We start from the raw sequence: 144,179 nt of genomic DNA, 5'->3' as shown, positions 1-144,179 counted from the left end.
AATAAACGACTTATAGAACTATACTGAAGAATAAAGGGAACGCAAATATTAATTCAATTTTCTTCAATTTATTACGTTATTCAATTTGAGTCTCATTAATTTTACTGTCTGTTAAAATTATTTATGTCTTGTGAAACAATTTAGACCAATTTTGACCGTCTTGTTACCGAATTAATTGTATCATGAAAATATAGATATTAAAATAGGCGCATTTCTTTTGTTGTTCAGCATATATTATATTATTCAAATGATTCATTTCAAGTACATAATTATTAGTATTATAACATTCACATTTACCGTATCGTCAGTGGATGATGGAATTGATAAACAATACACAACGTATTTTCAGAAGCTATTTAGTTTATGCAAACTTCAAATATGTATTAAATATTATCAGTGTATGACGTGATACTGCCTAGTCATTGAACCATTTATAAACTAATCAGGTGTTACAATGTATGATGTTAATACAGACATAAATAATATAAACTGATGTATGCAATTCTTGGAACACTAGATGTTTGGACACTTTTTATTATCCATATGGGCAGAGGGAAGTGGGAAAAGAAAAGTGATCTTTTTCCCTAGGGAAAGAAAAAAAACACACCCTTTCTTCTCCTAGATAAGTTTTGACGTCATAAATAGTGCTGGGGCCTATTTCACTAAACATCGTAAGTTTACGTCTGCTACTAGGAGTTATACCGGTCGTGCGTTTACACGTGTTTGGCGTCTATTTCACGCAGAAAATGGCATCATTACGGAAAATGGAGCATTTTAAAGACAAAAGAAAATGAACTATGTGCATTTCTAACTATATTTGTTGTACTATAATAGTAATAAGAATTGTGATTTAGTCGTAGATTTACGTTTACGTGCAAAACTAGGCTTACGATGTGTTGTGAAATTGGGCCCTGCACTATAGGTCTCACTACACAGATGTCATCTGCCATTGAAACCCATATTAAACTGCCCAACTTCAAGCGAAGATTGCCCATAGAACGGGTTCTCGTTGGCACTAACAACATACACCATTGCGAACATACATTATATAAGCATTTATATTCACTCCAAAATTGTGAATATTCCCGTCTCAGTATTTTGCTATATGACCGCATCTGGCTGTAGTACCGGTCCGAACAGGTGGTTCATTAACCGATTCACTCCGGCTGTCACTTGCGCTATATATCCATGTCCCAAAAGGTCGATGCACAATATTACAAAATAACATGGGCAAAATACAGCCAGAAGGCTTACCATTAAACATACATATTGTTTTAATTCTTCACCATTTCCTAGAAGTGAATATGTGAACCACAACATGTGCCACAATTAGGAATTATAGTGGACCGTGATCAATGAACTCTCACCCGGAAGTGATCTGTGTAGTGAGACCATAGGTGATTAATTGTGTAGTTAATTGTGTAGTTTCCATGGTGGACGCCATGACAACAATTAACTTACGTCATCGGCGATACGTACGTTACGGCTACGACGCATCGCCGCCTCTTGTTCTCAACTTGCAGAGTTATTTTCAACAATGGTATCGTTCGAAAATTTTCCATAAAATGATAAATATTGATAATGGGTAATAAATAGTATACCCAACTCGTTACTCGGGAATACCGTTTATTTTGCACTCGTGAATTGATATTGTCCTTCGCGAGCCAAGGTTCGGGAAGGACAACATAAGTTCACTCATGCAAGATAAACGGTATTGCCGAGTAGCGAGTTGAGTATTCTCTAATTATATCTGAGTCGGTAGAGGGCTCACCTGAGTTATTTGAGTTTTAGGATCGAACCTTATTAGCTGATCAGTTGGGTTTTGACTCGTCCCATCCAGTGCTTCACGACTGGTGAATCAAAAGCCGCAGTAGGCCTATGTGCTATCTGTGGGATAAGTGCATATAAAAGATCCCTCGCTTTCAATGGAAAAAAATGTAGAAGGTTTCCTCCAAAGACTACATGCCATAATTATCAAATATCTGACACCTGGTTTCCCAGAGATCGAACCCTGGGGCGGGTATACTCGAAACCTTCGTGGTATATGAGCATGCTAAAGTATAACGCACGCACAATGGCGTGGTTGAAATAACAAACAAAACAAATAAAATATCCATTATTATATTTGGCATACCAGCGGTGGCCTTTGTAGTCTATGTAGACTTTCTTTCTTTTACTTATTTTCGTGCTTATATCCAATTAAGGTTCAAGCACGCTGTCCTGGACACATCTCAACTATCTGCGATGTTTATCCAGGACAGTGGGTTAGTTGTTACTTGGTCAGTGAGAGAGAAGAGGGTGTAGTGGTCTTACACCTTCCCAGTGAGTCGTTAAAACTCGCTCTATGTGGGAGCCGGTACCGGGCTGCGAACCCTGTACCTACCAGCCTTATGTCCGATGGCTTAACCACGACACCACCGAGGCCGGTTGTAGACTGTCAAAATAAACGTACGTTGACAGCAAATAGCTGTAACTTTTCTTTGTTTGTAAAACATGTAATTATTCTAACGACTACATTAACTTTTATTATCTTTGATTCCATTTTGATTCAAACACAGCACATGCTCCAAAATGTTGTTATTTTAAACATCTAGTGTTGTTTTGAATTGCATTGTGCATGCTGTAACAAACTATTAATTAGTGAACATAGTGTATATGCTGTCAGTCAGTTCTCTATTAGATCGTGTATGCACCTTTTCCTTTTAAATTTAGCGTAAATCTAATGTGGGAGAAAGGTTTAACCCAGAAATAGCATGCATATATTTATATAAATGGAAGTTCTGTTCGTGCTTAACTAAGATATCAATATCTTACGCTAATTATCTCATGAATTCATACAGAGTCTGATGTTATTTATTTATTTACTTATTTATATATTTCAACTTATTTTCGTGCTTATATCCAATTAAGGTTCAAGCACGCTGTCATGGGCACACACCTTAGCTATCTGGGCTGTCTGTCCATAACAGTGTCTGTCCAGGACAGTGGGTTAGTTGTTAGTTGTTAATTGTTAGTGGTTGGTGAGAAAAAAGAGGGTGTAGTGGTCTTACACCTACCCATTGAGTCATTAAAACTCGCTCTGGGTGGGAGCCGGTACCGGGCTGTGAACCCTGTACCTACCAGCCTTATGTCCGATGACTTAACCACGACACCACAGAGGCCGGTAGTCTGCTGTTAAGAAACACGAACTTAGACCATCATTTTCCTTGTTTTAAAAATATCAGTCTTGTGCAAGTAGTATTTAAACTCGAGACAAATCTGGAAGACCACTATATAACATTACATACTGGTAATATAACTTGTTTATAGAATAAATACAACATACTTTTGCAACGAAGAGCAACATGTTCGAGCAACCTTATGTATAATATAGAACACAGAGTAATCGTTTCGTGCATTCCTATATACAATTTAGAACTAAGTAGCATGTATTCGACTATCCTAATTTCTTTCCATAACTTATTAAAATCATTATTATTCATGTAGCATGTTGAATTTCTGTTGCACGTTCTACGTATACTGGTAATATGTTTGATATATGAGCGTTCAAATACTCTAGTGGCATGCATGCATACCACTATTACGACCAATCTGCGGCATGTAAGTCTATAAAACAAATTGTGCATCGCTTATTTTATTGAGTTTTATTTTATTTCGTTTGAACCAGAACTGTTATATCATGCACACTTAAAAAGGCGGTGTTATCTCATAATAATTGTTGATTTCTGCATCTAGAACTGAATATCTCAAGGAACTGAAAATAGGTGACAATTGTGAATATAGTTTCACGTTAACCACTTAAGGTACATCACTACTATTCCTGATATCGTTACTACTCAAACAGGTTAATATAATCCGCTTTAGGAAATAAATTTTGAAAATAAAGATAGGTATTTTCCGTTGTTGGTTGACCTTTGTAATATTTAACATACTCAGTCTTTTGAAGTTATTTGCTATAATAATAATAATAATAATAATGTTAATAATAATAATAATAATTCATAGTACGTGTTCCATGCTGTCACTTTAAAATGCGTATACTAAATATGAGACATTGTTTTATTAACTCAAAATTTTCTGGTCAGTTAATATTGAATTTTTTTTTGCATGTAAATTACTTAATAATTGCACTGTTAAAATATGGATGTGGCATTCTTCTCTATATGTGGCGATATTTTGAACAAAATGTATTCCAACATAGTAAATGCTTTGAAATATATGCAAAACTGAATAATTTTGTGTAGCATATACTTTCTAATGAATGCCACTGACAATCATTTTAATTGTCCCTTTTACTATAAACGTGTTAGTCTTTGCCTTTTAAAACATTTCTCTCTTTAAAAGTTATTCATAATGTATTTTAATACAGTCTCTCCATTAATAGTGACAAAGCTAGATGCACATGTATTTGAATATGTACATAAACGTCATTGTCTGTGTCTTTAAAAATATTTTATCTCTTTAAAAATTACTCATAATGTATTTTAAGAACAGTTTCTCTTTTGATAGTGACATAGCTAGATATACATACACTTGAATATGTAAAACATTGCTATTAATATATGTTAAAACGCAAAGCTATTTCTATATTTGTCTTATTAAATAAAGCTTAAATCGCTTTTGTTTTAACTACATAAAAAGTGCAATTTAACCAACCTTGTAATATAGCATTATTTTCTGAATTGGAATTACAAAAATGACAGTTTGTTAATTCAAATATGATGAATGACATTTGTTGTTTTCTGTTACAGGAGAGCTGCGCGTGAAGTGCACGGGACCTCATGGCCAATCAGTGCCCTGCACGCTGTATGACAATTATGATGGCACGCGCCGTCTTAAGATCAAACCAACCGAAATTGGACACCATGTTGTGGAAATTACATATTGTGGAGAACATATACACGGTATATTTACGCTTAACATAACAACACGTTTTAATTAAATTTCCTGTTTAGGCTACATACAAATAATTGGCGTATGTCTAAGAATAAGCCTCTCCAAAGATGTTTTTAAAATCATGTGTCTATATCTGTACTAACGTCACTCGTCACGAACTAAGTGTATTGTAGAAAAGTGTTGAACAATAGCATTTCTACACAAATTTAATACAATAAACCAATTGTTAATATATGGCGAAGTTCTTGCCTTGTAGAGTATCCTCCATTTTGTTTAAAAAAAAAAAAAAAAAAAAAAAATTAAAATCGGGCTGCCCGCCTACATTTTTTGTAAAGAACGGACACTCGCATCTAATTTTTAATGTCTCCTTATTAACAAAATGTTATTCGAAAGTATAATATTAAAAAGACTGCTATTTGGTGCCCTTGTATAATATTTCAGACTATAACATCTAAAATTAAACATTAAACATATTTTCTTGATCAGAATATCAATGTTTTCATAACTTGTCGCCTTAATTGATTTTATTTTTTTCGTACGATCCCGCCAAAACAAAAAAACCCACACAAAAACAACACCAAACAACAGCAAAATCCCTACCAAAAAGCCAAAGCAACAACACACACCACCACCAACAACAAACAAACAACAAAAGAGATGTATGCGTGAGGAAATAAATGAACATTGATCCATTACAAACATATTGGTTGAAAACATATTTTGTTGCATATAATATATATATATATATATATATATATATATATATATATATATATATATATATATATATATATATATATATATATATACACACACACACACACACACACACACGCACACACACGCATAAGGATTGGGCACAAGTTATCGAACTTACGAGGCCCTCTCCTAATAAAAAAAACATTAAATTTAATTGTACAACAATGGCGACTACAATTTCCAATAAATTAATCAATCAATCAATAAAAGTAAACGTGTGATGTGAACAACGATTGAATAAACTGAAATACCAGAAAGGTAAAAGTAGTACAGACATATGACAACCAAAAAGAAACATAATGCACACACAGATAGTGGTATTCTGAAGAAGAACAACAACAACACAATTTGAATTTCATGTGCAAGTTTAGTCATTAAAATGCTCTGTTAGTCTGAAACCTGTTACAAATGACAGCTGCTTATTTACATCGTTTTCCTATTAACTACAGGTAGCCCGTATGCTATTGACATCAAGGCGAGTCACGTGGTTGGAGACGTGAAGGTGTGGGGTCCTGGTATCGAGAATGGAATTATTCCTGGCTTCCAGTCTCACTTCTGGGTGGACGCTACAGGAGCGGGGGCAGGCGAACTTAGAGTTAGAATAATGGGTCCAAAAGGTTCGTATACATCAGCTAGGGCTGCTATTAATTGTCCTTATGGAAACGGTGTTACGAATTGTTTTGTATCCTCACCACCCTCACACTAAACTTACGTTTTGAGACAACTTTTATTTTATTTTAGCAGACCAAGCAGATATAAAAGTATAATTATGGTGCATTCTGAATCACCTATTTGATTAATTCTGGAACAACCGGTAGGGAATGATGTGTTCAAAAGTTTTGTTCTTTTGTTAGAGAATAATGGCTAAAAAGATTTACACTTTTAGAGAATAATGGATCCATTGTTTGTAAGTGAATAATGGTGTGTAATTTTGTTTCAGAAATCAGGTACCAGGAGTTTAAACTTTGAAAAGCGTTCATGATCTCAATGAATTACATGTATATGTAGTACATTTATTGCTAATATTAATCTTTCCATGTGTATCACTGCAGAGAGAGAGAGAGAGAGAGAGAGAGAGAGAGAGAGAGAGAGAGAGAGAGAGAGAGAGAGAGAGAGAGAGAGAGAGAGAGAGGGGGGGAGAGAGAGAGAGAGAGAGAGGGGGGGGGGGGTCGTTGTCCCAATAATAATAAATTTTCACAACACCCCAACACGAAAAATACATCGGGTATTGGGTTTCAAATAAGGCAAATGTATAAATTAATTCATAATCACCATCAGTATCAATTCTTTTTTTAATTCAACAATACTCACTTGAGTATGTCAGCTAAATATATTGTTTTTTCTTTCAGGTGCATTTAAAGTAAAGATGAGAAAGACGAGCCAAAAAGACAAAGTTTACCAATGTTTCTACGACCCGATCGAGAGCGGCATCTACACCATCTACGTGCAGTGGTCGGGCACCCACGTGGACGGCAGCCCCTACACCGTGCTGCTCGCCAACAGCTCGCGAGAGCTCGACATGATGAACGAAGACCACACCTCGAGTTTACACTCCAAACAACACTCACCGCGCGACTTTGCCCGCGGCCATACCAGTTCCACCTCTCCGCAGCACCACTCTAACAGTGAATTCCTCTACTAGTTTCCAAACAACTGCTGACAAATGTCCACTACATCAACTGATATTGCTTACAATATTATTGTATATGATTTTTAAAGGATTACAGTGGATTCATATGCTAGTTTCCAAAACAACATCAACTGATATTGCTTATAATATTGTTTTATATGATTTGTAAAGAATTACAGTGGATTTCGAGACTAGTTTCCAAAACAACTGCTGACAAATAATACCAGTCGAACAATGAATTCCTGTATTAGTATCCAAACAACTGCAGACAATTCACATCAAAATCCAGCAGTGAATTCATATACTAGTTTCCAAACAACTACTGACAGCTAACATCGTCAACTCAGCAGTGAATCTTTATTCGTCTTTTCAAACAAGTGCTGACGATTCCTGTACTAGTGTCCAAACGACTACCTAAAATCCACATCAAACTCAAGAGTAAATTCCTGTACTAGTTTCTAAACAATTGCTTATAACTTACGATATCAACGATATTGCTTATATATTTTATATCATTTTAAAGACTATAATTGTACAATAACTTTTATTTTAATACAATTATTCTAAAGCTTCATAGAATGACAATTTTTATTAAAGGCAGGATTGCACAGCCGTTGAACGATTATCTGGCTAAACAAAATATTCCTTGAAAATATGTACATTTAATTTATCCAGAAAAAAAGTACTTTATCCAACCTTCTACATAAGCGTCATATCCCATTTGTTGACCGATACGCTGGTATATAATTGAATTATGGCTACGTGGCTATAAATCAGAAAACATAGCTTACTAAGTGTTGATGTATAGTCTCTTTTATCAGTGTTATAGACAATATGATCATTAAAAATCATGAAAAAGGGAATGTATTCCGCGATTTATAATTTTATTCCTCCTTTTTTCTTTTCTTTTCTGCCGGCTTATATAAACGATATATGGTGCATATATTAAACGAGTAAATTAAAGGTAACGGCATGGCTGTTATTCGGATACATGGTACATATGTATATACATATCTATTATTCTCACAATGCATATACAGTTTGCAGGTGCTATGTTAACTTGGTCTTATGTTAACCTGTCTTATGAATATTCATGTATTAGTGCTGTAGCGTAACATGTGATATTTTTTTTATATACTATAATCATTATTATGAGTAATACGTAACACAGAAATGTGTGTGTGTGTGTGTCAACTATCTGGCGTGTAGAAACCCGTACAGTAGTCGCGGATAACAACAGACGAATAGGTTGAACGGATGACAATAGCCGAATGTGGGTAACACATCTTCATAACAGAAGTAGAATTGAAATACAGGAATGTCTGTTTAACGACAGGTCAGCACATACCACGACCTTCATATGTTTGGACATTGGTAAGAGTGATCTATCTTGAGACCCAGCATACCTCAGGCGGCAGGCGAGTGTTAAGGAAATTATGCACGGTGGGGCATATTTTAGCGAGAGATGTTTTTAGGGGGGTGAAAATATATTGGTTTTTGGTTTTGAAAATTTGCTTGAGTAAGGGTACGGTCGTACCCTCGCCCCCTCCCCCCTCCCCCCTTCCCCCTCCCCACACGCACCAGGGCTGGCACGACAACCACATGCACTGTAATGACACCACGTGCACTGAAATGACATCACGCGCACTGTCTAGCAACTGTCATTACGGCACACAATTATGTTATTTGTTTCTGTTAGAATACAATATCGAAGCCATCGATACCAGTTAAATCGTTGGTTTGTTTTCGTAATTATTACGTTTTGTTTGTAACTAACACATAATATATCACTGCTTCTCGTATGAATATAATATATAAATTATATTGTATATAAGTTGTTTGTAAAGAAATATTCTTTATCATTATCATATTACAAGCGACAGCGTAGTCAAATTATATTATTGTACATTATCATATTACAAGCGACAACGTAGTGAAATTATATATTACTGTAGAATGTAATGCATTTACGTTTGTAGACAATAAAAATTCATCCATTTATTTGTCATGGTTTCTGTTGGCACAAACATATAACCTTTTTATACTTGTACCTATTGATTTTGTGTTTCTGTGAGTATTGCTGATACAATAAGAATCTATATAGAGGCATGCTTTAGCAAGACATATTTCAGTTTTAAGAATTATTTTCATAGTCATATTTTTACAGTAATGTATTACGTAACACAATGGACATAAGACATATTAAAGGGACATTCCTGAGTTTGCTACAGTTTTAAAGATGCTATCGACTAACAAAGACTTTCTAACGATTGTAATTACATATAAAATATGTTTTTCAGCTTACATTATTAGTGGCTGTATACTAAACGTATTTCTGATCGTTCTAATATTTGTACTAGGTTAAATTTCATTGTATTTCCTAAAATATATGTTTTTTCGTACGTACGAAATTATTTGAAGACAAAATCCAGTTTAATCGGAGAAATATTTTATTAGTCGAAAACATCTTACAATGCAGCAAACTCAGGAATGTCCCTTTAAAATAAAAATGTTTGAAATTAGCCTCCAGTTTATTTCAATACGTCGTGGGTCTGAGTTATACCCTCCTCCTCAAAAATAAATATAAAAATAGCAAAATACGGCTCTTGCAACTTTAAAATCGCAGACCCTAGTTTCAACCCGCAAAAATGGACAATGAGTATAGTTAATCTACAAACCTGTAAGACATTTGGATAAGGTTACAACAAAGTGAGACAAGAGTGTGTGACGTTGAAACGGTGAAATACCTTTATATATAGACTAGAATTCAATTCCATAACCGTTACCTCTCAGGCGCACGTGCGTTTTTAAAAATATGAAATATGCACTTTTTACACCAAAACACCAGAATGACCAGAAACACTTCGGATGTACCAACATGGATCTAAACTCTAAATCAAAATCTAAACAATATAATGTAAAGTATAATTTCATGGCCCTAATGGTGAAAAATGTGCCTTAGTGTTTAGAAGCTAGGATCCGTCACTTTAAAGGTTAGCTGTACAATAAAACGATAAACAGCCGTGAGCTATACATGGACTGAAATATAGTTGCTTCAGTGGCGTCGTGGTTATGCCATCGGACATACTAGGTTCTGGGTTCGCAGCACGGGACCGGCTCCCACCCAGAGCGAGTTTTAACGACTCGGTGGGTATGTGTAAGATCACAACACCCTCCTCTCTCTCTCTCTCTCTCTCTCTCTCTCTCTCTCTCTCTCTCTCTCTCTCTCTCTCTCTCTCTCTCTCTCCCTCTCCCTCTCCCTCCCCCTCTCTCTCTCTCTCTCTCTCTCTCCCTCTCCCTCTCTCTCTCTCTCTCTCTCTCTCTCTCTCTCTCTCTCTCTCTCTCTCTCTCTCTCTCTCTCTCTCTCTCTCTCTCACTAACAAATAACAACTAACCCCCTTTCCTGAACAGAGACAACCCAGATATCTGAGGGGTGTCCCAGGACAGCGTGCTTGAACCTTAACTGGATATAAGCACGAAAATAAGTTGAAATGAAATTGTTGGCTTACTGAAAGAAATGGGAGGCAATCCAATATATAATTTTAAAACACGATAGTGGTTTGTGGAGTTGTCTACCTTTCAATCACGCACCGGAGGTGGAACCACGGTTAGTTAAAACCGGACTCCGTGGCGTCGTGGTTAAGCCGTCGAACATAAGGCTGGTACGTACTAGGTTCGCAGCCCTGTACCGGCTCTCACCCAGAACATGTTTTAACGACTCAGTGGATAGGTGTAAGGCCACTACATCCTCTTCTCTCTCACTAACCACTAAAAATTAACAACTAACCCACTGTCCTGGACAGACAGCCCAGGTAGCTGAGGTATGTGCCCAGGACAGCGTGCTTGAACCGTAACTGTATATAAGCACGAAAATAAGTTGAAATGAAATAAATGAAAGGATAGTTTAAGTCGAAAGTGTGGGTAGGTGGTTGCATAATAACAACACTAGAACAAAATATTAGAGGCAGGAATTTTATAGCGAGTGGGGGAGGAGGTGCAATGTCTAAAAGGGACAAAGTCTACTTCTAAGTGTACGAGACGGGGTTGGGGTGGAGGGGGTGGGGGGGTGGGGGGGGGGTCGAGGGTCAAGTGCCCTCAACACCCAGTGCTGGAGGAATACTTTGCATTCGGAAAAACAACGATGGAGAGACCTTCGTGTAAAATGAGCTGGCCTAAAAACATTTTACCAAATATATCCATAATTCTACTCACATTATTAGTTGTAATCAATGTAAAAATGCGTAGTTTGGTCCTAAAGCAAACATAAATAAATGGTTCTTTTTTTTTCTTTCTTTTTTTAAGGGATAGTAAACTCAAACATGAGCCTTATGCGTTGGAATGATGCATACCCGGAACACCAACACATACTGACACTTTAAGAAATGAAAAACGCGTAATGTTAGAGTTAATGAAAAACCGTGTGATTATTCCTGCTAACTGGGGCAGGCCATTTTCTTTAGCACTAAAAAGAAATAAATTGGGGGGTTGGGGTGGGGTGGGGTGGGGGGGGGGGGTGGGGGTGGAGGGTGGTGGTATTAGACTCGGTGCAATAATGCATAGCTTTTAGAAAGACTGTGGGTTCATTGCCTGTTTAACAACTACTTTCAACATTTGGCTATTTCTCGCTCCAGATTTGTGTGAAACCCCATTTTGTGGCCCCTGGATTGAATTAAAGGTACCACACGAGTACAGCCAGGTTGGATGAATGCATTGCATAATGAAATACATTGAAAATGTTAACATTATAAATAAGGAGAAATGTTTTGGTGTAAGAAAACCTAACAACGGGGAAGGCACCCGTTTCTAATATATTCTATATGGCTAGCATAGTAGCAGTTTATTTCACGCGACTTAGATTACAGATATCACCTACTCAATTCGATTTTAAAAAATGTTTTACATATTTTTCTTGAAAGGACTCAACCCATCAAACGTCCTTTGCCATTAGAGAATAGGTCCATCGATGGGATTTGATCCTAAGACCAAAGAACCTCAGAGGCGAGCGCTGTACCGATTGAGAAGTTTGTTTTGTTTAACGACACCACTGGAGCACATACTAGTGGATGTCAAAGATTTGGTAATTCTGACTCATAGTCATCAGAGGAAACCCGCTACATTTTTCCTAATGCAGCAAGGGATTTTTTATATGTACTTTCCCACAGACAGGAAAGCACATACGACGGCCTTTGACCAGTTGTGGTGCACTGGTTGTAACGAAAAAAAAAGACAATCAGCTGAATGGGTGCACCGAGGTGGTTTGATCCTGCGACGCAAGCACCTCAAGCGAGCACTCAACCGACCATCTTCATAAATCAAGGCTAATATTCGTTCCTCGTATTCAGCCTTGATACATGTAGTCAAGATTACTGATATCCACTACTAGCGCCCTCTATTGGAAGAAAATTTGTCACACGGATTATGTCCCTTACACGATGACATCGCTGACCAATCACAGCATCGGTAACATGTGACAATCTTGAAAGCAATATAAAAAATTAACCGCCGAAACCTTTTTTGTAACATATCGTGACAAACACGACACGTTTCCACGGACGCTGACGCTGCCATCTTTGTTTACAATAATAAGGAGCGTTGCGATTCGTTGCAATCAGATCTCATCGCATCCAATGAAATTTAAGCATTTTGTGGCACGATTTCTTGACGACATGTATCAAGGCTGAATACGAGGAACGAATATTAGCCTTGATTTATGAAGATGTCAACCGACTGAGTTAAATCCCACTCCGCACCGATTGAGATACATCCCGCCCCGTTTCTAAGTAGATGGCGTATGCTAAATTTGAGAATGGGGTGTAGTTCCGGGTAAAACGCTCGGCTAACTGCGGTGCTATGGGTCGCAAGATCGACCTTCTTCGTCCCAACGAGCGTCCAGTGGCTAGTACATAAAAAGCTGTGATAAATGTGGCATCTTGCAGACCTATGAAAAAGTGCTTATATAAAAGATATCCTACTGAGTAATTTTCAGTAACCTGTGGGGCTGCAGGTTCCCCTCTCGTTCACTCTCACTCGTTCTCTCTCTCTCTCTCTCTCTCTCTCTCTCTCTCTCTCTCTCTCTCTCTCTCTCTCTCTCTCTCTCTCTCTTCTCTTCTCTTTCTCCCTCCCCCCTCTCTCTCCCTCCCTCCTCTCTCCCCTTTCTGTCCCTCCCCTCGTATCTCTCTCTCCCCCCCCCATCTCTCTCTCTCTCTCTCTCTCTCTCTCTCTCTCTCTCTCTCTCTCTCTCTCTCTCTCTCTCTCTCTCTCTCTCTGTCTCCGATTCGCCCTGTTTCTTGCTATCTCGATCAAACGTCGAAATAAACATGTTCTACACCAAATCGTCATACTTTAACATGTGCTGAGATATCATTGAACAAATAGTCCGTTCTTTGTACTATAACACATACTAATCAAAACAATAAGGGAACATGTGATATCTAAAACCAAATTTTAATCACTGTTACAGTAATTGTGCTTATATAAAATACAGAGATGCAATATGGAACGGACTGCCAGTGCTATGTGAATGACTAGCTGTAACACCGTTTATAGTCCTTATACTGTGGATGATGGTTTTGGCCATTTGCGTATGGGCTCCCATTTTTGCCGGAATTAAACGAAAATACCCGAATCTGAATAACAACATTTATTCATATTAGCATTACTACCAAACAGCTATATTATAGGGTTGCAAACGAATCACTATGCATTTTGTACATGGATTACAAGTAATTTTGAGGGTAGAATAATGAAAATACATTGTACAAAAGTTTCAGATTAGCCCATTTTGCCCGAATATATGTATAATTTTTAAACGAAAGAGATCTTGCTCCAACACTGAGGGTGGGGGCGGTTGTAGTTATGGTAGTTATATCTGTATACAATACAGAGATGTAATGTGTGACTGAATGTCAGTAACACCGTTAACTTCATTATACTGTTGATGAAAAGTTTGTATTGTTTAACGACACCACTGGAGCACATTGATTTATTAATCATCAGCTACTGGATGCCAATCATTTTGTAATTTTCACATATAGTCTTAGAGTGGAAACCCGCTATATTTTTCCATTAGTAGCAAGGGATCTTTTACATGCACCATCCCACAGACAGGATAACACATACCACAGCCTTTGATATACCAGTCGTAGTGCCGTGGCTGAAACGAGAAATAGCCCAATGAGCCCACCGACGAGGATCGATCCTAGACCGACCGCGCATCAAGCGAACGCTTTACCACTGGGCTACGTCCAGCCCCTCTCTGTTGAGGATTTTGCTTGCAGACGATATTTGCTGTTACTATTTATGTATCCCTTATTTCTTTTCATCAGTATATTTAAAGGGACATTCAAGAGTTTGCTGCAATTTTCAAGGTGTTATCGACTAACAGAGACGTTTTAACGATTGTAATTACATATCAAAGATATATTTCTGCATAAAATATTAGTGGCTGTATATTAAACGTGTTTCTGATCATTCTAATATTTATAGTAGGTTAAATTTCATTTTATTTCTTAAAATATTTGTTTCGTACGTACCAAATTATTTGAAGATAAAATCCAGTTTGGGCTTCTTACAAATATTAAAACGACCAGAAACACATTAAATTATATAGATACTGAAATTCTAAACAAGAAAATATATTTAATATGTTAATTTAATCGTAGAAATATTTTATTAGTCGGAAACATCTTACAATGCAGCAAACTCAGGAATGTCCCTTTAAATTTCGCGACTGCACTTTTATTTCAGCTAGGGTATCTTCTTCACACAGAAGACAAAATCTGACCCATGGTGAGTCCCTGTGTCACGTTATGGATGTGGTTTCCTGTGTCAGAAATTTCACGTTAATAACGCACTATGTGGTCCATTGCAATAAACCGAAAACGCCCCAAATAAAATACATCAATTTCCCAGACTTGTCTTCACACACACACTGGGAACACCCGAGCAGTCTCGCAGAACATTAAAAAAGATAACGGCACTTCACACAATATATAATAACCAAGAGCAGTGACACTGCATCACTGTACACAATACACGAAACAGCATCCTCTTGTAGAAATAACGTTAACGGTAACAGGAGATGCCGCGTGGTAAAACGAGGCTGACAATAGGTCTCACAAAGGATTTAATTTTCCGTCTAACGGGAGTTGAATTTCTGTACGCTTCACAGACCATGAATTGTAATGTGATGTTCACAAGAAGTGTGTGAATCAGTGACTAAAACTATCTTTTACAAGCTATGGCCACATAAAAAAAAAAAAAAAAAAACCCAAACAAACAAACAAACAAACAAAAACCACCCACATAGCTGGTGAGTTTCAATAAGATATATACGCCCCAAATATTTATTTAACCATGTATTTTCAAGCTGAAAAAAAAATTGTTTAACGACACCACTGGAGCACATTGATTTATTAACCATCGGCTATTGGATGTCAAATCACAAAGTGTGCATAACCTATTTTCTACTGGTGTATTATTCCATCCTCCTATTTCAATCGAGAGATAATGATTTGATGTTCTGAATTTAAGAATAATGATCCATAGTTTTTCAGGCATTATGATAAGGTGTTTTATAAAAATTAGCCGATTAAAACATTTTTTATAATTTTTTCCTCTAGACGATGATGCAGTGTCATTGGTTCACGTTTGAAGGTACTGGTCATGCTGCCTCAATTTGATATATTCAAGAAGTTGTTTTTCTGTTGAAAATCTTTGAGACAGCCATATATCAATCATACCTAGGTTGTTAAAGACTTGTTTAATATGTTGAATCCAAGTGTAGTTGTGTCCATTTACATACGGCTCATGTAACACAAATGCATGCAATAAAAAAGATAGTTTTGTTTGTTTTCCTGATACAACTGTGGCCCAAAAATGTATCATTCTTTGTTGAATAATTAATTTAATCGGTCTACGTCCTAATTCTCCGTATAACATAAATATCGGTGTACCTTATTTAACAGGAAGCAGGCGTCTCAGGAAATTTAAGAGTATGTTTTCAATAATGTCAGTGTTTTATATAAACCCGATAATTCACATCCATACAGAAGAATAGGTAATATCATAGTGTCAAACAATTTTAACTTACATTCTGTTGATAGATTGTTATCTTTAGAATCAGATAAAACGAAATAAATTCTTTTATAGCTTGTTGGGATAAAACAATTCTTGTTGTGTTGAACCTGTTTTGCTTATTAAAAGTTAAAACTAAATATTTATATTCTTTAACGTTTTCGAGAGCCTTATTTCCGATGGTAAATGTTTTCTTGTAATCATTGGTTGTGCCATAAAAAAATAAATATTTTTGTCTTGTTGATATTGATTTTAATCTTCCATTTATTACAATAATTGTGAAATATGTTAAGGGTACATGTATGTTGTAAATCACGCAGGTTCGTTGCTAGGAGGGCTGTGTGGTCCGCATATAGCAGGCAAAGCAAGCAAATGCCAGCTTCAAGAAATATATCGAGATCATTGATAACAGGAGAGACTCCAATGCAGTTTTGGCTAAGAAGATACGTTTCCAGTTCATTTAAGTATAAAGAAAATAGGAAAGGTGACATATTTTCACCTTGTCGCACGCCGATGTTGCATGAGAATAGTTCCGAGTATATATTGTTAGTGTAAATGCAAGATTTAATACCTTGACATTATATATTTTCTTCGATCGTTGTTTACGCTGTAGAAGCCGAATGTCTTTTCCAAGCGTCAAACAATTGCGTGACGTCATTTGCCATTGTAACATAAGGCCGATATAGAGGTTAATAGATAAAACGCTAGACTGAAGCGCGGTGTGTTTTGGATATGAAGTCGAGGGTTTCTTTCCCGTCCTAACCATATTTCTTTTCTTTTATAGTTATTTAGATTGTGGAAAAAAAAGACACTGTACAATTATTTCATATTCAACCATTTACACTACAAATTTCAGTGTGCCTATCGACTAAGTCATAATGTTGTTTATCAACTAACTGAAATATATAATAAAATCTGTAAATCACAAGACAGTAAAGAATGTTTTTGTGAACTGTTTTGTGACATCTTCAAAGCTTTTGATAGGGCATGACACAGATGATTAATCTATAAACTTAAACAATATGGGATCAATGGTAGTCTTTTAAAAATGGAATAGCAATTACATTTCTGATAGAAACCAGAACTTGTATATCAATGAACGCTATCAAATTAAGGTATTCTGAAGGCTAGAGTGCCTCAAGGCTCCGTTCTAGGTCCGTTTCTGTTTTTAGTCTATATTAATGATACTGCATACGAACTAAACTGTGCAACGAGATTATTTGCGGACATTACAACTATTGGAACATCATCTAGAGACGTTTCAAACCTAGAACATAATCTGAATATTAATTTAGCCAAACTTTATGATTGGTTGCGAAAATGGTTAGTTACGTTTAATCCGAACAAGGCTGATGTATTGTTAATTTCTCAACGAAATATGCTCAATGAATCGCATCCTGTGTTTGGTAACACAATTTTAAAACTATCGAAAACAGAGAAACATTTAAGTTTAACCCTATCAGCTGATGCAAAATGGTCCAGTCATATTCAAACTGTGTGTAAATTAATGTCAGTAATGATTTCGGTATTAAGGAAATACAAACTGTTATTAAATCGTTATTAAACTCTTTATGAGTTCATGCGACCTAGTTTAGAATATGTTCCTGAGGTATGGGAAGGCTGTTCCGAATTAGATACAGATAAATTAAAAAACGTACAGTTAGAAGCAGCTAATATAATCACTGGCATGACCTTTGCCTAACGTAATTCGTTATATATGGAAACAGGTTTGACTACTCTAAGTGAAAGAAGAAAAGCAAAAATAGTATGCACTATGTTTAAAATAATGAAAAGAATGGCTCCCAATTTCTTAACTGTTTGTATTCCAGAAAGTGTAGAAAAAAAGAGTACCTTACATGTTAAGTAGTCGGGGAAAATATCAACATCGTTTTTGTTAGCACAACTGTATTAAAATCTTCATTTATTTATTCAAAAATTGATCTTTGGAATAATTTAAATCCAGTAATTAGAAACTCTGAAACTATATCATCGTCTATAAAAAGCAGCAACATTAACGGTAGATGTTGTTCAGTCATAACGAAGAGAAAACATATTACACACAAGATTGCGACATGGGTGTATTTACTTAAATATAGATCTTTAATGATGTGGGCTTACTACAGATTGGGGTAGGATTTAGCTCAGTCGGTTGAGTTGCAGGATCGAACCACTTCGGTGGATACATTAAACTGAATGGGGTTTTTTTCCCGTTCCAACCAGTGCACCACAATTGGTCAAAGGCCGTAGTATATGTTTTTCTGTCTGTGGGATGGTGCATATAAAATATCCCTTGCTGCTAATGAAAAAATGTAGCGGCTTTTCAGTGATCACTACGAGTCAGAAGTAAAAAATTTTTTACATCCAATATCCGATGATTAATTAATCAATGTGCTCCAGTGGTGTCGTTAAACAAAGCGTAACTGCAGTCGATTTATACAGACAACAGTAGACCTATTCACGGTTTCTTTGTAACTCTTCTCGTTCCAGCCAGTGCTCCAATAGCCGTGTATGTACTATCCTGTCTGTGGGTTGTTGCATATAAAAGATCCCTTGCTGCTGATCGAAAAGAATAGCCTATGAAGTGGCAACAGCGGATTTCCTCTCTCAGTATCTGTGCGATCCTTAACCATATGTCCGACGCCATATAACCGTAAATACAATGTGGTGAGTGCGTCGTTTCTTAGATATATTTTTACGCTGTATAAGCCAAACTTCCTTTCCAAGCATCGAACACGAAGTCATTATTTTAACATGTGACCGATATTTAGCTTAGTGGCTACCATCATACCTCAGGACATTTTTTTTTAAATCACATAACTACATTCCTCAGTTTTCATGGGTAGACTGACACAGGGACAACTCCGCCTAAGAAATAAATGAGTATGCAAAACAAAAATGACCCGACCACACTGATGAATAGCAACATTTTCGTCACATAGAAATGCTTTACAACTCGTACAATGGAAGATAATGAATACACATACAATTTAGTGCTGAGATTCGTAATATGAGGTATCACACTAGACATCTCGAGATATCAAATTACGGGACATATTTCACCGAAACCGTTATGGAAGCCTGGGTACGCGTATGAGATTGAAATAAGATCGTGCTTTCTAAAACGATTTTAATGATCACACACCGCAACCTAGAATATTATTTTCAACAGCTGAAAAGAACCATAAATAACAGTAACTTGGTTGTTTTGAAATATACACAAAGCAGGTGGAATCGCAGGCTTAAGTACCGTTACTTCATAAATAGACGTAATTTTACCTGGGCTATAAAATTACCGAAATATGACACCTGTCTACGCCTCGTGACCGAGTGGAAGATATTTAATGAATTTTAATGAGTTTGGCGCTGAGATCGGCGGTCAATGTCGTTATAATTCAGGTCACTGCGTATTATTCATGCTAGCTCGTGTGTTGCGGAGTCGAACACGTTTTCTGAAAACGCCGTCCTTTAAATTGTGAAAGTTTAAAACAAAGTAATGTCCTTACTTTTTATATAAATAAGAACAATGCTATTTGAATAACACGGTGGTAGATAGATTGCACTAACACGTGATATAACCTATATACTTAATATTAATAAGTAATTTTCGTGTACACGCACTCACACACATGAATCGAGTGAGAGAGAGAGAGAGAGAGAGAGAGAGAGAGAGAGAGAGAGAGAGAGAGAGAGAGAGAGAGAGAGAGAGAGAGAGAGAGAGAGAGAGAGAGAGAGAGAGAGAGAGAGAGAGAGAGAGAGAGAGAGAGAGAGAGAGAGAGAGAGAGAGAGAGAGAGAGAGAGAGAGAGAAAGACAGACAGACAGAGAGAGCCAGAGACACAGACAGACAGACACAGACAGAAAGACAGGCAGGCAGGCAGACAGACACTGAGTGAGAGAGAAAGAGAGACAGACAGACAGGCAGGCAGACAGACATTGAATGAGAGAGAAAGAGAGACGGGCAGACAGACATAGAGGAACAGGGAGACAGACACAGTCTGAGTATATAGTATATGTGTTTACATACATACGTGTGATACACACATAACATACATTCAAACATAAATAAACTTTAGCATTTGGGAGGCGGTACAACATCTTCAGAGTGTCCGCTACCCCGTCACCCCGCTTCTTTAGCCTGTATAAATAACAATTTATTAATAATTTTCAGGTACTAATGGTTTAACAATTACTTCCAAAAATACGTCCTACGTCTTACAAGAGGACAGCTACCAAAATAGCCTGTATGTAATAATGATTTCAGGGGCGGATCCAAAATTTTGTACAGGCAAGGGGGTAATACAATTCTGAAAAGGACAATTTAAATTTGTCGAAGGGAAATGAGCCGAGCTTCCAAAGAGAGTGAGATATGTAAGGTGATGGTGGGGGTGGCGTCGGCGGCGGTGGAGGTGGTGGTGGTGGTTGGGTTTGAGTGAATGCTCCCCGGAAAATGTTCAAAATAAACATAATCAGAGACGCATTTTTAGAGCAGTTTAGTGTTTGTATATTGTAGACGATGATTTAAAATAACGACAACAACAACCAATATGCCAGGACACTTCAGATAGGGTAGGGGATGTCAACCACCCCCACTACCCTCTGGATCCGCCACTGGGGTATTAATCGTCCTCTTGACCTCGCTGGTGCGAGTATACAGCTCTTAAAACTTCTGAATGACTACGGTGGTTGTTTGACTTGTGTAATCACAATACAGACGGTATGTCAACATTGTTAGTACGTGAACTGGGGGCCAGACCAAGTCGAGTTTCAACACGACAGTCGTTTAGTCATGAATGAACACTGTTGTTTCATTGACAACAAGCCGCTTAAAGATGTAAATTTATGTATGTCCTGTTTGAGAAAGTAGGTGTGTAGTAATTCGAGCATTCGTTTTTTCAGCATATTCATATCTATGCATGTATACTAGCGATAATAATTTGACAGTTTATGTTTATTTTTGGATTGGCACTTTACAGACTTATTATATTACAAATAATAAAGGTTAGATACTGTATAGCAATCGATCTATACATACTAGCGATAATATTAAATCCTCATCAAGATAACAGCTTCTAAAAATCCACCAACATGTGTGGTTCTCCCCCCCCCCCCCCCCCTCCTCTCTCTCTCTCTCTCTCTCTCTCTCTCTCTCTCTCTCTCTGTCTGTCTCCGTCTCTCCCTCTGTCTGACCGTCTGTCTGTCTCTCTCTCTCCCTCCCTCCCTCCCTCCCTCTCTCTCCCTCTCTCTCTCTCTCTCCTCTCTCTCTCTCTCTCTCTCTCTCTCTCTCTCTTTCTCTCTCTCTCTTCCTATGTGCCTCCCTGTCTGTCTCTATCTGTCTCTCCCCACCCCCTCTCTCTATTAGTTTCCCTCTCCCTCTCTCTCTTTCTCTCTCCATGACATTTTATCTCCCTCTCTCTCTATATATATATATTACCCACTTGCTCTCTCTCTCTATTATGTATAATAAACGATCACATGATGCTTTATCATTAGGATGTGACGCCAGTGGGCTCTCTCTCACCCTTCCCTTTCTGTCTTTGTCTCTTTCTTTTGACATTCAATAGCCGGTGGTGTCAGTACACAAAACAAACTGTCTCTTTGTCTCCCCTCTCTCTTTGTCTGTCTGTCGTTGTCCCTTCCTCATTCTCTATCTCTCTCTGCGTGTCTCTCTCTCTCTCTCTCTCTCTCTCTCTCTCTCTCTCTCTCTCTCTCTCTCTCTCTCTCTCTCTCTCTCTCTCTCTCTCTCTCTCTCTCTCTCTCTCTCTCTCTCTCTCTCTCACCCATGTACATTGCAATTGTATTGTTACATACATGTGTGCTGTTTGTTTTGTTGGCGACCTCGCTCTCTCCGCGACACGAAACCAATGGTACAGCGGGTCGAAACAAAATCACGTTTTGTTCAAGTGCCACCAGTCACCGCTGTCACCCACCCATAAATGACACGAATGGCAAAAAAAAAAAAAAAAAAAAAAAAAAAAAAAAATCCCCTGCAATGTCACACACACACACACAGTGACTCTTATTTATCAAACTTGCATAAATCCGATTTCCAACAGTAATCCAATTGTCTGGAGAAAAAATCCCGTAAGGCGAATAAAAGGCTGTACATGCTGGGGATATACCCTATGGTCTCCGGAGCCGGGGAGGTAGCAATAGGAACGAGAGGTCGCATACATGATTAGCCTAGCATGGGACCAGTTTTTTCTTGGCGCTGTTCGAGACCCGCACACGCTTATAGAACAACGGTCCTTTATTTGTTACACTGGCAGGTGGAATATATTATGTAATATTGCTAAAACGAAAACAAAAATGTCAGCTGAAAAAATATTTTTTAAAGTTTTTCATTGCAGGGGGTGCAACGGTAAGATATCAATGCAATTATGTGTTTTTACTTTTTCCTCTCTATATGTATCGTTCCAGCTAGTGCACCACGACTGGAATATCAAAGACCGTGGTATGTGCTGTCCTGTCTGTGGGATGGTGCATATAAACATATCCTTTGCTACTAATGTCAAAATGTAGCGGGTTTCTTCTCTAAGACTATATGTCAGAATTACCAAATGTTTGACATCCAATAGCCGATGATTAATAAGTCAATGTGCTCTTGTGGTGTCGTTAAACAGAACAAGCGTTAAAGTCGGTATAGTGACCTTACACATAATACGCTACCTATTGAGTCCTTAAAACTCGCTCTGGGTTGGAGCCGATACCGGGATGTGAACCCAGCACCTATCAGCCTTGAGTCCGATGGATTAACCACTACACCACCGAGGCCGGTTTAAACTCTATAGGCAATCAACCGGCCCAGGTGGTGTTGTGGTTAAACCGTCGGACGTAAGGCTGGTAGGCACTGGGTTCACATCCCAGGACCGGGTCCCACCACGAGCAAGTTTAACAACTCAACGACTAAACACTGCCCTGGACAGGTAATCCAGATAGTTGATGTGTGTGACAGGGACGGCGTGCTTGAACTATAATTGGATATCTGCATGGAAATAACTATAAATGAAATGAAAAGTTTGTATCGTTTAAAGACACCATTAGTTAAAGTTAAAGTATGACTTGTTTAACGACACGACTAGAGCACATTGATTTATTAATTATCGGCTATTGCATGTCAAACATTTGGTAATTTTTAATTATTGTCTTTGAGAAGAAACCCGCTAAAAAAAAAATTCCATTTGTAGCAAGGAATCTTTTGTAGACACTATCCAACAGACCGGCCTCGGTGGCGTCGTGGTTAGGCCATCGGTCTACAGGCTGGTAGGTACTGGGTTCGGATCCCAGTCGAGGCATGGGATTTTTAATCCAGATACCGACTCCAAACCCTGAGTGAGTGCTCCGCAAGGCTCAATGGGTAGGTGTAAACCACTTGCACCGACCAGTGATCCATAACTGGTTCAACAAAGGCCATGGTTTGTGCTATCCTGCCTGTGGGAAGCGCAAATAAAAGATCTCTTGCTGTTAATCGGAAAGAGTAGCCCATGTAGTGGCGACAGCGGGTTTCCTCTCAAAATCTGTGTGGTCCTTAACCATATGTCTGACGCCATATAACCGTAAATAAAATGTGTTGAGTGCGTCGTTAAATAAAACATTTCTTTCTTTCTTTCTATTCGACAGACAGGATAGCATATTATATATCACGGTCTTTGGTATACCAGCACTGGCGTAGCCATGATTTTATATGGGGGGGGGGGGGGGGGGGGGGGGGGGGGACCAACCCACACTATGTATGTATGATTTTAGAAAATTTAATACAGTAAAACAAAGAAAAAAGGTCTGATGGGGGGGGGTTGTCCCCGTGCCCCCCACCCCCCTCGCTACGCCACTGCATACCAGTCGTATTCTGCTGCGATCGACCCCGCGACCCATCGCACCTCACACGATCACTCTACCACTGATCTAAACCAGATCCTATATTGTGTATGAGAGAAAAAATCTCAAGTGGGTTTTTTTCTCCTTTTTTTTTCTCTTTTTTTTTTTTTTTTTTTTTTTTTTTTATAGAACAACGGTTCTTTATTTATGTTCAATATATTATGCAATAGTGCACAAATGTCAGGGGTAGCTGCCCGATGACTGGGTGTAAAGTTATATAAAAATGCGTTACATGGATAATAATCCTGTAAACCACATGAAACGAAAAATGAATGAAAGAAAGACATGTTTTATTTAACGACGCACTCAACACATTTTATTTACGGTTATATGGCGTCAGACATATGGTTAAGGACCACACAGATTTTGAGAGGACACCCGCTGTCGCCACTACATGGGCTACTCTTTCCGATTAGCAGCAAGGGATCTTTTATTTGCGCTTCCCACAGGCAGGATAGCACAAACCATGGCCTTTGTTGAACCAGTTATGGATCACTGGTCGGTGCAAGTGGTTTACATCTACCCATTGAGCCTTGCGGAGCACTCACTCAAGGTTTGGAGTCGGTATCTGGATTAAAAATCCCATGCCTCGACTGGGATCCGAACCCAGTACCTACCAGCCTGTAGACCGATGGCCTAACCACGACGCCACCGAGGCCGGTAAAAATGAATGAAGTCAACCGTTTTATTTTATTACTTTACCGTTTTCCAGAGTACTCTCTCGTTCCAGCCAGTGCACCACCACTGGTATATCAAAGGCTGTGGTATGTGCTATCCTGTCTGTGGGATGGTGCATATACAAGATCCCTTGCTACTAATGGAAAAATGTAGCGAGTTTTCTCTCTGTGACTGTGTCAAAATGACCATATGTTTGACATTCAATAGCCGATGATTAATAAATCAATGTGCTCTAGTAGCGTCGTTAAACAAATCAAACTTCTTTTTCCAGAGTAGTATGCCAGCACGTGTTGAATGCCTTGTCACCTATAATATCCGTACACCAAAACAAAATAGTTTTTAAATAACAACTTTTTTCTTCTTATTTTTAAATTAAAAATTGTTGCAAATTAAAATTAAAAATTAAATAAAAAATCACCATGAAGTAACCAATCACGTCTCAAACTATTATATAACAAATAGACCAACACACAAAGTTTGTTTTGTTTAACGACACCACTAGAGCACATTGATTTATTCATCAACGGCTATTGGATGTCAAAATTTTGGTTTGTTAGAGACGCAAATATTCTACAACAGATGATCTGTCACATGGGGTTTAAGAAAGTATAGGTCCTTGTTGGGTATGAGAAGGTAAAAAAGAAAGACTGAAAGACTGAAAGAAAGAAAGAAAGAAAGAAAAAGAAGAAAGAAAGAAAGAAAGAAAGAAAGAACAGAGAAATATAAAACTCGTTTTAATTATGGTTATATAGCGTCAGTTGAGTATAAAGTGTACGTCAGTTTCGTGCCTCGGCAGCGCAGTGGTTAAACCATCGGACTACAGGCTGGTAGGTACAGGGTTCGCAGTCCGGTACCGGCTCCAACCCAGAGTGAGTTCTTAAGGGCTCAATGGGTAGGTGTAAGGCCACTACACCCTCTTCTCTCTCACTTACCACTAACCAACTAACAACTAACCCACTGTCCTGGACAGACAGACCAGAGAGCTGAGGTGTGTGCCCAGGACAGCGTGCTTGAACCTTAATTGGATATAAGCACGAAAATAAGTTGAAATCAATCAGTTTCGTTAGTCTGTTTTACTGTTATAGTCTTACTTCCTAATTTTATTTCCTAAATTTAAATGAAAAATTTGATTTTTGGTGTGGTGGCGGTGGGTAGGTGTCCTTCCTCTAAAAAATAAATAATAAAATACATTTATAATCCCACAAAAATAATAATAGTAATAAATAATATAAATAAATAAATAAAAATAATAATAAAGTAATTTTTAAAAAATAAAATAAAGTGAAAAAACAATCATGTTTTTTTTGGTATGAGTTCAGAAGACTATTATATATATTATCGTGCCTAGGATATATATATATAAAAAAACCCATAAAAAAAAGCCTCCCCCCCCCCCCCACACACAAACCCCCCCCCCCCCCCCCCCCCCCCCCCACAAAAAAACAACAACAAACAAACAAACAAACAAAACCCACAAAGATTAAAATTAGATTTACTAACCCTGTAGTTATTTTTATAATACCTATTATTCAGTTATCACGGAGGTCGGATGTGTAATCAATTTACATTCTTCTAGCAACTTTTGTACCGGAAACAATGACGATATCCGGTAATGAATCTTGTCAAAACTATGTAGCTTAAAAAAAAGAAAAGAAAAAAAAGAGAGAGTAAAAAAAAAAGAGAATAATTAATATACCGTACGGATTCGTTAAAGGGATTGCCCTGAGTTATTCTGTGACTATAATAACATTTTAAAGATATTTTCAGGTTTAGAATATCAGTGTTTGTAGTAGCCTAAATCGGATTTTACCTCCAAACAATTTCGTACGTACGAAACAAGTGTATATTACGAATTCAAACTTACGAAGTAAAATAAAAACAGACGACACACGTCCGCAAACACAGTGGATATATATATATATATATATAATATAAAGGGTATATATATATATGGTATATATATATATAATATAATACTGGTGGTTTTATCGTTTAAAGCAAAGGTGCTCAATACTTTGAATTATATATTAGCATATAATATATATATATATATATATATATATATATTGCACTTTGGTCCTACGCTATTACTCAGAGTTTCACGCCCTTCGACGATCTTCAGATATATATAGACATGTATTCTGAACAAACAGAGGCCGGTGTCTTCTTAAGTAGCAAAAACGAATTGAGTTTATTTTTGCAAAGTACAAAGTCGGCCGAGATGGAGCCCTATTCCAAATTTCGATATATTTTGCATTTACAATGAATGAATGAATGAATGAATGAATGAATGAATGAATGAATGAATGAATGAATGAATTTTAACGACACCCCAGCACAACAATTCAAATAACTAGTATACTTTTTTACATTTTGCTACACATATATGCCAACCGATTGTTATATACATGTTTTACTTGTTCTTCCACTCCATTAGTACTAGTTCTAGTCTGCCATTTCCCCACTTATTTTGTGTTGTATTTTTATTGTTTCTTTTGTGTTTCGTTGTACTCTAGAATCTTGGAAACTAAAGGGTACATTTTGATAATTTCTTGAAAGAGTAGAGATTAGAGAATAGCGGTTTGAAACTTAAAGTACGTGAAATGGCGTGTCTAACTTTAAAATAGTTCAACCCGATAACCACCTAGTGTGGAGACTTATGATCTGTTTTGTTTTTATTACAAACTTAAAGTACGTGAAATGGCGTGTCCAAGTTTAAAATAGTTCAACCCGATAACCACCTAGTGTGGAGACTTATGATCTGTTTTGTTTTTATTACAAACTTAAAGTACGTGAAATGGCGTGTCCAAGTTTAAAATAGTTCAACCCGATAACCACCTAGTGTGGAGACTTATGATCTGTTTTGTTTTTATTACAAACTTAAAGTACGTGAAATGGCGTGTCCAAGTTTAAAATAGTTCAACCCGATAACCACCTAGTGTGGAGACTTATGATCTGTTTTGTTTTTATTACAAACTTAAAGTACGTGAAATGGCGTGTCCAAGTTTAAAATAGTTCAACCCGATAACCACCTAGTGTGGAGACTTATGATCTGTTTTGTTTTTATTACAAACTTAAAGTACGTGAAATGGCGTGTCCAAGTTTAAAATAGTTCAACCCGATAACCACCTAGTGTGGAGACTTATGATCTGTTTTGTTTTTATTTGTTTTTATTTGGACGTAGCCCAGTGGTAAAACACTCGCTCGGTCGGTTTAGGATCGATCGCCGTCGGTGGCCCCATTGGGCTGATTCTCGTTCCAGCCAGTGCTCCACAACTGGTGTAACAAAGGCCGTGGTATGTACTATCCTGTCTGTGGAATGGTGCATATAAAAGATCCATTTCTGCCAATCGAAAAGAGTAGCCCATGAAGTGGCGACAAAGGGTTTCCTCTCTATATATCTGTGTGGTCCTTAACAATATATCTGACGTCACATAACCGTAAATAAAATGTTAAATAAAATATTTCCTTCTGTATATTTCCTTAGTACAAACTTTTTTCTGCCAGATAACCTGCGCATTTTTCTTTCTCTCTGTCTCTTGGTCTCTCTGTCTCTGTCTGTCTGTCTGTCTGTCTGTCTGTCTGTCTCTCTCTCTCTCTCTCTCTCTCTCTCTCTCTCTCGCTCTCTCTCTCTGTGTGCGCGTGCGCGCGCGCGTGTTGTGTGTGTGTGTGTGTGTGTCAGAGAGAGAGCGAGAGAGAGAGAGAGAGAGAGAGAGAGAGAGAGAGAGAGAGAGAGAGAGAGAGAGAGATCACGCGAGCGTCGACACGTCTTAGTGCGTGCGCGTGCGCATATGTTTGTACATGTGTTGTTTAGTGCGTTTTAGTCTTATTACTGAAATGTTGTTTTATTATTTTATTAGTAAGATTTATGTATAAATTTTACATTTAAAACATTATGCATGTGATAGCAGGTGTCTTCTGTTGCTTGGGGTTGTATTTAAAACCTATACTAGACAGCGACACTGCACCTTTAACAGCGCTACGCGTAAATCTATTTTACATTCATATCACACTGTCGTCACGCTTGCGAACAGTTTATTTAAATAGCAGCTGCGTGTGAAACTTTGCCGTGTCGTCAGCCAGTGTTTTTATCTTCATATTTGCATACCGCGTAATATTTTACTCTTCTAAATACTGCCTGTTGATTTTATTATCTTTAAAATAAGACACAGATTTACTGCAATATTTTTATACAAAAACTTCAGAGGAATGTAAACCGCGGGCTTTAAATATAGTGACCCCATGTGGCTATGAATGGAGACACTGCCAACAGAGATTATCCAATGAAACATCGTGTGCTACATTAGGACTCAGCCAATGAAGGCCGGCGTAAAAGAAGACGAGAGAGAAAAAAAAGAAAAAGAAAAAACCTTAACCACAAACACCTGTGGGTTCTTTTGTGTGACATAAGTCCGTAGTATGTGCACGGCCGGAAAGGAGCGAAGATTGAGAGCCGGTTAAGTTTGTGTGATGATCGATCCCCAAACCGGCTATGAGGAGGGTGACAGTTTGGGGATCGCTGTGCCTGCTGTTTCTAATGTGGATGATTACTACCGGTGTGCAGGCCGACCCGCAACTCATGGGACAGTGCTATGCGTTCTGCGTGACCCGCTTCGTCGACCAACCGAAAACAAGGCAGTTGGATACACAGGTGAGATCGAAAACACAGACACAAACACGAATAACCGGCTTCGGTGGCGCAGTGGTTAAGCCATTGGACTACATGCTGGTAGGTACAGGGTTCGCAGTCCGGTACCGGCTCCAACCCAGATCGAGTCCTTAAGGGCTCAATGGGTAGGTGTAAGGCCACTACATCCTCTTCTCTCTCACTAACCACTGACCAACTAACAACTAACCAACTGTCCTGGACAGACAGCCCAGATAGCTAAGGTGTGTTCCCAGGAGAACGTGCTTGAACCTTAATTAGATATAAGCACGAAAATAAGTTGAAATGAAACAAGCACATATGTACAGTAGTCATAAGGTTTACCGTACGCTGTGTACTTCTGTTTTGCGGTACTTTCGTATAAATAGGTGAACCCGGTGTAGCCAACAGTAGTTTTGTGAAGTCGATAAATAGTTCGGTTTACAATTCAGTTCAGTTTATTGTACAAAAACAGCTTCACTGGTTAATAAGTAGAGCTGATTTCAATCAGATTGGGACTGCTCTCTTTATATACAAAGACAAAACTTAATTACTAGATCAAAAATAGCAGGACCGGGGTAATTTAGATCCCTGTCATCCTCTTTTGGTAGTCACTTATGGGACTAGCTCGAGTACTCTGACGGTAAGAGAGCCAGACAGACATTTGAGCGGCTCTCTTACCGTCCAGAGGCGGATAGGGGAGGGGGGGGGCTGTCCCCCCCCCTAAATTTTGCGATAGTTATAATTTTATTATATATTAATTTTCATTTTTTTACGACCCCCCTCCAAACCTCCCCCAAAGTTCCCTTGGCATTCCACCTCATATCACTGGGGTCCACCCTAAATAGATTTTCTGGATCCGTCACTGCCGTCAGAATACTCGGGCTATTAAAGGACCTTATGCCGTGGAATGTTTTTTTTGTGTTGTAGTACTTTTGTATTAATAGGTGGACCCGTAGCATTAATAACAGTTCCTTGGATTGCTCATTGTGTACAAAGGCAAAAATAGGAGGGCGCGGTCCCCTTGGATCATGTCAGGGCCGCACCCTGATCAAAATTCTAAGGGAAGTGGGGTGAGGGGCACTACTTTTTATAAGCAAATTAAATACTATACAAATTAAAAGGACATTCCCGAGTTTGCTGCATTTTTAAAGATGTTATCGACTAACAGAGGCTTTTTAACTATTGCAATTACATATTAAACACATTTTTCTGCATTAAATATTAGTGGATGTATATTAAACATGTTTCTGATCGTTCTAATATTTATACTAGATTAAATTTCATTTTATTTCCTAAAATATGTTTTTTCGAAATTATTGGAATACAAAATCCAGTTTGGGCTTCTTACAAATATTAAGACGACCAGAAACACATTGAATATACAGACACTGATATTCTAAACAAGAAAATATATTTAATCGCAGAAATATTTTATTATTGAAAACTATCTTACAATGCAGGAAACACGGGAATGTCCCTTTAAACCTTCAGATGTGTATGTTATTTTCTGGAGTAAAAAAAAAGGTGAGATTCTCATGGGGGAGGGGGCAATCAGCTCTCGTGCTTCCGCCCCCTCCCCCTCCCCTCCCGGAGGGTACGGCCTTGCCTATATTATCTTCGCATGGTTGTCACTTCTTGGGTTCACGCAGTCGACGTTTGTGCCGTGGTACTTTTGTATCAGTAGTGTGACCTTTGACATTAATGCAATGACACTGTGTAGTTCTTTAGAGTCAATAAACAAGACTGCTCGTTTTATACAAAGACAAAAATCAATTATAGGCCAAAAATAGGAGACCCTGTCCTCCTTGGATCCCTGTTATCCTCGCATGGTTGCCTCGGTGGTGTCGTGGTTAAGCCATCGGGCATAAGGCTGGTAGGTACTGGGTTCGCATCCCGGTGCCGGTTCTCACCCAGAGCGAGTTTTAACGACTCAGTGGGTAGTTGTAAGACTCTTCTTTCTCATTAACTACTAACAACTAGCCCGCTGTCCTGGACAGACAGCCAAGATAGCCGAGGTGTGTGCCCAGGACAGCACGAAAATAAGTTGAAATGATTGAATGTCATTTCTTGAGTTTTACGCTCTGGGTGTTGGTGTTGTGTTATTTTCGTATTAACAGAATAATCTGTAACTTTAATGTAGACCGCGCATGGTAGTGAAGTAATATTAGGTTCACGCTGCGGCTGTGGATTTGTGTGTTGTTGTACTTTCGTAATATTATTTCATTCCATACATCTAATAAAAATATGCCTTTACTAGCGCTATTTGATACTAGTATTATAATGAGACCCAATATATATGCTACAGGCGTTAATTAGTGGCTAGTATTATATATATGCTACAGGCGTTAATTATTATAGCCCGGGTACCCTGATGGTAAGACAGCTAGACGAACATTTGGACAGTTGTTAACACTACAGTTTTAACAAACTGTCCAAATGTCCGTCTAGCTCTCTTACCGTCAGAGTACTCGGGCTATAATTACTAGATCAAAAATAGGAGGACCTGGGTCTCTTTAGATCACTCTGTTCCCCGCGTAGTAATCACTTATAGAACTAACGCTGTGGATTTTTACTGAGGTATTTTCGTATTAAAAAGGAGAACAGTGGCATGCAGGTTCGTGCAGTCGATAAACAAGACTCATCTCTTTTTATACAAAGGCAAAAAATAATGACTAGAATAAAACTAGGAGGACTCGGACACTTTTTGTCCACTACATCTACTGACAACCGAGTTTCACATTCAGCTGACGGCAGATGTATCTGACGAGTCACTAGGGCAAATTGGATCCCTATTATTCACGACTGATGCTCATTTCAAATCTGGGTCTTGCACTGTGGATTTTCTGTGTGATGCAGTACTTTCGTATTAAGACGTTTTTCTGGCGCTGTACACCACGGATACCCAGCTGGTTGTGGTGCCTTTATTGCCCAAGACTCACCCGCTTTAAACAATAACTGCAGCCGTCTGTCTGAACAAACAGCGCGCGCTTTTTGCTATTTCGCCGTCTGCTCAGCTGGTTCTATCCTTTCGTGGTCCAGGATAACTGGAGGACTTTCTAAAGAGAGTGTTTCGAGTTTACTGCCATTGTAAGATGTTACATATAGTCTTTTTAACGACTACGATTATATATTTATTGTGTTTTCCGGTTTACTAAAAAAGAAAAGAAAGAAATGTTTTATTTAACGACGCTGTCAACACATGTTAACTATGGATATATGGCGTGGGACATATGGTTAAAGACCACAGAGATAATTGGAGAAAAAAGCCCGCTGATGCCACTGCATGGGCTACTCTTTCCAGTTAATTAGCAGCAAGGGATCTTTTAAACATTATCCCACAGACAAGATAATACTAGTAGGCCTACATACCACGACCTTGGGTTGTGTGGGGTTTTTTTTATTTTTTTTAATATTTTTTTTTATTATTATGTTTTTTTTTTATGTTTTTTTTTCACCAGCCGTCGGGCAGTGTCTGGAACGAAAAACCACACGATGGTCCCACCGACAGTGATAGAAGCTACACTGACCGCGCATCAGGCGAACACATTTCCAATGGGTTACGTCCCGCCCCTCTAGTTTACAATGTCAGTGTCAATATATTCACTGACAGGACTGACCGATGTGTCTGATGTTAAACCGGATTCAGTTTGAAGACAGAAGTATCGGGTTAAACGCCGTGTTTCTGATCGGTGTAGTGTTTGTAGTAGCTCAAACTTCATTTTGTCCTAATAAAAAGCAGGAACCTAAGTGGCCCATGCCTTCTGTTTGTGAATTAATCATTGATTTTACCTCTGTGTAAGGTTTGTATATTTTCTACGCCCGTAGTAATTTCAGCTACTACAAATATTACGATGATCCCAAGCACATTGACTATACAGGCGATGCTGTTATAAAGAATTAATGTAGTTAATATGTAATTTTACTCGTTAGAAAGGCTGTTAGGCGGAAACATCTTACAAAGGAAGCAAACAGTCCAGTCTGAAAGAAGGAATTGTTTTATATAAACGACGCACTCAACACATTTTATTTACGGTTATATGGCGTCGGACACATGGTTAAGGACCACACAGATAGTGAGAGAGGAAACCCGCTGTCGTCACTTCATGGGCTACTCTTTTTCGATTAGCAGCAAGGAATCTTTTATATGCACCATCCCAGACTTGATAACACATACCACGGCCTTTGAGATATCAGTCGTGGTGCACTATCTGGAGCGAGAAATAACCTTTCCACCTTTCGTATGTGCCTGCCTTCTACAGATCTGTGGTTTAGACACTACTGTTTCTCAATGAATCCTCTTTTCAATAATGAAACTAATTTTAGCCTATCGTGTTACGCTAAAGCCATGGTAAACGTAAATCCTAATTGTTTTCTTCTCCGCTGACCATGAAGATAAAGGCCTGCCACCATTTTTTAATGGGAAATAAAGAAAAAGGTTTTGACCTTTTGAAGTGGCGCGAACACGATGGCGTACCTGCACACCCCTCAATTCAATTTGAGGGACGTAAAACACCCCACCACCCCCTCGCTTGTTGAACCACACCTTCACTCGCGTCACCGATTAGATTAAAAAGTGCGATTTTCTGCAACTTGATATATTGAGAAATGCTATTTTCTCCAGTTTAACATATTGTACGATTTTCCCATAACTTGACATATTAAGAAGTGCTATTTTGTCCTACTTGATACTGTGTGAAGTTGGATTTTGTCCAACTTGACGTATTGAGAAGTGCGATTTTGTCCAACTTGACGTATTGAGAAGTGCGATTTCCCCCAAGTTGACACTTTTCAAAATTCGATTTTCCCCAATTTAACATTTTGAGGAGTACGATTTTTTCCACCTGTTTTTTTCTTTTCTTTTTTAACTTTTGAATTGTTATATCGATTTGGTCATCACGTCTTTCGTGTACTTATATTTGTTTATCCGATATACTCAGCTGGAAAAAAACGACAAGTCACTTGGGTGTGTCATATGAAACTGATCCACCAGAAGTGCTTCCTCATTTTTGTTTTGTTGCCAGTAGAAAGAAAACTGAAACCAAAGTTTGAAGTACACGTATTACGTGGACTGGACCTATCAGATGTGTACATGGTCCCTCCTGGTGTATCGCGTGTAAGTGTATCGAGTAATCGATATATTTAGGGATTAGAATAGAGACTATGAGATACCGATATAGGTCGTCACGCTTTGTCTGTAGATCAGATACAGACAGTCACCATTATAACTTGGACTGACTGCAGTGGGTTCATCGTCAGTAACATGTAATAGGATAAACTACAAGTGCGACCAAACCTAACATCATTAACATGTAGTCACCATCATAACTTGGACTGACTGAAGTGGGTTCAACATAATTAACATGTGATAGAATAAACTACAAGTGCGACCAAACCTAACTTCATTAACATGTAGTCACCATCATAACTTGGACTGACAGCAGTGGGTTCAACATCATTAACATGTGACAGGATAAACTACAAGTGCGACCAAACCTAACTTCATTAACATGTAGTCACCATCATAACTTGGACTGACTGCAGTGGGTTCATCATTATAGGATATTAAACGAGCTTTCATTTCGTAAGTGAAATTCCCTAAAGCTCATGACAATTGAAAATTATTTCACTCGGGACATAAACATGATACGAAATGGTAGCGAGTTTAATATCCTATTTATTACCCATAATCGATCTTAATTTATATCACTCATCTCGTTTCGTTGACGTTCCTGTAAGGTTGTAGTACGCCAATCGATGAAATCATCGTATCACTTTGATATCTACCAAGATATTTTAACTATACGACTTGGACTGACAGCAATGGGTTCATCATCATTAACATGTAGTGTATTATGTAGAATAAACTTGAATTCACAGCAATAGATTCGACCATCACGCCGATGATTAATAAATAAATGAATGTGATCTTGTGGTGTCGTTAAATAAAAGAAACTTTTAAACGTATCAGAATTACCAAATTTTATTTGATATCCAAAAGCAATTGATTAGCAGTAAATCAATGAGGTCTAGTGGTGGTGTTTAACGAAACAAACCTTTTAGTTACTTTCATATCAGAATTACCAAACTGTATGACATCCAACGCCAATGACAGGGTTCATACCCAGTCTGGAAATCCTTCAAAAGTATGAAATTTATATTTTTAATTTTTCAGGTCTTGAAAAAGTATGGAAAACAAAAACAGAACAATTTTGTGTGCAAATTTGAAAAAGTACGGAAAACGAGCAAATTTCAGTAACTTGCGTAACGTCGCCCGAACGAGATCTCCTTTCACACGCAATCATTAACATTCGGAAGCTAATCGGAAGTTTCCGATTTTATACACTTGCTGTGTAAGTAAGTCTGGAAAATGGTTTAATGCAGGGCTCGAAACGGCCTGTGGCGAGGTTGTCAAATACGACCAGTGTCCTGTTTGGGCGACTTAGTTATTAAAAATAATGGCGTTAGTCACCCAAATAATATTATCTTCTTTAGAGCTATAACATATTAGCCACTATTAATATTTGTATTCCACATTAAAATCTTGCTCATGGTTCACTTACCATAATTTGCCATCATGCATTATTATTTTTTGGGCCACCATATTTTTTGGCGAATTTCGAACCCTGTTTAATGTGTCTTGGAAAAGATATGGAAGGAGTATGGAAATTAGTTTTGAAAAAGGTATAAGCCCTGCAATGATTAGTAGTAAACCAACGATGGCTAGTGGTGGTGTTTAACGAAATACAACTTTAACTTTGCGGGTCAAACTGTATTTGTTTTCAACTAGTATTTTGTTGGGCCATTTGGTACGTCAACATATTTGCACCTTGCCTTTAAAACATGGATCGTTAATCCACCGAACAAACTGGTGTGTGACTCATTTTCCGTCCTACGGGGACATACATCAATGACTTGTTGTTTTGACACATTCATTCTGTTGCCTGTGCCTCCATACATAAACACTGTACAATGTGGGTGATAACCTGTTCCCGTATCAGATCATGTAACAACACCGCAGAAACAAAATCCTCCTAAAGTGTGATGGCTTATAAAGCATCAATCCTTTTTTTTCTCGTGAAATTGTCGAGTTTTTATGCCTTCTCAGCCAGAGCTCCACGACTGGTGTATATAACTGCTTTCGAATTTCGGTAGCAGTAGCGGACGCGTGTTTCCTTTCTAAATATCTAGATCATGTGACGCAATAGTAACTACAATGTTGTATATAAAACTACAAGTCATGGTTTAACATGTACTGAGGAGTCATTAAACAATCTTTCCTCTTTGTTGCAGCCATCTTGAATTTCCAGGAGTTACACTTAACATGCATCTGATGGATTATCTACACCAAATGTCAAAATAGTCATGCATATGTAACTTCATAGCCATAATTTAGTATGTGTTGATGTATCGTTAACCAACGTTTTATTTCCTCTGTGTGGCAGCCATCTTGAATTTCCAGGAAATATGTTAAGCTTTACAAGCGTCTAATAGGTTATATGCACCGAATATCGAAATAGTCATGAATAAGTAATTATATACAGTTCGGCATGTATTGAGGTGTCATTAAACACATATTTCTTTCGTTTACATGGCGGCCATCTTGAACGTCCAGGAGTTAAACTTACCATGCGTTTGACGGATTTGGATGTCACTGGAATGTTACTGTATGTTTTTTGGAGTCTGCGATCCCTATTATGAGGATGTTCAAATAAGTGTGTGTGTGTGTGTGTGTGTGTGTGTGTGTGTGTGTGTGTGTGTGTGTGTGTGTGTGTAAGGCCATTGCATCAAATACTCGCTCTAAAATCACTAATCATAATTGTCCATGACAGCGAGTGGTTAATGCCATTAACTACTCGCTGTCATTTCCAGACTGCCCAGATAGCAGAGGTATATTCCCCGAATTGCGTATTTGAATCTTATTTGGATATGTACTAACAGGGATATGTGTGGTCTAACCAGTGCCTCATGGCTGGTATAAAAAAGATATGTGGTATGTGCTGCCCTTGGTGTGGGAAACTCCATATAAAATGTAACTTGCTGCTAATGGAAAAATGCAGCGAGTTTCATCTGAAGACTACGTGTCAGTCATCAAATGTTGGACCTCCAATAGCTGATGATTAATAAATCAATGTGCACTAGTGGTGTCGTTAAACAAAACACATTTTAACTATAAATGCAGACTACGTGTCAGAGTTATCACATATTTGACATCAGTAGCCGATGATTAATTAATCATTGTGCTATAGTAATGTCGTTAAACGAAACAGAGGGGCGGAACGTAGCTTAGTGGTACAACGCTCGCTGATGCATAATCGATTTAGGATCAATTCCCGTCGGTGGGCCCATTGGGCTATTTCTCTTTCCAGCCAGTGCTCCACAACTGGTATAACAAAAGCCCTGGTATGTACTATCCTGTCTATGGGATTGTGCATACAAAAGATCCCTTGCTGCTAATCGAAAAAAGTAGCCTATGATGTGGCGACAGCGGGTTTCCTTTCTCAATACCTGTGTGGTCCTTAATCATATGTCCGAGGCCATATAACCGTAAATAAAATGTGTTGAGCGCGTCGTTAAATAAAACATTTTCTTCCTTCCTTTAAACGAAACAAACTTATTACTTTTAACTTTTTAACTAACACTTTAGAATAATTAAATTATTTAACATAGTGAACTGTAAATTTATATGTTGTTCAGTGTTTAAGATCCTTAAGGGACATTCCTGAGTTTGCTTCACTTTTTAAGATGTTATCGACTAAAAGAGACTTTTTAACGATTGTAATTACACATCAAGTATATTCTGACTACAATATTAGTGGCTTTATATACTCTTCAAAAAAAGAAACGCAAAAGGGTACAAATGGGTTATAATTCCGATTTTATGTTTCCTACCGGTTCATGCTTTGTGAATATAAGGTCATTGCATGTCCCAAACACATTCCATCGGTTACATTCGATAAAACGCAGCTACTGTACAATAAAGTTCCAAAATGTGAATATTCGCAAAAACGCAGCCACGTGCAAACCATGTCACCACTGCACGTGCGTTGTCTGCACGTGCAACATGAACACCGACAGTATAAAAGTGCAGGGTGTTCGCTTGCCTGGCCTCTGTATCTGGCCGACAGTTGACAATCCAGGACATGCCACGTCTCAGTGAACCGCAGAGAAACAATGCCATCGGCCGACTAGACGCAGGCGAATCCAGAACGGCCGTTGCCAGGGCATTCCATGTGTCCCCAAGCACCATCTCCAGACTGTGGGACCGTTACCAGCAACATGGATCAACACGTGACCTCCCTAGATCCGGTCGACAACGGGTCACTACCCCCCGGGCAGGACCGCTACATCCGGGTACGCCACCTTCGGGAACGATTGACTACTGCCACCTCCACAGCCGCAGCAATACCAGGTTTGCGCAGGATATCCGACCAGACCGTACGGAACCGCCTACGTGAGGTAGGAATTCGTGCCAGACGTCCAGTTCGAGGTGTCATCTTAACACCACAACACCGTCGACTCCGACTGCAGTGGTGCCAGATTCATCGACAATGGCCTCAACTGCGATGGAGACAGGTGTGGTTCAGTGACGAGTCCCGATTTCTGCTCCGACGTCATGATGGAAGATGTCGCGTGTATAGGCGTCGTGATGAACGTTATGCGGCAAACTGCGTGCAGGAAGTGGACAGATTCGGCGGGGGTAGTGTCATGGTGTGGGCAGCCATCTCACACACTGGCAGAACTGACCTGGTCCACGTGCAGGGCAACCTGAATGCACAGGGCTACATTGACCAGATCCTCCGGCCACACATCGTTCCAGTTATGGCCAACGCCAACGCAGTGTTCCAACATGACAACGCCAGGCCTCACACAGCACGTCTCACAACGGCTTTCCTACAGAACAACAACATTAATGTCCTTCCTTGGCCATCGATATCACCGGATTTGAACCCAATTGAGCATCTATGGGACGAGTTGGACCGACGCCTCCGACAGCGACAACCACAGCCCCAGACCCTGCCCGGGCTGGCAGCAGCCTTGCAGGCCGAGTGGGCCACCATCCCCCGGGACGTCATCCGTACTCTGGTTGCTTCAATGGGCAGGCGGTGCCAGGCAGTTGTCAACACACGCGGAGGCCACACCCGGTATTGACTCCAGATGACCTTGGTGGTGTGTCCTATCACTTACTCACAATGGACTAGAGTGAATTGTGAACAATCCTGCAACATTTGGTAATTATCGGACTCACCATTCAATAATTAAATCAATTCTCCAAATGTTACGACAATGTGGTTTTGCGTTTCTTCTTTTGAAGAGTATATTAAACGTGTTTCTGATCGTTCTAATATTTGTATTAGGTTAACTTTCATTTTAGTTCCTAAAATATATTTTTTCGAAATTATTTGAAGACAAAATCCAGTTGGGGCTTGTTACAAATATTAAGACGACCAGAAACACATTGAATATACTGACACTGATATTCTAAACAAGAAAATATATCTAATATGTAAGTTTAGTCGTAGAACTATTTTATTAGTCGGAAACATCTTACAGTGCAGCAAACTCGGGAATGCCCCTTTAAGACTCTTGTGGTTATCTCACTGAATATACATGCACGTACTCTTTACTTCAGCCTCAGTGTTTATTCAGTAAATGTGCGGCTGACCACGGGCAGGTAGCTGGATGTTGTAACAGTATCCGAGGATCCGCCCATACTTGGACACATCTGGGTGTTGTTGTGTTGTGTGTGTGTTTTTGTGTGTGATAAGATTATTCAGTATATTCATTGCTATTCGCTGGCTGATCCCTGACGACTACAGGCAGATACTCCATGATCCAGAAAGGCCACTTGAACATTGAAAACCGAGCAGTCGCACGTGGTTGGAATACTAAGCCGACCGGGGGCGCGCCTATACTCGACAGTCGTCTGTCGCATGACACTGCACAATTCTCGCCACAAAGGAACTGAAAATAACCAGTGTAGCCTATTCTGAGATTTGTCAATGCGTTTTTTGTAGTGCAGCGACCCGAACGCGACGAGGCTAGCACGCCATCTTGCTTTCGGCAATTTGCAACGGTCGATTTTTGACCTCGGCGTACCTGGAAGTTTTCAGATTGTCGGGATTCGCCGCTTGACGTGCGTGCAGTCGCTTTGCAGGCACGCGTGCGCGGGTGTGCATGACACAGGTGTTCCGGATGGCTTGGAACGGGTGCGTGTGCAGCAATGTTATTTGGTGGGAGGGGTCCAGACCGTGGTGTGTGACATGTTTAGGGACGGGTAGGGGATGTCCAGCAATTCTTCCCCAGAAAAATGTATATTAAAAAGAAGAAAATTCGCTTGACCAATGTGGGGGTGGGTGTGGGTTGGGAGAGTTCGACCCTGACCCCCTCCCTCCGTGTCCTTACGCTGTAATTGGTTTCAATGCGTGCATGTGGTGTGTGTGTGAGAGAGAGACAGAGAGAGAGAGAGACAGACAGACATACAGAGAGAGGGGGCAGAGAGAGAGAGAGAGAGAGAGAGAGAGAGAGAGAGAGAGAGAGAGAGAGAGAGAGAGAGAGAGAGAGAGAGAGAGAGAGAGAGAGAGAGAGAGAGAGAGAGAGAGAGAGAGAGACGTACGCACACACAGGCAGTCAAATAGACATGTATGTATACACATTGTATATGATTAATGTCAAGCATATGTAGTCAACTGTTAAAACAATGTCTTTGCTTTTGGCAATGGGCGTGTTCGTACGCGCGCGTGTTTAGTATATACCCGGTTTGTGTATATGTGTTAAAATGTTTAGTATATGTTAAAGCGTGTGTCGAATAGCCAGTAGGTGAATACCTTCGTGTGTGCGTGTGTGTGGCCTGTCTAAGCGTGTGCGTATCGTGTGTTGTAGATCGTGGTACCACAGGGCGTTAGCGTTGCTGGCGTTGTCTTTCGGTTCACGAGTCTTCTTTGAGTGTAGGTAGTTATCTTTGTACCACCAAACTCATGGGTGTGTTTCTAGGCGCCTATTGAACCGGATTCACTTCATTCATAACTCATACCTGCTTCAGGTAACTTAGACTTACCGCAGGTACGCCTGTGGATTGAATATCAGGGATATGACATACTAGATACACTGTGGATACAATATATATTGAAAATGATATATTTTTTTTTTGTTGTATAGATGCATCAACACGTTTAAAATACGGCTATTTGGTGTGTAACGTGGCTATTTTGATAGTTGATAGTAACACACACACACACACAGAGAGAGAGAGAGAGAGAGAGAGAGAGAGAGAGAGAGAGAGAGAGAGAGAGAGAGAGAGAGAGAGAAAGAAAGACAGAGAGAGAGAGAGCGAGAGAGAGAGAGAGTGAAGGAGAGGGGAGAGAGAGATAGTGAGTGAGGGAGAGAAGGATAGAGAGAGCAAATACACACACACACACACACACACACACACACACACACACACACACTCACACACACATATATATATATATATATATATATATTACTAGTGGTCGCTAGTGGTATTTTATTTAGCATAGTCCGACCTATATCCGAAACTATTTGACAGTGCCTAAGAATTAAAAGTGAGCGACATGAATAGCACGTGTACAGTCTAGGGAGCGTAACCTTCTATGGGTAAGGTGTGTCACGGGTGGAAACGTCACCTGAGGCTCCGTTTGACACCAGATGGTATTATTTTCTCGTTCAGCCCGTTATGAAATGCTCGTTAGGGCTGGGCGTGTTCCCGGCAGGCGCAGTCCCATTCAATGTCGTACCAGGCATACGCGTTCATGAAAGAATCTCCAACTCTTGTCTTGAATACAAATTATCTCATTTCTTAGCGGAGCTTTGTAACAGTTCCAATAGCTAGCAGGACTTACTTATGAAGAAGAAAAATTACAGTATATATTTAGCGTTACATTTTAAATAGAAGAAAACATAACATTTAGGTGCATAGCGACAAGGCGTGTGTGCACTCGGCGTTCAGACATTTAAATACACACGTGTGCATGTTAATTGCGAACAAACACAGAAATCGCTATGCATAATGTTATACTGTAAATGCTTAGAAATTGTCCAAGATTTGATACCGCTAACAAAAACTTTTTAATAGCTAAAATTACATATTGAATACAAACGTGTGCATATTAACAGTGAACAAACACAGAAATCGCTATACATAATGTCATACTGTAAAATTCTTAGAGATTGTCCAAGTGTTGATACTATTGCTAATATGTATTTCCACTAACAAAGACTTTTTAATAGCTAAAATTACATATTGAATACAAACGTGTGCATATTAACAGTGAACAAACACAGAAATCGCTATACATAATGTCATACTGTAAAATTCTTAGAGATTGTCCAAGTGTTGATACTATTGCTAATATGTATTTCCACTAACAAAGACTTTTTAATAGCTAAAATTACATATTGAATACACACATGTGCATATTAATAATGAACAGAGAAATCGCTACACATGATGTCATACTGTAAATGCTTAGAGACTGACAAAGGTTTGATACCATTGTTAATATGTATTTCGAGTAACAAAGTCTTTTTAATAGTTAAAATTCCATATTGAATACACACATGTGCATATTAATAGTGATCAAACAGAGAAATCGCTATATATAATGTCATACTATAAAAATAGAAGTTAATAGTTAATACTTAGAGATCGTCCAGGGTGTGATACTATTTCTGATATGTATTTCGATTAACAAAGTAAAGTCTGTTTTATTTAACGACGCCACTAGAGCACATTGATTTTCTAAACCTTGTCATCGACTATTGGACGTCAAACATATGGTCATTCTGACACTGTTTTTATCTTATCATCGGCTATTGGACGTCAAACATATGGTCATTCTGACACTGTTTTTATCTTGTCATCGACTATTGGACGTCAAACATATGGTCATTCTGACACTGTTTTTAAGAGGAAACCCGCTGTCGCCACATAGGCTACTCTTTTTACGACAGGCAGCAAGGAATCTTTTATTTGTGCTTCCCACAGGCAGGATAGCACACACCATGGCCTTTGTTGCACCAGTTATGGATCACTGGTCGGTGGAAGTGGTTTACACCTACCCATTGAGCCTTGCGGAGCACTCACTCAGGGTTTGGAGTCGGTATCTGGATTAAAAATCCCATGCTCGACTGGGATCCGAACCCAGTACCTACCAGCCTGTAGACCGATGGCCTAACCACGACGCCACCGAGGCCGGTCTTCGATTAACAAAGACTTTTTAATAGCTAAAATTACATATTGAATACAAACACGTGTGCATATTAATAGTGAACAGAGAAATCGCTATACATAATGTCATACTGACTGTAAATGCTTAGAGATTGTCCAGGGTTTGATACTATTGTCAGTATGTATTTCGATTAACAAAGACATTTTAATAGCTAAAATTACACAATGAATACATACGTGTACATATAATACTCTTCAAAAGAAGAAACGCAAAACCATATTGTCGTAACATTTGGAGAATTGATTTAATTATTGAATGGTGAGTCCGATAATTACCAAATGTTGCAGGATTGTTCACAATTCACTCTAGTCCATTGTGAGTAAGTGATAGGACACACCACCAAGGTCAAGGTCATCTGGAGTCAATACCGGGTGTGGCCTCCGCGTGTGTTGACAACTGCCTGGCACCGCCTGCCCATTGAAGCAACCAGAGTACGGATGACGTCCCGGGGGATGGTGGCCCACTCGGCCTGCAAGGCTGCTGCCAGCTCGGGCAGGGTCTGGGGCTGTGGTTGTCGCTGTCGGAGGCGTCGGTCCAACTCGTCCCATAGATGCTCAATTGAGTTCAAATCCGGTGATATCGATGGCCAAGGAAGGACATTAATGTTGTTGTTCTGTAGGAAAAGCCGTTGTGAGACGTGCTGTGTGAGGCCTGGCGTTGTCATGTTGGAACACTGCGTTGGCGTTGGCCATAACTGGAACGATGTGTGGCCGGAGGATCTGGTCAAAGTAGCCCTGTGCATCCAGGTTGCCCTGCACGTGGACCAGGTCAGTTCTGCCAGTGTGTGAGATGGCTGCCCACACCATGACACTACCCCCGCCGAATCTGTCCACTTCCTGCACGCAGTTGCCGCATAACGTTCACCACGACGCCTATACACGCGACATCTTCCATCCTGACGTCGGAGCAGAAATCGGGACTCGTCACTGAACCACACCTGTCTCCATCGCAGTTGAGGCCATTGTCGATGAATCTGGCACCACTGCAGTCGGAGTCGACGGTGTTGTGGTGTTAAGATGACACCTCGAACTGGACTCTGGCACGAATTCCTACCTCACGTAGGCGGTTCCGTACGGTCTGGTCGGATATCCTGCGCAAACCTGGTATTGCTGCGGCTGTGGAGGTGGCAGTAGTCAATCGTTCCCGAAGGTGGCGTACCCGGATGTAACGGTCCTGCCCGGGGGTAGTGACCCGTGGTCGACCGGATCTAGGGAGGTCACGTGTTTGATCCATGTTGCTGGTAATGGTCCCACAGTCTGGAGATGGTGCTTGGGGATACATGGAATGCCCTGGCAACGGCTGTTCTGGATTCGCCTGCGTCTAGTCGGCCGATGGCATTGTTTCTCTGCGGTTTCACTGAGATGTGGCATGTCCTGGATTGTCAACTGTCGGCCAGATACAGAGGCCAGGCAAGCGAACACCCTGCACTTTTATACTGTCGGTGTTCATGTTGCACGTGCAGACAACGCACGTGCAGTGGTGACATGGTTTGCACGTGGCTGCGTTTTTGCGAATATTCACATTTTGGAACTTTATTGTACAGTAGCTGCGTTTTATCGAATGTAACCGTGGGAATGTGTTTGGGACATGCAATGACCTTATATTCACAAAGCATGAACCGGTAGGAAACATAAAATCGGAGTTATAACCCATTTGTACCCTTTTGCGTTTCTTTTTTTGAAGAGTATATTAATAATGAACAAACAGAGAAATCGCTATGCATGATGTCATACTGCAAACAATAGAAGTCAACAGTAAATGCCTAGAGATTGTCCATGGATTGATCAGATATCATTGTTGATATGTATATTTCGACTAACAAAGACATTTGAATAGCTAAAATTACACAATGAATACATACGTGTACATATTAATAATGAACAAACAGAGAAATCGCTATGCATGATGTCATACTGTAAACAATAAAAGTCAACAGTAAATGCTTAGAGATTGTCCATGAATTGATCAGATATCATTGTTGATATGTATATTTCGACTAACAAAGACATTTTAATAGCTAAAATTACACAATGAATACATACGTGTACATATTAATAATGAACAAACAGAGAAATCGCTATGCATGATGTCATTCTGTAAACAATAAAAGTCAACAGTAAATGCCTAGAGATTGTCCATGCATTGATCAGATATCATTGTTGATATGTATATTTCAACTAACAAAGACATTTTAATAGCTAAAATTACACAATGAATACATACGTGTACATATTAATAATGAACAATCAGAGAAATCGCTATGCATGGTGTCATACTGTAAACAATAAAAATCAACAGTAAATGCCTAGAGATTGTCCATGGACTGATCAGATACCATTGTTGATATGTATATTTCGACTAACAAAGACATTTTAATAGCTAAAATTACACAATGAATACATACGTGTACATATTAATAATGAACAATCAGAGAAATCGCTATGCATGGTGTCATACTGTAAACAATAAAAGTCAACAGTAAAAGCCTAGAGATTGTCCATGGACTGATCAGATACCATTGTTGATATGTATATTTCGACTAACAAAGACATTTGAATAGCTAAAATTACACAATGAATACATACGTGTACATATTAATAATGAACAATCAGAGAAATCGCTATGCATGATGTCATTCTGTAAACAATAAAAGTCAACAGTAAATGCCTAGAGATTGTCCATGCATTGATGAGATATCATTGTTGATATGTATATTTCAACTAACAAAGACATTTTAATAGCTAAAATTACACAATGAATACATACGTGTACATATTAATAATGAACAAACAGAGAAATCGCTATGCATTATGTCATACTGTAAACAATAAAAGTCAACAGTAAATGCCTAGAGATTGTCCATGGACTGATCAGATACCATTGTTGATATGTATATTTCGACTAACAAAGCCTTCTCTTTGTGACAGACCGTGGTTTTTGTTAACACTACGACGTATTTTGTTCTCTACCGGCCTCGGTGGCGTCGTGGTTAGGTCATCGGTCTACAGGCTGGTAGGTACTGGGTTCGGATCCCAGTCGAGGCATGGGATTTTTAATCCAGATACCAACTCCAAACCCCGAGTGAGTGCTCCGCAAGGCTCAGTGGGTAGGTGTAAACCACTTGCACCGACCAGTGATCCATAATTGGTTCAACAAAGGCCATGTTTGTGCTATCCTGCCTGTGGGAAGCGCAAATGAAAGATCCCTTGCTGCCTGTCGTAAAAGAGTAGCCTATGTGGCGATAGCGGGTTTCTTCTAAATAAAAAACAGAAACCAGTGTCAGAATGACCATATGTTTGACGTCCAATAGCCGATGATACGATAAAAAATCATTGTGCTCTAGTTGACTTTTTTTAAAAAATTCTTTTAGAGCAGTTTTATTTTATTTTATTCTGTTAGAGCAGTTTTTTAAATTTTATTATTGATATTTAGATTGTATTATTTAGATTGTATTGTTTAGATTGTATTATTTAGATTGTATTATTTAGATTGTCCATTTCCGTACATTCGATGTGTTTCTGTTCATCCTAGTGTTTTCAATACCATTTCTCACAGTTTTAAATAAATTGTGCCAAGTACTAGTATCAAAAAGCGTTGAAAACACAAAGGCTAGTTAAATTATTTAGCTTGATGGGCTAGTAAAACACCCACGAAAACCCTGCCAGGCATATGATTGGTGTTGGGTTTTTTTCCAGAAATTGGTCAAAGTCTGCCTCATCTTTTGTTGCTTCTGGCAAAGGATGGTAAAAATAAAACAGGTAACTACAGTCCGTTCCATCCTTCTACAAGTGTTTATTTTGTGAATAATTTCTGTTTGGTTTGACATAAGAAGAAAAGTAAATAAAAAATAAAAAAACCCACCCAACAAAAAACCCCAACTATTTTTGTGTACACGTTACAAAACAATCGGCTCAGAAATAAATAACTTATAGAAAATTCCATAGTATTCAAAAAGGCGTTCCCCGTGGGACGGACTATAGATATGTTTTTTTATAGAGCTGCAACTATTCCAGACCTACATGCAGGTATGGCCTTGGATAATAACTTTATGAAACATTTCTGATTTTTAAAAATCTTTCAATCCGTCTATAAGAATTATAAAAGCACTAGACTAAGAATAACGAGGTTAGGTGATATACCGAAAACAGATGTGTTACTAACTGCAACAACTACTAGTATATTAAATATGCCCGACGAGTTTTGTTATAGTTGCACGTGACATCATATTATAGAACATTTTAGAAATGGATATTCTAAACAGTATAATGTAAGAAATGTCTGATTTACAGTATTAAAATCAGCTGTAATACTGAAACATATGCCGTAGTGTTTAAAAACTAGGGTCTGTCGCTTTAAAATATAGCTGCCATCTCCTAGGATTTATTTTCCGAGTTTCCATTAAGTCGAAATATTTGAAACCGGCCTTTTTGTGACAGTTAATAATTCGAATACTCCAGATATAGACGAATTTGCAAATGTTTAAATGTACACAAAAGCGTTATTTAGATGGATCGACGGACACGTTTCGTCAAAAAGTAACTTTTTTTCTTTCCTTGGTGATAGATTGTTAATGACCTACTAGTTTCGAGCCGCAGATGCGTATAAATCACCCATGCGTGAATTAGAATAGCTAGTCGTTTGACGTTAGCTGAAAGGAAAGGAATGTGAGTTTTTTTATTATTTAAAGCAGCGGTCTAGACGTCTACTCCAATATATTTTACTAACGTTAAAGTTTGTTTTGTTTAACAAAACCACTAGAGCTCATTGATTTATTAATCATCAGCTATTGGATGTCAAATATTTGATAATTTTTGACTCGTCTTATATGAAACTCAATACATATTTCCACTAGCAGCCAAGGATATTTTATATGCACTCCCCCACAGACAGGACAGCACATACCACGACTTTGATATTCCAGTCTTTGTGCATTTGTTGGGACGAAAAAACAAACCCAGTCCGAGATTGGTCCACTGATGTGGTTCGATCCTACGGCGCAAGCACTTCGGGCAACCGCTCTACCGATTGAGATAGATCATAGCCCCCAATACGTTTTACTACTGCGAAAGTGTTAATGCCATAGTGTAGTGAGTCGACATTTAATAGCTAAGAATATATACAGGGTATTTTATAGTCACACCTCCTCCACCCACCCAAATCGATATCTCATCGAGTAATGTTTACGGTTTCATATCTTACGAGTCGCGCATGTGCAACGAGTGTGATATAAAATTGCAAACTGCACCAAAAATTAAACGAAAAGTTGATGATCTACTGACATTGTCTACTTAAATATATGTATTTAAAACATACTCGAGCATGTAGATTTAACCATATTTCAGAACGAAGGTGGTATTTCATGAAAGAAAGGGAATGATATTCGTTTTAGATGTATCAGTTTATTTGTATTACATTTATGATAATAGCAAGTGTCACTGGATAAAGTCTACAAGATTCCGATTTTCAAATTAATGTGTGGATATCATAAGTGAGTGAAACATTAAAAAACTGAACAAGAAAATACAAAAACAATGTAACCCAGGACCTTTTAATTCATGATCAGGGGCAGTGAAAATAAAGTTTAAACGTTCATGCCCCCGATGATATTCAGAAGGCCAACAATTGAAAGCGCTTTTGTTACACCAAGTATATTTTGTTGTTTCTTTTAAAACATTTTATTCTTCACACACACACACACACACACACGCACACACACACACATACACACACACACACAGAGAGAGAGAGAGAGAGAGAGAGAGAGAGAGAGAGAGAGAGAGAGAGAGAGAGAGAGAGAGAGAGAGAGAGGCAGACACACGCACACAGACACCCACGCACAGACAAAAACACGCGCGCACACACACACACACACATACACACACACACACACGTCTATGAAAACATGAACCTAACATGTTTAATGCACCCATACCATCAACATCCATACCCTTTTTATGATGGTTGCTACACGTCGCTGGGATCAAAGTGCAAGCGATTCACTTTTAGGACAGTCTTCCGTCCCCACCCTTACCACCACCCCACACCAAACACAGACCGACAAAAAGTGGCCATCCCTTGACGCATAATTTCTTCCATAGGGCGTGGCCTCTGAACTCCCTCTCGGGGTGAGAGGTGTCACCGATCGCCTAACAGATGGTCTGGTTTCGTGAAAAAAATATACAATTCTCCGTAGCCGCCAGTCATGCTATGTAAGCTTGTAGCGAGATGACACAGCAGAAATATCCCGCTGATAAACACTGGTGTATCGAGTTGGTATATTGTGTTCGTCCACTGGCCTGTGACGTGGCATTCTACAACCAGCCGTATTAAACATTTGACATATTCAGTCCAAGGCAGATCTAGAAGGATGGGGGGTGGGTCACAGGGGTCTCGTATAAAACATGTGACATATTCAGTCAATGGCAGATCCAGATTGGGGGGTGGGTGGGGGGTCACAGGGGTCTCGTATTAAACATGTGACATATTCAGTCAATGGCAGATCCAGATTGGGGGAGGGGCGTTGTCACAGAGGTCTCGTATTAAACATGTGACATATTCAGTCAATGGCAGATCCAGATGTGTGTGTGTGTGTGTGTGTGTGTGTGTGTGTGTGTGTGTGTCACATGGGTCTCGTATTAAACATGTGACATATTCAGTCAATGGGGAGGGTCACAGGGGTCTTGGATCGGGGGGGGGGGGGGGGGCATGGGTCATGATACCTCCCCCGCCTCTTTGAAGTGCCATTTTTACAGATTTTGTTTTTAATTCATCATTTGTAATGTTATTAAAACACTAAACTGCCATGAAAACGCGTCCATGGGCATCTTTATTTTAACATTATCAGAGGTGCTGCATATCTCCCCCTCCCCGAACCTCCGCCGCTTTACAGATCTCGCTATCATTTTGAGATCGGCTTATTTTCCTTCGACAAACTGAGATTGCCCTTTTTAGAATTTTGTGATACCCCATTACAAAATCCTGGATTCGCCCTTTATTCCTCTTATTCTTTTCCCAAATACCTCCCAATAAATTACCGGCTTTATTGTAATTGCTCCGTCACGAAGACTAGTTTTTTTCTTCTTCTTTTCTTTTCATTTCGCAAGAGGGCACAGCAGCAATGCAGCTACCACATTTAAACCATCGACATCAATGTAACAATCAATGTTTCAAGCATTTTTATATATAAAAAGGTTTGTTTGTTAGGGCCGTACCCTGCTCCCTGAGAATCTCACTGGGTTTTTTTTTACTCCAAAAAAAATAAAATAGCATACACATCTCAGGGTTTAATTTGTATATTGTTTCATTTGTTTATAAAAAAAAGTAGTGCCCCCGGCCCCCCCCCCCCCCCCCCCCCACCACCACCAGGATTTCGATCAGGGTACGGCCCTGGTTGTTTAACAAATCTTTAAGTATTCATTCATCATCGACTATTGAATATCAAACATTTGGTAATTCTGGCATAAGGGAAGGGATATTTTATATGCACTTTCTCACAAGCAGGACAGCACATCCCACGACCTTTGATATACCACTTGTGAGGCACTGATTGCAATGGTAAAAACACTCATCAGCTATTGGATGTCACACATTTGGTAATTCTCATACGTAGTCTTCAACGGAAACCCTCTACAATGTTTTCATTAGCATCAAAGGATCTTTTATGCCCGTTCCCACAGACAGGACAGCATATACCACGGCCTTTAATATATCAGTCGTATAGCACAAGTTAGTGTGGGAAAAGGTACTTTTACAATGATAAGAAAATATAAGATAAAAGTTATTGCATGTAAACATGTTTCTAATACTGCTTATGTACGTTGTATACAGAATGCCAATCTGATTAAAATTAGCTCTACTGGTTTACCAGTATATGTTCCAGCATTGCGTGGACTCCCATGTGCAGGTGACATTTCATCTATAAATAACAATTTAAATATCGACCATTTAGACTTTTATAACGTTATTCGGGAGCATACCAATTCTAAAAATACTGGGCGAGACTATTAATGCAACAGGCGAACAGGGGAAAAAGTGCAGTAATAAACTCTGGATTGTATACTAGTATAAACAGTTTTTATGGCTATACCATCACGGTTGGGGTTTTTTCGTCTTGAAACGAATTTTATATCAAATTTTATATTGAAATTAGTTTCCGGCATACTTCGTAATTCACTCGAATAATTTCGTATACCCTCGGCATAATCCCGAATGTTTTCAAATTCTTTTCAAATCACTGGCATGCTTTTGCAAGTAAGGTTTTGATTGGTCGAATGAAAGGTCAACTGGACATGATCTCCAACGGGCTGCTGTTAGATCCACATGTAATAGTTGAGCTAATTTTAATTAGATTGACAGGTTCCTGTTTTGCATCCAGTTCTATATAGTGTATTATGCTATTACTTGGAATGCTTACATGCATCCTGTATACAACATACATAAGCAGTATTAGAAACAAGAAACACACATATTATGTACATGTCAGTATCATGTGTACTGTTTATATCTGTTGTTTCAGATAAGGGTTATTTATGCATACCTGTATATTTGTAGTAAACAGGGCTATTTATACATATTGTTTCAGATAAGGGTTATTTATGCATACCTGTATATTGTAGTAAACAGGCTATTTATACATATTGTTTCAGGTAATATATATTGTTATGTATACCATTATTTTATTTGACATAGCTGTCGACATTTTCTTATCTACCTGTCTGTCTCTGTCGGTCTGTCTGTCTGTCTGTCTATCTTATATATCTGTCTGTCTTTGTGTGTGTCGGTCTCTCAGTATATATATATATATATATATATATATATATATATATATATATATATATATATATATATATATATATATATATATGTATCTGTCTGTCTATCCATCTATACAGCCATCCATCCATCCATCCATATGTCTCTCTGTCTATCTGTCTTTTTATCTATCAAATTGTCTATCTTATCTCATCCATCCAACCATCCATCCATCCATCCATCCATCCAATCTAATATATCCATCCATCCTCCATCTATCCATCCATCTAATATATCTATCTGTCCGTCCATCCATCCATATCTGTCTGTGTCTGTCTATCTTTCTGTGTCCATTTATCCATCTATATTTTTCCATTCATATATATATATATATATATATATATATATATATATATATATATATATATATATATGTATGTGTATGTGTGTGTGTGTGTGTGTGTGTGTATATGTCCGTCCATCCACCACCCAATACCATCCATCCATCTTTCTGCCTGCCTGTCTGTATGTCTGCCTGTCTGTCTGCCTGTCTGCCTGTCTGTCTGCCTGTCTATCTGTATCTGCCACTGTCTTTGTCTGGCTGCCTCTATCATCAATCGATCCATCTATCTTTCTTTCTATCTATATATCTAGTATATTCATCATATGTTGCGTGATATCTGTTTTGCTACAATGAATTGTCACATCTGATTTATTTCTCCTTTTCTCATAAAACATACATTTACTCTATCATTATGCTCCTCTTATGACGTTGTGAAATAAGCCTGGGTGTAAAAAAAGGTTCTGTTCTGTCCTGTATTCTGGGGACCCGTGAGTTATTGCCAGTAGACTCAACCCTTGGTGTACGACTCGTCCATAACAAGAACGGGTAAACCCCAAGTGAACAGTGATAATGGCTTCCATCTCGCCATCCGGATTAACAGCATTGTAGACCGGAGACGAATGGCTAGGCCAGTTCTACACTACCCGACCATCCACACGGTCTTTCGGTAATACTAGCAACTCGTTCGGGTAATGTATTCCGTCACGACAAGGGACGATATGGCCGGAAACATCGGGTTAAATAGCTCCACTGGTTTGACTTTATCTCTGTGAAATTAATCAAGTGTCGCGGACAGAAAAAAAAAACCCCCGCGGTTCGCAGCAGGGGACCTGTTATCAGATGGTTTGTTTTTGTTTCGTAATTTTGAGCTCAACAGAAGTTAATGCCAGATTTTCGTTTCAACTGTTCCAAGTGTCAGTCAAGCTAATAATTTCCGCGTGAAGGGAAATGCGATCTGTGTTGTTTTGATAATAATATCATGGAGCTGGGGGAAACAAAAAACGACCGATGTGCACCACATGTTATCAGGAAAAGTACAAGGAATAGAATATTTGTTCATTGACACCTCAGCACATTTTTAAACTAAGGTTACTAGTATTTGGTGTTTAGCATTTTGAGAACGAGAAAGGGAGTGAGAGCTAGAGAGAGAATGAGATAGAGAGAGAGGGATGTAGAGAACGAGAGAGAGAGAGAGAGAGAGAGAGAGAGAGAGAGAGAGAGAGAGAGAGAGAGAGAGAGAGAGAGAGAGAGAGAGAGAGAGAGAGAGACAGACAGAGAGAGAGAGAGAGAGAGAGAGACAGAGAGAGAGAGAGAGAGAGAGAGAGAGAGAGAGAGAGAGAGAGAGAGAGAGAGAGAGAGACAGAGACAGAGACAGAGACAGAGACAGACAGACAGACTAAAAAAGATATCTTTATCATTTGCTGCTCACAATTTTGTATTACATACCAGAGTATCGACGATAACAAGTCATATTTTCAGGCAGTATATTTTATTGGACCATCTAGTGCGATCCTGTTTTTAGTTACCTACATATATAGTATTCTGGACGTTTTCTTTTGCAATGCCTCAATATATAGAGCTGAAATTATGTGTATAGCTTATTAGATGACTTTGATGACGATTTGCCCATTTATGGACAGTTATGGACCTTGAACTTAGAAGCTACGAAGATGTGGTTTCCGGACTTTCTTTCCCGGAATGCCTCGATATATTAAGCGTTATTATGTACTGTTACAGATCACGTTTGACTTACACGGCGATTTACCCATATTTGACAGTTATGGGCCTTGAACTTAGAAGCTACGAAGATGTGGTTTCCGGACTTTCTTTCCCGGAATGCCTCGATATATTAAGCGTTATTATGTACTGTTACAGATCACGTTTGACTTTCATGGCGATTTACCCATATTTGACAGAGTTATGGGCCTTGAACTTAGAAGCTACGAAGATGTGGTTTCCGGACTTTCTTTCCCGGAATGCCTCGATATATTAAGCGTTATTATGTACTGTTACAGATCACGTTTGACTTTCATGGCGATTTACCCATATTTGACAGAGTTATGGGCCTTGAACTTAGAAGCTACAAAGATGTGGTTTCCGGACTTTCTTTCCCGGAATGCCTCGATATATTAAGCGTTATTATGTACTGTTACAGATCACGTTGACTTTCATGGCGATTTACCCATATTTGACAGAGTTATGGCCCTTGAACTTAGGAGATACGGAAATGTGTTGATCCCGGATAATGAACATGTATTCCTTTAGAAGTACTGTCAGAATGCTTGTTAATCTGGCCACTGTTCACAGGGATGTCTTTAATAGGCGGTAGCGGGCGATTTTTCCACCACAAATTGCAAACGAGTCTCCCATGGGTTCTCTCCCCACGATCTGAACAGATCAGGGGCCTAATTCACAAAGGTCTCTTAGGCTATGCTAGAAAACAAAGCATCCTCTTTGCAAGTCCTTTTGCATTGCACTGTGATATCGCAAAGTTGCGAAAGTTTAGTCAATTACGTCCAAGGCCCTTCTAAGGCCCACTACTGGGACATATTTTATTTACGGTTTTATGGCGTCAGACATATAGTTAAGGACCACACAGATATTGAAGGAGGAAACCCGCTGTCGCCATTTCATGGGCTACTTTTTCGATTGGCAGCAAGGGATCTTTTATATGCACGATCCCATAGACAGGATAGCACATACCACGCCATTTGATGTACCAGTCGTGGTGCACTGGCTGGAGCGAGATATAGCCCAATGGGCCCACTGACGGGGATCCATCCCAAACCGACCGCGCATCAAGCGAGCACTTTACCACTGGGCTACGTCTCGCCTCGGGACAACCTAGGGAGACAACCAACATCAGCCACCAGTAGGCTAGGTTCCAGTAACGAGCTTCTCTCGATATATATACTAAATTCAAAAATTATAATGTAGCTCTCCTTTATTTTTTCGGCGGACCGTTCAAAAAAGCGCCAAAATACCTTCATTGAAACTGCACAATCTTTCTGTTTGGCTTAATCCTACGGGACTTTCACACTTCAATAGCACCAACACTAACCCCCGCCCGCTGCCGACCCTGGTCGGGCTGCTGGTGCTCTGTTCCACCTGCCAGTGCAAGCGGTCCCTTCTGTCACACACCCCAACTCCTTTCCTGTCCTGTGCAGAGGAGATGGCCAAGGCAGGCACCTGTGCCTATGACAGGTGTGCACTACAACAACTTGCTCTGAATGTGCACGAAAAACCCTATGACCTGATCGGACCTGATTTTTCACCTCCATTTTTAATAAATTGTCGTCAGGTATGAAATTAATGCTTCCTGACCCAATGTTGTTTATATCTGACAATCTAATTTGCGCGTGTTGACAACCCTGTTATTTATGTGTTTGAAAGCGTGTTCCTGCTTGATCAATGTATAATGTTAATATATAATATAAACCAATGAAATCGCGCCATTAATTTACTTCGGAATTAACCTGATTATGTCACATGACATGAAAACAACAGGCTATCATTTGATTTGCACCTGCTATTTCTTTAAGAGAGTTCATAAAGAGCGGGAAACGAAAGTGACATAATTAACAAAATTAACTGTTTTTAAAGTCTTTAATCAAGAAAGTATACATTAATAAACAGGCGCCAACGGTTTTACTTGATTTGAGAACTTTCTGAAAGCTGACCAAATATAGGCGCCACCATTTTACTTGATTTTAGAACTTTATAAAAGCAGAACAGCGCCACCATTTTACTTGATTTTTAGAACTTTCTGAAAACTGAATAGCGCCACCATTTTACTTGATTTTAGAACTTTCTGAAAGCTGAACAGCGCCACCATTTTACTTGATTTTTAGAACTTTCTGAAAGCTGACCAAATATAGACGCCACCATTTTACTTGATTTTAGAACTTTCTAAAAGCAGAACAGCGCCACCATTTTACTTGATTTTTAGAACTTTCTGAAAATTGACCAAATATAGGCGCCACCATTTTACTTGATTTTTAGAACTTTCTAAAAGCAGAACAGCGCCACCATTTTATTTGATTTTTAAAACTTTCTGAAAGCTGAACAGCGCCACCATTTTACTTGATTTTAGAACTTTCTGAAAGCTGAACAGCGCCACCATTTTACTTGATTTTAGAACTTTCTGAAAGCTGAACAGCGCCACCATTTTACTTGATTTTAGAACTTTCTGAAAGCTGAAGAGATATAGGCGCCACCATTTTACTTTATTTTAGAACTTTCTGAAAGCTGAACATTAACATTTCATTCTTCTAGAAAGGAAAAGGATCTGCTGTGACATCTTGGTTTGTTTTTAACATTCCTACATAGCAGTCGAGACTACCGCGATGAATTGAGGCGAAGTAGGCTTTGATCTCTCCACAGATATGACATGCATATTTTCACTCTTGACAAATGGCTCTGTAGCAGTTCTTTATTTCTATTCATGAATAATGTATGGCAATAAATAAAAGCAGAATTGCGAGCGGGAAGCTTCCCCGGTCGGCATTCCTTTCAAGTAGCAACGCGCAAGACACACAGACAGCGTCACAGCGACGTTGTCTGCAACAAAACTGTTAAAGAGATCCCCGAAAGAAGAGCTTTACAATGATTGACTAATGAAGACTTTATTAACAGGTGTAGGTAGCTAAGGCCGGAATTCAGCCCAGCGTCATAGCAAAACGTCGGTGACATGGTAGCAGTTGAACCCAGTGTCATTTGTATTATGTCGGCCTTAATAGATAAGTTAATCCCTCCAACGATGGGATTGGAACCCAGGATCCTCTGTGTGACAATCAGGAGCTCTGACAACTGGCGATGTCGGTGAAAAGTCGCAGTTGAACCCAGTGTCCTTTGTATTATGTCGGTCTTAACAGATAGGTTAATCCCTCCAGCGATGGGATTGGCACCCAGGACCCTATGTGTGAGAATCAGGAGCTCTGACAAGTGACGACTTCGGTGACAAGGTAGCAGTTAAACCCAGTTTCAGTGCATTATGTCGATCTTAAGAGATAGGTTAATCCCTCCAGCGATGGGATTGGAACTCCGGACCCTATGTGCGAGAATCAGGAGCTCTGACAATTTAGCTAATGGGAACATAGCTACAAAGTACTGCTAGTACGAGCACTTTATATTAAGAGGGACGGGCATAGCCCAGTGGTAAAGCGCTCGCTTGATGCGCGGTCGGTCAAGGATCGATCTCCGTCGGTTGGCCCATTGTGTTATTTCTCGTTCCATCGGTGCTCAATGACTAGTATATCAAAGGACGTGGTATGTGCTATCTTGTCTGAGAGATGGTGCATGTAAAAAGATCCCTTGCTACTAATGGAAAACAATTTAGCAGGTTTATTTTCTAAGACTATGTCAATAATTGCCTTAAACAAAACAAACAAACTGTTTTTATTAACCTGGTTAGCTAACGCAGGAATGCAACCCAGCGTCATAGCAAAACGTCGGCGACAAGGTTGCAGCTGAACCCAATTTTATGGTATTATATTGATCTTAAGACATAGGTTAATCCCTCCACCGAAGGGACTGGAACCCAGGACTCTCTGCGTGGGAATCAGTGACTCTAACAAACTAGGGAGATAGCCACTAAGTACTGCTAGTAAGAACACTTTATATTAACTCTACTAGATACCAAGAGGTTAAAGTTTATTTTGTTTAGCGACAACACTAGATCACATTGGTTAAACATAGGCTATATATTGTAATTCTGACATTAGTACCAAGCGATCTTTTATACGCACCATCCCACAGACAGGATAGCACATACCATGGCTTTTGATGTACCAGTCGTGGTGCACTGGCTGGAACGAGAAATTGTCCAATGGGCGCACCAACGGGGATCAATCCTAGACCGACTGCGCATCAATGATCAAGCGAGCGCTTTACCACTGGGTTAATCCCGCCCCTCCCCAATGCAGAGATTCACAGTTCACGAAGTTCAAGCACTTGGCCAACCAGTGCATCCACCAAACAAACATAACACGCAACTTTCCGTAGTTAAGATCAGTACTGACAAACCTCCGTTCGAAAGCAGTGTAATTGTTTAGTATTGAGCAATTAATAAATTGCAACTGCTGGTGTTGGGGTTGTTTACGTGCACGCTCCGCCTACGCATAGAATGTTTGTACCACAATACGGAGCTGATTATTACGGCTTTACACTCTTTACCCCAGTAACAGAATGTTAGGAGCGATCTGTTCCTACACGAATATCCATGTGCCTCGAATAAAAAAAAACTCCCCAAAAAATCACCACCAACAACAAGAAAACAACAGCACAAAAACACAATAACAACCACAAAAAAACACGAACGAACAAAAAAACGAACGCACGAATGAATGAATGAATGAATGAATGAATGTTTAACGACACCCCAGCACAAACAATACATCGGCTATTGGTATCCGATAGTGGTAAATATATAAATGCCTTGATTATGATCATCATCTGTATAGAAATTTAAAATCAAAACACAGAGTTGTGGAAGAATAAAAAACAAAGTGATGACAACAGCTGCAGATGTTAATAAAAACACTAAACGACCTAGTCTTGCCTTGAATTCCAATACTGGACCAACGTCTTGCAATAACAATGGGTTGGATTCATGTACTGGACCTACATTTAGCAATAACAATGGGTTGGATTCATGTACTGGACCTACATTTAGCAATAACAATGGGTTGGATTCATGTACTGGCCCAACGTCTTGCAATAACAATGGGTTGGATTCATGTACTGGACCAACGTCTTGCAATAACAATGGGTTGGATTCATGTACTGGCCCAACGTCTTGCAATAACAATGGGTTGGATTCATGTACTGGACCTACATCTAGCAATAACAATGGGATGGATTCATGTACTGGTCCAACGTCTTGCAATAACAATGGGATGGATTCATGTACTGGACTAACGTCTTGCAATAACAATGGGTTGGATTCATGCACTGGACCAATGTCTTGCAATAACAATGGGTTGGATTCATGTACTGGCCCAACGTCTTGCAATAACAATGGGTTGGATTCATGTACTGGACCTACATCTAGCAATAACAATGGGTTGGATTCATGTACTGGACCTACATCTAGCAATAACAATGGGTTGGATTCATGTACTGGACCAACGTCTTGCAATAACAATGGGATGGATTCATGTACTGGACTAACGTCTTGCAATAACAATGGGTTGCATTAATGTACTGGACTAACGTCTTGCAATAACAATGGGTTGGATTCATGTACTGGACTTACGTCTAGCAATAACAATGAGTTGGATACATGTACTGGACCAACGTCTTGCAATAACAATGGGTTGGATTCATGTACTGGACTAACGTCTTGCAATAACAATGAGTTGGATTAATGTACTGGACTAACGTCTTGCAATAACAATGGGTTGGATTCATGTACTGGCCCAACGTCTTGCAATAACAATGAGTTGGATTCATGTACTGGACCTACATCTAGCAATAACAATGGGTTGGATTCATGTACTGGACCAACGTCTTGCAATAACAATGGGCTGGATTCATGTACTGGACTAACGTCTTGCAATAACAATGAGTTGGATTAATGTACTGGACTAACGTCTTGCAATAACAATGGGTTGGATTCATGTACTGGCCCAACGTCTTGCAATAACAATGGGATGGATTCATGTACTGGACTAACGTCTTGCAATAACAATGGGATGGATTCATGTACTGGACTAACGTCTAGCAATAACATTGGGTTGGATTCATGTACTGGACTTACGTCTAGCAATAACAATGAGTTGGATTCATGTACTGGACCTACATCTAGCAATAACAATGGGTTGGATTCATGTACTGGACTAACGTCTTGCAATAACAATGGGTTGGATTCATGTACTGGACTAACGTCTTGCAATAACAATGAGTTGGATTAATGTACTGGACTAACGTCTTGCAATAACAATGGGTTGGATTCATGTACTGGACTTACGTCTAGCAATAACAATGAGTTGGATACATGTACTGGACCAACGTCTTGCAATAACAATGGGTTGGATTAATGTACTGGACTAACGTCTTGCAATAACAATGGGTTGGATTCATGTACTGGACTTACGTCTAGCAATAACAATGAGTTGGATACATGTACTGGACCAACGTCTTGCAATAACAATGGGTTGGATTCATGTACTGGACTAACGTCTTGCAATAACAATGAGTTGGATTAATGTACTGGACTAACGTCTTGCAATAACAATGGGTTGGATTCATGTACTGGACTTACGTCTAGCAATAACAATGAGTTGGATACATGTACTGGACTAACGTCTTGCAATAACAATGGGTTGGATTCATGTACTGGACCTACATCTAGCAATAACAATGGGATGGATTCATGTACTGGACTAACGTCTAGCAATAACAATGGGTTGGATTCATGCACTGGACCTACATCTAGCAATAACAATGGGTTGGATTCATGTACTGGACCAACGTCTTGCAATAACAATGAGTTGGATTCATGTACTGGACCTACATCTAGCAATAACAATGGGTTGGATTCATGTACTGGACCAACGTCTTGCAATAACAATGGGTTGGATTCATGTACTGGACTAACGTCTTGCAATAACAATGAGTTGGATTAATGTACTGGACTAACGTCTTGCAATAACAATGGGTTGGATTCATGTACTGGACTAACGTCTTGCAATAACAATGGGTTGGATTCATGTACTGGACTTACGTCTAGCAATAACAATGAGTTGGATACATGTACTGGACCAACGTCTTGCAATAACAATGGGTTGGATTCATGTACTGGACTAACGTCTTGCAATAACAATGAGTTGGATTAATGTACTGGACTAACGTCTTGCAATAACAATGGGTTGGATTCATGTACTGGACTTACGTCTAGCAATAACAATGAGTTGGATACATGTACTGGACCAACGTCTTGCAATAACAATGGGTTGGATTCATGTACTGGACCTAAGTGTTGCAATAACAATGGGTTGGATTCATGCACTGGACCTAAGTGTTGCAATAACAATGGGTTGGATTCATGTACTGGACCAACGTCTTGCAATAACAATGGGTTGGATTCATGTCCTGGACCAACGTCTTGCAATAACAATGGGTTGGATTCATGCACTGGACCAATGTCTTGCAATAACAATGGGTTGGATTCATGTACTGGACCAACGTCTTGCAATAACAATGGGTTGGATTCATGTACTGGACTAACGTCTTGCAATAATAATGGGTTGGATTCATGTACTGGACCAACGTCTTGCAATAACAATGGGTTGGATTCATGCACTGGACCAATGTCTTGCAATAACAATGGGTTGGATTCATGTACTGGACCAACGTCTTGCAATAACAATGGGTTGGATTCATGTACTGGACTAACGTCTTGCAATAATAATGGGTTGGATTCATGTACTGGACCAACGTCTTGCAATAACAATGGGTTGGATTCATGTACTGGACTAACGTCTTGCAATAACAATGGGTTGGATTCATGTACTGGACTTACGTCTTGCAATAACAATGGGCTGGATTCATGTACTGGACTAACGTCTTGCAATAACAATGGGTTGGATTCATGTACTGGACTTACGTCTAGCAATAACAATGGGTTGGATTCATGTACTGGACCTACATTTAGCAATAACAATGGGTTGGATTCATGTACTGGACTAACGTCTTGCAATAACAATGGGTTGGATTCATGTACTGGACTAACGTCTTGCAATAACATTGGGTTGGAGTCATGTACTGGACTTACGTCTAGCAATAACAATGAGTTGGATTCATGTATGAATCTCTTAATTTGCTATTTAATTTTAATTTTAATTTTTATATTATTATTATTATTTGAAATAATTTATTTATTTTAAATTGTCCTCAGAAAATAAGCGGGGAATAATACTTATAGTCCATCCATGAACATTTTTTTGTATATAAAAATTTTCAGTTTCATTTGACAGAAAAAGGAAAGCAGAAGTGTTTTGGAAATAATTAAAAACAAACCCCCCATAAACCCCCCCAACCCCCCCCCACAACAATACCCCCCCCCCAACAAATAACAAAAAACCCCAAAAAACAACAACAAAACTCCCAACACTATTTTTGTGTGAAATTTGAAAAACAATCTGTTCAGAAATGCATAGATTGTAATCATACCTAAACGACGTTCACTGCTGACAAGGACTAGAAATAATATTATTTCAACATTTGAACGTTTCTATAGAGGTGAAAGGGCTAAAGAGCCTTGAAAATGGCCGAACAATACGTAACTGAGCAAATTACACAGCTGACACATGTCAACACGCAGATTTGCACCATGTGACCGGTACTCGGCAGTGGGAAGGTTCCCTTTCACTAAATCGGTTCCCACTAGCGATGTAGCTAACGCTTTCTAATACAGTTGATATAAGCAGCGGATGAACTCACGGCATTGTTATAAACTCAGATGGTTGATTGTTAGCTTGATACTAAAAATCAGTGAAATAGTTACCTACCTTAGTGCCGTGTACAGTCATAATTAGTTTAACGTTGTGTATGTGTGTGTAGGTGAGTGTGTGTGTGTGTGTGGGGGGGGGGGGCATTGATTTTAATTATTTAATTAACGACACCTCAATTTTTTTTTTTTTTAAACTATGGCTGTTTGGTATCTAATGAAGTAAGGGGGTGGGGGGGGGGGGGGGGGGTGGCGTAGCCCAGTGGTAAAGCGGTCGTCTGATGCGCGATCGGTCTAGAATCGATCCCCGTCGGTGGAGCCATTGGGCTATTTCTCGTTCCAGCCAGTGCATTACGACATGTATATCAAAGGCCGTAGTATGTGCTATTCTGTCTGTGGCATGGTGCATATAAAAGATACCTTGCTACTAATGAAAACATGTTGCGGGTTTCCTCTTTAAGACTATATATCAAAATTACCAAATGTTTGACATGATGTAATAGCCGATAATTAATAAATCAATGTGCTCTAGTGGTGTCGTTAAAAGAAAACAAACTTTGATTTTAAATACGAGTAAATATAGGGTCTGTCACTTCCAAAAAAGAAAGTTTGTTTTGTTTAACGACACCACTAGAGCACATTGATTAATTAATCATCGGCTATTGGATGTCAACCATTTGGTTATTCGGACTCGTAGTCATCAGGGGAAACCCGCTACATTGTTCCTAATACAACAAGGGATCTTTTATATGCATTTTCCCACAGACAGGATAGCACATACCACGGCCTTTGTCCAGTTGTGGTGCACTGGTTAGAACGAGAAAAACCCCAATCAGTTGAATGGGTCCACCGAGGTGGTTCGATCCTGCGACGCAAGCACCTCAAATGAGCACTCAACCGACTGAGTTAAATCCCGCCCCCTGTCATTTTAAATATAAATGTTAACATAGGCAATCGTTCTACCACTGTGGTATATCCAACCCCTCAGTATGAAAAGGGAAATCACTGGTGTTGTGCGAGGCAACCGCTACATTGGCACCACGTGGGGGCAAGGGAAGTTAAATATTTTATTCCGAAACGACACGAACGAATTTGTTGTTATATCCATAATTGGTTTGTATTGCAGAACACAAGTAAATACGATTGTAACATCCACGTCCGACATTGATAAGTCTGATAAGGCACACTACGGCGAAACCCCATGGGGTCATTTTCACAACAATACAATCTGGGAATCCGACAAAATGTAAACATCTCTATCAGGAGTTGATCCCCCTTGAGCCATTCATAGGAGAACTAATCTATGTCAAGTTCCCGCGTGTGATGATCGAGGAGCCCCCCACCCTCGACCTGTTACCGCGAGAGGACAAAGTCCATTCGAGATAGAAGACGAAGACTGTAAACACAATCGGGACATGGAACATCGCATGACGCGTGGTTTCCGTAAACTATGTTATAGATCGCCGACTGATTCCAGGGCCCAGGGGCCCAATTCACTAAACTATCACAACTTTGCGATATCGCAGTGCAATGCTAAAAGACTTGCAAAGAGGATGCTTTGTTGCCAGCAGAGTCTAAGAGAGCTTTGTGAATTAGGCCCCACATTTTCAAAGGTATTTTAGCGCTACGATATCGTAAAACAATCGTAGGCTATAGAATACGCTGTAGTGACGTCATAGCTTACGACGGTTTTACGATATCGTAGTACTAAGATAGCTTCGAAAATCCGTAGCCTTGGGTACAGATTTTTGAAACTGTCTTAGCGCTTCGATATTAGAAAACAGTCGTAAGATATGACGTCAAAACGTCACTTGCTATACCATACGACGGGTTTGCGATATTCGATTTGAAAATCTGAGCCCATGCCCGTAGGAACGATATCAGGAGTGAGGAGTGGGGATAGGGTACAATATCTAGTGGAGGGGAAGGGGTTCACAAGATGCTTGTCTTCGTTATATGGAGTAGGACAAAAGAAAGAAAGAAAAAAAAGCAACAAAACAAAACAAAAAGAAACAAAAACACAACCCCCCCCAAAAAAAAAACCCACAAAAAAAAACACCCACACACACAACAAAACACCCCCCCCCCCCAAAAAAAAAAAAAAAAAAAAAAAAAACCAACCAAACACATCTGCATCAAATATTTTTATGGTAGCGTACGTGTTTGTGGAAGCTATATAAAACTGTCTTTATAATTCTTGCAGTGGTTATAATATTTTAATAAAAGTTTAATACAAAATATATTTACACCGTTATAAATAGATAATGCAGACAGTAGTGTTCAAAATGCATTAGAAACACAAAGAGTGGCACCTGTCGTCATAAAAATAGTGTTTAGCGAGACCTAGGAGAGGTGCCTGCCAATCCCATCCAATAATCACACTTTAACGCAGTCAGCATAGCTCTTGTTTCAAGGACAGAGCTAAAAAGCCAAACATAATGGTTAGAACATGGAAAAGGTCACACACCTGTACTCTTTGTGACAGATAATATATGGGGACATGCCAAAGGGGCCTTGTATGGGTTCCCCATGAAGCTATCTTCCAATGTACACCTGGCACGAAATTAAGTTTGAATAAAGTCTATTTGTAATCAAGAATATCCGCTCAGTATATAATACATCCTTACACGTGCTTTTGGAATAGAGAGAGGTGACTTATAGTGCCTAATGTGTGTGACGTATATCGACTTATTCTGGACAATACTGCATGGATTATAGTGTATACCCAGTGCGGAGTGATAGACACTAAGTGGGTCATAGTGACCTAATTATGTATGCAGCAGAGGCTGAGGATGTTCACCAGGGATCATTACACAACCTGTGACATTTGATTGGAGGAAAGAAAGAAAGAAATGTTTTATTTAACGACGCACTCAACACATTTTATTTACGGTGATATGGCGTCAGACATATGGTTAAGGACCACATAGATATTGAGAGAGGAAACCCGCTGTCGCCACTTCATTGGCTACTCTTTCCGATTAGCAGCAAGGGATCTTTATATGCACCATCCCACAGACAGGGTAGTACATACCACGGCCTTTGATATGCCAGTCGTTGATTGGAGGATCCCATTATATCTAAAACAATACATATGTATGTAAAGGTGCATTTAAAAACAAACAACAATAAACTAAAAATAATAAACAATAATTTAAAAAGATAACGAAAAAGACCACAGAAAACAACAACAGAATACATCAAAAACCAAAACAACAACAAACCTAAAGAAACTAACAAAAATACAACAACAACAAAAAACACCAACAACAAAAAACAAACAAAACAGAAAAAAACAAATCCCAACCCTACTACCAACAAGCATTACCACAAATGACAATTTTAAATTTCTTAGATAATTTCTTTAATACTATTTCTTATTTTTACATTTTAATCATCAAAAACAATATTTTTGAAGGTTACAATGTTATTACTGATCCCAGTATATTGATGAATTTTTTTTGTTTTTGTTTTTTGTTTTGTCAGGGAGACGTGTTCAGAAAACGAGGAAGGCACGAAGATAAACCTGGCCTCATACAGATTTGTCGAAGAAAGAAGCAATGCAAATTTGTAAGTGGATGAAGCATCTTTTAATATGAATACAATCAATTCTTTGCATCCTTGATAATATTAAATAATACACTAGAAACAAAACACATTTGCAAATTTGTGAGGGAAGCATCTCTTAATATGAAAATATTCAGTTATTTACTTGTTTGGTAATACACTGAAAACAAAACACATTTTGCAAATTTGTAAGTGAACGAAGCATATCTTATTTTGAAGACAATAATTTATTTGAATCCTTGGTAATATTACATAATATTTCAAGGAACAAAAACAAATTGTAATTGTAAACTGATGGCGAGTGTGTTCTGTATTGTGATTGGTTATTGTAAACTGATGGCGAGTGTGTTCTTGATGGCGAGTGTGTTCTGTATTGTGATTGGTTATTGTAAACTGATGGCGAGTGTGTTCTGTATTGTGATTGGTTAATAACATTATTTTTCCGGGATCAAATGAAAATAACACCCGGAAAGCTAATGACGTCATTAGAAAGTGACGTCATTAACAATTGGAACAGGCGAGGTTGACGATTCATAGGTCTACAGTTAGTGTGTAGCCAGGTATTTTTGTCAGAAAATACCAAATATACAGTTAGTTCCGTAGAAAAACGATTCAGTTTACAATGGACATAACCATATGGAGTTTTTAGAGTTGCGGGTGTTATTGTCTATTTGATGCCCGCAAATCTAAAAACTCCACATGGTTATCTCCTAAGTGAAGACGTATTTATTAATATGAATATAATCCGTTATTTAATTTCTTTGGTAATACTATACAACACAGTATCTTAATATGAAGGTATTCCATTACTTTATAAAACCCCTAAAAACAAAAACACATTTTTCAAATTTGTAAGGGAAGGAACCATCTCTTAATCGGAAGGAAATAATTACACAATTAAGCAAAAATACACCATGCAAATCGTAAGAGTACTGACACATCTCTTATTACACGCACGATAGACACTTTCTGGCAAATAGTATGTTTAATGTATTGATACTTTTAGTTAAATTGATACACAAAAAAACCCCACCAGACAACGAGAAGAGAAACTTCGTCGACTAAGAATTATATATATATTTTTTTTTTAAATAAAAAAATTTGATATTGTAGATAAACTTGAGTAAAAAATTATATACATACATACATACATACATACATACATACATACATACATACATACATACATACATACATACATACATACATATATATATATATATATATATATTAAATATATTTGATATTGTAGATAAACTTAAGTAATTCTCGATCAATGTTAGTTTAATTTTAGGCAACGTGCTTGTCGTTGATACTTATGCTTTATTGCATTTGAAGTCTTCCAAATTCGGATTTGATAAATTGCTTACTTTTACTAATATTGAAAAACTGGAACAATTTGATATGATGTTAACACTAGCTATGAATAAGTTAATTTTTTGACCCCCTGCCTCATATTTGCAGTGTTTGTTTGCTTGTGACCGCCCGTCTGTCAACTACACCTCTCTACAACTGTGTATCCAGGACTGCAAGGTATGTAGAATCATGTATACTGCAGGACCGTATCCTGATCAAAATCCTGGAGGGGGGGGGGGGGGCACTACTTTTTATTAACAAATGAAACACTATACAAATTAAACCCTGACACGTGTATGCTATTTTCCGGAGTGAAAAAAGAAGAAAAGTGAGATTCTAAGGGGGGGGGGGGGGGGTAACTGCCCGCCCCCCAGAGGGTACGGCTCTATACTGAACAAGAACATAACAGCGAATATATTAATACATATGTGTTTTTGCATTATGAAATTATTTCGGTGAATAGTCTGTCAAAATGGACCTAAACATGTTCACAAGATAATGTAGTAGACACAAAAGCTAATACGATTCAATTGGAATATTGTAAAAGTTAAAGTTTGTTTGTAATATTTAACGACACCACTAGAGCACATTGATTAATTAATCATCGGCTATTGGATGTCAAATTCTGATACGTAATGGCACAGTATGAAAGAAGGAAGGAAATGGTTTATTTAACGACGCACTCAACACATTTTACTTACGGTTATATGGCGTCGGACATATGGTTAAGGACCACACAGATATTGAGGGAGGAAACCCGCTGTTGCCACTTCATGTGCTACTCTCTTGCGATTAGCAGCAAGGGATCTTTTATATGCACCATCCCATAGACAGAATAGCACATACCACGACCTTTGATGTACCAGTCGTGGTGCACTAGCTGGAAGGAGAAATAGCCCAATGGGCCCACTGACGGGGATCAATCCCAAACCGACCGCGCATCAAGCGAGCGCTTTACCACTGGGTTACGTCTCGCCCCGGTACAGTAGGTGTCCTTCCATTTTGCCTACAACCCAGTTTGCCTACAACCCAGTTTGCCTACACTCAGTTTGCCTACAACCCAGTTTGCCTACACTCAGTTTGCCTACAACCCGGTTTGCCTACACTCAGTTTGCCTACACTCAGTTTGCCTACAACCCAGTTTGCCTACACTCAGTTTGCCTACAACCCAGTTTGCCTACACTCAGTTTGCCTACAACCCAGTTTGCCTACACTCAGTTTGCCAACACTCAGTTTGCCTACAACTCAGTTTGCCTACAACCCAGTTTGCCTACACTCAGTTTGTAGAGTTGAAAATTGGCAGATTTTGAAAATAGCAATTAGTAAAAAAGTAAATAGAATTTAAAAAAAACATATTTCCTAAAATATGTTTTTTTCGTACGTACGAAATTATTTGAAGACAAAATCCAGTTTCGGCTTCTTACAAATATTAAGACGACCAGAAACACATTGAATATACAGACACTGATATTCTAAACAAGAAAATATATTTAATATGTAAATTTAATCGTAGAAATATTTTATTGTCGGAAACATCTTACAATGCAGCAAACTCAGGAATGTCCGTTTAAAGGCATATTGTCACAGACCACTGCCCTATTAAATGGCCTAACAAAGTATTACCTAAACAAATATAAATTTGATCTGTCCCTAAATGTATTTTATTCAACCATCTATGTAATTACCATATTCCACTTACTAATGATATTTTGTAAAAATTATTGAATTTGGGCAGTGGTCCATAATTCAAAAATTAATATTGCCAAGAGGGTTGACATGGATTTCACTCCATCATGGTTCAGTTATGGTGATGCGATAGCTAGATTTGATTTCCAAAAATTAATGTGATTATCATTTATTATCAATTTTTAGAGAAATAAGGTTCTTAAATCTGTGACAGTATGCCTTTAAGGTCTGAATGATTTACGACTTGACAACCTATTCCTCACTGACTTGCTGACCTGCTAGTAGGATAGAGAAAACGATACTGTTCCATTGAATGGGGAGTGGGTAAACAGACCAATAACACCATGACTTTGCACATATCCAGTTCTGATTGTAAGTCAACGGTACGAACCGTGGCGCTTGTAGTTGAAGATGTATTTAAAAAGAACCCTCTCTGTTGTTTTCCAGCACCCGTACTTCTCTCGCGACCAGGCGATCGAGGAGTGCCAGGTGGGCTGTCAGTTCCTGTCCAACGCCGCGTCCGCCAAAGTGGGCAAGTGTCCCGCCAAATCGGCCATGTCGGGTTTCGCCACGGCGTGTGTGGAGAACTGCCACAGGGATCGCGACTGTCTTGGCAGTAAGAAGTGTTGTGATAACGGGTGTGGCTTCACCTGCCAGAAACCTGTACTCAGTCAGAGTAGGTCTCATACACACACTCGATTTGTTGTCTCTCTGTCTCTGTCTCTCTCTCTCTATGTCTCTCTGTCTCTGTCTCTCTCTCTGTCTCTCTCTGTCTCTCTGTCTCTCTCTCTCTCTCTCTCTCTCTCTCTCTCTCTCTCTCTCTCTCTCTCTCTCTCTCTCTCAAACTGATTTTATGTTTGAAGTTTGTGTATACTTTTGTATAAAGTTTGTATATGCTTTTTAAAAATGTGTTCCTTTTTCTGAGCATTCACAATCTGTTAAAAAAAATTCTGTTTGTGTTATATGTATGTCACGTGTTACATGTTACAGTATTACCTAAGCGACCTTAGCACGTGCAGTTTGTGTATTTGAAAAAAAAAATGTGTTCCTTTTTCTGATCATTCACCATCTGTTAACATGGTTTTTTTTCTGAATGTTATATATTTGGCACGTGTTACATGTTACAGTGTAACCTAAGCGACCTCAGCACGTGCAGTTTGTGTATTTGAAAAACAAGTGTTCCTTTTATCTGATCATTCACCATCTGTTAACATGGGTTTTTTTCTGAATGTTATATATTTGGCACGTGTTACATGTTACAGTGTAACCTAAGCGACCTCAGCACGTGCAGTTTGTGTATTTGAAAAACAAGTGTTCCTTTTGTCTGATCATTCACCATCTGTTAACATGGGTTTTTTTCTGAATGTTATATATTTGGCACGTGTTACATGTTACAGTGCTACCTAAGAAACCTCAGCACGTGCAGTTCAGCACAAGGAAGGACGGCAACGTCCTGGTCCAGTGGAAGTCGATGCCGGGGTTAGATGATGGCCTCATTGTGGAGCCCGTGTTCTACATCGTCCGCTGGTGGAGAACATTTAGTCACAGCGTCAACAGCAAAATCGTAAGTTCTTGCAAATCTAACGCTTGCTGCATGTACTGATGGCGGGTGCTATTGCGGGGCCATGTATGCTCACATTTCGCAAAGAACCGGGGGAATTTTAGCCAACCATTTATCATTAACACTTGCTCGACTAGCTTTTACGATACACACTATTAAAACGGAATGACCACTCCAGGAACGAGTAAAATTAAGTTACGAACCTTTAAAGCAACAAACGGCTGGCTGAAGTTAGGTCAGATATCATCACCGTTTGTACAGTGATTGATGATGAGTCTGTGTGATTCATAAGTGTAAGTCAACACAAGTGTTTAAGTATTAATTAATCAATGTGCTCCAGTTGTGTTGTTAAACAAAACAAACAAACTTTAGCTAGCTTGTGCACAGAAAGAAATGTTTTATTTAATGACGCACTCGACACATTTTATTTACGGTTATATGGCGTCAGACATATGGTTAAGGACCACACAGATTTTTGAGAGGAAACCCGCTGTTGCCACTATATGGGCTACTCTTCCGATTAGCAGCAAGGAATCTTTTATTTGCGCTTCCCACAGGCAGGATAGCACAAACCATGGCCTTTGTTGAACCAGTTATGGATCACTGGTCGGTGCAAGTGGTTTACACCTACCCATTGAGCCTTGCGGAGCACTCACTCAGGGTTTGGAGTCGGTATCTGGATTAAACATCCCATACCTCGACTGGGATCCGAACCCAGTACCTACCAGCCTGTAGACCGATGGCCTACCACGACGCCACCGAGGCCGGTCAGCTTGTTCACAGATACACTTTTGAAAATACTGATGGTTTTGTTATTCAAGTGTGTTGGTTTTATTATGTTGCCACAATGAGATATGGTGGTGTGGGTGTGAGTGGCAGAAAAGTGTCAGCCAGGCGACTCAAACCGTTGTCAAAACATCCCTTTGACTCTATCTTGTGAACAGATACAAGTTTGAAAATACTGATGGTTTTGTTGTTCATGTTTGTTGGTTTCACTGTGTTGCCACAGTGAGGTATGGTGATGTAGGTGTAAGAGACAGAACATCAGCAGCCCACGACTCAAACCGTTGTCAAAACAACCTTTTGACTCTATCTTGTGAACAGATACAATTTTGAAAATACTGATGGTTTTGTTATTCAAGTGTGTTGGTTTTATTGTGTTGCCACAGTGAGGTATGGTGGTGTGGGTGTGAGTGGCAGAAAAGTGGCAACCAGACGACGCAGACCGTTTCCAAGTCTCAGAGAGAGAAAGATCACTTTCAGAGGGGTCGAATTACAGTTTGTGTTTTAGGGGAGGGGGTGAGCACGGCAAGTGTTGCCTTCGGTTTAATAACAGAAGTTAGGGGCACCAAGACAAGTTGGAGGGGCACCAAGACAAGTTGGAGGGGCACCAAGACAAGTTGGAGGGGCACCAAGACAAGTTGGAGGGGCACCAAGGCAAACTTTTACTTCAAACGAGGGGCACGAAGGCTACTTACTTTCCATCATGTTTCTCAGACTAAATATATTTCACCTTGTGGCTTGAACTCTATGCAAGTTGTTGGATACTGTAAAGTTTGTTTTATTTAACGACGCCACTAGAGCACATTGATTTTTAATCTTATCATCGGCTATTGGACGTCAAACATATGGTCATTCTGACACTGTTTTTAGAGGAAACCCGCTGTCGCCACATAGGCTACTCTTTTTTACGACAGGCAGCAAGGGATCTTTTATTTGCGCTTCCCACAGGCAGGATAGCACAAACCATGGCCTTTGTTGAACCAGTTATGGATCACTGGTCGGCGCAAGTGGTTTACACCTACCCATTGAGCCTTGCGGAGCACTCACTCAGGGTTTGGAGTCGGTATCTGGATTAAAAATCGCATGCCTCGACTGGGATCCGAACCCAGTACCTACCAGCCTGTAGACCGATGGCCTGCCACGACGCCACCGATGCCGGTTTGTTGGATACTGATGCCATTTAATAAAAGTAGAAATGTGATAGACAGCTGTATATTTAAAACTTTACACAACCTTTATTACATACCTATTCAATCTTATTACAGAAGGAAAAGCGGAACTGGTTTATTTAACAGTGCACTCAACACATTTTATTTACGGTTATATGGCGTTGGACATATGGTTAAGGACTACACAGGTATTGAGAGAGGAAACCTGCTGTCGTCACTTCATGGGCTACTCTTTTCGATTAACAGCAAGGGATCTATTATATGCATCATCCCACAGACAGGATAACACATACCACGGCCTTTGACTAAATATATAATAATGTTTAACTTTTAACATAGTTAACATTATTTTGTAATAGCCACAGTTTAAAACAATAATAAACCTTGTTTTAATGTGTTGATTTCATTCATTTCAACTTATTTTCGTGCTTATATCCAATTACGGTTCAAGCACCTGGGCACACACCTCGGCTATCTGGGCTGTCTGTCCAGGACAGTGGGCTAGTTGTTAGTTGGTTAGTGGTTAGTGAGAGAGAAGAAGGTGTAGTGGCCTTACACCTACCCACTGAGCCCTTAAGAACTCGCTTTGGGTTGGAGCTGGTACCAGGCTGCGAACCCTGTACCGACCAGCCTGTAGTCCAATGGCTTAACCACTGCGCCACCGAGGCCGGTTAATGTGTTGAGTTGTTATTAAAATACATGATCCCTTTCCGTGTTCACAGACAGACCGTCCTCTGTTGAAGATTCGCCACATCCCTCCCTCCAGCAGCATCAGCGTCATTGTCGCCTCCGTCAACGTCCACGGCTCCAGAGGCTTTACGCGCGTCAAAACGTATATCAAACGTAAGTAGTATAAGATACACACATTCAGTAAAACGTCTGTCTGCTAACTGTACTCATTTTTCTTATCAGTGTTTTTTACTCCATCGAAAAAACAACAACAAAAACGTCCACTCATTCATTTATTCATGTATTGATTCTTTAACTTTTCTGCATTTTCATCTTTTTTCCTCTCCTCTTCGTTTACGTTCTTTCTTTCTTTCTCTTTTTTTTTCTTTCTTTCTTACTTACTTTCTTTCTTTCTTTTCTCCTCAGATCAAAACTTACTCAGACACGAGTAACAAACTAACAAACTAATTTGGTACATTTAAAGGCATATTGTCACAGACCACTGACTTATTACATGACCTAGCAAAGTATTACCTGAATATATATATATATATATATATATATATATATGTATATAATGATTTTTCCCTTAATGTACTTTATTCAACCATGTACGTTACCACCATACTCCACTTATTAATGATATTTTGTAAAAATAATTGAATTATGGCAATGGTCATTAATTCAAAAACTAACATTGCTGAGAGGGTTGACATGGATTTCACTCTATCATGGTGTAGTTAAAGTGATGCAATAGCTAGATTTGGTCTGCAAAAATTAATGTAATTTTGATTTATTATCCATTTTTAGAGAAATAAGGTCCTTAAATCTGTGACAGTATGCCTTTACGTCACTACAAATATATGTGTATATCTGTGAAAATGTGTTTATGTATGTATAAATTATGTATGGCTATTGATATGTATGAACATAAGTATGTTACAAACACTGTGTAAGTCAATGATTCAAGGCACCCCATCATAGACATTGTCACATTGATCTGAGGCAATAAAATAATTTTAAAAAACCTGTAAGTATTATTGTTTTGTTAAAATAAACTCACTGCCCCGACCCCATTGTATTGATATCATAAAGGACCATCACCTTAAATTTAACCCTAATCATAAATCTAACCGTAACCCTAATCTTTACGTTTAAAGTCTGGTGTATAAGCAGATATTTTATCATTGTTTCCTACATGCGTGGTTTTAAGCACAGATTGAACAAGGTGCAGGCACGGAATGTAAGAAAAAAATTAGATGCTTATCGTGGTGTCTATGTGCATAAATTGTTATTGGTTACCATAGAATCAATTTTGGGATGCATTCATTTTCCACGATACGGTACTGTTGTGCACCGAGCACGTGGAAAGAGGCCCCAAAACAACGTCCAGAAATAATTCCTTATACATGAGCTGTTGCAGGAATTGTCTAGAGAGAGGGTGTATGATTTAAAAGTACACTGATATGTATGGATATATATGGCAATTTGAACAAGAAACATCCTGCCGAGCATGATATTAAAAACAAGAAATAAATTAATGACAATTTTTTTTAATATTAATTCTTGGATTGTGTGTGTGTGTGTGTGTGTGTGTGTGTGTGTGTGTGTGTGTGTGTTCTGTCTTGACATATGTCCCCAAGTACACCACTTGGATCCAGACCAATGCAGCATATACAGTGATACATGTGAATATAATATTAATATGTTTGTAACATAGATACTTTCCTATGCAGATTATTTGTTTAATGAATCAACTACAATATGTTATAATATTATATATAGGTCAAATTAGTATATTTTAACTGCATGGTTATAAACATCTGCATCAAGACTGTAATGTCAAAATTCAAAATGTCATTATTTTCAGAAATAACGAAACCGTCCGAGCCAAACAATTTTGATGAGACAGGGTTCAAGGTTCACGACTCCACAGTGGATGTTACGATTGAGTGGCAGCCTCCCAGCAGGACGGACGGACTACCAGTGGCTCGCTATCAGGTCATTATTGGTCTTTGTATGGCACAGACTTTCACTGAAAAACGTATCTTTTGTCACACCCAATATAGCCGATGTGTATTTTTTGTGCTGGGGTGTCGTTAAACATTCATTCATTCATTCATTCATTCATTCATTCATTCATCCATCCATCTATCCATTCATCTATCCATCCATTCATCCATCCGTCCATCCATCCATCCATCCATCCATCCATCCATCCATCCATCCATCCATCCATCCATTCATTCATTCATTCATTCATTCATTCATCCATCCATCCATCCATCCATTCATCTATTCATTTATTCATTCTTTCACTGAAAATTATTTTGTTATGATAGTCACCTTATGCGAAATCATATTGAAATTATAATATTTAATGTAATAGCAAATAATTATGGTTGTATTATAATGGTGGGCGAAATGATAAAACGTTTTAAAATTTGTTTTGTAGTTTATCTTTTAAAGAAGGAATAAATATGTATATGTTAACTATATATACTCGTATTCAGCAATATTAATGTGTTATGTTACTTTGTGTAATAATGCCGGCCTCGGTGGCGTCGTGGTTAGGCCATCGGTCTACAGGCTGGTAGGTACTGGGTTTGAATCCCAGTCGAGGCATGGGATTTTTAATCCAGATACCGACTCCAAACCCTGAGTGAGTGCTCCGCAAGGCTCAATGGGTAGGTGTAAACCACTTGCACCGACCAGTGATCCATAACTGGTTCAACAAAGGCCATGGTTTGTGCTATCCTGCCTGTGGGAAGCGCAAATAAAAGATCTCTTGCTGCTATTCAGAAAGAGTGGCCCATATAGTGGCGACAGCGGGTTTCCTCTCAAAATCTGTGTGGTCCTTAACCATATGTCTGACACCATATAACCGTAAATAAAATGTGTTGAGTGCGTCGTTAAATAAAACATTCCTTTCTTTCTTTTGTGTAATACGTATTATGTTGTGTTGTGTGCCAGGTATTATGTATTGTTGTTTAGCACGTGTGTGTTTTTTTGTAAACAATAGAATACAGCAGTATTATTTTGTATTTTATGCCTGTATTATTTGTTGTATGACAGGTGTTATGTTGAATAACAGGTGTTGGGTTGTACAACAGGTGCTGTGTTGTATAACATGTATTGTGTTATATAAAATGTGTTGTGTTTTGTAACTGGCATGTTGCACAGCAAGTGTTGTGTTATATATAGCATGTGTTGTGTTGTATACCAAGTGTTGTGTTGTATAACATGTGTTGTGTTGTATATCAGGTGCTGTGTTTTGTATAACAAGTATTGCGTGTTGTATAACAGGTGTGGTGTTTTATAACAGGTGTTGTGTTATATAACAGGTGTTGTGTTGTATTACAGGTGTTTTGGAGTGACGGACTACCAGCAGCAAGTCCGAGCTATCAGAGACTGAACATGTACCGGAAATCTGTCTCACCGGTCAGTGTCCTGTTTCATTTACACACAGAAACGGTGTGAAAATTTAAACAATGATCACTGGCGTAGGAAGCGAGGGGTGGTGTGTGTGTGTGGGGGGTGGGGGGGGGGGGGGGTGGGGGGTATGGTGGTCAAGGAGGGCTTTTCTGTATATATATATGTGTGTGTGTGTGTGTGTGTGTGTGTGTGCCCCCACTTTTTTGCACCATCCTACGCCTCTGATGATAATACATCTAAATTATATTTCGTGCACCCCATCTATAATGGAGTGGTGACATTTATGTACAAGACAAGTACATTATAGTTCAAGTTGTCTCACCTCTATTGTCTTTACACAATTTAACATAAACATTAATGGGACTGTCCTGAAGTTGCTGCTTTGTAAGATGTTTCCAGCTTATAAAATATTTCTACGATTAAACTTACGTATTAAATATATTTTCTTGTTTAGAATATCAGTGTCTGTATAGTCAACGTGTTTCTGGTCGTCTTAATATTTGTAAGAAGCCCAAACTGGATTTTGTCTTCAAATAATTTTGTACGTACGAGAAAATATATTTAAGGAAATAAAATGAAATTTAACCTAGTACAACCTACGACCAGAAACACGTTTAATATACAGCTACTAATATTTTATGCAGAAAAATATATTTGATATGTAATTACAATCGTTAAAAAGGCTCTGTTAGTCGATAACATCTTACAAATCAGCAAACTCAGGAATGTCCCTTTGAGAAATACCATTAGCTTATGCAGTAATCAAACCAGAAAAAACTAAACCAATATTGAATGTTTTACGGCGAGAGAGGATTGAGAGTCCGTATGATGCCATTCTACTCCAAAAATATCAAGTTCGTGGTAGGAAAAGGGAAGTAACTCTCATTAAACTTGTACATAATACAGATAATACACTTTACGACCTGCCTACATAATTCAGATAATATACTTTACGATCTGGGGCCTAATTCACCAAACTCTCGCAACTTTGCGATCTCGCAGTGCAATGCTAAAAGACATACAAAGAGGATGCTTTGTTGTCTAGCAGAGCCTAAGAGACCTTTGTGAATTAGGACCCTGGTATATTGGCATTCAATACTATCTTATTTACTGTCAGGCAGGAATCAGCCCTGCCCGTTTACCATGTTTAAATAGAAGTCAATTTGGTTTACCTTCGACCAAATAAAACAAAAACTTGCACGGTTATCAGTATAACTAAATGCCATCGGTTGGCAAAATTAGATTAGTGGTGTGATCGCATAAGTATTTTAGCATTATTGATAAATTTAGAATGTTTATTTATCAGACACTACTTGAAGTTGAAGTAAACGTTAAATCATTAATGACACCCACTGTTTTCTTTGTAGGACCAGAACCATTTTATACTGAGGAATTTGACGCTTGGCACCAGATACTTTGTTCAGGTAAAGTCATTGTTAAATATGCCCTTTGGAATGCCTTGTGCAGAGATACGGTTTTTATTACATAAAACGTTTTGTTGTTATGATTTGGTTCTGCAGAATTCTTATTATGGGTGGTTTTATTGCCATTGATATGATACTTTGTTGCTGTTACCGTTATTGCTCAATTGTCAAGTTATAGATAGATGGGAAGGTTTATGTTATTACAGTGATTCATGAGTGCATGTCATCACTGCTATATTTATTCCAATGGGCTCTGTTGAGTGGGCATTTTGATTTAGTAAACTAGTCTGATGGTGGCAGTCCTCTTATGACGGTGCAAGAGGGATGAAATCTGCAGTAAAGGATCTCTTCGATAGTGGCAGTCCTCCTATATACGAGGCACTAGATAGAGATTCATGGAATCAACCATTATTTTGCCAAACTCCCATTGTGCAGAGATACAGCAGATCATGTATTACGGTTTTGACATTTAGATATGCTATTGTGATGTGTGCTTTTCGATTTGTGTTCTCAAATTATATAGTTCACAGCACTGAATTGGTGTACAGATGTTCCGGTTTAAATCCTCCGCTAAAACAATGTAGGCGTTTTTGAAATGAAGTTATGATTACCTGCAGGTTCTGGCGACTATACGATGGCGCGGAAAGATTCACCGCGGGCGGAGAGCATCGATGTACATCCTCACATACCGTCCCCCGAAATCTGCTGAAGGTAAGCATCTCACTCTGAACTTATACAGCTGTCAGGTCAGGTTAGGTCAGGTCAGGTCATAGGGTTTAACATTGCACATTTAGAGCAAGCTGTTTTCCAGGACAAGAAAGGGTTGGGATGGGTGGGAGAAGGGACCGCCTGCACTGGCAGATGCAAGAGAGCACCAGCAGCCCGACCGGAGTCGGTAACAATCGGGGATACAGCTCACAGCTGTGAAAATCTTTTATAACAGGCTATTCACCAAGTAGGTGATACAATATATGATATTGTATAACACCACCATTCTCCTTCCTATCGTATGGTATGGTAACTATGGTAACCCTGTTAACGGGACTATCCTAAGCTTCCTGCTAGTGTGGGGGCGGGACGTAACCCACTGGTAAAGCGTTCGCCTGATGCGTGATCGGTCTAGGATCGATCCCCGTCGGTGGACCCATTGGGCTATTTCTCGTTCCAGACAGTGCTTCACAACTGGTGTAGCAAAGGCCGTGATATGTACTATCCTGTCTGTGGGATGGTGCATATAAAAGATCCCTTGCTACTAATCGAAAAGAGTAGCCCATGAAGTGGCGACAGCGGGTTTTTTGTCTCAGTATCTTTGTAGTCCTTAACCATATATCTGATACCATATAACTGTAAATAAAATGTGTTGAGTGCGTCGTTAAATGAAACATATCCTTCCTTCCTGCTATTGTAACATATTTATGACATACGAAACCTTTTTGATTACTAAAATTACATATTTAAAGATTTTTTTTAGAAATAAATTGTTTAGAAATTGGAAATAAAAATATTTCTAAAAATCATGAAAAGAGTTAACAGTAACAAATAAAGGCAGTTTTCCTGATGTGACCTAATAGAAAATTATGCAAACAACAAAACTTTATTATAAGCCCTAGGGCTAATACAGGATTATATCATATTGGCCAATCATGACATGTATGCCGCAGTGCGTTTGATACGTAATACAACTAGTTGATTAAAGGGACATTCCCGAGTTTGCTGCATTGTAAAATGTTTCCGACTAATAAAATATTTCTACGATTAAACTTACATATTAAATATATTTTCTTGTTTAGAATATTAGTGTTTGTATATTCAATGTGTTTCTGGTCGTCTTAATATTTGTAAGAAGCCCAAACTGGGTTTTGTTTTCAAATAATTTCGTACGTGCGAAAAAATATTTGTTAGAAAATATAATGAAAATTAACCTAGTATCAATATTAGAACGATCAGAAACACGTTTAATATACAGCCACTAATATTCTAAACAAGAAAATATATTTAATATGTAAGTTTAATCGTAGAAATATTTTATTAGTCGATAACATCTTAAAACATTGCAGCAAACTCAGGAATGTCCCTTTAATAAATGTGTTTTTCACTCAGAGCTGGGCCAGGTGCACCGTGGCGGGAAGCCGAAAGTCGAGTCCCCGGTGTATGACGTACAGGTAGACGAGACGTTCTACCACGATGGAACACTCAAAGCAAGCATTTCGTGGAAAACAATTCACGGTAATACAGCACCATTCTTCAGTAGCTAGCATATGGCCACATTGACGTATCTACTTCACATGAACATGTATTATTCTTCAGAATAGCACACAAGCAAACAAGCAAACAAACAAGCATAAAATTCTCAAACAATAAAACGAAAATAAAACTCCGATAAAACATACATCCCAAACAGTCATCCATAACAATAAAGAAAAGAACAACCAACAACAACAAACAAGTCGTCTTCGTCTTTTCGTTCGCTTGTTGACTACATGTCGAGGCCAGCAGTGACTATGAACGATACTGTTCTCTGTAGATTACTTCTTGTGCCGCACAGCTTCTTCTGGAGAGTTGCTGTGTTTGTCCAGGTAGTCTCCCTCAGCTGCTGTAAGGTTTATGCAGTCTTGGATGACATGTTCGGTCGTCTGTTTTGCTTCTCCATGGGAGCATATGGAAGAAGGGGTACCAGCCGGAACCTCTTATGCATATGCTGGTTCAGCCTATTGTTTCCAGTCAAACAAGTGATAAATGATACATGATATGAAAATAATGCAAGTAGCATAGTTGGCTAATAGAACTGGGCCTGTTATTACAAATAATTAGTTTATGATATCTTTAATAGTTTATTGATATAATGCTATTGCCACTACATGTACATTTGAATATTCAATATGTTACATTTATATAAATAAAATAAATATTGAAATGTTCTTGCAAGTTTCTATACAGAAATAAAAATGATTTTTAAATTGACAGAAGAATGACCATGCTGAACAACCAGCCAAATTCCGCCTTTCGTAAAACAGTCGATCAATGGCCAGAGAAGCAATCTTTAGGACCTACACTATATGTGTTTTGTTATCTATATAAAAACGAAAAATGTTATCTCCAATATGTTATATCCTGTTGGTAATAACACCAATTTTTTTTCAGGTACTCCAATTGAGAAGTTTCTCATTTACTGGAATGTGGTTAAATGTCCCAGAAAGTTTAAAGAGTTGATGATGTCTCACTTTGCCAAGACTCATGACGCAACTACACATGTAAGAAAGTTTACAAACTGTTCTCAGTACATATACCCACTCTTTAACTGTCTTTCTATGTTTAGGATTACTACAGGCCTGCAAGTCTACCATACTGTGTCATAAAAAAGAACACTAGGATTTCTAGTGAAATTATTTTCAAATTTTACCTTGACCCACACACACTGTCTCTATATTCCTTCCTGGCGTAGGGGGGGGGGTGGGAGGAGTGGAGTGGGTTAGCAGAATTTATACATGTATATATATATATATATATATATATATATATATATATATATATATATTATATATATATATATATATATATATATATATATATATATATATATATATAATATATATATATATATATATATATATATATATATATATATATATATAATATATATATATATATATATATATATATGCGTGTGTGGTGGTGTGTGTAATGTATGTATATATGTATGTGTGTGTATGTGTGGTATATATGTGTGTATATAATGTGGAGGATATGTGTGTATTGTATATGTGGTGTAGGCTATGTGTGTGTGTATGTATGTAGGTGTGTGTGGGTATGTATATATATGTGTGTGTGGGGGGTGTGTGTAGGCCTATGTGTGTGTGTATGTATGTGTGTGTATATATGTGTGTGTGTGTGGTGTGTGTAGGCAATGTGTGTAGGCCGTATAATATGTGTGTGTGTATGTAGGCCTATGGGGGTGTGTGTGTATATATGTGTGTGTGTGTGGTGTGTGTAGGCCTATGTGTGTGTGTATGTATGTGTGTGTATATATGCGTGTGTGTGTGTGGTGTGTGTAGGCCTATGTGTGTGTGTATGTATGTGTGTGTATATATGTGTGTGTGTGTGGTGTGTGTAGGCATATGTGTGTGTGTATGTATGTGTGTGTATATATGTGTGTGTGTGTGGTGTGTGTAGGCCTATGTGTGTGTGTGTGTGTATCATATGTGTGTGTGTGTGTGGGTGTGTGTAGGCCTGTGTGTGTATGTATGTGTGTGTATATGTGTGTGTGTGGTGTGTAGGCCTATGTGTGTGTGTATGTATGTGTGTGTATGTGTGTGTATATATGCGTGTGTGTGTTGTGGTTCTGGTGTGGGGCTGTAGGCATATGTGTGTGTGTATGTATGTGTGTGTATATATGTGTGTGTGTGTGGTTGTGTGTAGGCCTATGGTGTGTGTATGTATGTGTGTAATGTGTGTGTGTGTGGTGTGGCCTGTATATATGTGTGTATATATGTGTGTGTGTGGTGTGTGTAGGCCTGTGTGTGTGTGGTTGTTGTATGTATGTGTGTGTGTGTGGTGTGTGTAGGCCCTATGTGTGTGGTATGTTTGTGGTGTGTGTAGGCCTATGTGTGGTGTGTGTAGTATGTATGTGTGTGTATATGTGTGTATGTATGTGTGTGTATATATATGTGTGTGTGTGTGTGCGCGCGTGCCCCCACTTTCATTCTTAGGATTGTGACCCATAACTGATGCATTAAAGGCTAGCCATGGTATGTACTGCCCTGTATATGCTGTTCTATCGGGCAGCAAGTTTCTCTCTTTCTCTTTAATTAAATGCCCGAATCTGAATAACATTATTTAGTCATATTAGCATCACTATCAAGCAACCTATATAGGGTTGCAAGCGAATCACTTCACATTTTTACATAGATTACAACTAATGTTGTGGGTATAATGATGGAAATACATGGTCAAAAAGGTTTCAGGCTATACTTACATTTACGTTCCTGTTCTATATACATGTACACAAATTCTGCTTGTACGCCCCCCTCATAGCCCTGTGTGCCCCTCTTTACTTAATATACCATTCCTACAGGCTTGGGATTATATATATATAGTATATAGTATATTACATTAGGTCAAATGCCTTTAAAATAAGATTAAAATTTATTATTATTATTTTTATATTTTTGCTGACTGATTTTCTAATGCATCACAGAAAAGGAAGTTTGATCTGTTCAACCTGCACTACAAATGCGAGTACGAGGTTCAAATCCACCCCGTGGACAAGACGGGGGCCATGTTACCGTCCACTATGACCCACGTGAAGACCCCTGCCTGCAGACACATCAGTGTGAAGGGGATCATCAAACCAGACTGTCGGCAGCAAGGTATATAATACATGTACTATCAGTGGCATTTATAGGCTTACTTTGAGCTGAGGCAGGACCTAGCACAGTGGTAAAGCGCCCAGTTTGGGATCGATCCCCGTCGCTGGGCCTATTGGGATATTTGTCGTTCCAGCAAGTGCACCATGACTGGTATATCAAAGGTAGTGGTATGAGCTATCCTGTATAAAAGATCCCTTGCTAATAATAGAAAAATATAGCGGATTTCCTCTCTAAAACTATATGCCAAAGTTACCAAATGTTTGATATCGAATAGCCGATGATTTTTAAATCATTGTCCTCTAGTGGTGTCATTGAATAAAACAAACGAGAGAGAGAGAGAGAGAGAGAGAGAGAGAGAGAGAGAGAGAGAGAGAGAGAGAGAGAGAGAGAGAGAGAGAGAGAGAGAGAGAGAGAGAGACTGACTGACTGACTCAATTAAAAAAAATGATACTACTATACCACCAAACGTATATATTATAGGCTTGCATTGCAAACCCGTGAACTGAAGACCAGATTTATAGTAAATAAGAATTTCTGATAGCCATATTTCGGCAGGGTGAGTTGTAACATCTGGCTATTAAAGTAATTCATCTTATGGACTTTTTAAAAAATTTAGTGGTAGAGGTGGGTTGAAAGTCAGGTGTGCAATAATACCCCAAAAGTAACTTTAGAAAGTAATAAGTGTTTGTGTTTACAGTTTTCCAGCCACCTGGTCGACCACCCGAAATAGGCATTGACGTTTCTGTCGACGGCTGCGTCATCAATGTGCTAGTGTCATGGGAACAGCCGTCGTCATACTGGCCAGTGACTGGCTACCTGGTGCTATGGGGCGAGACGGAGGCTAACGGGGATTTGGCCTCACATATTGTATATAATAATAGTCAGCATAAAACATTTATCTCAGGGGTATGTGACGAATTTTCAAATTTTTATTTTAAATGATTAATTAATTGAATTGAATTGAATCGAATCGAATCGAATCGAATCGAATCGAACTGAATTGAAATGAATTGAATCGAATTAATTTTGTTTAAGCAAACACTAATTATTATGCTTAAATTTACAATTATTATTCATTTTTATTGAAATAAATTAATCTTTTTATACACATTACTGCCCTGTGGTCTGTTATTATTTTTACAAACATATTAATGTACTAAATTACTAAACTTGTTTTGTCTCATTATACAATCAAGATATATGTAATACAATAACAAGTATAGACATCTTAATTATTTGAAAATATCACTTACAACGTTAGTTTTAGAAACTTAAGTTTCGCAGTAATATAACAAGTCTCTGCAAATTGTGAGAATGATAGTCGTGTTTGTAATTTTCATTTGTGTATTAAATTTAGGGCATCTTTTATATGGTCATGGCGGGTTAAGCAAAAACGAAACGAGTTACCTAAATTTGATTTGATTTCTCAGAGGCCTGTGAAACTGTCATTGTACAAATAATCTGGAAAAATAATGATACTTTTTAGTGGTTCTAAAATTCAACATTCCAGTAAATTGTAAGAGGTTTTAATCTGTGATTGAGGTTCGTTTACACAGTGAATAGTATTTTCCCCAAACAGTAGAATCCCTTAATTCTCCTCTTTGTTTCCTTGTTTTTTCGGGGGAGGGGGGGGGGGGGGGGGGGGTATGTAAACATGAAATATAATTTACGAAAGTCTATATAATTTGATTTAAAACTACAGTTTCTTTCTCTTCTCACTTAACATGTTTGTTTTGGGAGATTTTTTTTTTTTGTCTGTCTGTCTGTCTGTCTGTTTTGTTTGTACGTTTATTTATTGTTTGGTTGGGTTTTTCTTTCTTTTTTTTTTTTTCTTTTTTTTTTTTTTTTTTTTTTTCTTTTTTTTTTTGGGGGGGGGGTAAAAGGTTTTTTTTTATAGGTCTTTTTTGTTGTTTTGTTTGGTTAGGGTTTTTTTTGTTCAAAATAATGATATTGGCCCCCAAATTAGTCTTTATTAAGCTACAATTTTACATTTAAAATGATCTTTTGCCTGACATTACACTTACGTAACAAGGACTTGACTGTGTTTGTGTTTGTTAATTCAGAACACGACAACGCTGTTGTTGCAAGGTCTGGACGAGAGACGTCACCACACGGCGCAGATCTGGGCCAGGTCGAGAATCGGGGACGGGCCGAGAACAGTGAAACATTTTACCACACCAAAGTTAACGCACTGCTTACGACAAGCTTTAGACAGTGGCACACCCACTAGCAGAGAAGGTAAGCAAATGCTGAGTATTTTGCAGTATAAGCCATTTGAAAAAAAGAAAGATTTTTTTTAAATTTTGTTTAACGACACCACTAGAGCAGATTGATTTAGTACTCATCGGCTATTAGATGTCACTTGGTAACTTTGATATATAGTTTTAGAGAGGAAACCCGCTACATTTTTCCATTGGTAGCAAGGGATTTTTTTTACATGCACCATCCCACAGACAGGATACATAGCACGACCTTTGATATACCAGTCGTGGTGCACTGGCTGGAGCGAGAAATAGCCCAATGGGCTCACCGACTGCACATCAAGCGAGCGCTTTACCACTGGACTATGTGCTGCCCTCAAAACTATTTGAATACTAGTAATATACTTTGCTTAAAGGGACATTCCCGATTTTGTTGCATTGTAAGATGTTTCCGACTAATAAAACATATCTACGATTAAACTTACATATTAAATATATTTTCTTGGTTAGAATATCAGTGTCTGTATATTCAATGTGTTTCTGGTTGTCTTAATATTTGTAAGAAGCACAAACTGGATACTGTCTTCAAATAATTTCGTACGTACGAAAAAATAATATTTTAGGAAATAAAATGAAATTTAACCTAGTAAAAATATTAGAACGATCAGAAACACGTTTAATATACAGCCACTAATATGTTATGCAGAAAAATATATTTGATATGTAATTACAATCATTAAAAAGGCTCTGTTAGTCGATAACATATTAAAAAGTTGCAGCAAACTCAGGAATGTCCCTTTAAGAAACTGGTGTATCAGAAAGTATTTTCTGCTCTGTCTAGGAAAATACATATAAATGATCCCTTGCTGCTACTGGGGGAAAATGACGAAATGTTTGATAGCTGATTAATTAATAATAATAATAATAATCCTCTAATAATGTCATTAATCAAAACAAAGGGGCGGTACGTAGCCCAGTGGTAAAGTGTTCGCTTGATGTGCGGTCGATCTGGGATCGATCCCCGTCAGTGGGCCCACTGGGCTGTTTCTTGCACCAGCCAGTGCACCACGACCGGTGTATCAAGAGCCGTGGTATGTGTTATCCTGTCTGTCTATAAAAGATCCCTTGCTGCTAATCAAAAAGAGTAGCTCATGAAGTGGCGACAGCGGGTTTCCTATCTCAATATCTGTGTGGTCCTTAACCATATGTCTGACACCATATAACCATAAAGGCAGAAGCCTTGATATAGGTATTTTGCCTGTTGGCCAGTTCCCAACCAGCTGTATAACTGGGAATAAATATTGTTTAAACCATATAACTGTAAATAAAATGTGTTGAGTGCGTCGTTAAATAAAACATTTCCTTCCTTAATCATAACAAACTTTGATAATCAGGAAGGCAGGAGGAAATTGTTTGTGTACCCATAATTTGAACACAAATATTAAATAATGTATGTATAGAGAAAACGTTTCTGCAAATCTGACCAGAATTAGAAATAGCCCAATGGGTCCACAGAAGGATTGATCCTAGATCGACCACAAATCAGATGAGCACTCTACTACTGGGCTATGTCACACCACTGACACTTGTGGCGCGTCCCCTTTTAATTATGCAATAGTCCTTGACATATAAGCTACAGTGTGTACTCTCATGTTCAGTGTACATCAATAAAGATAGTTCGAACATCAGTAGGCCATCTAATACTGATACTGTCTTTTCTTTGACAATGTTTACCGGCCTCGGTGGCGCAGTGGTTAAGCCATCGGAATACAGGCTGGTAGGTACAGGGTTCGCAGCCCGGTAACGGTTCCCACCCAGAGCGAGTTCTTAGGGACTCAATGGGTAGGTGTAAGGCCACTACACCCTCTTCTCTCTCACTAACCACTAACCAACTGACAACTAACCCACTGTCCTGGACAGACAGCCCAGATAGCTGAAGTGTGTACCCATGACAGCGTGCTTGAACCTTAATTGGATATAAGCACGAAAATAAGTTGAAATGAAACTGACAATGTTTTACTATATTATATATTTGAAACTGAGTTTTTATTTTCATTAATTATCAATCTATTTTTACTTGTTTACTTCAGTTTCTTCAAACCCAGCAGTATTCTCAACCACGCAGTCAGTGCCACAACCAACGCAAAAAACTACCAGCATTGAAACCCCGCCCAGTTCCGGGAACAGAGTGTCAATCACGGGATGCCTTTTAGTGGGCGTGGTTTTGTGCTACTTGTATCTGTGAAACAATTTCTCCATTCTGTTAATTACAAACGTCACAAGTCATCTGGTCAATGCAAAAACTAAACAAAAAACATGTTTTATTCTCTGAACTCAAAACATGGCGAGAATGTCTTTCTTAGTGAAATATTTATTTAATGTTTTAATATCTGTTATTCTTTGCGTCGGTTATTTTTAAAGTGTCTTGTCTTTGTTAAGTTGGATCATACGTGTATGCTGAAAGACAAACCAAAATGGCCAACCAATAAGTTCTAAACACACCAGAATTGAATGAATGGATGGATGGATGGATGGATGAATGAATGAATGAATGAATGGATGGATGGATGGATGGATGGATGGATGGATGGATAAATGAATGGATGAATGAATGAATGGATGGATTGATGAATGAATGGATGGATGGATGAATGAATGAATGAATGAATGAATGAATGAATGAATGAATGAATGAATGAATGAATGAATGAATGAATGAATGAATGAATGAATGAATGGATGGGTGGGTGGATGGATGGATAAATGAATGAATGCATGAATGAATGCATGAATGAATGAACGAACGATAGAATGAACGAATGAATGTTTAACAACACTTGAAAAATAGTCATTAATCATTTATTCATTCTTTCATTCATTTAATCATTCATACAATATCATCTTCATTGGTACTTCGGTGGGGTTGTTTTACATTTGGTAATTTTAAATGACATTTGTCTAACATGTTATTAGGGTGGATGCACGGGCATCACACTTAGAACAAATAGGCACCAGGTCATTTTAAATGACACCATACCATCAACACTGACCACCTTTTAAGTTTCTTGTAACCACGTGATTAGGACTTTTAAAGGGACATACCCTAGTTTTTAAACACTATGGCATATGTTTTACAATTAGAGCCGTTTTTGATAACTGAAATCATACTTAACTTAAATTTTATTGTTTAGATTATTCATTTCCATACATTCGAAGTGTTTTTGGACATCCTGGTGGTTTTAATATCACAAAATGCATTTCTCATATTTTTAAAAACGCACGTGCGTCTGAGAAGTAACAGTTATGGAGTCGAGTTTTAGTCTATTTTTAGAGGATATTTCACCATTTTAAAGTCACAGACTCATGTTTCACTCAATTGTAACTTTATCCAAATGTGTTACAGGTTTGTAGGTTAACTAAACTTAGTGTTAATTTTCACGGGTTGAAACTAGGGTATATCACTTTAACTAAACCTAGTGTTAATTTTCACGGGTTGAAACTAGGGTATATCACTTTAACTAAACTTAGTGTTAATTTTCACGGGTTGAAACTAGGGTATGTCACTTTAACTAAACTTAGTGTTAATTTTCACGGGTTGAAACTAGGGTATATCATTTTAACTAAACTTAGTGTTAATTTTCACGGCTTGAAACTAGGGTATGTCCCTTTAATATGACTTTATCTGGCAACAAAGACCAGCACAACCATACAGCATTACAGAAAATTGCTTTGCAAAAATGAAGCTTTACTTTCTTGTCATCTTGTCATGTTTCTTTGATGCACATACGTTTTGTCTTTCAGTATATAAGTGTGATTCCAATAACGGGTATTGTGCTTCCGTTGTTTTGTTGAATTTGTTATTATTCTGTAACAGGAACCAAAAAACTGTTCCGCTCTATACTATTTTCAATTTTTAAATACAGGTTTGAAAACAAAACTGATGAAACTATTTTGACTATATAAGAAAACTAAATTCATGTTGTTTTCACAATTAGCTTTGAATAAAGGACATGTGGTTGGGGTGGGGGTAGGCGGGTCGTTATTAATACATTTTGTTTTATACTGTCTGATGTCTTTCATGTTAACTACTCAAAACATTGTATTTGTTCCATCTGTGAAAATGGCAATTAATCTTTGTTTTACATTGGAAACAATTTTGTTTGTAAACATGACTGTAATTATTTGAAGGTGCATTGTAACTAATCTGAACAACAAAACAAATATATATATATATATATATATATATATATATATATATATAATTGAATAAAGTGACTGTCAAAACAGACCTAGAATCTTCACATAAGACATTGGTAATTTTAACAGGCACAAAAGTTAATTGAATTTAAACTGAATAATTTTAAACAAATTAAAGAAAACAAAATTAATGTTTGGGTTTTGTTTGTTGTTCAGTATGTAACAAGTTTGAATAAACAGACCCCACTGATGTCGAAACACTGTGAAACGGAAGTGACCATTGAAATAGAGCTTAGATCAAAGTTTGACTTTTTTCTAGAAGTGTGCTTGCCAGTTAGGTGACAAAGTTTACAACTGCTGTAACAAAAGCACACAATAACGTCATTGCTGTAATACTCTTTACTATACTCATGTCATTGTTATTTACTCAGACGATGGACTATCGTATTTATCTAAGTTCATGTCTCATGCAGTTTGGTTTAGCAATTTATCTACGGTATACACAGATTATATTTAAAGTTGAAATTAAAGTAAAACTTTATAAATCTTAAAGGGACATAATCTAGTTTTTAAACACTAAGGCATATGTTACACCATTAGTCGTTTTTGACAACTGGAATCATACTTTACTTAAATTTTATTTTTTAGATTATCAGTTTCCATACATTTGAAGTGTTTCACCCATTTGTAACTTTATCCAAATGTGTTACAGGTTTATAGATTAACTAAACTTAGTGTTAATTTTCATGTGTTACAGGTTTATAGATTAACTAAACTTACTGTTAATTTTCACCGGTTGAAACTAGGGTCTGTCCCTTTAAATATATTTATCTATGGATCCTTAATATTTATTTTAAAACAAAATATAAAACACTGTTACACTGTCGGTAATATTTACCTTGCTTTCTGTAAAGGTTACCTTTCAGAGAGAACACACATTCACAGGGTTTGTGTTTAAGGGGGAGGGGGCATACTAATTTTTGACATGTATACACGAAGAATTTTTGGTTTTTTTTTTATAATTAGTTACATTCACAAGATTCACAAAATAATGTTTAATTTTAAGAATTGTTTTACGTCATATCATATTACTGGCTCATACCAAACGTATAATGAGGTTTTTAACAATTCGGGATAGTATTTTGAGTAAGTACACTGCACAGCATATCAAATAAGCAATTTATTGGCTATACCCATTTGCTCATTTTTGGACTTGTTGAGTTTATTAAAAACCAAAGAATCAACAACAAACAAATACTACAACAACAACAACAACAAAAACCCCACAAAACCCCACAAATAACAACAACAACCAAACAACAGCAACAACAATACAAAAAACAAAACAGAATCATTCGATATATCCTGTGAATCCAGGTATTAGTGTCTGGTTTTTGCATCTGATGGAGTATAGTATGAGTATTACGGTAATACATTCTGTGCGACTGGTATTAAATAGACAGGTTGATCTATTGCTAGACACGTGGATCGATTACTGAACTCAGTCATCGATCACCATCATTTTATGTTTACTTGAATGCATGACAAAGTTTATAACTGCAAAAATCAGTTCATGTTGTTAGGTATAAACCTTCAGGCAGGGCTTCTAGATTATGGTAGCGCCACTCCCATGGCTAGTGATATTCAGTGTCGAGCTAGTAAATAACTACTATCGCCATGCCCGATGGCTAGTGAGAAAAATTGTCAAATGCTGCATTTGAATCTATTGTGTAAATACGAATGTCCTTCTCTCCCAAATCTAAGGGTTTTTAAGCTATATAGCCTTCTTTAGGTGACATCCGAACATTCCTATTAGTAAAATTGTATTTACTTAAAAGTAGGGCTAGTGAATTTGTAATCATGGCTAGTAAATGTTTTAAATCATGATCCCATGGCTAGTGGAGTTTTACAACAATCCTAGAAGCCCTGTTTTAGGTGCAGATGCATTGATGTAGATTACTGGAGACCACTGAAGACAGAATCTTCACAATTAAGAGTTAATATGTTTCATTTGTGTGACCTTTTTCATTACAGACGACATTTAGTCTTAACAAGTGAGACAAATCCAGAAATATGTTTACACATAAACAATGTTCTGTTGACGTTTTGATAGCATTTAAAGCTTGGTAATATTATTTTGAAATAATAATTACTGTGGCAAAGATGAGCTAGACGTAATGACTTCTTCGTTTAAAACTAAACAAGAGAAACAATATATAGCTAATTTAGACGATACGACATGGCTTCAAACTGCCACGATTTTTTATTTCAAGAATATTACCAAAACATCTAACGATTTTGGGTATATATATTAATATATATCTGAATGCATAAAGCTCTGTTATTTCTTATAAAAAAGTATTACATTTTATATAAGCAACATGCAAAGCCTTGGTATGATCATTCTTTAAGCAATCTGACCAACAAGAATCATTAACATTTTCAAAATCGTTTCTCTGTACAAGGCAAAGTCAAAAAGATGTTTTGATAATATGACAGCTCGTATGAGTCAGTGTCAAGGCTTTTAATCTATTATAGATTACGCATAAAAAGTATAGGAATTTTTGGTGTGATGTACAAGTAAACGTTTGTTATCAGATTGTTATCTCAAATTTTACTCATTATGAACAATAGATAGTGTGTATAGTGTTGGTGTAATGTGTATTTGGTGTCGTGAAGGTACTTTTCTCTAAAATAATTTGAGAAACATTTCTTGCGGTTCTTTGTTTTAAATACTATTCTGTGAACATATGTGTTCTCGTTTAGACGTCCATTTGTTTCCGAAACTGTAGTAAACATTTTGATGCCTGTATTGGTGTGCGCTATAAAAGTGGCAGTCCTCTTATAGACGAAGCTAGAATCATTTATCAATGTCAATAACAGCTGTATGTAGACAAAACATCAGACAATAAATAGGAACGACAAAACCGTAATACACGGTCAGGGTCGTATCTATGCACAATACAGAGTCGAATGGATATTTTTACAAAATAATGGTTCATTCTACGAATCGCTATGTAATGGCTCGTCTATAGAAGGAAAGTCGACAGCCACTCCCGGGGAGATCCTTTACTGGAGATTCCTGTTGCACCGTCACAAAGAGGACTGCCACTCCCTGAATAATTTACTATATCAGAACTAGCACAGGACAGAGCTCGTCAGAATAAGTACAGCTGTGATAACATGCGCTCATGAACCACTGTCATAACAGTGATAATAGCAGGTGTTCGCGAAAACGGTGAGCATATCCTGCCCGACTGGTGGCACCCGTCATGAGTACTGTCACCACAGATGTTGACTATCACTTCATCTAAAATGAATACGTCATGCCTGCATATCCTCGTGACTGTATCATAACATCTTTTGGAATTAATCTTGTGCCGAGATACGGTATTAAATACGCTAATGGCAGATTCCTATTGGTCGTATATGTTAAGACTGCTACTGAATAATTGTTAAATTGTGTATTGTTTTGGTATATTGCTAGCGAGTACACTGAGTAGATACGTATATTATTATCGTCAATATTTTCGAAAAAAAAAAAACCTGCTTGAGGGCGAAATACTTTCCATATTATGTTTAAAAATAAAATGATGTACAGTACAATATGCATAACAAGAAAATATATCGATGCCGTCCATGATTCTAATTTATTTTCTGAACTACAAAACAAAATAATATTCTAACTGAATATTTAAAGGGTCTAACCTGAGTTTGCAGCTTTGTGAGATGTTTTCGTCTAATAAAATTTTGTAACGACTTGGATTACATATTAAATATATTTTCTGGTTTAGAATATCAGTGTTTATAATTATATTTAATGGTTTTTTTTATCCTCTTATAGATTTGTAAGTAGCCCAATCTGGATTTGGTATCTAAATAATTTCTTACGAAGAAAATATATATTAGGAAATAAAATGAAATTTGACCTAGTACAAACACTAGAACGATCAGAAACACGTTTAAAGGGACAGAGCCTAGTTTTTAAACACTACAGCATAGTTTTCACTATTAGAGCCGTTTATGATCACTGAAATCAAAGATTACTTATATTTTATTCTTTAGATTATCTATTTCCGTAGAACCGAAGTGTTTTTGGTCATCCTGGTGTTTCTAATACAAAAATTAATTTTTTTTCATATTTTTAAAAACGCACGTGCGTCTGAGAAGTAGCGGTTATTGCTTTGAATTCAAGTCTATTTTAAAGGATAATTCCAGGTTTCAATGTCACAGACTCTTCTTTCACTCTATTGTAACTTTATCCAAATAAGTTATAGGTTTGTAAATTAACTACACTTAGTGTCCATTGTATACGGGTTAAAATTAATGTTTTCGCCTTTAATATACAACCACTAATATTTTATGCCAAATTTTTTTTTAATTACAGACATTAAAAAGTATCTGTTAGTCGGCAACATCTTAACAAGTGAAGCAAATTCTGGATTGTCCCTTTAAGTTTGATGCTTCCGATCTGTGATTATTTAAACGTATTTCTTACTGTAAAGTGTAATGTTCGCTTGGTATTATTATGTGTGTTATGTTACAAAAACTATGGATTGTAATTGTAAATATATGCGCGAAAGGCTTGGTGCGAGTGAAAATAAATGGTGCAGTTGTAAATATTTGCAAGTCAGATTGTGGCTAAAAATGCATGTGTGTTGGTGTGTGCAATCTGAATGGTGAAAGAGTTAACGCAATCAAAATTGTATCACTGAACAAGGCAGAACCTGAAAGATAAGATTGTGAAGAGTTGTAAATACATTAATGTGTACGAATGAATGTATGGCTGTACATTTCGGTGAGCGATATATCATGTGGAGAGAGGGTGCAAATGAGTGAAAGAATATAACCAATGTAGCGGAGTAACGTGAGCTGTGGGTGTGAGTTTAAATATATGATTATGTGTACACAAACTTAAACATGTTGGTGATGTGTGTAATCTATTATAATAATTATGCGTGAACATTTTTAACGGAAGACTGGATAATAATTCATAACATGATATTATGTCAAACTCAGCAAATATGAAAGCGGAAATATTTTCATACACGATTCCTAGACCAGAATGTATATTAAAAAATAAGTTTTTATTTGTTCCCTACAGTGTTAAACTTTTAAACGTTTAACAACAGCTGCCTTTACTGTGGTGCTAGAATCTGGTCTATGCAATCAGAATAGTCATCCCTGTTGTTCTCTTGCCTTGTTGTTATTGCTCATTTCTGCGGAATGTCGATCCTCCGAGGCGATCCAGTGTGAACTGAGTGCTCTTGCGATGATGTCTCGATGATGAGCATCAGGAGGCGATCCAGTGTGAACTGAGTGCTCTTGCGATGATGTCTCGATGATGAGCATCAGGCGGCGATCCAGTGTGAACTGTGTGATCTTGCGATGATGTCTCGATGATGAGCATCAGTCGGCGATCCAGTGTGACCGTAGTGCTCTTGCGATGATGTCTCGATGATGAGCATCAGTCGGCGATCCAGTGTGAACTGAGTGCTCTTGCGATGATGTCTCGATGATGAGCATCAGGCGGCGATCCAGTGTGAACTGTGTGATCTTGCGATGAAGTCTCGATGATGAGCATCAGGCGGCGATCCAGTGTGAACTGTGTGATCTTGCGATGATGTCTCGATGATGAGCATCAGTCGGCGATCCAGTGTGAACTGAGTGCTCTTGCGATGATGTCTCGATGATGAGCATCAGGCGGCGATCCAGTGTGAACTGTGTGATCTTGCGATGATGTCTCGATGATGAGCATCAGTCGGCGATCCAGTGTGACCGTAGTGCTCTTGCGATGATGTCTCGACGATCGGCATCAGCCGGTGGTAAAAAAAAAAAAATCATTCTTCACAAGGTTTCAACTTGTTCAACTGCAGCGTTGCGATATTTCATTTGTTTCTGTGTTTATATCCAATTAAGGTTCAGGCACGCTGTCCTGGGCATACACCTCAGCTATCTGGGCTGTCTGTACAGGACAGTAAGATAGTGGTTAGTGAGAGGGTGTAGTGGTCTTTTTTTATTATTATCCCACTGCCCTCTTTCCTTTCTCTCCCTTGAATTCTATCTTTCAACTTCTTTCGCTGTCCACCTCCACATCCCAGTCCTTGTCGCTCCAACCGCGACATGTGCTCATCTCTTGTGGCTATCTGTGCCACACACCTACCATTCCAAATCAGTGTAGTGGTCTTACAGCTACCCACTGAGTCGTTAAAACTCGCTCTGGGTGGGAGCCGGTAACGGGATGCGAATCCTGTACCTACCAGCCTTATATCCGATGGCTTAACCACGACGTCACCGAGACTGGTAGCGATGCGACAAAACAGGTTCCCGATCATCGAATACAGATCGCAGTCGATCTGAACGTGCTTGCGATTTTCCGTGTGAAAATGTTACACGTCGCATGAACGTCATATAGTTCCCGCTATTTGAGTGTAATGGGTTTTTTCCTCATCTCCTCAGTCGGGCTCGCTCTGTCTGATCTGTGTAATAGGGTCACCTGAGTTATCCTTAAGGGTCACTGCTCGAAAGGTTTTAGTGTGTGTTATTTAATATGTTCACGCACGTTCATCCACACACATGTAACACCACGTATGTCAAGAAATATGAATTAATAATAATATGATATATTTGGGGAAGGGGGACGATGAGATTTTAAAACTGCAATTTGTTCATGATGGTTAACGTATAGTACCGTATTTACGAAGCCTGTTTTTTTGTTCTCTTAAACACAACTGTTTAAATATTGTAAATGTATGTATTTACACGTGTGTACGTCAAAAACATTCTTTGTAAACTCGGCCTTAATTTCTAAAAATTGCTGGATCTATCAAAACTGAAGCTTCATTGGTATGTATTTCCGAAGACACTGGAAGTTTTATAAAATAAAGAATTTACATTCATAATTTCTAAAATAAAATGTATACATTATATAATTTCAAAACATTTACATTTATAAATTACTAAAAGGTATCAAAAGCATAATTAAAGTTCTGAAACATGGCAAATGGTCGCATGAAGTTATTGTCTTCAGCTTCTGTATAAATCAAGACCACAAAGAACAAACACGATTATTCCAAAATGGACATTGTGCAAGAAACGGACCATTTAAACTAGGAACACCATACAATAACGCCTTCAAAGGCTATATTAGATACATTGTCTTGCTATATGTAGCTCTCTACCTTTCTCATTTCGAACGACTATCAAAATTGCGCCAAATTTCCTTCACTAAAATGCGCACCATTTCTCTTTGGCTTAATCCTACGGGACATTCCAAATTACATAGCACCATACCACCCTCCGCCTGCTACCAACCTTGATTGGACTGCTGGTGCTCACTTGCATCTTTCAGTGAAGGCGGTCCCTCCTTCAGCCCCATCCTTTCCTCGGCCGGCTCTTGTGCCCAAGACAGACGTGCGCCACAACAGCTTGCTCTGAATGTGCACGTTAACTCCTTTGCCAATTGCCAATTTGAATACCAGTGTTATGCATATTCAATATTCATTATCTCAATGTCTGTAGTAGACCAAACTTCATTTCATTTACTAATATGTATTATTTCTCTCGTATGAATGAGGACTAGCAGGGGTGGATCCAGGGGAGGGGAACAGGAGGACCTGTCCCTCCCCCTACAAAATAAAAGTGCTCCTTTTTTAACAATATATTTACAATTTTCATTGAAGTACCCTTTTCAGGGAGTTGCTCCGTGTGCCCTTTTGCCCTTGGTCCCCTCCTTAAAATGTTTTTTGGGTCCGCCATTGACTAGATACCTTCAAAGGTCTTCAGTTGCTTAAATATACTAAAATAATGGTCACGACATATTATGCGAATATAATTAAAATATTTACACACACCTGTACGTACTGACACCCTTACAAGCATTGTTACAACAATTAATATACGCATATTGAGGCAAATGTGAATATTGTTAATGAATCTTGTAATTACACATAATGATTATACATTGTTTACATAATACACGAATGCTGTCTGTGTTGTGGTCACGTGGGTGCGGTCAGAGCGAGGTATAAATATGTGTATATCGCAGGTTCTAAAATTGCCAGTACTATTTTGATATTTTGATATTTTATATGTAATAAAGCTTTAATCAATATCAGTGTTTGATTTATATTGTGAATATTCTTTACATTCTTCTCGGCATTTGCTAAATGTCTCTGATATCAACACCTTTTGTATTTGGAAAAAGAAAGTATTGAGAGAAATTATGCAGACGATGCAGGACGTTTCTGGGAAGGAAGAAGTTTGTTTTGTTTAACGATACCACTAGAGCACATTGATTTATTAATCATTGGCTATTGGATGTCAAACGTTTGGTAATTTTGACTTATAGTCTTAGAGAGGAAACCCGCTATATTTTTTCCATTAGTAGCAAGGGATATTTTATATGCACCATCCCATAAACAGGATAGCACATACCATGGCCTTTAATACACCAGTCGTGGTGCACTTAAGTGCATATTTAAAAAGGTTAAAGTTTGTTTTGTTTAATGACACCACTAGAGCACATGGATTTATTAATCATCAACTATCGGAAATTACCATTGATAATTCAGACATGAAGTGTTAAGATGAAAACCGATACCTTTTTTCCATTAGTAGCATGGGATATTTTATATGTGCTTTACCTCAGACAGGACAACCCATACCACGGCCTTTGATATACCAATTGTGGGGCACTGCTTTGGACGTGACAAAACACAATCACAGAATGGGTTCACCCAAGGAATCCAATCCTACGACTTCAGCACTTCTGGCGAGAGTTCGACCCTCAGAACCCTCTGAGCTAGATACCGGCCCAAGAGATAGTAAAGTTAATCTTTGTTTTCGTTTAACAGTATCACTAAAGTACATTGATTGATTAATTAATTCGATGTCAAACATTTAGTCATTCTGACATGTTTGTTTGTTTTGTTTAACGACACCACTAGAACACATTAATTAATCATCGGCTATTGGATGTCAAACGTTTGGTAACTCTGACACAGGCTTAGAGAAGAAACCCGCTACATTTTTTTTTTCCTAATGCAGCAAGGGATCTTTTATATGCACTTTCCCACAGACAGGAAAGCACATACCACAGCCTTTGACCAGTTGTCGTGCATTGGTTGGAACGACAAAACAAAAACAATCAGCTGAATGTATCCACCGAGGTGATTCGATCCTGTGACGCAAGCACCTCAAGCGAGCACTCAACCAACTCATGTCCCATCCCTTCTGACATGTAGTCTTCAGAACAGAACTAAAGTTTGTTTTATTTAACGACACCATTAGAGCACGTTAAGGAATTAAACACAGGCAATTGGATGTAAAACATTTTATAATTCTGACAATCAGATGAAACGTGCAGTATTTTCCCATTAGCAGGAAGGGATGCTCAATAAACACTCTCCCAAAGCCAGGATAGCACTTACCATGGCTTTTGACATTAAGAGTAAATAAAGCTCGGTGAACCCCCCTTTCTTTCGTCGGAGCAAGCACGCACCTCCCCTGTTTCCGGATCTCGAAATATAGCCTGCACCACGGACATTTTAGGTTTAGCCTTTCTTAACTCATGTCCATATTGTGACAATTGGCTCAAGACAATCTGAAAAAAAACAAAAAAAACAACAACATTCGAATACGTTTATTCATACAATTATCTTCAAGAATTTTAAACAAGCATTCAGAGAGTACTGCTAAATAAATACGTGTGCCCTACCGGGCCCAACCAATGTTTGTATAGCCTATGTTCAAGTGCTATAACTGTAAAAATGGGTAAATCGTCATCAAAGGCAAACTTGATTTGCAACAGTACATGATAAAGATCAACACCAAATTTCAGTTCAGTGTCTTGAGACACTGTGAAAACAGACCGGAAAACACGTTTTCGCATGTCCTAAGTTCAAGGGCCATAGTTCTGTGAAAAATTGGTCAAGCGCCATGAATGAATCAATGCATGAATGTTTAACAAAAGGAAAGGAAATGTTTTATTTGACGACGCACTCAACACATTTTATTTACGGTTATATGGCGTCGGACATATGGTTAAGGACCACACAGATATTGAGGGAGGAAACCCGCTGTCACCACTTCATGGGATACTTTTTTCGATTAGCAGCAAGGGATCTTTTATATGGACCACCCCACAGACAGGATAGCACATACCACGGCCTTTGATATACCAGTCGTGGTACACTGACTGGAACGAGAAATAGCCCAATGGGCCCACTGACGGGGATCGATCCTAAACCGACCGCGCATAAAACGAACGCTTTATCACTGGGTTATGTTCCGCCCCAATGTTTAACAACACCCTAGCACAAAAACTGCATTACCATAATTTGACACCCAATAGCCGATGTATTTTTCGTGCTGGGGTGTCGTTAAACATTCATCATTCATTCATTCATACATCGGCTACTGGGTGTCAAACTACGGTATAAATCGCCATGAAAGTCAAATTTGATCTGTACCAGTACCCGATAAACGTATATACAAAATTTCAGGGTCAGTATCTTGATGCATTGTGAAAAAAAGGATTTTCGGAGAATTTCGGAGATAGACATGAGGGTTTGTGCACCCCCAGAACCCACCTCTTGGAGCCGCGACTGTTCCTGATGCTGCATGTATGAGAATCGTGTTCTATAATAATTAGATTTGTTTTTACTTTACTCACCTGACTAAATCCTGGTTCCCACTGCAGTATGTTGGGTGACAATCGATGGTGGAATCGTTTTTCACTTATCGCTGTATCAAGTGTTTGTTTCAACCACAGAATTCTTATAGCCACCTGCAAGCACATTTGTAAATGTGAAAACATCAGTCTGGGTATCTGTGTAACCTGATTAATTATGCTATGGGTGGATCAAGAGCGGGTCACAGGGGTCCCGTGGTCGCCCCCTACCCCTCCTCCGCCCGTTTGAAATGCTCTTTTCAATAACCTTTATGCACTTTCTCATTCACAATATACAAAACTAAACCGCCCCGAAAACGTGTCTCACGTGAACATCTGTCTTTCTAAACTTGCCTTGATGCTACAAAACACACAATAACCGTAATTGTTGAATACAATTTTTGGATTATTTATTGTCTACAAGAATATACCCAGTTACAAAAAATCAGTTAAATGTATTATGTTTTCTTATCATATCCTTTTTAACAATTACAATTCTGACTGGTGCGTTTTCAGTGGACTTTAGTATACATTTCGAAGTAATGTCCTAGCCTCCACTTAAATATACTCTGTCAAAAAAGAAATGCATAGGTGATAGAGTAAGAAGAAAAGTGTTTGATTTCACAAAATATCGTTATTTTGTACAATGTTGCTGAATGACCATGTTTGTTAATGTTCCTGGGATGGGACAGCATGCCCAAATCCACCCTAAAACAAATTTAACGCACGTTGTGCGACATCTGCAGGACATCGGCGTGAAATGATCAGATTTTGGCGAATGGACGTGAAACTCGTGGAAAAGATTGGGGTAGTGATGGGTATTTAAAGCTGCAATGCTCGCAATGATGTCTCATTTCCATTTCGACGTAGACAAGTTACAAGATGCTAAGACTAAGCCTGCGGAATCGAAACATTGCAGTAGGCCGCCTCCAGTTAGGTGAATCGCAGTCAGCAGTCACACGCCACATGAACGTCCATCAGAGCACCATTTCACGTCTCTGGGACAGGTACCAGCAGTTTCAATCAGCTGAAGATCGGCCCAGAAGTGGAAGACCTTGCATAACAACTACAGCACAAGATCGTTACATCCGGGTTCTGCACTTGCGTCACCGAACTGCCACAGCAACGAACACTGCTGGACGCATACCTGGTTTGAGAAGGGTGTCTGCACAAACCATTCAGAACCGACTTCCAGAAGCTGGTTTACGGGATAGGAGACCGTATGTTGGCCCCGTCCTGCGACATCAGCATCGACATTTACGTGTTCGCTGGTGCACGAATGTACAGGGATGGAACGTGGGAAACTGGCGGTGAGTATGGTTCAGCGATGAGTCACGTTTCCTTCTACAGCGTCGTGATGGACGACAACGTGTTTACAGACGCCGCAATGAACGTTTTGCCAACAACTGCGTCGCCCAAGTTGACAGATTCGGTGGAGGGAGTGTCATGATGTGGGGAGCCATCTCATACACCGGCAGAAGTAAACTTGTGTTCGTACAAGGCAACCTGACCGCTGTACGCTACCGGGATGAAATTCTTCGCCGTCACATGCTTCCAATTTTGGATCGACAGAGAGAATTCTTTAAGCAGGACAATGCCAGGCCGTATACGGCACGTGTAACAATGGATTTCCTACAGAATGAGAACATTAATGTGCTACGATGGCCATCAAGATCGCCAGATCTGAACCCCATTGAACATCTATGGGACGAATGGACAGACGTGTACGCCAGCGTGACCCGGAGCCTCAGACGTTTCCGCAACTGTCACATGCACTGCAGGAAGAATGGTCTAGGATTCCACATGCCCGGATTCAGAGACTCATTCAGTCTATGCCAAGGACATGTCGCGCAGTTTGGTTCATGTAAAAGGAAAGAGAAAAGGTGTTTTGGAAATAACAAAAATGTTCTGTTTATGTGTACCTGTGCAGTGACCGTTGTAATTCGGTCTCCACCGGCTGCCCCGACCACCAGTACTGGGTACCCCATCTTATTAACAAACACCGCCGGGCACATCGACGACAACGGTTGCTTTCCTGGTTCTATCGTGTTTAACGAGGGGTTCTACACAGACACAAATAGTAATGTCAGTACATACTAATCAAACATCAAATTAAATATAAATACAGTTTTATTTTGCAAAAAAATAAAATAAAAAAATAAAACAATTCGTAGACATATATACATATTTATAAATAAAATAAGATAATGTGCACATTGCGGGGAATAGTATCGATAAAAGTCAGTAATAAATTAGTAATACATGCATAGTAATAATATGCAATATAATAACACACGTCATGTATCAATGTGTTCTGTTCTCAATCTGATTGAAATCAGCTGTATTGGTCTACCAGTTGTTAACTAGAGGATCTGATTTTTAATCAGATTTGGTCTGTTCTATGCGTGGTAGCAGTAGTCAAATACTGACACAATTTAATCAGATTTGGTCTGTTCTATGCGTGGTAGCAGTAGTCAAATACTGACACAATTTAATCAGATTTGGTCTGTTCTGTGCGTGGTAGCAGTAGTCAAATACTGACACAATTTAATCAGATTTGGTCTGTTCTATGCGTGGTAGCAGTAGTCAAATACTGACACAATTTAATCAGATTTGGTCTGTTCTATGCGTGGTAGCAGTAGTCAAATACTGACACAATTTAATCAGATTTGGTCTGTTCTATGCGTGGTAGCAGTAGTCAAATACTGACACAATTTAATCAGATTTGGTCTGTTCTATGCGTGGTAGCAGTAGTCAAATACTGACACAATTTAATCAGATTTGGTCTGTTCTATGCGTGGTAGCAGTAGTCAAATACTGACACAATTTAATCAGATTTGGTCTGTTCTATGCGTGGTAGCAGTAGTCAAATACTGACACAATTTAATCAGATTTGGTCTGTTCTATGCGTGGTAGCAGTAGTCAAATACTGACACAATTTAATCAGATTTTGTCTATTCTATGCGTGGTAGCAGTAGTCAAATACTGACACAATTTAATCAGATTTGGTCTATTCTATGCGTGGTAGCAGTAGTCAAATACTGACACAATTTAATCAGATTTGGTCTGTTCTATGCGTGGTAGCAGTAGTCAAATACTGACACAATTTAATCAGATTTGGTCTGTTCTATGCGTGGTAGCAGTAGTCAAATACTGACACAATTTAATCAGATTTGGTCTATTCTATGCGTGGTAGCAGTAGTCAAATACTGACACAATTTAATTAGCTGTTTTGAATTGTCACTGGGCAGTGGGTGTGTTAATTTTAAATGTTGACGGTTCATTGTAATAATAGGGTTTAATCTATTTATTTGTTGTGGTACTGTAGAAAGGTCATACTAGAAAAAAAACGAGAGAGACTACAAATTCTGTTATTTCTGTCAATATGGTGGTATCTGCCCGTTTCTATGTTTATATTTTAGAGAACATAGAAATAATAATTATGCTAATTGTTTATATATATATAGATATACACACACACACACACACACACACACACACACATATACATACATACATACATACATACATACATACATACATACATACATATATATATATATATATATATATATATATATATATATATATATATATATATATATTACTCTTCACAAAAAGTAGGGGAACCTGAAATATTAATGTTAATATCAACTATTAGACAGAACATACGTTTTGACCACAGACATCCTAGTAAAGAACCTTCAGGTCTGTTTATCAACACGCCGAAACACATTCCATAGTTTGCACATGCATCACGCAGTTGCCCTGTACACGTGCGTGGGGTGTCATTCTCGATTTTGACAATTTCCACAGAAAGTTCCATTAATCACTGTGGAACATTATTTCTGTCAATCTTTTTCATTCTATTGATCATACAGTTGTTATTGTTTTGTTTTTGGTCATGCTTATTGTTTGAATTTGCGATTTACTGATAAAAAACGTCAACTTTCAAATTTCACTTCTGAACCCAATAGTCCTTCAAGATATTTGGTGGTCATAAAACCTACTGTAATACTGAACTACCGGTTGTAATGTTTGCCCAATTAATTCACTATTATCATATAACCATTCCACACAGCTAATATACCTTATAATATTGGCAATTGTAAATTCTTATTAGAGTTCCCTACTTTTTTTTGACGAGTATATATTTAATAAAGTTAAAATTTAATTCACCGAAATTAAAATGTGTTGAGTGCGTCATTAAATAAAATATTCCTTCCTTCCTTCGTTCGTTACTCACCGAGTCGTGTTGGGGTAGTTTAGAAAAGTCCGCCATTTCATTATTGAGGATGATGCCAGTGGCCCCGGACAGTAACATCGAGCCGAAACTGAACAGAAACATTTACCACTCGTCAAACATATATATATACAACACAAATATACTGAACAACAACGACACACACACACACACACACACACACACACACACACACACACACACACACACACACACACACACACACACACAAACCGTAAATATTTTAATAGATTTTTTCATGATCAGTAATACAATTTTTAAAAATATTTTTGGCCTCTAAATGTTGTCTAAACCACTGATCGCTGAGACTTTTGGTTTGTTTTAGGTTGTAGAATATTTTCTAACTTGGTATTCCAAATTTCACCCACCTCAAACTTACATCACCATCCCTTTTGACCTGGACTCAGTCACTAACATATGCAGAGGTTGGGCCCAGGGTGTACGCGCATGAACTTTAATTGGATATAGGCATGTTAATAGAGGTTAAGCAATCATGATACAATTAATTCGGTAATTATATATATATATATATATATATATATATATATATATATATATATATATATATATAAATAAATAGCGAGAGAGAAAGAGGGAGGAATGTACATAAAGGGGGGAGTTTCGAGATGGAGAGAGAAGAGAGGGAGGGGAGGGAGGGAGGGAGAGAATGAGAGCGAGAGACTGAGATGAGAGAGAGAGAGAGCAAGAAAGAGAGAGATGAGAGGGAGGGCGGGGGCGAGGGGCAGAGTGTGAGATAAAGGGGAAGGGGGCAGAGAGAGAGAGAGAGAGAGAGAGAGAGAGAGAGAGAGAGAGAGAGAGAGAGAGAGAGAGAGAGAGAGAGAGAGAGAGAGAGAGAGACAGACAGACAGACAGAGACAGAGAGACAGAAAGACACACACACACACATACACAGATGGGGGATCTCTGGCTGTCAGATAGGATACTCCTAACAAAATGCTAATTTTTTTTTTTTATATCGAGGAATGACAACCAAGACCAAGTTATTCAAAGCATGGTAAGCATAGACCGAATATGTCAGTCTCTGTAAAGCTTTATTTCATATTTTATATATTAAAAATTATTTTTCCATTTTATATATTCATGACGTATGTTCAGTGGATTGATCTGCAACGATCTTAGCGAGTTTATAAGAACCAGGCTTTACTCACTACCAGTTCACGGTGCTCGTGACAGAAACGGCGTCCCCATTGGCTGCAAGGACGGATATGTGTGATGTTCCGAAGTCTCTCCAACTGGCCCGTGTGATGTTTGTGTAGAAGCTGACGTCATGTGTCTTGTCCGCGTCGATGCTTCGCCTTACGTAGTCAGCGTATTGTCTTGACGCAATCTTTGTCAAAAGCTGAAGAAGAACAAAAAACAAAACAAAAAACATGCGCAAACCCAAGTTGATGTCAAGTGCGGCTCCCATAAAATCTTTAAGATGTCATAGATCGCCGCATATCACCGCAGGTATTGGGTTTTTTTCATGCAAACGTAAACTGTGTAGACCGTTTCATTTCAACTTATTCTCGTGATTATATCCAATTAAGGTTCAAGCACGTTGTCCTGGGCACAAACCTCAGCTCAGCTATCTTGGCTGTCTGTCCAGTGGGTTAGTTGTTAGTGAGAGAGAAGAAGGTGTAGTGGTCTTACACCTACCCACCGAGTCGTTATAACTCGCTCTGGGTGAGAGCCGGTACCGGGCTGCGAACTCAGTACCTACCAGCCTTGAGTCCGATGGGTTAATCACGACACCAGCGAGGCCGGTTTGTGTGTAGACCGAGAGATATCAATTTGACATAAATAAAGTTTCTTGGTGCTTATTTACATATTAAAAAAATTTTGGTCTCGTTTTTTAGAACAATTACAACTTGTTGTATATCGAACTGATTTTACCGTTAATTTCAAATATAATATTAAAGTATTTAAACCGTTTTGAAAACAAAATCATGTTCATGTAAGCTTACACAGTATAACACGTAATTTATCTCCATATCCCCCATTTATGGTCTAACATGTTCTGTAGAAAGTCTCTTCAGGTATAAATTATGCAAATAAATTCACAAGCAAACATTAAATTTAGACTGGAAATATATAATGAATATTTGTCGCCGATATAGCATGTAGTACGGACAGGAACGGGGCGTAGCTCAGTGGTACAGCGCTCGTCTGATGCGCGATCGATCTAGGATCGATTCCCGTCGGTGGACCCATTGGGCTATTTCTTGTTCCAGCCAGTGCTCCACAACTGGTCGTGATATATACTACCCTCTACGTGGGATGCTGCATATAACAGATCCCTTGCTGTTAATCGGAAAGACTAGTCCATGAAGTGGCGACAGCGGATTTCCTCTCTCAATATCTGTGTGGAACGTAACCATATGTCCGATGCCATATATCCGTAAATACAATGTGTTGAGTGCGTCGTTAAATAAAACATTTCCTTCCTTTCTTCGTATTACGGACAGGCCCTAATAAATTGTAAAATGTGTGCCTAATCAATTTGTTTATTTTTTTAATACAATAAAATATTTTTCAATGAAACATTGTTTTCAAATGCAATAAAATATGTTTCAATGAAACATTGGAAAACGTTTTGCTCAATCCATTTGGTTTTTTAATGCAACAAAATATGTTTCAATCAGATATTGGAAAACTTGTCAACAATGTTTTTGTTTTTTCAAATGCAATAAACTATGTTTCAGAGAAACATGATTGTGGCATAATGTTAGAAGATATTTGACTCACGTCATGAATATCAACAAACCGAGGATCTCCCATCCTTAAGCGGTCAGCAAAGCTAAACTTGATAGCCTCAATGATCTTGTGGTATGTAGCCGCTTCAGCTTCTGGTATCGCGATGTCCTCGTGTGTAAAATTAAACCCTAACAATGAAATACATGTATATTAAAATGTTTGTATTCGATATCTATATTGAGAACATAATCCAGTTTCCATTTCAAATGCACAAGCATTACACTAAACTTGACCTGTTTTAATCAAATTTGCTTATTAGGCTACATACAAAAATTTCAGAAATGAAAATTTAATTAGCAGTTAATTCCTTATTACTACGTAAAAACAACAGGTATGCATGATGACATCATATATGTATATGCCAAAACGTTAACTTTTAAAGATGGAAAATCATCATTTTGACAGTATAATATCTATTATATTGGGGAGGGGGTAACGGGGAGAAATAGGGAGCAAATTATTAGCAGAGATTGACCAGGGGCAAGTGACCGGAAGGACATATCCAGGGTGAAATGACCCGTTTACCCTCTCTATTACTGTACACTGATTACATTCTTTCTATCACCACACCTATTTCGATTATAGTGATAGACCCTTGTTTGTAATCACCACAGCTCATTTTTCACTATTTATAGCAGTTTATTCTTTAGATTATTCATTTCCATTTCTGGTCATCATGGTGTTTCTAATATTACGAAATGTATTTTTCAAAATTTGTTTCACTCTGTTGTAACTTTATCCAGATGTGTTACAGGTTTGTAGATTGACCAAATTTAGTGTCCATTTTTACGGATTGAAACTCGTGTCTGCGACTTTAATAATATAATTATTACCATCAATGATATTTAGGATGAGTCCCAACACGGGTCCGCCACTGGGGGCGCCCACCGTGTACATGGTGATATCGCCGTATTGTTGACTCAGTGGCGGTTCCACCCGGGGCGAATACCCTTCCAGGTCAGTCTCTGTGAGTAAACCACCTAAGTACAAAAGACGATTATTACTATCATAATAATTAGCAAAATGTATATAATATGCATATAATGCATATATATATATATATATATATATATATATATATATATATATATACATGTATATCTTTGAGCCGCGTTTACTCTGTTTATGGCGTCATGCTAAGTTGTTTTGGGGTTGTTTTTAATTGGTGCATTAGACAATATAAAAAATTATCTTGTGCACATTTTCAAAGTTCTTTGTTCAATACTTTTGTTCGCTATTCAACCTGAACAAGTGGGACACATATTTAGAGACAGTTGCGGATCCAGGGATTTGTTGGGAGGGAGACGCCGGACACAGGAATTGGCACTTGAACAGGCTACTGTTACTTTTGTGTTGTTGGTTACGTTGGCGAAGAACAGAAAGAAAGAGGAACGCGCGCCAAACGTCGCCACCCCTGGATCCGCGACGGTAAGGTGCATTAGTGTAGGCAGACTATAAGTCAAATTCCCCAATAAACATAATTTCGAGTTTTGAAATGCAGATGCGTATTAATTTCGCGTCGTTCGCGCCCAACCAATTTATACGCACGCATTATTTTCAAACGCATTATTTTTTACAAATGCCAACAGTCATTTGCGAAATTTAAACATCGCGAACATGCGCTAAGGTGCGTATTCGCGAAAAAATCCCACACAAGACATGTCGCAACATTAATCTGGTTTACAGTATACTATTTTCATCAATATTTTACTATGTTTTTACGGAAAACCCAAAACCCATCTTACCCATATCCTGTACATATTTAGCTAAGTTCTGGTTTACGTGGGTTACATTTGGACCCAGCTCTGCTATAGCGTGCAATGTCCGAGATAGATTTGTCATCATAACCCTGTCTCCTTCTTTCAGTGGATCGCCATGCTTGTCGCAGAATACAGAACTACAAAACAAATAAAACACAAACATTACAGAACATTACATTTCCCCCATTAGCATTAAGCGATCTGTTATAAGAACTTTCCCCACAAAGAGAAGACAGCACATACCACGACCTTTGATATACCAGTCGCGAGGGCTGAATGGGATCGGTGTGTTTCAATTTTGATAGAAACCAGTTTTATTATACTGAATTATGACACGAGTCTGGTTCCCATAAAGTATGTACCAGTTCGCAATTCGTCGCACACCAACAAAAATGTATACTAAAGAGCAAAAGAAACGCAGTACTATATTGAATTAATTTCATGATTGCATTAATTTCATGATTTTCATGATTGCATTAATTTCATGATTTTCATGATTGCATTAATTTCATGATTTATAGTATACATTTTCATGATACCATTTTTCCGATAAATAGACTGCGTGATTTTAGTAGACACAAAAAACAATAGAATTCAAACTGAATAATTAAAAAAAAATTTGAAGAAGCCGAAATTAATATTTGCGTTTCTATTGTTATTAAGTATATATACAAAAATAAGCGCAGACATTCTACGGCGTGTCAAAGATTTGATGGGAACCTGGGCCCAAATTTTCGAAGCGATCTTAGCGCTACGATATCGTAAAAACCATCGTAGGCTATGACGTCACTATAGTGTGTGTCGTAGTGACGTCATAGCTTACGACGGTTTTATGATATCGTAGCGCTAAGATTGCATCTAAAATCTCTAGCCTTGATTAACAACAAACTGCAGAAAGTATTCACCAGAAATCAGGGTAAACTACAAAATTGATTTTATAATCATATTTCATTTTCCTCAGTGCACGTGCCGTCGCTTGTGATAGCGGATGACCGTCTCGCGCCATTTTGATCGCAGGTTCAAACAGCTGTCTCCATGGCAACAGCCCGTACTTCTGGTGGGCAGCCCAGTAAGCCATTATCTCTCCCGGCACTGCTATGGATAATGGACCTGAAAAATAGATATAGAGTGAAAACATATCTCGATTTTCAAACGACCGAAGCAATAAGTTCGAAATATCAGTGAAAATTATGTCATAGGGCAGTTTATCGATCTCGAGATATTCTGGGTTCACGAGATACGTATATATTTTATGTAATATGACAATTCCTCGATATTTGGGTTATCGAGATAGCAGAGGTCGAGATAAGGACGTTTCACTCTATTTTTAGTTTTACGTTGGTGCTGCGGGTGCGAATCCAAGGGGATGGGCTGGAAGTAATACCCTCCCCACTCACACATCGTATTTGAAGCACCCCAAGAATCTAGTGTTTAGCAGAAGAATACAATATATTTATTGGTTTTCAGTGGAGAACGTAATTTCTTGGCCAACTTGATATTTCTGTGGACGATTACTATATAGATAATACTCATTAATGTAGTCTTGAATACATTAGATACCTTTTAAAATTTTGCATCCTCTCTCTGAATTCTGAAGGTGTCCTTTTTAAACTTTGCACCCCTCCCTAGAAAAATCCTGCATCCGTCCTTACTGCTTATATCCACATGATGTTCAATCACGCTGTTATGGGCACATCTCAATGTAATGGCCTCACACGACCCCATTGAGTTAAATACTGTTAAAGGGACATACCCTAGTGTTTAAACGCTACACCATAATTTTCACTATTAAAGTGGTTTATGATCACTGAAATCAAACATTACTTATATTATATTGTTTAGATTTTCCATTTCCCTACAACCGAAGTGTTCCTGGTTATCCTGTTTTTTCTATTACCACAAAATGCATTTTTTCATATTTTTAAAAACGCACGTGCGTCTGAGAAGTAACGGTTATGGAGTCGCGTTTTAGTCTATTTGTAAGGGCATTTCAACGTCACAGACTCTTTTTTCATTCTATTGTATCCAAATTTGTTACAGATTTGTAAATTAACCAAAATGTACGGGTTGAAACTAGAGTCTAGGAGAAAAGTATGCCTTAATGTTTAAAAACTAGGGTATGTCCCTTTAATTATTTGTAAATTGAATGTGATATATTGAGATTATTATACGAACTTGTGTGTCGTACTGATTTTACGAAACGAGTGTCAGGATTATTGTATTACCTGAGCGAGAACAAGGCTAATACATGAATCCTGACACGAGTTTCGTAAAACCAGTACGATTGACACGCGAGTGTAATAATTTCTTTATTATCCATATTATCCATGATATTATTTCATGAATAACAAGCTAGGACCATGCCAAAACGTTTCAAACGTAACTAGAAGGCGACGAAGAAACGACATCAGTTTCCGAAATGACGTCATTTTGGTATGCGATTACACCTAGATAAGACTGGGAAAGCCGCATTAGGTTATGACGTCGTTTTCCAAAATTACGTCATATGGATAATAATTGTGTTTATATATATATATATATATATATATATATATATATATATATATATATATATATATATATATATATATATATATATGTCAATGCAAGTATGAATCACAAAACGGCTTTATGGTGTAATGTAACTGAATGTTCCTGCCAATATGGACGAAAATATATATAAAGAATATAGAATAAAAAAATATATGTCCGACTATGTTTAATTGTATTCTTAATTTCGTGTGTATTCTTAATTTCGTGTGTTGCGTCTTTCACAAATTACACTAACACAAAAATAAAATGTGTTACAATATTTTTCAATTGTAATGAGTGATCCAGAGCTATTTCATTTATTAACAACGTTTATTCATCTATAGTTATTTTTGTGCTTATATCCAATTAAGGATTCAACCACGCTCTCCTGGCCACACACTTCACCTTCCTGGGCTGTTTGTTCAAGTCAATGGATTAGTGGTTAGTGGTTAGTTAGAGATAAGTCGGTATAGAGGCCTTACACGTACCTATTGGAAAGGAAAGGAAATGTTTTATTTAACGACGCACTCAACACATTTTATTTACGGTTATATGGCGTCAGACATATGGTTAAGGAACACACAGATATATAGAGAGGAAACCAGCTTCATGGGCTACTCTTTCCGATTAGCAGCAAGGGATCTTTTATATGCACCATCCCACTGACAGGGTAGTACATACCACGGCCTTTGATATACCAGTCGTGGTGCACTGGCTGGAACGAGAAATAGCCCAATAGGCCCACCAACGGGGATCGATCCCACACCGACTGCGCATCGAGCGAACGCTGTACCACTGGGATACGTCCCGCCCCCGTAAATATTGAGTCGTTAAACTCACTCTGAGCTGAGTGGGAGCCGGTACCGGGAAAAGAACCCAGTACCTACCAGCCTTATATCCGATGGCTTAACCACTACGCCACCCAGATGGGTTACTAACCCCGAGAAAAAGACTGGTTCACATATCTCTGTTGTGTCGCTGCACGTGGCGCTGTTTCTCTCCCATTGATGACGTCAGCTGCGTGCGATGATTTATTGTAGATGACCATAAAACACCCTGGAAATAGTAAAATAAAAATAATCACCAAAACAAAAGTTATATAGAAAAAATTATTAGATGAAAATAATGAAAAACTCTTTTAAAAAGGGACGCAATTTTTACAACCTTAAAATAAAAAGCAATTCACAAAATTTAAGTTATATAGAAGATTTGATCAGACGAAAATACAAACTCTTCTTCTAAAAGGGTGGCAGGTCTTGCAATCTTAAAATAGTTAAATAAAAACAATTCACAAAACTAAAGCTATATAGAAAAAACTATTAGACGAAAATAATGACAAACTCTTCTAAAAGGGAGGCAAATCTTGCAACCATAAAATAGTCAAATAAAAACAATTCACAAAACTAAAGCTATATAGAAAAAACTATTAGACGAAAATAATGACAAACTTTTCTAAAAGGGAGGTAAGTCTTACAACCTTAAAAGGCTAAAAAAAAACCAACACCCACCAAACAAGCAAACTATTTCGTGTTGAACAGAATGCTATCTCTTTAAACAGGAAACATTCTGAAATTATGATACGTCTTTCTAGTATCTATCTCTCTATCTATCTGTCTGTCTGTCTGAATGTCTGTCTGTCTGTCTGTCTGTCTGTCTGTCTGTCTGCCTGTCTGTCTGTCTGTCTGTCTATCTATCTATCTATCTGTCTGTCTATCTATCTATCTATCTATCTATCTATCTATCTATCTATCTATCTATCTATATGTCTGTCTGCATGTCTATCTATCTATCTCTATCTATCGGCTTTTAAAAATAATACATGGTAAAAAATAGTTCTTCCGTTGTAAGGGTCGACGTTGTGGCGTGTTGTTTTAAATGTTTAAGACTTTTGCGTTTATTACGGGTCATACTTTGCTCAAACACTGATCTATATATATCTATATATATATATATATCTGTGTGTCTATCTGTCTGTCTATATGCCTGCCGGTCTGACACATAGATATATCAGCTTTCCGTTTCTTATTTACTTCAAACCAAACAGGAATTACTGACAACATCATAAAATTTCTTTTGCTGGAACGAAATATAATTAAGTTGTCCGCTAGACTAGTTTTTTGCGTCTAATGTTAGACGGATGTGATGTGCCAGAAGACGAGGGTACCAGTCAAATTATACGCGGGCTCCCTGCTTCGTTAACACATCACTGTAGGTTTCATAGTGCCAAAGTGCACCATCAAATATTTACGGAGTAAAAGCAGCTGTTGGTGTGATTGGTAGTAATATTTGACATTGTTTATTGTGCAAATACACCGGCTTCGGTGGCGTCGTGGTTAGGCCATCGGTCTACAGGCTGGTAGGTACTGGATTCGGATCCCAGTCGAGGCATGGGATTTTTAATCCAGATACCGACTCCAAACCCTGAGTGAGTGCTCCGCAAGGCTCAATGGGTAAACCCCTTGCACCGACCAGTGATCCATAACTGGTTCAACAAAGGCCATGGTTTGTGCTATCCTGCCTGTGGGAAGCGCAAATAAAAGATCCCTTGCTGCTACTCGGAAAGAGTAGCCCATGTAGTGGCGACAGCGGGCTTCCTCTCAAAATCTGTGTGGTCCTTAACCATATGTCTGACGCCATATAACCGTAAATAAAATGTTTTGAGTGCGTCGTTAAATAAAACATTTCTTTTTTGTGCAAATACTATTATCCATTAACAATTAAAAAAATACATTTTTATTTGTTATACAGTTGTTATGCAGTATATACCAGAGGTTCAAACTAATGCGGGGTACCCCCAAAAAATGGAACTGCAATTTTTGAGCAAAAATGACGGTTGCTATTAAAAACATTAATTAAATCTCTTAAATGGTATGTGATCCCCCCCCCCCCTTTTCTTCCAGGTAGATTAGATGTGAGGTGCCACACTTTTTATTGCTGTACTTCCTGGGTGTATTGATACGTTGCTTATATCAGTTTTATTAGTAAACGTTAACATTATCGGCAATAGGAATTGATTTGGGCTATTAGAACCTGTACATACCACCACCAATCCCCATGCTGTGAGGGTGCCTGACTCCATTACAGAGAAGAGCTGCTATCGCGGCATCCACTGCGGACCCTCCAGCCAGTAGGATATCCCTGAACAAATATATAGTCTTTACATTACAAATTTCAACATTAAAAGACATGGGGAAAAGTGCAGTAATAAACTCTGAATTGTATACTACTATAAACAGATTTTATAGCTATACCATCACGTTTTGTTGTTTTTTAACGTCTTGAAACAAATTTTATATAAAAGTTTATATTGAAATTAGTTTCCGGCATACTTCGTAATTCACCCGAATCATTTCGTATACACTCGGCATAATCCCGAATGTTTTCAAAATCTTTTCAAATCACTGGCATGATTTTACAAGTAAGGTTTTGATTGGTCGAATAAAAGGTCAACTGGACATGAGCTCCAACGGGGTACTGTTAGATCCACAGGTAATAGTAATTAACCAGTGGAGCTAATTTTAATTAGATTGAGATTTATGTGTATTATATTCCTGAACCAAAAGACATAATATGTGTATTGCATCCCTAAATAGATTTATGTATATTATTTTCCTGAACAAGTGGATATTTGTGTATGGAAACCGTGAACAGATATATGTATATTAAATCTTAGAATAAACAGATATTTTGTATTCCATCCATCCCTGGAAAAGCAGATATGCTTGTATCGTATCCTTGAACAGATTTATTTGTGTATTTTATCCCTGGGCAAGCAGATATTTGTGTATTGCATACCGTATCAGTTATATGTGTTATATCCCGGCATAAACAGCTATTTGTGTATTGTATCCTTGTGCAAGCAGATATTTGTGTGTTGTATACCTTATCAGTTATATGTGTTATATCTCGGCACAAACAAGCAGACACGTGTGTACTTTATTCCTGAACAGATATTTGTGTATCGTATGCCTGAACAAATGTATGTGTATTAAATCCTTGTACAAGCCGACATACATATACGAAAACATTAACTTTTAATTTATTGCCTATTTCGTGTTGTTCCTTAATTACTATATCCTGGTTCGTTGCACCTGTTCCATGTCATTATAATCTACATTAGATACGGCCATATCGTGTTCGGTGGATGCATTTCAATAAACACATTTTTAAAATAACTGAAAACTTTCCGCCTTTTTATACTTATACCTGCCGACGTCGGAGCATGCCGCGTGGTCAGTTGCTACGGCGCCCACCGCCAGACGTCGCTGATGTTGCTGCTGTAAGCCAAACGTTATCCCCACAGCAATGATGACAGCACTGGTGAACAGCAGAATAACAACACCAATGATGAACGCTTTTCTCGTAGAACACGATCTCTTTAGTCGAAGGATTCTCGGATAACTGGAAAAAAGTTTAAAGTGTGATTTGTTTAACGAAACCACTGGAGCACATTGATTTATTAATCATCGGTATTGGGTGACAATGATTTAGTAATTTTTGACTCTTAGTTTAAGAGGAAGCCGGCTACATTTTCCCATTAGCAGCAAGGGATATTTGATATTTTATATACACTTTTTTACTCGGACAGGATAGCACTTATCACGGTCTTTGATATACCAGTCGTGGAGCACTGATTGAGACGGAAAAAACCCAATCAGAGAGAGGGTCCACTGAAGTCGTTCGATTTTACAACACCTTAGTTAGACCCCCCCCCCCCCCCCCCCCCCGCCTTGAGGAAACGGGATGGGGTCTAGCTCAGTCTGTAGCTCTCCTGAGGTGCAAGGGTGGTAGGATCGAAACCCCTCGGTGGAACGATTCTCTGGGTTTTCCCCGTAGATATATCAAGGGCCGTGATGTGTGCAGTCCTACCTGTGGAAAGTGTTCATAAAAAGACACCTTGCCACTAATGGTAAAATGTAGCCGGTTACCAAATATTTGACTTCCATGATTAATAAATCAATCCAATAGACCGTGATTAATACATGGATGTGCTCTAGTAGACACAAATTTTAACTTTGAAGAAGCACACACACACACACACACACACACACACACAGACACAGACACACACACACACACACACACACACACACAAACACACACAAACACACACGCACACGCACAATTAACTTGTTTAAACTAAAAGGAAAAAAAAGTTGTTTTCAACATTTTCACAAGCTTATTACAATATTTAAGGTTATTATGAACAAAACCTGATTTATAAGGATAATTTCAACTCGATTTCAAATCCTCCCCCCTCCCCCCCCCACCGGACACCCACCCACCCACACCACCACCACCACCACTACCACCCACCACTATTTGCTCGTGTAACTAGTTCCACCAATCACAACTACGGCTTCTTTTATCCTGCACATATTTCATGGCGCACCTTAAACATAGGGTTACTCTTTTCGATTAGCAGCAAGAGATCTTTTATATACACCATCCAGCAAACAGGACGGTACATACTACCGCCTTTGCTACACATGTTGCGGAGTACTGCCTGGAACGAGAAATAGACCGATGGGCCCATCAAAAACTATTCATACTAAACAGCCACGGTGGTGTCGTGTTTACGCCATGGGACATGAGGCTGGTAGGTACAGGGTTGGTAGCCCGGTACCGGCTCCCACCCAGAGCGAGTTTTAACGACTTAGTGGGTAGGTATAAGGCCACTTACACCCTCTTCTCTCTCACTAACCGTTAACCACGAACTCACTGTCCTGGTTGCCCAGATAGCTGAGGTGTGTGCCTAGGACAGCGTGCTTGAACCTTAATTGGCTATAAGCACGAAAATGCGTTGAAATGAAAAATTAAATATATACACCATCCACCAAACAGGACGGTACATACCACCGCCTTTGCTACACATGCATGTTGCAGAGTACTATCTGGAACGAGAAATAGCCCAGTGGGCCCCCCCCCCCCCCCCCCCCCCCCCCCCCACCCCCAATGATCCATACTAGATCGATCGCGGATCAAACCAGTGTTTTACCGCTGGGTTACGTCCTGCCCACAGCCTTATCGAGAACACTATATATATATATACTTTATTACACTAGAACTGGGTTAGTAAAACGCGTTGTAGACTTGGCATAAAAAAAGAGAAGTCAATGGGGCGACACACTAACCCACTGACTTATGTCTGGACAAAACTGTCAAGGCAGCTTAGAGCTGGTTAGCATTTGTTATATTCAGGCGCGGATCTACTATATTTAATAGGAGTGGGGATGGATGAATATACGTCAATGACGTTGAGAAAACCATAGCAAATCCTAGTGCACCATTACTCGACCAATTACAACCAACAGTGCACCAAAAGTGCAACCAAAAGTGTAAACGATATTTTATGTACTAACATCTGGCATAATAGTGAAATACATGTAGATCGAAAACCATTTATATATAAAAAGTATGCCAGCAAAAGCAAAGTGACCTATTCGATGAACAAGGTGATATTTTGTCTTATGATAAATTTATAAATATATATCATACAACAACAAATTTCTTATACTATGTTTCACTGGTAAAAGCAGTAAAATCATACCTTAAAAATTTAGATACTTTGAAAGATGACAGTTTCACAACAATAAATAAACCCATTCTTCCATTTAAACTAAAACTATTGTTAAAAAGCCAACGATGTAAAGATATAATAAACTTCAAATCAGTAACGCCAAAATCACAAATTAAATACACGATTCAAGGATTTATTTTTACACCAAGTGATTGGGAACAGTACTATTTGCTACCTTTCCAATGCGTCAACGATTCAACTTTATTATGGTTCCAATACAGATTATTCCAAAGAATTTTAGCTACTAATACATTTTTACATATGATTCGCTACGTCGATTCGAATATGTGCAATTTATATAGTAATTATCCTGAAACCATATCACATTTATTTGTAGCGTGTAATGAGACCAAAAACGTATGTGATGCGGTACAAGCCTGGATATTAACTAAGACTGGGAATATAATTACTTTTAATAAAAATAATATCATGTTTGGTTTCATAAATAATGAAAAAGATAACTTTCTTAATTGACTAATTATAATATAAAATACTATATTTACTGTACAAAAATACAGAAAAAATGCTTCGAAATCACTGCCACTAAACACATATTACAAAAAACATTTGAAATAGAAAGATATATTCTATTTAAAAAATGTCATTATGAAACATTTATTAAAGAATTGTCCCCATGGCTCAACCTCTTTAATGAGTGAGTGATAGTGATATAGATGTAATTAATTATTAAGAAAATATAATGTATACATATATACATGTAGCAATATATATTAAGACTGATTTAGTGCATGGCTTGTTTGGAGATCGCAGGGTTTCATGTCTTATTTAATTCAAAATAACTTCTTTCCTTCTTATACCATCTATATCTGTCTTGTATTTTTCTTCTTTTTCTTCTTCTTCTTCTAAATCCTTTTCTGATTCTCACCCTTCTTATTCGATATTTTCTCTGTTCCCGTTTAAATCTCGGATCATAACAATAGTTATATTATAGATCACTGTCCATGTTCATCTGTATGTATGAATTGAACTTCACCCTGAATCAGTTTCTATTAGTTTTTGTTATTTTTAACACAATTTGTTACTGCTTAGACCATGGATACAAATGTAAAGCAGTGATTCGGGACTCCCAACTCAGACACTGCTATATGATCTGAGACAATAAATATGTATTAAAAAATTTAATAATAATAACAAAATAAACAAATAGTGCACCATTACTTGACCCATAGCAACTAATAATGCATTTTACATTACCCATAACAACCAATAATGCACCATTACTCGACCCATAGCAACTAATAGTTCACCATTACTCGACCCATAGCAACCAACAGTGCACATTACTCGACCCATAGCAACCAATAGTTCCCTTTACACGACACATAGCAACCAATAGTGTCCCTTACTCTACTCATAGCAACCAATAGTGCACCATTACAAGACCCATAGCAACCAACAGTACCCCTTACACGGCCCATAGCAACAGATAGTGCACCATTACTCGACCTATAGCAACCAATAGTGCACCATTACACGACTCATAGCAAACAATAGTGTCCCTTACACGGCCCATAGCAACCAATAGTGCACCATTACTCGACCCATAGCAACCAATAGTGCACCATTTCAAGACCCATAGCAACCAATAGTACCCCTTACACGGCCCATAGCAACCAATAGTGCACCATTAATCGACCCATAGCTACCAACAGTGCACCATTACTCAACCCATAGCAAGCAACAGTGCACCATTACACGACCCATAGCATCCAATAGTACCCTTACACGGCCCATAGCAACCAATAGTGCACCATTACTCCACCAATAGCAACCAATAGTTCCCTTTACACGACACATAGCAACCAATAGTGTCCCTTACTCGACCCATAGGAACCAATAGTGCACCAATATTCGACCCATAACAACCAATAGTACCCCTTACACGGCCCATAGCAACCAATAGTGCCCCTTACACGGCCCATAACAACACATAGTTCACCATTACTCGACCTATAGCAACCAATAGTGCACCATTAAACGACTCATAGCAACCAATAGTATCCCTTGCACGGCCCATAGCAACCAATAGTGCACCATTACTCGATCCATAGCAACCAATAGTGCATCATCACTCAACCCATGGCAACCAATAGTGTAGTGCACCATTATTAGACCCATAGCAAGCAGCAGTAATTCATTATTCGTCGATTTGATGTGTAAACACCAGAAACTGGATCAGAGACAATAGAGCTCGACATAATGAGAACATTTTGAAAAGCTGAAGTCATCTCTTTTCTTTCGTACAAAGTGGGATATATCGTTATGGGGAGTGGCAGTTCTCCTACAAGGTAGAGTATGTCATTCTATGGAATGGCAGTCCTTCAAACAGAGGATATATCATGCTGAAAAGTGGCAGTCCTACAAAGTAGATTATGTGATCCTTGGGAGTGGCAGTCCTCCTACAAAGCAGGATTATTAGTCTGAGAAAGTGGCAGCCCTCCTATAAGCCAGATATATCATCTTGGGGAGTGGCAGTCATCATACAAGCAGGATTACTAGAATCTATCACCGTTGTGAGGTATAGATAAGGCTATTCCAACCCGAGGGACAAAATGTTTTTTTTGTGAGAGCCGAGGTTTACCGAAGCCCTTAGACAAATATTTTGTCCCGAGGTGATTGATTCTTGCCATTTAATTACAGTATCAAAACATTAATTTTGCAAGCTACAATCTGTTTATTGCAGAACGATTCGTATACATTTTACCTGCAATCTCATTTAATCATACGCGGAAAAATATAGTCCACCTTGTGACGACATAATGTTCAACTTGCCAATAAATATAAAGTTGAAAATATTAATTTGTTTAAATATTTTTAAAACAATGATACAACGTGAAATAGCAAACAGAATTTTGAAAACCATGAATTATGACGTCAATCGTAGTAAAACATGAGTTATGGAATGAATGAATGAATGAATGAATGTTTAACGACACCCCAGCACGAAAAATACATCGGCTATTGGGTGTCAAACTATGGTAATGCAAATAAATAAAGTGATGATCAACATCAATATAAAAATTCAAGACAAACAAAAACAGTGTAAAGAACTGTGCAAAAACACAAATATCACAGAATTTTACGGATACTGAATTTTACTCAAAACTTCAATTTTGTGCTGTATTGGCCATTCTCAAAGAGAATGTTACACCCCTGCACCACGGTGAGGTTACAGCACACGCAGGGGATGAGTTATGGCGTCACGCGTATGTAGATATCGTCTAGCCCTCGGGTCGGACAGATTTATCTAGCCCTAGGGTCAGACAGATTTTTCTAGCACCGTGCAAAAGCTGGATAACCCTGTCCAGTGGTCAAGAAATATCGTTCTGAAAATAACTTAATCATGATTTGAACCATCTAATGTGTTAAAATATTAAAGATAAACACTGGCGTAGGAAGCGGGGGGGGGGGGAGGGGGGCAAGGGGGCATGTGCCCCGCCCCCACCCACCCACACACACACACTTTTCGGATATTTTGCTTTATATTTGCTAGTTAATAGTGTAAAAGTGTGTAAATATAAAAGTGTGACCCCCACACTTTTTGGCACCATATTAAAAATCTTGAATAAGTTAGAATATAAATTGACAACTTGGCGAATATTTAAATATACTATGATATAAAAATCGAAAACATGTGACATAATCGTGCGTATTTTGCTCATCATTTTGCGGATTTAAAAATAGTATAAACTCTTAAGTAAGGAAAATATAATCACAATTATAGAGGTCTGTTGGAAACCAAAGCGATACCAGCCTAGGGGCATAGCTTGGTCTGGATCAGGGGAGGCGGGGGGTCCAATATGAACATTGTGGACCTTTTTGTCTGCATTTACTCTGGAAATATTGCACTGTGAAAAATGTTTAGTTATGTGGAACAGACCCTTTGCTCAACTCCCCAGCCTGCGCCCCTGGATGAAGCTGTTAGTTAACTGTTTCACCGCCCCTCCCCCTCCCCCAATCTTTACCCGTTAATTTCCACCAACGTTAAATTGGCGATTTAATTTTATATCTCATGTCACATCCCATATAATATATATATATATATTTGCGCACCAAATAAAATAGTCTCAAACCTACTGTAAAGTTTATAAATGGTTGACATTTGGTTCGTGTAGACGCATAATAATTGCACATATCGTCTCATAATGTAAATAATTTCATGAAAAATAGTTGACTTTTTCCTCGAATCTGTTTATTATATACTGTGTGCAAAAACAGGGCGGGGTCTAGCTCGGTCGGACCCATTCTTTGAGTGAGTTTATTTCTCCGCTCCAACCAGAGTCCCACGACTGGTGTATCAAAGGTCGTGGTATGTGTTGTTTTGTCTGTGGAAAATTGTATATAAAAGATCCCTTGATGGTAATGAGAAAAAATAGTGGGTTTCCTCTGACGACTACGGGGGTTGGGACGTAGCCCAGTGGTAAAGCGCTCGCTCTGGGATCGATTCCCGTCGGTGGGCCCATTGGGTTATTTCTCGTTCCAGTCAGTGTACCACGACTGGCATATCAAAGGCCGTGAAATGTACCACTCTGTCTGTGGAATGGTGCATATAATAGATCCCTTGCTGCTAATCGGAAAGAGTAGCCCATGAAGTGGCGACAGCGAGTTTCCTCTCTCAATATCTGTGTGGTCCTAAACTATATGTCTGAATAAAATGTGTTGAGTGCGTCGTTAAATAAAAGATTTCCTTTCTTCCTGATGACTACGAGTCAAAATTACTAAACGATAAACATATAGTAGCAAATTATTAATAAATCAATGTGCTCTACTAGTGTCGTTAAACAAAACAAGCTTCAACTTGTTTGTGCAATGCATGCACTGGAATGTTTCCGTGAGTAACTAGTCTTTGAATAAGGACTAATGGTTTGATATTAGAGAAAGTTCGCAACCACACCGTTACTGTTACGGATAGTGACAGGTCACCACTTTAGTTGGTGACGTCACAACAGTTTTCCTCCCGTTCTTTACGATTAAAAGAGCCCCTTTGGGGACATGCTGATATTTATTTTTATCTCGTGCGCACGAGTTAATATCTCGTGTCCACGAGTTAATATCTCGTGCGCACGAGTTAATTAACGCGTGTGCACGAGTTATTTATCTCGTGCCCACGAGTTAATATCTTGTTTTAGTTTCTAGTCATCATATATTTAGACATTGGATGTTTTGCACATATTGTGCTTATTATGAATCGTTATGACTGCAAAATTAGTAGCGTAGTACAGATAGTTTTTGTTTTCATACGTTCGTCGAAGACAGGGGACGTATTACTGCATGACATGCAACGTTTAAACATTCTGTTGCTTAGTCACAATATCCCCATTTCGCTGGGGTGTACATCTCTCATAGATTTGGTCTACTGAAACAGTATTTCGTGGCATAGCAATCTGAATAATCATTTCGTTTAAATAAGATCATGCATTTTTATAACCTTTTTATATCTTTGTTTATTGACTTTCAACGTTTAAAGATTAAACGAAATTAAGCTTGATGTGAAAGAGTGTCATTGCTTGGTAGTTTGTTGATATTTGTGTGTGTTAATATTCATTATTGATTCCCCCAATATGAACTCATGCGTACGAGTCATGCAGTTAAGGTAGCACAGTAAGCTTTTCAAACTACTCGTCATTTTACACAATGTGTAATTCGAGAATAATAGTACTGGGTATTAGCATCAATGTGCGTATGCTACCTTGACGTTCATATGTTCTAGATCTTCTATATGTTTTGCTTCCAGGTCTCTCATAACTCAAATTGTTTTTATTTATTGTGTCTCCTTGACTCTTTTTCAGTTTCGTGTCTCCCTTGATGCTACTCTGTTGCAATAGTTTACCTGGCCCCGTGCTTATAAACCATAAAGTCTAGACTTTAATAAAGTCCAGACTTTAACGTCATGGCAACACCATTCAAATAGCATTACGTTAAAGTCTAGACTTTACTAAAGTCTAGACTTTAAGTTTTATAAGCACGGACCCAGGTAGTGGCCCTAAATGACCTTAGATGATGCCGGTGTAGGAGCCTCAAAACACTCTCCTGCTCCAAAACACTCCCAGCCCCAAAACACTCCCCCTTGGAGCCTCAAAACACTCTCCTGCTCCAAAACACTGTCCCAGCCCAAAAACACTCCCCCTTGGAGCCTCAAAACACTCCCCAACCCCAAAACACTTCCCCTAATTATGTAGGCTATACGTTTATATAACATTTAAAACATACAATCATAACATTTAGTTGATTTAAGCAATATTTATTTTCGTTGATTACAATCAAGTACGCGTTAAGCGTAATGATTCGGGATTCGTTAACTATCAACATAATGGCAATAATTTGTATAGTAAGTGAAAATGTCTGTTGTGAAGGTTAATATATATATATATAGATAGCTAGATAGATAGATAGATAGATAGATACATACATACATACATACATACATACATACATACATACATACATACATACATAGATAGATACATAGATATAAGCATATACATAGATAGAGATAGATACAAATAGATAGAGATAGAGATAGTTAGATAGATCTACACCGGAAGTTAAGCATTATAAAAACAGACTAACAAAAATCTAGAAACGATTTGAAGTAGAGCACGGAACATTAGAATATTTGACCAAATTGAATGTGTTATGGAGGTAAACCCTCATTTCATTTTATTATACTAATGTGTTTGTCTTACTATATAAATTATATTATAGTCAGATGCATTTTAAATACTTAAATGTTTAATTTGATCTTTCAAACAGCTACAGTAACATATTCTGTGAAAATTTTCACATCATACACCATCTCGGATATATCTGCCAATTTTCATGAACAAGAACACAAAAGGTCATATTCCTGTTATTAGATAGGAATATTAGGTACGGCGTCCTATCGAGTGAAGTAGTTATGCTTTTCACACAATGTTTTTCAGAAAAAAACAATCAAGGTCACAAAGGTAAAATTCTTTATCGCTTTTCTGTTTAAAATTTTTATGACATTATAAAACAATTTTTTTTAGAACTGACTAAGAAACACGTGACCAGGTTTCAAGTCATAAATGTCAACTGATTAATCTCTTCCGTCACTCGTAAACATCTTGTTGGGACATTATGAAGCAATGTTTTACGGTCAAAAGTCTCAGAAACACGTAACAAGTAAGCAAGTTTTAATGTCCAAGCGTCCAGGTCACGGTATTTTTTGGTGAAAATATGTGGGAAAAGTTTCAAGGTCAATGTCATAAAGGTGTATACTCATGCTGGCAAATAATTATTATTTGAACATTTCTCATAATTTAATAGAAATCATGTAAAGATTCAATGTCAGGTTCAGCTTCAAGGGATAAAAGCATACGAGGTGAACATGGTGTCACTGGGTATTCAATCAAAGGTCGGCTTTGATCATAATTCTTAACACACAAAACAGACTGGCAGCCTCGTAAGCATCGGCAGGACTTGACAGATTATGTTCCTCCGTGTACATTGTTGCCAGCTCGTACACATCCTTGTCACACGGCAGTGTATCGACGGAGCTGCTCATTTCAAGGCATATGTCCAGTTCTTCCATTTCAACAAGGTACTTGAAGTCGAGTGTTCCATATAATTCAGATAGGTTGTAAAGTGTGACAGGTCGCCCTCCATAACCTCTACTCCCAGCAATTATACGGATTATATGTGTATTCCATTCATTCACAAGATCTGCAATCTCCTTCTGGTAAAGAAATAAATGTGGCATACTACTTGCATAGCAAAATACATTTGAAAAATCGTGACATGTCACCTCCAAGTAAAGTTGGTATACCACCAGTATTCAATACAGCTGGTGCGAAATACCCACCGATTACATTTGGGTCATTGCTTGTTTTATTTACTTCCATCCAAATGATATGACGAGAAAACCCGTCGATATATCCATTTATGCATATTCCATATGGCTTTAGCTTATCATAAGAATCCAAATGCCATACGAAGTTTGGTCCTCTCGATATATATTCTCTTCTCTTAAGCTTCCTTTTCTTTCGTAGGGATACACCATGGGGGTCCAGTATTTGTAGAAAACATTCTAACGAGTTCCTTCTAAATGACAAACCCAGACTGAACACATTTCAGGTGCATCCATCTGTAACCATGAAGTAGACTCGATGTCCTCAGCTTATTTCTAAGAGAATCGGCTACACCAGCTATATCCGAATAATGTTTACGCATATACAGTCCCACTCCGTTCAGACACCTTTTTAAATGAAGCATGGACATACGTATGCCATGCTTTGCTGAAAGAAAGTGCAATATTTCAGCATAAGCCATGCCAAACATAAAATATGGCTGAATAAGATGTGTTTTGTGAGTCTCCATGTTGTTTATTCCAGCCGTATGCGCACGCATGTTAATATCTCGTGCGCACGAGATAATTAACTCGTGCGCACAAGATATTAACTCGTGCGCACGAGATAAAAAAACATATCAGCATGTCCCCAAAGGGGCTCCGTAGGTTATACATGTAACGGGGAGTAAATATTTGTAATTAGTTTATTTTGATACTTTATTTTAATTACAACTAAAGTAAAGTATTATTCTCTATTGGTACAATAGCTTATAAGTGTTATTTATTTATAGGTTTCGATGTGACAATTTTATCTGTGAGACTCATCGCCCACAGCGAAGGTGTGTAGTTGTTTTATTGTTTAAATCATGTGCGTTGCGTGTGTTGCACGAGCGTACTGGCCTGCGCTCGTGTCACTTGCAGCGGTTTCTATTATATTGTCTGTTTTGGAAATATGTATTTATCATGCATTTTATTTTGTGAATGATTGAATATGAATTGTATTTCTACACGTCTTAATTTATTATTTATATTCTTGATTGTATTTGTATATGCTTTTAAGTTCAAGTACGATGAAAATGTGAATGTATTAATGAAAGGATATATAAGTATAAATAACATAATGATGTAAATGTGATATTCGTGATTACTAATGTATTGTTTTTATTTTGTAGAGTCGTGTGTATAATTGTTCTATAGTTCTGGTTCCGCCTGGGAATAAATTCCTGAACCTTGACCCCGCCTTGTTTTTTTCTGTCCAACGACAACGAGTGTGTTATATACATAATAATGTTCGTGGCTAATGTATAATTTAAAAAGTAATAATAAATAACACTTCTGAGAATGCCGCCATCTTGAAGTCACTAACCGTGCCGATCTGCGAAACTAGCTAAATGAGTAGTACGGTTACCGAATCATAATTGGGCTGAACTTACGATTTTCTTTTTTTTCTTTTTTTTCCTTAAACGAAGTTATTTATGGTCTCATTACACAGATATCATCTGCCATTGAAACCCATGTTAAAGGGACACTTCTGAGTTTGCTGCAATTTTTAAGATGTTTTCGACTAACAGAGACTTTTTAACGATTGTAATTACATGTTAAATACAATGTTCTGCATAATGGTTGTGTATTAAATGTGTTTCTGATCGTTCTAATATTTGTACTAGGTTAAATTTAATTTTATTTCCTAAAATATATTTGGTACGAAATTATTGAAGACAAAATCCAGTTTGGGCTTCTTACAAATATTAAGACGACCAGAAACACATTGAATATACAGACATTGGTATTCGAAACAAGAAAATATATTTAATATGTAAGTTTAATCGTAGAAATATTTTATTAATCGGAAACATCTTACAACGCAGCAAACTCTGGACTGCCCCTTTAAATTGCCCAACTTCAAATGAAGATTGCCAATAGAACGGGTTCTCTTTGGCACTAACAACATACACCATTGTGAACATACATTATATAAGCATTTATTTTCACAACAAAATTGAGAACATTTCTGTCTCAGGTTTTTTTGTGTGTTTTTTGTGTTTGTTTGTTGTTTTTTTTTGGGGGGGGGGGCGGGGGTTGGGTTTGTTTGGGTTTTGCTATATGACCGCATCTGGCTGTAGTACCGGTCCGAACACGTGGTTCATTAACCGATTCATTCCGGCTATCTCTTGCGCTATACACCCACGTCCCAAAAGGTCAATGCACACACAATATTACAAAATAGCATGGGCAAATTACAGGCAAAACGCTTAACATTAAACATACATATTGTTTTAATTCTTCACCGTTTCCTGGAAGTGAATATGTTAACCATAGCATGTGTCACAATTAGGAACTATAGTGGACCGTGATCAATGAACTCTCACCGGAAATGATCTGTGTAGTGAGACCTAAGCATTGTAAATGTATGTAGCAACACGCGTATAAGCCATAAGCAGGCCTTGACAATTCGGCCCATTATGATTAGCTATCGGTATCCGTAACAGTAGGAGTCATTTCGATTCCATCCAGAATTTGTTTTACAATTTTTACGTCATACTGACTTTTACTCTAAGTTTTAATTTTATATATTTATGATATTTGTATTTTGTACACTGTGTTTTAATTTAACTGTTGAATTTTTATACTGATGTTGATAATCACTTTATTTGATTGAAATTACCATACCATCCAATAGCCGATGTATTTTTCGTGTTTGGGTGTCGTTAAACATTCATTCATTCATTCATTCGTTCATTCATTCATTCCGTAACAGAAAAATGTGCGATTACGAAACACGTCTATTACAAAATTATTATTAAATGGTAGTACAAAATGATTTTCAAAACAAACACACACACGCTACATATAGACTAGCTGAACCTAATTCCGTCTTCCTGACATACCTCCCTTGCGTTGCTTCAGTCTCAGAGTTCATCATCTCAACCAGCCAGTGCAAGGAAAAGCTTCACCCCTGTTGAAATAATTCTTCTTGGATATAACAATTAGTAGGTCCTTTGGAAACCGTTAAAACGGGAATGCCCCTAGCACATACAAACCACACACATTACACAACCAGAAACACAGGGTTGATGGCATATGTTATCTAACTCCTTGTGTTTCAATTGTGTTGCAATACATCCTACACAGAAAAGAAAAGAAGTCTTGTATAGCACATACAAACCAAAACACAAACACAATCAGAAACACAGATTTGATGTTATATATTATCTCATTCTTTGTATTTCAAGTGTGTTGCGATACAGCCTCCATGGAAGAGAAGTCTTGCATATCACATACAAACCATACACATACACAAGCAGAAACACAGGATTGATGTCATATAATAATAATTATTATCTTATTATTTGTGTTTCAAGTGTGTTTTGCGATACATCCTATATATTGGAAGAGAAGTCTTGCACAGCACATACAAATCAAAACACATACACAACCAGAAACTCAGAGTTAATGTTATATATTATCTGATTCTTTGTGTTTTAAGTGTGGTTTGCGATACATCCTCCAAGAAAGAGAAGTCTAGAGGAGTTAGGGATTGGAATGGACGGGATGTCGAGATGGGCGGTACATCTTACTTTATAGTTTTTATTCCTCTCATTAATAACCCTTCTTGTCGAGCCGTAGACGTGAGGAAGGGGTAATTTATTATCAAGTCCGTTGGTTAGGCGTGTGAACAGGGTCGGATCTAGCCTAACATTCCCACGATGGGGCGAGGGCAAAGAAGAAAGAAAAGTTAAACTTTGCTGTGTTTAATGACGCCACAACAGGACATTGATTTATTAACCATCGGCTATTGGATGTCAAGCACGTTGGTAATTTTGACAGGACAGAACAGAATAGAACTTTATTACACCCAGGCCGTTAGGCAACGGCATATGGGGAAACATGAATAATTACATAATATAATATGTGACAAGACAGGACAGGGTTTACAGGAGAACATTAAATAGTAAATAATATAGTATATGAATAGTTAAATTATATAAATACATTAATACTGAAATACAACGAGTGGATATAACAAAAATGCATATATACAATAAGCCAATTGAATAGATAATGATATTCATCACCAATATCGTTAGAATCACAAAGTGTGCACAACCTATTTTCTAATGGTGTATTATTCCACCGTCCTATTTCAATCGGGAGGTAATGATTTGATGTTCTGAATTTAAGAATAATGATCCATAGTTTTTCAGGCATTATGGTGAGGTATTTTTTAAAAATTAGCTGATTTTTAAAAATTGTATAATATTTTTCTCTAGACGATGATGCAGTGTTATTGTTCCACGTTTGAAGGTACTGGTCATGCTGCCTCAATTTGATATATTCAAGAAGTTTTTTTTTTGTTGAAAATCTTCGAGACAACCATATATCCGTCATACCTAGGTTGTTAAATAATTGTTTGATATGTTGGATCCAAGTGTAGTTGTGTCCATTTACGGATGAGTCCTGTAACATAAATGCATGCAATAGAAAGGATAGTTTTGTTTGTTTTCCTGATACAATTGTGGCCCAGAAATTTATCATTCTTTGTTGAATAATCAGTTTAATCGGTCTACGTCCTAGTTCTCCGTATAACATAAATATCGGTGTAACTTTTTTAACCGGGAGCAGGCGTCTCATAAAATTTATGTGTATGTTTTCAATGATGTCAGTGTTTTCATAACCCCATAATTCACATCCATACAGAAGAATAGGTAATACCATTGTGTCAAACAATTTTATCTTACATTCTATTGATAGATTGTTATCTTTAGATTTAGATAAAACGAAATACATTGCTTTTGTAGCTTGTTGGGATAAACATTTTCTTGTTGTGTTGAACTTGTTTTGCTTATTAAAAGTTAAGCCTAAGTATTTATATTCTTTAACGTTTTCCAGAACCGTATTTCCGATGGTAAATGTATTCTTGTAATCATTGGTTGTGCCATTGAAAATTAATATGTTTGTCTTGTTGATATTGACATATAGTCATCGAAGACGTTTGTTTTGTTCACTAGGGCGCATTGAATAATTAATCATCAGCTATTGGTTGTTAAATATTTGATAATTCTGACTCGTAGTCATCAAAGGAAACCCGCTACATTTTTTCCTAATGCAGCAAGGGATCTTTTCTATGCATTTTCAAACAGACAGGAAAGCACATACCACGGCCTTTGACCAGTTGTGGTGCACTGGTTGTAACGAGAAAACAAAACTATAGTCTTAGAAAGGAAACTCGCTGCATGTTTCCATTAGTAGCAAGGGGTCGTTTACATGCACCATCCCACAAACAGAATAACACATACCACGGCCTTTGATATACCAGATACCATTCGTGGTGTACTAGCTGGAACGAGAAATAACCCAAATGGGCCCACTGACGGGGATCGATCATAGACAGACCGCGCATCAGCAAAGAAAAAGGATGAAAGTATTGACAGTTTTACATGTTCTGTGTCTACCAAGATGGCATGTATAAATTACTCATGAAACTCCATAGTTAATTATGATACATTTTCCTGGATATTTTCCGTGTTTGTCCTTTTCTCAAGAATACATGAAATAGATAATAATAAACGAGTTACCAGTTATTATCACATTTATGTCCCCTGGTGAAATAATTTTCAGTTGTCACGAGCTTTAGCGAGTGACAAGTGAACATTTTTTTCACGAGGGACATAAATTTGATAATAACTGGTACCGAGTTTGTTATTCTATTTATTACCTCAGCTATTTGTTTCTCAAAAAGCCTTTATTTTTGACGCACATGCACGAAGGCCAACCTGTACAGAAACGATGTAAACCACTTTACGCATTGTTCTGAGAATTACTATAACTGTAATTTAATCACGTTCATATATAATTTTCAAAAACAAAAGTTATCTTTATTCTGATACAAAACCTATAAGGAATGACATTAAAATGACATTTTGTTATAAATTTAACACCAAAAACAGAGAGCCGTAAACTCAAACTCTTTTAACTACATGACGTCATTGTGTGTGTTCGCCAAATCGTCTTGACGTCATATTTAGTACCGACACGTTCATTGGATTGTAAGCGTCAAATCGTCCAATAGTATTGTTTGTTAGACCAATGCAGAATATTTCTTACTGAGAAACTATAGAAAACCTTTTTTTCCTGTTATGAGTGACCGCTGGGGTAATACATACTGAGGAAGCACCACATGTTATCAATCTTTTTCAATATCTTCTGCATACACATAACATTAATTCCAGTGTTTTATATCCACGAAATGGTATAGTATAAGTCACTTGGTTAAAACTAGGTGGTGCTTAATTATTTTCCAGGTGTATACATGACAGTATCCAGTCACATTTCCAAACGGTTCACTAAAGGTAGTATTAAACCAAATAACTTCCGGCTGGGTCAAAGTTCGAGGTGCAGGGAACTTTTGATAGAGAAGTGAACACCACAAGTCCTGTGATTGGTTATAAATGTGAGTGTGTTGGTTGTAAAAAATAATAGTTTCATCTGGGTAAAATAAATGTGCAATTTTATTTCATCTAGTACCAATGTGTCAGGTAGCCTTGTGCTTGAAACATGTATGGGGTACCTGTAAAAAAAAGTACTCAAATTTTGTGCGAAACTAGGGTAGTCATAGACGCTACCCGTTATCTCAGAAACGAGCAGCTTGACCCCCATTTTTTTCTGATTCATTTTAAGTGTAAGGGGTGGTAGTATTTATATCCGTGGCGTTTATGTCGGTTGATACGTTGCAGGTAGGAGTTTTAGCCGTATATGTTACTATTGTCGTCTATGGGATTTGATTTGGTAGTATACACCCTAAAGCCTCAAAGTGTATAGTGTTAACGTTTAACAACTCTACACAATATTCCTATGTATGAAGAAGACAGAGACCAAGTACAGACCGATTTTATTTACAACTACAAGAATACATGAATGCCTAAACATTGAATACACATAGTATTTCACTATTTATACCAGTATTCCCGATAAATAACTATAAATAATAAATTCCACATATATACTAGTCATAACAAGTTAAAGGCGCTCAATCACAGATTTAGTGGGCCTTATTTCTCTAAATATGGATTATAAATGACAGTTACATTAATTTGGAATACCACACCTTGCTATTGTATCACCCAAAACATTTTAATTGAACCATGATTGAGGGAATCCCATGACAACCTGTGAGCAGCTTCATTTAAAAAAATTGGAACTCTTTTATTAGGTGTCTGAAACGTACGACAAAAACGAGTATTGATGAGGCTATATATATACGACAGCCGTGTAAAGTACCTTTGAATTGTATATACAGTGCACGGCCGCCGTAGAGACTTCAAAATAATTTAAAATATATTATTTCTTGACAACACCCACCCCCCCTCCAAAAAAAAAAAGAAGAAAAAAAAAAAGAAGAAAAAAAAAAGAAGAAAAACCGACGACTACGCTGAAATATAATAATAAATAGTTGGAACATAAACACACGATTTTTGTTTATTATTATTATTATTATTTGTTTTATTTATTTGGTTTATTTTTATTTTTTATTGTTTTTATTATTATTTTTTTTACGGAGCTATCGTACACAGGACCACTGCGGGCGCGTTTGCGGGAACTTTAGCAGGGGGGGGGGGGGGGGGGGTCTAGACTGAGGTGAGCAACGTTTATAGGGGGTGACACGCTCCGCCGGACAATTATCGGGGAAAAAAACAACAGAAAACAAAATTTGCTTAAGCAGGGGATTGAGCAAGCGATTATTATTATTATTTATTTTTATTTTATTTATTTTTGGGGGGGATGAGTGGGGAGCGAGGGTTATTTTGTTGTTTAATTTGTTTGTTGTTTGTTTGTTTTTTGTTTGTTTGTGGGTTTTTTGGTGGGGTTTTTTACGGAGCTCCGTACACAGTACCACTGCAGACGCGTGTGCAGGGATTTTAGCATGGGGAGGAGGTCTACACGGAGGTGAGCGAAGTTTACGGTGAGAGGTCGAGACATGTTCCCGAAAAATGTATCACAAATTTTTTTTTACAAGGAGATGGGTATATGCCTGCACAGACAAAAAACACTGTGGCACAATCATGTTTGCTTAATACACAACATAATGTCCTCTAACCTTACTGCTCTGCGAAACTAGCTAAACTGTTAGTACTGTTCCCGAAAACACGCTGCTTAAGAATGATTTTGTTCTATCTGCACTTTTTCGAAATGTTGGGAAATTGAGTTTGAAAGTTTGAGGTGTTGGTATTACTAAATAAGCTTTTATTACAAGGCACCAGGTATATCATATGTAAATATTAGTATATACTCGAAAACAAGAAAATAAGACTTTGAGATAGAACATAATAATTACAACAAATGAAACTTACGCAGTAAATTATACTGTTCTATTTGCTTTACAATAGATTTGCCCATAGGTTTGTTATAAAATGGAATAGTCAATGAAAATTTCACATTTTCTTTATCCTGCAGCTTCCAGTAAGTGAAAACATATTTCGTAAAGATCAAATATACTTTAATAAATTATATCCATGTAACAAATAGAAACATTTTTTGTTTTGTTTTGTTTTTGGCAATGCAAACTACAGCACTTAGTTATAACTCTGAAACGCATTACATAAAATTAGTATTCTATTAAAACACGTGCTTTTAATAACTTGTAAAACAAAAACAAAAGGCCAACTTCTGGAAACTGTTTAACGTTAATAGAGAAAACAGTAATTCCATTTTGTAATTCAACAAAATAACGTTCGAATCTTAAGTACAAAGGAAGCATACTACATTTAGAAAACCACCACAAAAAAAGAAGAGAAGAAAAAAGCAAAAAACAATCCTTAAACACATTGCAGAAGGCAAGGGATCCGATGGTAAACAACTACAGCATGTACATGTAACCTCGACTGTAGTAAATAAGAGAATGATTTAGATGGTGGTAGATACAACTGTAACTATAACTGTAAACGTAAATGTAACTGCAAACTTTAACTATAGCTTTATCTGCAACTAAAACTGCAACTACATCTTTAACTAACTGTACCTATAATTGTGTCTGTAACTATACATGTAGGATGGACTGCATGTATGCCATGTTATCTAACGGCATGAATTTAAGCATGGATTTATGATTTTGCCTTTTCTTAACTGTGGAATCGGTTTTAACACAGACGGGGTAGGGAGTTGGAACTTAGTGTTTTGGTTTCTTGCTTTTTGTCGAAGATTACCTTCATCTTCCTCACCTGAAAATTATAATTTAAAATGTGCTACTTTGGGTTTCTGAGATGAAATACTGATCATTTTTAATTTTGTGAAGGGTATAACATGAAACTTTAAGCATTTTGATATAGACTGATAATCTAAGAACATGTTGGCTTTCATTTGAATGATGACCATAGGCTGTCTACCGACTTGTTTCAATAAACGAACAAAACTCAATGGGTTATAGTGCTCTTTGACCTTTAATGTCTTTTCCTTCAATTTTGCTGTGGAGATTATCTACTTCCTGTATTGAAGAGAGCCCTGGTTCACAAAACTTTTGCTGAATAATTTGGACTCTAGATCTGGCGATCAACTATTTCAATGATTTGAGCGTGATAGAGTTACTGTTTTGCGTGACACATGAATCGGACAACAAAATAATGTAATTCTGTTACAAACCTATCTAGGATTGCAATCAGTACACTTGCCTACAACAACAATAAACTCGTCATGACGCGGGAACACGTCAATGACATTTCAGCAGAGGATCCAGGGGGTGCGAATGACAATTTTTATTATGAATACATTGTAATGAAACTTTGCATGTGTTTACTTTGAAATTCCATTTTGGTTACAAACATAATAAACCTGTTCTTGGTGATATATTTGTACCTGATTTCAATAGATTAAAATGAACGGTTCTGAACTTACCATCATCAAAGGATTTTGGTGTCACATGTCATGTTTGATAACATATGACTGGTCAGTTAAGATAGAACAGTTTAACATTAGGATCGAGTGATTATTTTCAGATAGAACAAAATAATGCCGTTAATATCTTTATTACAAGTAACAGTTTGCACCTGAAACCGGTTTCATCTTCAAGATTGTAATGTCAGCTTTTCAATGATACCCATAATTCCATTTGACCCAATTTCGTCGATAGAACAGTATAATTCTCAAGCAGCGAACAGATAATACGTTTCCTTCCGACTGTTTCCAGTTACAAGCCCCCGCTGTTAGTGTGTGTACTGTCCGTAGTTGGTGTGTATTTATTTTCTTTTTCAGATAATCTCAGAAGCTGATAATTTTATTTATTTATATGTATTCATTCATTCATATATAATAATAATAATAATAATAATAATAATAATAATTATTATTATTATTATTATTATTATTATTATTATTATTATTATTATTATATTATGATTATTATTATTATTATTATTATTATTATTATAGTACTGCAGGGGCAATATTACGCTATTCATATACGGTAGCCGGCGCCATACCCAAATTTTATTGCAAATTTTTTAAGTTAACCGTGACAAAATTAATTACTCTTTATTATTACTGTGTGATTTTCATAACCCTAACCCTAAAGCTGACCAATATTATTGGGGGGGGGGGGAGGCCCCCATACCCCATATCGACTGCTGTTGCATTCAGCAAACACATTGTAAATATTTAAGTTCATAGCGCCATACCCAAAAAAATCTTTCCGGCAAAAAAAATGGATAGGTGTCTATGGAAAACGTACACAAAAGGGCCCGCTAGATTCATATTCAACCCCCATTCCCCTGTTTGTACTTAGTATGTATTCCTCTTGTTCCAAGTGGTTCGGCAATATGGATCAATCAAATACTTATTTACCGCCTATATACATTTTTGCTGTGTTTATAGGCAGCCCTCGTTAGCGGAGGCCATATACACGGCCGTCGTATATATAGCCACTTCATATATAAACACCGTCTAGTACACAGTATTTTTTAAAAATGTACTAATTCCAATTCCAAGCCATTTGTAACTATCCATGGGGTTATGGCATATTTTATATAATAATAAATTTGACAAACTGAAAAATTAATGCGGTGTTTAGATTTTTCCGCGAACAAACGATAAATTTATCTGTACATGCAAAGGCCTAACTATTCGAATCGTCGCCGTTTAAAATGCTTCTATTGCTAAAATAAATTAATGTATAAGCTTATTATCATTCAGTACATATTTATATATCTTTTTATAACTTATTTTCATTGTTTTTCTTTCGATTTACCCTACATCGCATAGGACGGTCAAGCGTTCTCTTTACACGAGCTTGGCAAATCATTTTGACATTGCAGTTATTCGGGGGTTGCCCATCACGTGACTACAAAAATAATACGTCACACCTCTTCGTTCCAAATAGCCGTTATTTTTTCCTGAATTATGAACCGTTGACATAATTCAATTATTTTTACAAAATATCAGTAATTAGTGGGTTATGGTAGTTATGTAGGTGGTTAAATAAAGTACTTTTAGCGACAAATCAAATGTATATATTTTAAAGCCGCACACCCTAGTTCCATCCAGCGAAAATAAATTATAATTTGGTTAATCTACAAACTTGTAACACACTTAGATCACGTTTTTATCAAATGGAGTGAAAAAGCAGGTTTTATATCGATAAATACCATGGGAATCCCCATGTCCCAATTGTTTGAAATAATTTTGAAAGTTAGTATTCTGATGTCACCGGTAGATGTCGCTCGAAGCACAACAATGCCTACGTCACGACAAATTTCACAGACTTGGGGTGCGTTCGTTTCACCTCTCCTGGACTTGTTCCAACTGTTCTGTCCTGGTTGTATCCCCTCTCCAGATATCGTAAGACTTAGCAAAATTATTGGTTTTAAGGGTTTGTAACGTTTTGTATTGAGACACTTACTTGTCTGAACTTTATTTTTACTGAAAATGTTCACGAACTGTGAAGAAAAATCTCTCAAATGAACAACAACAAATCGGATGTTGATTGCGCGAACCGTGCACGAGAAAACAAATCGAACCAACATGATAACGGCCACGTGATATACCAACGTCTGTGACATTGAAATGGAAATATCCCCTCTAAAAATAGATTGGACCTCGCTTGGTTAACGTTTTTTTCTCGACAACACGTCTTGTGAAAAAAATGCATTTCGTGGTTTTACAAACATCAGGATTACCAAAAAGCACTTCAGGTGAATGGAAATGTGTATTCTAATTAATAAAATGTAAGTAAAGTGCAATTTTATTTGTGAAAAATGGGGTTTAATAGCGAAAAACAACGCCGTAATGGTTAACAAATAAACGTAACTAGGGTGTGTCTCTTTAAGATAATACTTTGTTAGGTCATTAATTAGATCAACCATCCGTGACAGACCGCCTTTAAGGCTGGTATCAACTTTAACCTTGCCTTTTTTTTCAAAATTAAAAAGAAAACAATTCAGGTGTGGTGATAGATAATAAAAGGTATGTTACAAACGTGGGTAAAACATTGCAGAACGCATATCCAATAGCCTGCTTTTACTCATAGTTTGTTTGGTTACCAGTAGAATGTGTGTAACAAATGCATAAAACAATGTAAAAAAATTTTTACTTTATAAAAGATGTTTTGCTAACTAAGCAGAGCGCCTGTCTGAAAAAAATAATCATGGTGCACGGGGGAATCTATTTTCAGATTTATCCATGTCACCAAGATGTAAACTGAGATCTTTGGACTGTGACCGAGCCCTGCCATGTGTGAATGATAAATAGCGAGATGTCTGCAATTGAGCCATTCCGTCATCCATGTATAGGTTAAAAGGCATTAAGACGTTTCTTCAGAAATAAGAAGGGGCGGAGTGACGCGGAGCCCGTTTGTATTTCTGAAGAAACGTCTTAAGCCTTCTAACCGATTTAGACGTCATTTCAAAGGTTCATTATTTGATATGGGTGGGGCAAGTGTCATTGCGTGTTCGCGCCAGTTGTTTTGACTACCCACCCACTACCTGGACCCGAGTCTACACAGATGGCTCTTTAGAAAATGCTGTGCGAAATGGGGGAAGTGGTGTCTACATACAGTATCCTGACGGCAGTTCTGACTCCTAGTCTGTCTCCACTGGTCAGTTCTCCACCAACATCAGAGCTGAAACTTGCGCCTTACTTCATGCTGCTCAGATCCTGAATGGAAGAGACCACCCATTTTCTCGCACAGTCTTCCTCACTGATTGCCGAGCCCTTATCCAGAGTCTTCAGTCCACACAAATAGACCAGATCCTCCAGGATACCAGAAGGGAACTCCAAACACTGGGCTCCAAAACAAAACTCGTCTTACAGTGGATCCCCTCCCACTGTGGTGTTATGGGAAATGAAAAAGCTGACACTCTTCAAGCTGGGCAGCAAACAGGAGCAAACTGCCCACCAAATGTCATATGGTGAAGTCAAGATCCTTCTAAAAACCCACTTCAAGAACATGTGGAGGCAGCGTCTGCAGATAGGGCCTGAAGAGAATGGCATCTACCAGCTGAACAGGTCACAACAGGTCACCATCTTCAGGCTGAGAACAGGACATTGTCAGCTCCTCTCGCATCTCTTCAGGCTGAAAATCTCTCACACGGACGAGTGCCCATGTGGCACTGGTCCACAGACACCAGCCCACATTCTCCAATCATGTCCCACCTTCGACACTCTGCGACAGCAAACGTGGCCCAGTGCAGTGGACTTAATGGAAAAGCTGTGGGCACCGGCGATTTTGAATCCAGATACCGACTCCAAACCCTGAGTGAGTGCTCCGCAAGGCTCAATGGGTAGGTGTAAACCACTTGCACCGACCAGTGATCCATAACTGGTTCAACAAAGGCCATGGTTTGTGCTATCCTGCCTGTGGGAAGCGCAAATAAAAGATCCCTTGCTGCTAATCCGAAAGAGTAGCCCAGACAGCGGGTTTCCTCTCAAAATCTGTTTGGTCCTTAACCATATGTCTGACGCCATATAGCCGTAAATAAAATGTGTTGAGTGCGTCGTTAAATAAAACATTTCTTTCTTTCTTTCTTTCTTTCTTGTGACTAGTATAGTTTTTACTTAAAGGGACATTCTTGAGTTTGCTGCAATTTTTAAGATGTTATCGACTAACAGAGACGTTTTAACGATTGTAATTACATATCAAATATACTTTTCTACATAAAATGTTAGTGGCTGTATATTAAACGTGTTTCTGGTCGTTCTTATATATGTACTAGGTTAAATTTCATTTTATTTCCTAAAAATGTAAAAATTTTCGTACGTACTAAATTATTTTGAGGACAGAATCCAGTTTAGGCTCCTTACAAATGTTAAGACGACTAGAAACACACTGAATATACAGACACTGATATTCTAAACAAGAAAATATATTTAATAAATTTAATCGTAGAAATATTTTATTAGAGTTTACAATGCAGCAAACTCAGGAATGTCCCTTTAATTAACTCAAGTATATCAAAATTATAATTCATACAACTTGGAGTAATCAGGGATTTCCTCAAGAATCTTTGGCAAAGAATATAAATTGCATTAAAAATAGTCATAGCACATCCATTAAAACAACAGCCACTTTTTTTGTCAGTCTGTGACGTCACGTATTAACCTGTCGGGGATTCTTATTGGACACTGTAATAATACAAATTTACAAAAATACCTAATAAAAATTCTTTAGATGTGATAGTTTGTGGGCAAATAATTCAAGGTAAAATATTTACATTTCAAAAGAAAAAAAGAATAAATATATTTAATAATTATGCGATTTCGAGACTGTTCCTTTAATTTGTTCTGGTAAGGCTAATTATTTTATCTTATGAGAGAGAATCATTCATAGTGACAACAAAGGCATACGGGCTCTCATTTTTGTAAGGGGGGGGGGGGGGGGGGCAGGCTGGTCTTTGCTCGAATTAAACAAACATGCCTGACTCTGGATAAATAAATGGTTTATTATTTAACGACGCACTCAAGACATTTTATTTACAGTTATATGGCGTCGGACATATGGTTAAGGACCACACATATAATAAGGGAGAAAACCCGTTGTCGCCACTTCATGGGATACTCTTTTCGATTAGCAGCAAGGGATATTTTATATGCACCATCCCATAGATAGGATAGCACATACCACAGCCTTTGATGTACCAGTCGTGGTGCACTGGCTGGAGCGAGAAATAGCCCAATGGGCCCACTGACGGGGATCGATCCCAAACCAACCGCGCATCAAGCGGGCGATTTACCACTGGGCTACGTCACACCCCAATCTGAATAGCAACATTTATTCATATCAGCATTACTGACAAACAGCTAAATTAGCTGTATCCCAACCGGGCGCGAGCGAGGCGAGCGATTATTTTAGAAATCATTGATCTCAATTGCCGTATGCTAACCGCACGCGTCTAGCACGACAGAAAAATCTGTTGCCTCGCATGCGTGCGGTTAGAATACGGCAACTGAAATCAATGATTTCTAAAATAATCGCTCGCATTGATCGCGTCCGTTTAGGATACAGCTTTAGAATACAGCTTTAGGTTGCGAACGAATCCTTACGCATGTTTACATGGATTACAACTAATATTGGTGGTAGAATGATGAAAACACATCGTGAAAAGGATTCCAACTGAGCTCACTTTGCCCGAACAGCGCTATCGTTTTTGCCTGAATTTGGTGATTTACTCCAGCACTAGAGTGCCAGTTGTCCTGACTCCTGTCTCGTACACTGATGAAAAAAGTAAAGTTTGTTTTATTTAACGACGCCGCTAGAGCACATTGATTTTTTATCTTATCATCGGCTATTGGACGTCAAACATATGGTCATTTTGACACTGTTTTTAGAGGAAACCCGCTGTCGCCACATAGGCTACTCTTTTTACGACAGGCAGAAAGGGATCTTTTATTTGCGCTTCCCACAGGCAGGATAGCACAAACCATGGCCTTTGTTGAACCAGTTATGGATCACTGGTCGGTGCAAGTGGTTTACACCTACCCATTGATCCTTGCGGAGCACTCACTCAGGGTTTGGAGTCGGTATCTCGATTAAAAATCCCATGCCTCGACTGGGATCCGAACCCAGTACCTACCAGCCTGTAGACCGATGGCCTGCCACGACGCCACCGAGGCCGGTCGTACACTGATGAGTGCCAACAGTTAACCGTATACGATGGTGACATTGATGACTGATTCTACAAGTCAAGACTAACCACTGCGCTCATTAATGATACAGATCGGACTACGATCATCTCCATCATAATTATCTTCTCTATATAAACCGATTCATACCGCAACTCAAACCGAATTTTTGTTGGATCAGATGGGAGATGTAAAATACAGATTCTCTCCCAGTGACGAAGGAATGTGCCACAAAGTAGGGTGGGGTGAGGGGGGCACACTTTTATATTTACACACTTTTACAGTATTATAAAGCAAATATAAAGGAACCCCCCCCCCCCCACACACACCCACACCCCACCCCACCCGTTGCCTACACCAGTGTCTCCCATTAACACTTTATCATTAATCTGGATCTGGATAGCTGAGGCATGTGCCCAGAACATCATGCTTGAACCTTAATTGGTGTGTAAGGTCACAACATGAATTTAGTTTCCATTGAAAAAGGTGTCCCATGGAGAAAGGTATACATTGATTTTCCGGTTTAGCTGCCATAGAAGCTAATGTTTGTATGCTCGGCTATGTAAACACAATGGTGGTGAAATAACCTTCTCTCGTATCAACATCTAACCAGCAACCCACTGTCATGGAGAGCCAGCGTAGATAGTGTTCCCAGGACAGCAATTGAATGTAAGCACGATATTGAAGTTTAATACAAATATTAACCCCCAAAAGTTAAAAAAAATAACAACAAAAACCCATCCACACACACAAAACCACCACACAAAACAAGAACGACGACAACAACAACAACAACAACAACAACTACTACTACTACTACTACTACTACTACTACTACTACTACTACTACTACTACTACTACTACTACTACTACTATTAGTACTACTGCTATTATTACTACTGCTATTACTACTACTAC

The 144,179-nt window shown here is 38.2% G+C and overlaps 3 protein-coding genes across 6 annotated transcripts in view; 2 read left to right on the top strand and 1 right to left on the bottom strand.

Moving 5' to 3' along the window:
• LOC121374016 (filamin-C-like) overlaps positions 1 to 9,284 on the top strand; it is a 96,895-nt gene extending 87,611 nt beyond the window's left edge. For both annotated transcript variants that reach the window (XM_041500891.1, XM_041500901.1), the window contains 3 exons: positions 4,752 to 4,904; positions 6,105 to 6,272; positions 7,005 to 9,284. In XM_041500891.1, the coding sequence (XP_041356825.1) occupies positions 4,752 to 4,904; positions 6,105 to 6,272; positions 7,005 to 7,297 (614 nt within the window). In that variant the 3' untranslated portion in view covers positions 7,298 to 9,284. The remainder of the gene's footprint in view (positions 1 to 4,751; positions 4,905 to 6,104; positions 6,273 to 7,004) is intronic.
• A 19,980-nt stretch (positions 9,285 to 29,264) lies between these two features.
• Positions 29,265 to 89,142, top strand: LOC121373990 (anosmin-1-like). Its single transcript, XM_041500849.1, has 16 exons — positions 29,265 to 29,559; positions 66,836 to 66,919; positions 68,381 to 68,449; positions 70,406 to 70,634; positions 71,356 to 71,522; positions 74,194 to 74,314; positions 76,011 to 76,141; positions 77,504 to 77,581; positions 78,943 to 78,999; positions 79,617 to 79,710; positions 81,100 to 81,225; positions 82,141 to 82,250; positions 84,194 to 84,365; positions 85,063 to 85,271; positions 86,429 to 86,603; positions 88,657 to 89,142. Exons 1-16 carry the CDS (start codon positions 29,401 to 29,403, stop codon positions 88,809 to 88,811), a joined length of 2,136 nt encoding a protein of 711 aa, XP_041356783.1. The 5' UTR covers positions 29,265 to 29,400; the 3' UTR covers positions 88,812 to 89,142.
• Positions 81,407 to 130,705, bottom strand: LOC121373998 (glutathione hydrolase 1 proenzyme-like). Of its 3 annotated transcripts, XM_041500870.1 has the most exons (14): positions 130,048 to 130,705; positions 116,955 to 117,149; positions 115,789 to 115,886; positions 113,688 to 113,804; positions 111,122 to 111,326; positions 110,202 to 110,353; positions 109,290 to 109,436; positions 108,448 to 108,584; positions 106,869 to 107,059; positions 105,682 to 105,769; positions 103,358 to 103,498; positions 101,439 to 101,552; positions 100,195 to 100,367; positions 81,407 to 81,707 (listed from the first exon to the last, which is right to left on the bottom strand). In XM_041500870.1, exons 1-13 carry the CDS (start codon positions 130,080 to 130,082, stop codon positions 100,209 to 100,211), a joined length of 1,779 nt encoding a protein of 592 aa, XP_041356804.1. In that variant the 5' UTR covers positions 130,083 to 130,705; the 3' UTR covers positions 81,407 to 81,707; positions 100,195 to 100,208. The 3 variants fall into 3 exon arrangements, with proteins under 3 accessions (XP_041356804.1, XP_041356796.1, XP_041356814.1); XM_041500862.1 differs by lacking the exon at positions 81,407 to 81,707 and having other exon boundaries at positions 100,083 to 100,367; XM_041500880.1 differs by lacking the exons at positions 81,407 to 81,707; positions 115,789 to 115,886; positions 130,048 to 130,705 and having other exon boundaries at positions 100,083 to 100,367; positions 116,955 to 117,082.
• Positions 130,706 to 144,179: the final 13,474 nt, after the last annotated feature.

Source organism: Gigantopelta aegis, chromosome 1, assembly GCF_016097555.1.
Source record: "Gigantopelta aegis isolate Gae_Host chromosome 1, Gae_host_genome, whole genome shotgun sequence".
Lineage (NCBI taxonomy): Eukaryota > Metazoa > Mollusca > Gastropoda > Neomphalida > Peltospiridae > Gigantopelta > Gigantopelta aegis.
This window is presented reverse-complemented; position numbering and strand designations above follow the sequence as displayed.

What these genes read in the sequence shown, in the direction of transcription:
- LOC121373990 (XM_041500849.1), top strand. Translation starts at nt 29,401, where the DNA reads ATGAGGAGGGTGACAGTTTGGGGATCGCTGTGCCTGCTGTTTCTAATG. An exon ending in TTCGTGGAAAACAATTCACG is followed by an intron (nt 81,226 to 82,140) that starts GTAATACAGCAC and finishes ATTTTTTTTCAG; the next exon opens with GTACTCCAATTGAGAAGTTT. An exon ending in ACCAGACTGTCGGCAGCAAG is followed by an intron (nt 84,366 to 85,062) that starts GTATATAATACA and finishes TTGTGTTTACAG; the next exon opens with TTTTCCAGCCACCTGGTCGA.
- LOC121373998 (XM_041500870.1), bottom strand. Translation starts at nt 130,082, where the DNA reads ATGATGAACTCTGAGACTGAAGCAACGCAAGGGAG. An exon ending in GAACCAGTCTTTTTCTCGGG is followed by an intron (nt 111,327 to 113,687) that starts GTTAGTAACCCA and finishes TCTATTTTTCAG; the next exon opens with GTCCATTATCCATAGCAGTG. An exon ending in AACTACCCCAACACGACTCG is followed by an intron (nt 103,499 to 105,681) that starts GTGAGTAACGAA and finishes GTGTCTGTGTAG; the next exon opens with AACCCCTCGTTAAACACGAT.